A 115,568-nucleotide genomic window follows, 5' to 3' on the forward strand; every position below is an offset into this window, starting at 1 on the left:
TTTGCAAGCCTAGACTGAGATCTCTGTGGCTTGTGACAATAATATACTAAACTAAACCGAAATATTTAAACATGAAACTGAATTTGGATGCTCTCCATGATGTTCAGGGAAACCAATCCAGTAAAAAGCTACTTATGTGTCATCTACCACAATGGCCAATTTTTATGTACATGACAAATAGGATGTATGTGTATTAAGCTCCCACAATTTCTACCAAGTTTTTGTATAAATACTGGTACATCAGAAAATAATTTCCCTCTCAGATTGCCTGTTACATGCAGTGCTAGGTGAAAGGAAATACAACAACAACAAAAGAGACAGATTGAAAGGTTTTTTTGATTTCAGACCTGCCTCAGCACTGAGGCACTTCAGTCTTAGACATGAGAAGTTTTTGATTCCATGTGGGAAGGATGGGTAGAGGAAGGCCATGTGCTATCCTCACACTTGACAGTCTGTTTCAGTAGAGAAAGCAGAAGGATGCTGCTATGGGTGTGTGTCAGGAGCAGGCAGGTGCTCTCGGGGTGTTAGGGGTCCCTGACTGGCACACATGGACCCTGCAGGACCCGGCTGCTGCTCTGCCCTGCTCCTCCTCCAGCTCCCAGCTGCTCCCAGCAGGAACCAGAGCTGCACAACAGGAACCAGAGCTGCACAGCACATACAGAGCCACACTGGCTCAACAGAGCAACTTCAGTGGCCTCAGGTTAAAGCTTTTGTTTAGTTAGTCCCATTTTTTTATTAGGCTTATCATCTTCACACAAATCTTAGAAACTGTGGATCTATATCTACATCACTGCCCTGCAGGCTTTAAAGAGTTCAAATCCAGAGTCTGTTCAGCTCATCCATTACAAAGAGCTAACACTGACACTTTTTTTTATTAGTTTGCTTTTGGTTTTTCTTTTCTTATTCTAGCCAATGTCTGTCTTTAAATTGTGATGAGTAAAACACGAGATCTCTTTTTCAGGATGATGGGGAGACCTCCAGAATTTCCCGCAGAGAAATAATGCAAGTCTCTGCTAATTCCTTGAAGATGGACAAAGCAGCAAAACAAAGAGGACTTCTCTTTCTGGTGTGGGAGCACTTTCATTTTCTCAGAAATGGAATCCAGCAAGCCTTCCATTTGCTTCACATTTTTAAAAGATGGATTATCTTGTTCTCAGTTGGGATTATGGTCTCCAAGGTCCTGTAGCATTGGAGTGGCAGGGTAGGTTGTAGGAAGAAGCCAAAACAAACTTTTAAGACAAACTCATTTGTAACCTTAGCTATGAAGAATCACTCCTTAATAATGTTAAAAACAAAATCAGCGCCAGTGAGTGGAAAAGGAGAGGATAAATACTGTACATGCTGGAGATCTATGTCTTTCTGCTCTACTGACTCATAGCTTAAACATTGAACTAGTCAGGTGACGTTACCGCAGAGATAAATCTGATCTGTATCTGCAGGAGAAGGCTCCTGAGCCAACCCTTTGTTGAATTCTGAGGAAATCATTGCCATATGTGAATATTTTTAGTGGTGCCTTCTGACAAAATACATATTTTCCATTCTTTATTGAGCTGTTTATCTAGACTAGAATTATGATAAACTTCTTGAATGGTTCATTTTCCCAAGATTCGTATGGAACAAATTAAAAATAGGTTTCCATAACAAAAATTACTTAGTGGTAGAGCTATGAGATCTCCCTCTCCTCTTCCTCTCAGATGAGCTTCACAGCCAGACAGATGTGAACAGCCCCATTTGTGGCTTCCCAGAACTCAGCTGCACATGCCAAAGAGGTGGTGCCACCCCTCCAGAGGCTGCACATAGCCAGGCTCTGCCATTGAGAGGCTCTAAACCACCACTGCACTTTGGTAAATGCAGCAGGATACCATATATTTGCTGTTTCCATTCCTTTTAAGGTGTTTCACTTCTCAGTGAACAAGGGAATAAAGATCTGACTCCTAAAAGAGACACTGAAGAACGGGGATGGCATTTGGTTTGTATCTGCATGCCTATAGAGTCTTAGATTGTTTGACCACAAGCATTAGAGAGAGTCTAATTGACTTCTAAGACAATTTTTTGGCTCAATAATGGACATGAACCTACATAACAGGTCCATTTGTGCTTCAGCAGTATATCTATCCTTTCATCCCAGCTAAGATTGCCTAACATTTTATTCTGTATAACCAGGTTTTTATTTGAAGTTTGGAGAAACCTTTTGAGATTTCACACTTGTCATCTCTCATGCTACCTTATTTTTTTAAAAATTGCTAAGATTTAAAAAAAAAAAAAAAAAAAAGAAAGAAAGAAACTGCTAAACAATGTTTTTAAAAATGTTGCTGAAAAGCTTTGGAGTTCTGTGTTTTGCAGGAATCCTGTGTGGTGGAAGACTGTGGCTTTTGTTAAGGATAAACCTCATTTACTCATTTTTATTCTCTGTGAAAGACATGCACACCCTAAAAATGTACAGGTCTTTGACAAGTAGTTTGCACATACTTCATAAAGACTTGCCAGAATTTAACAGCCAGAATCCCCAGGCAGTCTGTCTTCACTGAGCATGTCCCAGCTCCTTACAGTTTCTGTATATGCTGAATCATATGTGCTTCACAGTCATTGGAAAAAGAATATTTTTTATTTAAATAGTATTGTGCAGAATTGGTTATAGGAATGAAATCAGTTTTTCTCTGTAATGGTTGTCCCCATATATCTGGAGCTGGAGCAGTCCTGGGCACTGGATGTGGCCCCAGGGAACTGATATCTCTTGTACTCTCAGTCCCCCACTGCTGAAACAGAGCATTGCAGAGAAGGGAGATACCTACCTCCTGTTGGACAAGAGGAAAACAAAAGCTGTCAGGAAAAGAAAGTATGTGGGAAAATGTGACTTCTGAAGGAGAACTCTAGGTCTAGGTGTTGTCAAGGAATAGACACCGGGAATAATCCATGTAAATACAAAATCATATAATAGTTTGGGTTGGACAGGACCTTTATAGGCCATCCAGTCCATACCCCCTGCAATAAGCAGGGACATCTTCAACTAGGTTGGGTTGCTCAGAGCCCTGTCCAACCTTACCTTGAATGCTTCCAAGGATGAGCCATCTACAGAGAAGTTTCTCTGGGTATCTCTCTCATTAAAAAATCACTCTACTAGTGACTAGTGTCTAGTCTGAATCTGCCTTCATTTAGTTTAAAATCATTACCCCTTGTCCTATTGCTGCATGCCCCACTAAAAATTCTGTCCTAAAGTCTCTTTTGGGAAGAATCCAGCACAATGGGAAGCCTGGAAGAGGAAGAGGGGCTGGAGGAACTGTAAGGTGAGCCATAGGTCCAAGCAGTGGCCACAGTCATGCTGAGGAAAGAGATGGAATTGTTTGTGTGCAAAGAAACTGCTCAGGGGTCCACAGGGTGGGAGGAGCAGCCCATTGCATCCAAAACTGGATTCCAGTGCAGAGAAGTGAAGGTCAAGGAAAGAAGTCTGAGGGCTGACCAACACTGACTGAATATTTGGTGACGGAAATATTTAGGGAAAAGGAAAGATATGAATCCCCACATGGGGCGCACCTGAATTTTCCAAGATTTCCATTTTGTTAAGTGAGGAGCTGGGCATGGGACTGTAACAGGACTGGAATAGGACTAGAACAAGTTACAACAAGAGTTCTGCTTAAAGAGCAGAAATATAAACACAACCATCCTCAGATCTGCAAACTAAGCTCAAAATCTTTCCGTTCAGCCCCTTCCCTGACTATGTCCCATCCCCTGCTAGTACACGTGTGACATTTGCAGCATCCACATTACATCTAGCAGCCAAGTTCATTCTCATGCAGGTAAGCATTCAACTACCCCCATGGGATAGAACAAATGCACTGCTGGGTAGAGGACATCAGCTCCAGCCTCTTGAATATTAACAGAATCTGATCTTCTTTACTTCCCAAAACTTGAGGAAAAATCATGAGACTGGTCCTCCATTGGTTGCAGTGTACAGTCTGTATGCTCACCTCTCCAGGAAGCATCTGCCCTGTCCTGAGCTTTGGAAGTGCCGAAGTCCCTGTAAGGTAAATTCCATGCCACACTTTTACAAGGTGCTGGCATGGAATTCAGGGGACTCAACTCCCTAATATGCTCTCTAGAGCAAGGAAAAAGCAGGAGAGCCAGAAAAAACTTGGTTGGTTGTAACAGGGAAGTCCACGAAGGAACTGAAATCCATATCTGTGCAATGGGAAGATCAATCTTCTTCTTTGTGGCTGAAAATAACAATTAAAAGATTTTGGAGTTTAAAGGATTTGCAGTTCCTCATATGATCTTTGTGTCAGAGGCAGGGATGAAATCCAGTTCCCCTGAGTGACATCCACCTACCTCAGCCACCAGACAATCCTCTTTCTCCCTGCTCTCCCCCGCCTCATTCATCTCACATCTTCCAACTTGTGCAACAAATGAGTCAGGGGATTTAACAGACAACAGATGCCTTCACAGCACAAGTCTGATTCACCCCCTGGCAAAGTGGGAAAAATCATATGTAACTATTTAATTCAATATTGTAACCTAAGAAAGTGAATGGAAAACCACAGATGATATTAATTCTGGTATGTTGTTATTTTTTAAATCTCTGCATCTGCAACCCTAGAAATGTTCTTTTAAGGGTTGTTAGATATTGGGTGGGATATTTGGTTTCATTTTTTTTCTGGTGCAATCTATCTTAGGCTGCACCACATGAAATCAGTTTTATATTCCCAGGGCAACAAGAGCACTAAGATTCACTTGGATTTATCTTTTCTGATTCACTGCAGTAAAAATATGAAACTAATAATTTATTGTAACTCTATCCAAAAAGATAGTCATATCCAAATGAAAATATATCCAAAATACCTAGATTCATTTGTACTTCTACATGAGCTTGGTGTGCTTGTACTCTTTCTGTATAAAAATTTTATCTTTTTCTGATACATGGTTTTACAGGAGTCCTAATCCTCGAGGCCTTTGGAAAGCTGCAGTCTGATCTGGGGGCAAATGCGATGCACAACACATGGAACAGTTCTGAAAGTACACAGACACACACACAGGCACACACACAAGGAGGATGAAATGCTTCAAATGAGTCACTGATTTTCACTATTCATTCCATGGGCTGCAAACCATTTGCCATGGGATATAATAATGCATTAGATTCCCAGCAGAAATTTGTCAGCAAAGGAAGAAAAACAAAGTCCTCTGCAGAGTACATCGCACCAAAGCTGTCAGCCGTACAAGGGTTCATAGAACTGGCACATTCAGATCAGATGAGTGTTAATTTTCATACACCCCTAATCCTCTTTTGTTCTACTGTGCTATTATTTGACAGGGAATCTTCATTCTCATTATCTTCTCTTTCACACTCCTGACACAATCCAGAGAAATGAAGAGGGTCTGCATAGCACTAGAAAATCTCAGCTGACATTTCCTTCCTGACTACAGATATACTTGCTGGATTTGATGATGAGCTATGAAGATTTTTTCAAGTATGAGTGACAAGACTATGATTTCTAAGCAAACTCTTAAAACATCTCTAATTTACAGATATCTCCCAATACTCCCCACACTTCAATTGTTTGGCAATACAGAATTTTCCATCAAATAAACATGAAGAAAATTTAAATATTGTGCCCTACATTATATGCTTAGTCTTCTTAAAGCTTCTTCAACTGCTAGTTGTTGAAGAAAGGAGACGGGGAAAGGTCTATATTGACAAAATTAGCCTCAGCTTTAGCTAGTGGCTCCCACACTGTGCCTGACCCACTGAAACAAGAGCTGATTTGGATCCAAAGCGCCATCAACCAGTTTCCAAAGACATCCAAGATCACAGCACAATAAGCACATCTTCTCATCCTCTAAGATCTTGTCCACTCCTTGATTATGAGGGGTACAGAGAAGTCAATTCTATCAATTCCATTTTTAAATCTGATCTTCCAGTTTTATGTGTCCCTGTTAGTAATCTAGAAGACCACTCAAAGCCAAAAGCTGACTCACTCAGTTCACTCCCTCATAGCAATGCTTGAGTCCTAAGCGCCTGATCCAATGGTACGGCCAGAAGGCTCTGAGCTTGGAGAGGGCTCGTGAACACTCCTGCCTGACTTTCCCTGCCTGGAGGACCTGCCAGCTCTCCCAGACAAGCCAGCTCAAAGGCATGTGCAGGCTGGACTGAGGAGTCCTCTCACACCCCGAGCTCATCCAACAATACTAAACATTGATTGTGAGCACCTGAGATAGGCTTCACCTCTGAATTACCTTCTGGAGAGCTTTTCTTACCCAAGAACAAAGAGAGATTGAGAGATTTCCCAAGTAATTCACACTTGACTTTGTGAATACGACAGCCTTTCCACTCACTGTTATTTACAAGTCAGGAAAGCTTTTAGCACAGAAACCAAGGCAGATTCAGACGCCGACTCTAAACAAAGGTTGGAACTTCAACGTCTCCTTAAGTATCACTTTATGGGTCTTCAGACTCAAACAGAATTTTGGTCTATTGTGGAGCATTTTATTAGCTCCAACAAAAACTGTTGTTTAGTTCTGATGGAAATATGAATAAACTCGCATAAATACAGTGCTGCTAAAAACGGCCCATTTTTTCATACATATTCCCCTCATTATAGAAAATGAAATATCAAGGAAACATTAAGTCAATAGCAGAAAAGGATTAAGATACAATTTCTAGCAAATTTCTACAATTTCTAGCATGTCTTTCACTGACTTATAATTTCACTTTTAGGTGCACAGGGTGTAGTACACCAAGTGCAAATGTCATCAGTCTACTGTTTACAATCTTTCTAACCTGAATGGTTAATAAGTTTAACACATTCATTTTTCAGTACAAATTAGGTCTGTCAGAATGACTCACACTTCTATATAAAGGAAGTTCTAAACATATTTAAAGGGAAATTTAGCTGTCAAAGTCAGTTAGTTTGTTGGGGTAAGAGGAATCCCATGTTCCTTTGTAACCTTTCAGAGAACATGGTATTTGGCAGATTGCAGACCTGTTCAAGATAAGTGGTTTTAAAACTTGTTTGTGTATGTTTGTGTGTGTTAAAGAGAGCAATTAGAGACTCTGGAGAGCAATTCTGGAGAAGTTGAAGGCATACTTCTTTGCACTTGATTGCCAGCTAGGACCTTTCTGTAAGTTAGTGAGGTCTGAGGAGGGGTTTATATCCCCATATTTTCCCCCCAGTTATATAAGATGATATACTGAAAAACTTTATTTTCCCTACAAATCTTCTCTTGCTTGTGCTTCCAGTTATAACACTACTGCTTCTTGCATTTCAAGATCATTTTTCATTGCTAGTTTCTGAAATGTCTTATATAAATATTGGTGCTCAGAATGATCTTTTCCTGAAAAAAGGTCTAGCAAAGCAAAAATCTGGTAAGCTAAACATGGCTGAAAGCCAAACAATTCTGCTTTAGAATTTTTCCATCCAAAAGGGGAAAATTTACAGCAATGCAGAAGTTCTTCATCAAAGTCTTTCAGCTAAGGACCTAATTTTCTATTCAGACATTGTTTCAGTGGACATATTCTGAGCAGTAGTTAGTGAGCCCCCTTTTGGTGTTTGTGAAAGAGACTTTGGAAAGGTGAAATGATGTGCCAAGAGCACAGAGCAAGTTACTTGCTTCTCCCAACGTTAGCATACACCATATCCCAAAAAGAGACCTGGGGACACTTCCTGTGTTTCTTTGAGCTCACTGTGCTCCATTCAGACCCTCATGTCCCTGTTCAGACCTGGAGGCCCACACACTGGATTAATTGATTCCTAAAAGGCACGCCAGTAAATGCCAGTAAGTCTGTCTCCAAAGCACAGGGTAAAATTCACAGTTTGAAATCCTGTCAGAAAGTAAGAACATAATTTCCACCAGACCTGCAAAAGCCCTGACCCAAAAAGAAAAAGTAAGACAAAATCTAAGTCTGGAACATGATGGTAAAAGCACTAAATCAGGAGTAGGAGGATGCTAGTGTGGAAAGGATGACCTATGAGAGGTGACTGGAGAGGTGAGGAAAAAGAGGCCCAATATCCTCTTACAGTGGGCAAGTGCTGCTTCATTCTGAAGCAGCTGGCAAGAAAGGTCCCAAGATCCTTTTCCCAAACTCCACTCCCAGACTGCAGCTGATATCCCTGAACAGAACTTACTAAATATTTAATAATATTTAATAACTGAAGTTATTAAAAAATATAAATTCAGAAATATATGAAGTCTGAGGTACCTGTCTGGTCTACATTCTAAAGACAGACTGCCCTCGCCTCCAGGTTATTTACATAAACTTCCTCAAGCTACTGCCCTTAGCAACCCCAGGTACGCCCCTTAGGCAAGCTGGACAACACTAAACAGTTGGAGCCTTTCCCTAGGTACCTAGAAAACTTAACCAGAGAAGTCATAGTTGGTGCTGATTATGGGCCCTGTGATTTTCACTCTTGGCCTTTAAAAATTGTTAAGACATTCTTTCTCAGTGTGGCCTTTTGTGGATTTCAGCCCTTGTTTCGCCATTAATGCAGCATATCCCAGCTGCTATTGGAGCTGCAGAGGGATGCCTCTCCTGGCTTTTCTGCCTTCTCAGCATCCCTTTCAAAGAAAAGAAAATTTTCAGAAAAAATTTCTTAACTTGAGGGTCATGCAAAGGTCAATTTTTAATCCAGTAGAGGATTAAAGTAAGATGCATGCTGATGATGGGGCAAATTAACTAAGTTACTAAGGATCAAAGGTAACATTTAGTATGCCACTGTTCACTTTATCTGTGGGCAGGTAAAGCTGAACTCACCCAGTGAATTCACTGGAATTCTTGGATTTTAATGTCACATTTGAAATTTCCATTTCCATTCAGAAGAAGCTAAATTAGATGGTGGCCTGAGATGGGTGGGTACAGCATCCTTTTACAAGGATAATTTTCAGTTAAAACTGTAGCCTGCTTTCAAGCTCGCTTTTCTTTAAATTCTCTATTTGTTCTAACTGAGAGTGCTAATAAGCCAATATGGCACAAACAACAGGTCGAGAGATATTGCCATTAACTAATCAAAAGAAAAATTGCCTTTCCAAAAGATTATATTTAGCTCCTTTTTTTGGGGAAGGGAAAGGAAGCTCAGCATCAACTGAACTGTTTCAGGTCAGACCAGTCACCATGGCAACAAATTTTTCTGATATTAGAAAGTATCACTCGGGAAGTGTGGTTGGGATAATAGCATCATGGATCATTTTCATATACTCACTTTAGAATCAGGCCTTAAAGGAACTACATCCTTTTCTTTTGAAAAGAACTGCAACATAATGTGCAAGATACAGATATGCAAATAAGTGTGTCAGAGAAAACAGGTGATCTCAGTCAAATATAGGTCTCAAAAGTTTGGGCTGGCAGAAACCCAGATTTATCTACCCAGTAACCTGATTGACATTAGCTGTCCTAGCCCCTCTTTTGACAGCTGACTGTAGTATAGCAGCATTTTTCTGTTATTTAGTTATAATTAGATGCACTGATGCAGTTTTTCTAAGCATCAGAATACTACCTAGAATAGTGACTACACTTGAATTTTTATTAAGTTTTATTTCTTGTCACATTAGATTTAGCTGTATTTAAAATATGCTAGTTTTGCTTTTAGGAGGAAGGATAAATATGTAATCTAACTACAATTGAGGAATTTCAATCTGTAATTTCATTCTTTTCACTCTTCCTCTGGAGGTAGGCACAGAGCTTCTGAAGGTGCTTGAAAATAGCTGCTTAGTGATATGGTAGATTCTTAAATTAAGCCTTTTGGAGGTTTTTCTCTGATTACATGAGAAGTGATGGATTCAGTATTCAATATTAGGGATGAAATGTACAAGGCAGAAGGTCAGACACATCTATAAACTGCAATAAAAATATCGAAGGATCTTCCTTGTCATCTAAACAGCACCAAAATCTGTGACTGGACCAAGGGGGCACTTACCTCAAAATCCATGATTCCATCAAAACATTGCACTTCAGAATAAAGCAATGTACACAATATCTAAATATGTATCTTACACTTTTTATTCAGAAGAATAAAGAACAGTTTTCACTGGGTACCATATTGTGAGGAAGGGTGAACCAAATTCTGATTTCTCTTTCATTCGTGTAATCCCTGGGCTGCCAAGTGAAACCTCTCAGGATTTACAAGGAGGTAAAATGGACTGAGGATACAGCCCAATACATTGCATGAGGTAATGCTCACCCATATAGCTGGTTGGAGAGTTTCCCTATGGCCCAGGGAAGAGCTGTGCAGGAAGCCCCTGGTGAAGCCTCTGTTCCACATGAGGTCAGACTAGACAATCAGAGTGTCTTGGAATCTCTGAAGCTATTAAATGAAAAAAAAGTTACAATTAGCCAAGCTGCTTTTCCTTGGCTCTGGCCCACCAGATTACAACCAACTAGTATGTCCAAGCATAGCTATTCCAGCTTTTGTTTGGTGCAACACTGTCATGAATTAAAGGCACAGGAAGTGTCAACTTTTCATCTTCATTTTTTCATAAGTGCTGCAAGCTGAAATTCTATGTCAATTCTGGCTTAGCTACAGTCCAAATTGACTTAGATGTTTGGAAGATTAAGTAATTTCAAGGACTGGATGCAGTAGGTGCTGTTAGACCAGTAACCTGCAGCTGTAGTGGAGACATGTAAATGTCAGCTGCAGCCAGCAACAAAGTTAGGTCACCCATGTGCACAGAGTGTAACCTCCTAAAATGAAAACTTAATGCATCCATATTTTGTAGAGGATTGAACTATTATAATTATATAAGTGTAAAAAGGATACATGTCATATATTTTTACATGGATTCTGATTTCCTTATATATTTGCTCTTTGTGGTCATAAGCCATGTCCAATGTGTGCTGCAAAACCTGAGACCTATCTGTGGGATCACAAAGCACACAACAATAAAGATGCTCTACACAGTAAAAATACATCTTAATGATCCTACACAACGATTAAGCTATCCTGAAAATAAGTATTCTCAGTCATATTGTTTGATGTAATTTTTCAACTTCCTTCTGTGAATGGAAAATTAGAAATTGTTAAATCTGTATATCTTAAATGTATTGTTGTATTATGCTGAAGGCAAACAAAATGTATATTATACAAGATACACAAATTTTGGTTATAGAATTTGATCTTTGTTATCACAAAAAGTGTTGGAAAATGGGATTTATGGAACTGAAGTTTTGCTGCATGTAATCTAAGTTTTTTATTGTGCTTGATACAATGATTGGAGTAAAGATATTTGCACTGAAGATAATCTTCTCAAAGACATTTCTGTGCTTATTTTCCAGACAAGATAAAAAGTAAGAATGCTTTCTTCCACTTTTTACCCTCTCATATATCTACCAGCATGTACTATTTTGAATCAGTAGGAGAAATGAAGAGGAAGAAACTTTCAGTTATTCTGAAAAAAAAATAGAAAGCAGCAGTCATAAAACTATGAAAAGTCTAAGAATGTGAAAAAATATGCACTATTTCATGTTTAAATGTATTACAGTTAACCTCTACTGACATTTTTGAGGCCTAGGTATGTGAGTAAGATTTGCTGAGTAAGATTGAAATGGCAACATCTCTTAGGAATTATCAAAATCGGGGATGGCTGATACAAGGTTTTCGACCAGGTCAAATGAAACCTTCCAATATGACTGTCATATAAATTAATGTATTATTATACAGATGACTCAGAGAGTTTTAGCATTTGTATTGAAATGACTTTGAGCATTGCATCCTGCACTGTGTGACAAAAGGCAGCACTTTGGTGCCCATATATAGCCATTTTGCAATTTTTTAGGTGCCATAGAATGTCTGAGATGTCCTCGTTGGGCTGGCAGAGACGACGTGACTCTATCTGAAGAAAGAGCTGGAGGCCAGCCAGGATAGTGTAGAGCATCCACCATGGCATGAGGCATCTAATTTCAGTCAGCAGAACTGAGCCTGAGGCACCCAGATCCACAGCGTTAGAGAGATCTGCTCCATGCCGTCACCAGAGCCTGGAGGGTGACTCAACAGGTCTGACTGCTCAGAGAGAGTGGCTGAGCAGCCAAGTGATGAGCTGGGTGCCAGTGACTGCATTGACTAGATCTCCAGCGGCTGTGACAGTCTAGGTACCTGGTTAATGTATAAATGGAGGCCTAATCTCATATGGATTCACAGCTGTAGAGCTCAATGAAGCAGCCCACAACATTTAGTGTTGTTTCAGATCACTCATGGCATCTAACTGCTTGTCAGGGAAGGCAAAGGTCTATTCTACATCCTATCTTACACCTGCCATCAGATGGGTGCTCCAGGTACATTTGGGTGCACCAGCTGGCACTAAAATATAAATTCAGGCAGGTGTCCTAAGTCCATAACTCTTTGCCTTCCTTCCATAATGCCTTCAAAACTGCCGATGTGTGGGAGATTGCAAAGGCTACAGTCCCTAGTAAAGACTAAGCTCGCTTAAAGAAACACTGGTTGGAATTGGGCAATTAATTAGCCAATTGCTCATCCAGTCTGGGTGTTGGGAAAAAACTCAACTCATCGGAACCTTTAGTCAATGGCAATCAACACCCTTCCTGTCTCATCATCCATCATCACATTAATTACGTGGTATTTTAAATCTTTCTTGTCCACGACTGCATTGACAAAATAGATTATCAGGGGCAACCAACCTCAGAGTGCCCAGAAGAGGGTCAAATTATAACTGGGAAGAGGTGCTTCAAAATTGTCAAGGGCAATCAGAATTAATGCTTGAGAGGAAATAAAACCAAGCAGATGAAATCCAGGATACTGAGACTTCCCTGAGGGATGACGAAAACACTTTAGAATAATGGCCCAATTATTTAATTCTGAATTTCAGTGAAAATCCTATAAAAGTACTTAAAACACCCCTATTAGCACTAAATGAGCTCATCTTGATTAATGTTATTAAAACAATTGCCAAAGGGTTTAGTAATGATTAAGTCTTTTATCTCAGGTGACAAATTTTTAACATTCTAGCTACATTAGAATAAAGCATAAAAAAAAACCTGTATTTCCATTTTAATTTTTCTAATTTATTATATTCCTTCTTTGTCCCTCAGTCAGACCAACAACATGTGCACATTTCTACCCTCATCTTTGTAAATTTGGCGTGGGAAAATTATGTAATAATTTTCCCATTGCTTCAGTTGGGTACTGAGATACCTGTTCTTCCCCTAGGTTTGGGCACTGTTCAAGGCACCAAATTAGAAGATTAAGCTCTTTTATTGACTCTTCACAGTTAACAGCATGGGATGGGTTCAATCAAAGAGTCTGACCTGCTGCCTGACTACATCTGTCTCTTTGTACCCTTCTACCTCAGACATCTTCATCAAATACTTACATTTATGTGGATGAATCCTAGTCTTCAAACCCTGCATAGGCACACCATTAGAGGAAGAACCCAAGCCCAGCTGAAGCCATTAAAAAGACCCCTGTTGACTTCAATGGTGGATTTGCCTGGACTTACTCTACTGGTAATAGAAAATCATGTTTGATAGCTTTCACATCCATCCTGCAGAGTCCTGCCCCTCCCCATCCCAGGGACCTCAGAAGAACAAAAACTGAAACCAAGTGTGGGTTTTGCCTATGACAAGCACATGAGGAAGTCAGGGCATAGGAGTCCAGCACCACCCAAGAGCAAGACATAGCACATGTGGAGAATGTTTGTTCTTGCCCACCTGCATCCTCTCAGCAAGAGAAGCTAAGGAAACAACTTCCAAGCTGCCTTCCTGTGCCAGTGCTGGTTATGGACCATAGCAGAGAAAGCCTTGTTGTCTTCCTTGCTGCCTTCCTGTGCCAGTGCTGGTTATGGACCATAGCAGAGAAAGTCTTGTTGTCTTTCCAAGGTGTCTGTGCTGTCATCACAGATCAAGACAGCCAGGGAACCTCCAGGTGCACTGTCTGTGGTAGGGGAGATCTCAGTCCCAAATAAGTGCTCAGAACATTGGTATGGAAGTGGCTTTTGCAAAAGCCAAAATAGACAGGAAGCTTTTATTTGCATGGGTCAAACACCAGCATGCAGAACAAGCCACCTACTTTGAAGGACTCCAGAAGTTCTAACCCTTTCTCCTCATACATGTGTGGGCATGTAATAAATCCTTCCTTCCCTCATCCCAGTGATGAGTGCATTTGGGTGTCACCCTACAGATGTTGAGAACAATTTTGCTGTCGTTCCAGTGATGTGGTGTGCACATGAAAATACCTTGAGAAGACCCTTGGAGCCCTTACTTTTCTCAAGTTCCTGAATATCAGGAGGCATTTTCCTTCAATCATGGGTGAGAGCAAACAGTGACTCATGAGTTCTCAAGCCCTGTTGCACTGAGAATGACAGCAGACTACTTTTCCTTATCTTCTCTGCTACAGGCTCCTCTGGCTGCATCAGGGCACACTGAGGTTTGCTCTTGGACAGATGGAAAAGGCAGATTTGGCAGGCTTTCTTCTCATGTGCACTCAGATGAGCTGTAGTCCTTATCACTGAGTAATGATACTAATATCTCTGTGAGAGCTCTGGAAGACAGGTGCAGACAGCACCACTGCCCTTCTCACAGCTTTTTTTATACTTGGCATCATACACATATACATTTGCCCAGGAAGTTTCACCTGAATATAAGGAAGAACAACTTTACTGTGCAAGTGATTGAGATTGCCCAGAGAGACTGTGGAGTCTCCCTCACTGCAGATATTTATGACCCTTTTGGATACATTTCTGTGCCATGTGCTCTGGGATAACCCTGCTAGACCAAGCAGGTTGGATTAGATGACGCACTGTGGTCCCTTCCAACCTTATCCATTCTGTCACTCTGTGATCTCCCCCTCAGAGGATCTGGGTGCACAGTTCCTGTGTGGCAAGGAGACCTGAGGATCTCCCACCCTCAGGAAGACACAATGGAGAGAGCTATATCCAGCCCATGGAAAGCAGACACAGTGGAATTACAGCCACCAACTGCAAACACAGCACTCTGGTGGAGCTGGGCTGTCCCAGATGGTTATGTCATGTCTGCATGGACCTCTGCTACACCTCTGGAACACACTGCAGATGTGGTTTCACACCATTAGGTGCTTCCAGCCCTTTATCCAAAGCCCTGCAGACATCAGTACTTCCTTGTGCTTTTCACAAGTGGTACACGGGGCAGCTCCCCATGGCTTGATAGAGGATAGAGCAATGCAGGGATAAGGATCTGGCTAGCAACGCCCTTTAGGGACACCAAGAAATGCTGAAGAGGAAACAAAAAGGTGATTGCAATCCTGTTTTGTTTCTTGGCCAACCTGCTTCCACTTGTTATTGTCAGGTTGCTAGAGATGCTGAGAGAGCACACTGGATCTGAAGTGACCCTTGCCCAGAGGATTTGATGATATTTGTGTGCCTGTATATGGAACAATTCTTGGTCTGCACAAAGGGAAGTGATGAAGAAACCTGATCCTGTAAATGCAGACCTGGGAAATAATAACCAAGGGATTTCATGAAACAAAAATCAACCCAGACAAGTTCTGATTTCTTTTTCTGACTGAAGTACTTTTTTTGGTTTTTTTAATTACTCATAGGTTTTGCAAAACCTCTGCTTCTCTATTTCCTGATATTTCTTCAACAACTTGAAAGTTCTGATGAATTCTCTGGAAATATATAAAGTATGAAACATCCTCAGGATTCTTTTCCTTTCATTCCACATATTGCACTATGCAGCCATTACATTTTGCAATTTGATTGTCTTCACCAAAGCTTTTGCAAAATGTCCTTATTTGTTGCTGCTGAAAAAGCCCCTTGATGTTTTGATTAATTTGTCCCTACATGCCAATGAAATTGCAGCATCATGTGGGTTTTTTTGCAGTTTTCTGGGGAAAAAAAAACCTGCCCTAGTTCAAAAACTTTTACTCCCAAAAACTCATTTGGTCCCTGTTTGGTTTTTTAGTTTTTGCTTTTTGGGGTTTTTTGGGGTTTTTTGTTTTGGTTTGGGTTTTTGGTTTTTGGGGGTTTTTTTTGGTTTTGGTTGGGGGTTTTTTTTGTGTGTTTTTGTTTTTGTTTTTTTTTTAAATCTCTGGCTTGATTTAGTTTTTTATTGAAGTCCAGGCACTTTTCCTCACCCAGAACTGACTTTCCATTTTGGCCCTATCTAGTTTCTCCTGCTCCAGGATGTTTTTCTTATTTCCAAAATGAAGGTTTCCAGTTCTACAGGTGAACTCTGTACAGCCCAGAGGAATCTGTCCAACCTGCCAGTTCAGTAGAGTAAGGACACAAGGACAGATTGCCATCATCTGCACCAGAGAATGGTCACAGCAGTGCCAGGACCACTTCTGAACGTGGCCTGCCTGCATCCTCCAACCCCTTCCTAGGCACAACCAAGGCATGAGACCAGGGACTGTTTACTGGCCAGGTTGGATGCAGGCACCCTGCTTTGGAGACCAGGGAGAGTTTAAGAGTACAGACATTGCCAGATGGCTTCAGACAATGAGTCCTCAACAAATATACTCTTGGAGAACCAGTGGTGCCTTCTCAGAACCTGCTGCACTCATTAAAACAAGATCAGGGGTACTGGAGGCTGTTAAATATCCACACCACTGAATGCATCTTCATCCATCAGAAGAATGTGTATGTGAACAGGCCTGTGAGCGCCGTTTGCAGGTGTTCCTCATTCAATTTCCCTTTGGCATTTCAGACCCCTCCTCCCCATCCAGACACTCCCCATGCCAACAAAATCCCCCTCCGTGGGGTTGGCTGAACTGTGCCAAGTGAGCACTGTTACTCAGGTGCTGCTCAATTCCCATTGAGAAGTAATGCTGAATTTAGCTGTAGGTGTTTTTCCCCAATTAAAACTAGCAGGTCTGTGTGCTTTCTGCATGGGGGAAGGTGGTGTGAAAAAATAGAGGAGCCCCATTCAATTGCACAAGCTTCATGAGCAATTAGCAACTCAGAGTGGAAAGAAATCATGAACCAAATCATAGGAAATGGCAACAGAGCTACAAAGATGACATCATAGTTTATTGGAATTATTTAAACATCTTAGACATATGTGCAAAGCTCAATGGAGAACTCCAATACTACATGCCAGTTAAAATTAGCTTTTCATTCAGGATCAAGTCAAATATCCTTCTGACTTCACACTGGAGTGCTATACACATCTTTTTATACATGGCATCTAAATAAAGCCTCTGTCACAATTAGCTGTGCTGAAACAACCTTGGATATCACATGATGATGCATATGCCTTAGCTGATGTGCATCCGGAGAGAAAGCTAACCAGAACCACAGGATATTTCAGCCCTCGGGGGGAGGGAAGTGAGCAACTCTGCTGTGGAAAGTGGCTGGAAGTCATCCAGCTTCTCCAGGGCAGTCAGTCATGAATATCCTGCTTTGGCCACAGAGGGGTTGTGGAGGAAGCAGGCTCACAACAATTGGGAAAGGTTTGTAACCACAGGAGTCAAATGAATGAAGCCAAGAGACTGCCAAGTGATGCAATTCATGGGGAAAAGGAAAAAAAAAAAAAAAAGGAGAGGGAAGAAAAAAATACCCAAACCCTCCTCAGCTCCTACACAGGAGCATTCATCATTCACTGTGACCTTCCAGGAATGTGCTGACAGACACAAAGCATTCTGTGTGACATTGTGCCAGTGAACTGGAATGACTGTGCTCGCAGCATTGTTCCTAACAGCAGGGCACCATCTTCTGGAGGCTGCACAGGCTGTCCCGCCACTCCCGCGGCACTGCGGGCCGGGCTCGGGGGGAATGATGCACCATCCCATTGAAAGCAATTCAGGACCTAAAAAAAACCCCAAAACAGAGTCCCGAGCTCATATTAAAACCAGCCGCTGCCTCAATTAGGCACAGGCGCCTGAGTGCCTGAGAGGGATGTTGGAAGCGGGGGTGGTGCTGTCTAGGATGGGATGGAGCTGGGGGGGACGTCCCAAAAACGTTGTGTTGTCAGAGCTGGCAGGCAGACACCTTTGTGCTGTTTGTCAGCACAGCCACAGATGAACAGACAGAAAAAACAAAGAAAGTGTTATCATGGAACCATAGGAAGGTTTGTTTTGGAAGGGACCTACAAAACCATCTAGTTAGCTAACATAATCACTCTGGCAGCAGAGGTGGAACAAGGTGGGATGTGGTTGGGGTGTCAGAGGTTTTCCCTGCAGCTGTGACTCTACTGGGACCTCACTGCCCCGGGTACTGCCAGTGGGGCTGCAGCAACACGGTGCTCACACACACCATGCTCACCAGTGCACTTCTGCTTCCTCAGCAGCTGCACACGCGGCCTTGGAGGTTGAGAGGTCATATCAAGCCATGCTTGGTGCAGACCACGGTGTCACATTCCTCTGGAATAGCTCCAGGGTCCTGTTCCCTTCCTTGTAAGTGAGGTAAACCTTATTCCCCAGTGATGAGCCAGGCAATAAGTTGCTGGTTTGGTTACACCTACAGTGTTTTCTCTCAGACCCTCCTTGCAGAGTCCATTTTCTACCCAGTCTGGATACTAGCTCTGTACAATGTAGCTTTGCTTGAGTACAAGTAGAGTCAGTTTTACTCTCCCCTGTGCAATGCTGTTGTCCAAACTGTTAGACTAATTTAATTTAAAAAATAAAAATATCGGCTTCATTTTACACCTGTAAATCTCTCAGGTCCCAAAGCTCATGATGTCTGACATACATACCTTGCTAGTCTGCTCTTATTAAAACAGACATCACATATTTTAGCTGAAGGACAAGTACCATGAACAGAAGGTTCTGGGCATCTGGGCATCTCTAGGAGCACAAGCTGCTCACCCTCAGCTGAAGGGTAGCTGGGCAGCCAGAAGGTTTCACAAATCCTCCTTCTTTCTTATGTTTCCTGCAACCATTCCAGCACATCCCATCATGAAAAGGGAGGGAGAGAAGGGGGAATAATGCAGAGACATGTGGCATTAGGCTGCCCTTGACATTGTTGTGTCTGCCTCATTGAGGACTTCAAATACCAGGCTGGTAATTCAGAGGATGCAGAACAGGAGGAAAGAAAAAAAAATCACTCGTGATCCTTGGGACAGAAGAAAAAAGTCGAAAACACGCATGGTATGACTCTTGGGACTGTCCTGTGCAGGGTCAGGGACTGAACTTTGATGTGGGTCGCGTCCAGCTCAGGATATTCTATGATTCTATAACTGTGTGCTGCCACTATAGACAGTGCAGCCTCGCCACACAACAGGCCTGGCTGCTCAGACCTTGTACCTGAGAGGATCTGGCACAGTCAGGAAGAGTGGAGCCTACCCAACAAGAGGAACTGATGAGGGCAGCAAGGTCCTGGAGATCCTGGCCACAGCTGGGGTTGCACGCTGGGAGATTCCCATGTGACTTGCTGGATTTCAATATAACAGACTGGAGTAGGGTCATCTGAATGAGGAGAAATAAAACAAACTGTTACAAAAAAAGGCACAAGAAGCTCTCTCCAGTGTGTCCTCCACAAAGGCAGTGGGTCACCTGGCTGAAAGTGGGGAGAGAACTCGCTCAAATTATAAGAAAACAGGAAAGGGAATGAGCCAGTGCAGGAATAAGTGTAGGATTACAGGCCAGGGGCAGAGAAGTGGGATGTGGAAAAGCATTTGGAGGAAATCATAGTTGCTACAACCTATAAAAATAAAGTAGAAGATGCCAAGAAGAACTTACTCTTCTGTTCTTGCCTGGAGCTAAATTCTCAGGACCAGGTAATGAAAAGTCAGTCAGGCAGAGATAAAGGATTTGCAGCACCTCTGTGCAGCACTGTCACTGTAAGTCTGGGTGCTCAGGGATGTCCAGTATGCTTTAGACATGCATTTGGGCTTCTCACTTCATGACCAAACATGCTGCTTCATTTCTCACAGTCCAGCTGTAGCTCTCAGTCTCCCACTGCTGCCGTGGGCTGCAGTCACAAGGTTGTTCCCATGCCCCTCACTAGTTTGCTTCTTGGCATCCCCTTCTGGGAACAGCCATCCATGTGCCCTGTGTGTCTGGGAGCATGTGATCCTGGGCAAGTCCTGTAGACCGTGCATGCCACGGATCAGACGTGCTGGGAAAAGTTCCCAGGGACTCCCTCAGTAATTGCCCAGTGGTCTCTGAGAGTGTTTATTGGAAAATGGGGGGACAATCAGAGCAAACCTGTAGGGAAACCTAAAAAGATAAGAGCTAATCTAAGCTGTGGGTAACAGCCTGGCTAAACAGAGTAAAAGCTTACAGTTACAATTCCTTTAAGAGATTCACTTCTTTCTATTCTATGCCTGATGCAATAGCTGGTTTTTATGAGATGATCAGCCAGAGTTCTCCAGTTACCTGAGGGAAGGCTTCACCTCCCAGTGAGCAATGAAATGCTAAGACCACCTGGTGTCAGATGCCATAATTTAACTGGTGGCAATTTGCACCAGTGGATATCAAAGACACATCTGACTTGGTATCTGCAAAGGCGATGTTAATAAAGGTAATATGTGCCCACTATATAACTGTGGGTTATGTGGGTTTCTGGCAGCACAGCACCAGAAAGTCTGTGAAATAAAGAGTGTTGTCATCCTGTCTGTGATGTTCATTCCTGGGTATCCCAAGCCTGTTGCGCTCACTATGTTCCATGACTAATTCCTCCCAGTAAAAAGACAACAAAGCTGTGTCCAGCTTTGCAAAAAAAAGGCTGAATTCCCTCAACCACTTCACTGATTTATGTTGAAGATCTAGAGAACTGACACAACGCTCTTTAAGAACAAGGTTATGGTTATCACAATTTATCAGAAAAGCAGGGCTACCACACTGTGGTAAGAAAATGAACACAATGTTTTCTCTATCATAAACTCAAGGCATATTGCATTCAATAATTGCCAATTTCTTTCTTCTAATTCCACACATATTGGGACATGGAAAATTTGGCGTGGGAAGGCTTTTAAGGAGGAAATTGCATCTTAAATTCTTTAATATATTTCCATAACTTCTAAGCTTTTCAAGAGCTCCTGATGAATTAGAGGATCTCAGTCCTGAGAGCTGAATTTAAACGACCATAAAAGGACTTAAATTTCAGATGATGGGTGCTCAGCCATTCTGAAATTCAGGCTTTATTACAATGTTTCCAGTTAAGCACCCAAAGTCATTAGTCACTTCTGAAAACCTTGGCATGAAGTAAAAGAAAAAATCTCCAACTGAGCTAACATCCTTCATGTACAGACTCATAAAACAAAAACTAGAAAAAATGTCCTAAAGCCCATGAGTGAGTCAATCTCATTCATTTTGACTGTGGTAAGCTGTAAATTATTTTTATTTAATAACAGCTAATACCTGGCTTTTATACAGCTGCTTGCTTCTATTTTTTTTTATTTTTTTATCAGTGGGCTATAAATGTATTATAATCTTGAAATGCAGCATCATGGGGCCATTAGCACAAGAACTTAGTCAGTGTAGACAGACCATCATAGCAAAAGAATCCAGCTAAACAAAATATACACCAAAGTATTTGCTCCTTAGAAGACAATAGGAGATTTTAAACAGGCAAAAATTTCGATGCCTTTCTCGCATATTATTCTTGAGAATACATTTTTCAGTCAGATCAAAAGACAGTTGTGTTAATATTTCTTTCTCTGGTTTCTTTTGGCTACTCCTACAAATGAGGCTTTATCACAGATCCTAGCTTCAAGTTTTCTGTCCTGACCAGACAAGCAGGAGGTGCACCAGGAGTGTTTGCAGAGCAGTTGTTTAGGCATTAGCCCAAAGCTGTACCTGAAACAGTCCCCTGGCCCCTAAGCCCCAGGAACTGATTCAAAAGCCAAGGAGCCAAAATCATCCTCAGCACTGCCTGGAGCATTTAAATATCCCAAAGTATTTCCTGGGGCACCAGCAGTTTGACTGCAGGAGCTCATTCAGGATGCGGCAGCTTCACATCCCTGCTGGCCAGACTTTTTCTACCATGGAGCAGCCACTGCAGTTATCACCTGCCCACAGGACCTGACCAAGCAGAGGAGCTGCTTGGCAGGTGGGCCTCGCTCTGTCAAATGTGCAAGTTTCAGCCTTGCGCCATCAGCACCAGTGCTGGGCAGTGACAAGAGAAGCCAAAGAGGTGGTGGCTGCCCAAGCATCCACATTTCATCCAGCACAACAGGTCTGTGCCAGACCCATCACCCTGCAGTTTAGATAAGACTGAAGCCAAGCCTAAGCTGGATTGGGCTCCACTTCTCTTACCAGAACATTTTTGCTGTCTGCAGCCAAATTTTCTGAATGCTCTTGCACGGGGTTGAAAGTACGTGTGAAGCCAGGCTGGAGCTGCAAATGGAGCCAGTCCCCTGGCCCCTGTGTGAGGGCCTTACAAAGGTCACTTTACGTGTGTTGTTGCAAAGTGATGCTATGCCATGTTTCTGCACAAACCCAGTGCATCATTGCTCAGCCAAGACTGGTTGTTGGACAGGCTGAGGGTTGTTTAGGTGGAGCAGCCCCATCAGTTTTCAAGGGGTTGGTAAAGTCCTTGTGAAATCCTTGCAGTCAGCCTTGGGGCCACGAGCAGCTGTTTGGTTTCTGTCACAGCCCCACAGCACAGGCTCCTGACAACAGAGATGGGCAGATGGGAGGGATCAGGCCCAACACATCCCCAGCCCACGTCCTTCTGAAACAGAAACAGGTCCTGAGACTTGCATGGAAAACAGGCAGCTCATAAGGAAGGTAAAGATAAAACACAGAGGAAGAGAGTGGAATTTGAAATGCTAAAGAGAACATAGAAATACATAATAGGCACCTAGCGACACAAAACACTCAAAGAAAGTGTCCTGGATAGATGCAGCCAATGCATTCTTCTGGATATTTTGCTTTCTAGCCCAATCTTAGAAACCTGTGGTTGTGTGTTAATTTTATACATTCATTTAACAGTCAAACCAACCCTCTGTCTCATTTTCACCTAGTTTTAGAAGTTAGCATTTTATTTGGTTTGCAAATAAGATTTCCTTTTAAAGTAAAATTATTGTCAAGTCAACGACTGACAGATTGTCACATAAAAAATTATAAAACATTTTAAAGAGTTAAGGACTAAAATATGTATTTGTAGTACACAACATTAAAATAAATATTACTTTTTTATTCCTAAATGCAAAATATTAAATAGTCACATACAAAAAAATGTTTCACCAAAGAAAGGAACACAAAAATTACTACTCTGCTCCTGAAAATAGGCAGATCTTATGTGACTTATGTGCTTACACCTCTTGAATTTAATAAGTCTTTGCTTACCCATATGGAAGGTCATGCATGAGGTTATTACTCATACATACCAATTACTTTCACAGGTAAATCAGTAGGAAGCTGCTTTGACCAGACATCTGAAATTTTCCATAATTTTTAAAGTACAAATTTCAATCAAAGCATTATTTTCAGGAATGGTTATTGCTGTTATCTGCAGCATTGCCCACCAAATGCCCTCTTTGAAGGGGATGCTTAGAAATTTTCACTAGCCAAAATTCTACCTCCCTGTTTGTCACAAGGACATTTTGGAAATGTTATCCCTAGGTCAACACTCATCTTGTTGCATTTTAATGAACAGTGTGAGCCCTCCTGATTTGCATAATAGCCGATGGTTTCAAATCCTGCCGGACCTAACAACTTATTATCCCCTTTCATGAGGGTACCAGTGACCTGCACACCTCACTGTTGCCATTATTCAGGGGATGGCATAAGTGCTCAAAGCTTCTGAAAACCAGACTGCATTTAATAGGTAGCTAAAAATACACAGGCCAAGGCTGTTACAAGCCAGAGCCCTTTAGCCTCCTACCCTGCCTGTGTGCTGCTGTCTCCAGCTATTTCATTTTCTCCTCAGCAAAAAGGGTTTGGAAGTGCTCTGATACAGAATGCATCACTGTCACTTAGCAACCTTTGCCATGGTCCCTAAATGAAGTGTTTTATCAAAGAATTCATGTAAGTTTAGCATTTATAACCAAATCAGAGGGGTTTTCCCTGTGTCCCTCTGATAATTAAAGCATAATAATTAAAATTTAAAATAAACCTGTGAGAGCTTTGTGACAGAGATAGAAATTAGGAAAAACTGATCTAAAGTTCTGCTGTGAGTTACTAAGATTGCATTTACCTGGATTTTAACCTTTTGCTTGCTTGTTGTGAGAGGACATTGCTGAGTTGGGATTCCTCCTGGGAACAATTGCCTTGGACATTGCCTCTTGCCAGAGCCTCCATCAAGTCTTCACTATGCTTGAAGTTTAGTACAATAAGAACAACTTTAGAGGGAGATTGCTTCCTGATATTTATGTAACTTTTAAGTTGGATGAATTTTAGCATTATGGTTTATTCTCCCTTTTAATATAAATAATAATATTATCAAGTATACATGAGACAATTTGGAGCAGTACATCCACATGAGAAACTCCTTCAGGTTTAACAACATACACTTGGACTATGCAGCAATAATTTTTGCATATACCAAGCACTGACTATTTGAAACTACAGGCCAGTAGCCCTGACAGCTGGAAATGGCTCATCTGCTGAGCAGATTGTGGGTGACAGTCATCTCTTTGCACCTCTTGGCACTCCACCAGCAATCAGCCCACCCTTGGCTGCTGGACAGTTCAGGGTGGGGAGGAACACCAAGGCAGGGATGCACGTGGGTGGAGATACCTCGTCCTGTGGGTTTGGCAGCAGGGAGGGCCTGGAGGGCCTGAGGGGACCATGGATCCTGGATACGCAAACCAGGAGTTCAGTGCTCAGCTTCCTCAGCAAGGGTCATGCTGCAGCTGTGACTGAAAGCCACGAGCTGGCAAACCCCAAATCTGTGAGGGTCTCACTGCTGCTCTTCCCTCCTCAGAGGGGGGTCCCCACCCTGGGCTGGGAACTGCCCGGAGCAGCCTGGGAGGCACCGAGCAGGAGACACAGGTGTGTCAGGCTCCGGGAGTGATTTTTTCCCACAAGACAGCACTAAAGAAGGAAATGAGAAGCGGCCTCTTTTGTGGCTGAGATTCACTCTGGAGGGCTGCTTCTTGCCTGCCGCTCCTATGTTGCAACACAGGAAATTTGCTTCTGCTAACACCTGGTGTTGTTTCAAACAGCCAGATGGTCCTAACCTCAGTCTCCGGTAATTGATGGCCTACTTGTCTAACCCTGTAACTATCTCTCGCTTTAGACACAGATGCTGCATCTCTCTAAATACTGTTCCACATTAAAACATCCTACCTTCCTGTTTCACGTATCAATCAATGCAGTAATTCTTACAGAAACCAGCAGTGGCCTGTATAAACCAGGAGACAGTGGGTGTAAGCAAGGAGAGATAAAATTATGCAGGCTTAAATTACAAACTGGATGTGCGGTTTGAAGGATTTAGACTCGCATTGCAAAATTAGCTGGGACATAACCAGCAAGCAAACAGACATCAGGCTGTGACCCCAAGAGCAAATGTTAGCTCACACAAGCCAGGATGCCCTGGTATGTACTGCTCTCTGTTACAGGGACTAATGCTAATTTGATGCTTCTCTGCACCAGCCTAATCCACTGCTCATTTCCAGCAAATCCAAATATCCTTATACTTACAATACCTTTTTTTTCTGGGTTTTTCTGGTAGATGGTTCTCTTCTTCTAGTTGAGCTCTGCTTGTAGGTGGTCTGTTACCACATGATGATGATGAGGCATCCTACAGGCTACCACAGTATCAGAAGGCATTAGCCTTCACGAGTTTGAAGGCCAGAAGCTTTTACTTGATGAATTAGGATCTGCCCCGAGCTCCCTGCTTCCTCTCAATCCTTGTTCGGAGCAAACTGAAGGCTGACACCTGGGACCCTGACAACAGTCTCAGGAAATGAAAGCTGATGTTACTGAGGCTACCAAGATGTTCTGTTTCCTGACATTAAATGGAGACAGTATTCTTCCATCTCTCTTGCTCAGCAAGGATATAACTTGACTGTCAGGTGTTTAGAAGCTAAACCACTGCTGGTGGTTCAAATACCTTTCTTGCATGATCCTTCAGTTTCACATAGCAACCTCTCTAGGCATTAAAGCCTTGCTTTCAGGGCATGCCTGGGACAGAGGAACTGCCATCATCCCCTCCTTCTGCATGTAGACATAAGGCACAAAGCACAGTGAAGGATTCACTCAGTCAACACAAGATTTCTATGCCAGGGTATAGACTGGATCCAGTTCCTTACTTGCCTCCAGGTTTTTGCATTTGTATTTGTCCCTCCCTTTTAGGCAGGTGGTTTTGATCCCACAGTTTCTTTACTTGTGGTATGTTACCATTCAGGTTCTCATCTGAATGCAGTTATCCCATGCTCTCAAGTTCCCTGATGGACACCAGGAATGTCACTTTATAAGGTCTGCCCACAATTATATGATGATTACTGTAAGAACAAAGAGGTCAAGTATGGAATTGGGATGGCCATAGTAAAATTGAGCTTACAGTTTCATAACATTTAGAAGCATAAGGTTCCTCTTCCCTCTGAGACCCTGTAACTTCCTAATGTAGAGCAAAATACCAGGAGTACAGGGAGGGGTTGGGGGTGGAGAATGAGGAGGAAAAAACAGGGAAAGTGGCTTTTTTGTTTAGGCAGTAAAAAACCCAGTAGATCAGATCAGCCACCCTTAAAACCACAGCCCTCATTTACAAGAATTTACTAGGTCAAAATAAATGGAAGTGATCCCATGCCAATGATGTGCAGAAATGCAGTGCAGAGCAAGAGAAGAAATGAGCTCTGCAGAGAAGTGTAATACCTATGGAGGCTCTCAGGTTGTGCAGAGTGCATGAGAAAGCAAAGTGTGTGTGAACAGCTGAACTGCTCCCTAAGTCACTGTAACTCCAAACAATCTGTTACTGACACAAAACAATGTTTCCAAAAACCACCCCACCCCTCTATCTCTATACTTTGAGAAATAGAAATGTGTTCATTTCCATTCACACAATACATGGATCAGAAAAAAGTTCACAATACAGGGCACTGTATTTTTACACAATATCTGGATCCCTACAGGAAAGGTGCAAGATAATATGGAGCCTTTTTCTTTCCTCTCAGTACACTCCCAATAAAGCTGCTTCACTTTCTGAGCCTCACATTTTTTGCTCCCAGCTGTTGTCTCTGCCAGCTTGAACTTGACAGTTGAGAGGGGTAACTGGAAGGTCACATTTTAAGCATGATCGGTTGAATTTCTGCTTTCCCAATGTACATATTTGCTATGGGGTTTTTTTTGGTTTTTTTGGTTTTTTTTTCTAAGCACTTCATTTTCCACACTTCATCTCTAAGAAGTCTTTGCTAACAAATGTTTTAGATTTTTCTGGCCTTGTTGCAGAACTGCAGCTTCTCTAGCGTGTTAATATTGCCCAGGTTCCTAGCAGACAGAGGCTCAAAGCAGTTCAGGACCAGAGAGTGCCTCCTCTTGAGACTGAACTGAGCTACAGATGAACTGAAGCACCTCCTGAAGCCATAGGAAGAGCTCAGCTCATCTCAAAGCCTCTGGAAAGAGAGGTCCCAATATGTGACTGCCAGTCAGCTGGGACATGCATGGGGAAAGGAGCCACTGCCAGACCCAAGCCCCAGACCTGGCTCTTCCCAGGTACAGCACAGACATGTCAGCGAAGCATCAGGGCATCCCAGCCCTGGCACACAGTAGTCTGTCCAGTCTCCTGTGGCCTCAGCCAGGGCCCCCAGCACTGACCCAGGCAAGGTGTGGGCACAGTGTGAGGGTCAGCAGGGCCAGCAGTGCCCTGTGAGCAGGCAGGCAGCTGGACAGCGGCCAAGCCAGCCCGTTGGTGCGGGTGCCTAAAACGATCCCTACCCTTCACTGGGCAGCAATTTATCTGCACAGACAGCCACGAGCTTGAAATATAAATAGTTGTATCTAGCAATGGGGAATGGAAACTGTCCTGGTCATTGGTTTTGATGTATTTATGGCTGGTTTTAACGTAAATCTGAGTTTTCACTGCCAACGGTCTAAGCCTGCTGAGGATTCTCTCCTTCTGCCACCATATTTTGGCAAAAGTCAAAAACAAATGCATTCACATCTCCTACCTCTTTGCCTCCAGTACTCTGAAGGGATGAAAGGGATTGTGAATTGGATGGAAATCTGTAGCACTCCCTATTCAGACTTCAGACTGCAATCATAGCTGTGCATATCTGAGCAGCCATCCAGATGCTAATGGAGCTGATCCTGTGTCAGTAAGATTAGAGAAAGACCTCCATCGTTTAATTTTTTAATATTTATTGCCTATAAATCGAAGGGCCAACACATACTGAGATAGCAGGGGAAATATCTTTTCTTGCCTGTGTTAACAGTAATGTTCTAAGATAAAGCTGTTATTTTAAAACTTGACTTATTTTCACTTTTCACTAGTGTTTTTAACTGTCCTGAAAAGAAGGATGTTTATACAATTTTGCAAAGAAACATGAACTGTTCTACTCCATTTACATTTCTTTGTTCCAAAATGTATTCCTCTTGTTGAGATTCCAGCAGACAAGGAAAGCAGACACAGCGGTTACTTTCCAATGTGAAACTTAAAACCACAATCTCCTGCTCAGAAAACACAGAATGAGTCACAGGAAGGGGCCACTTGCTTGCAAAACTCATTAAAAGCAAGGCAAGGCAAAATGGATTTCCTGTATCAATAAATAGATTGCTGGCAGTAGGCAGAACACCTGACAGTGCTGGAGGCTAAAAACCAGTCCAAGGGTAACCATTAGTAAAGTCAGATCAATTCTTCAGCTCAGAAACTCTATCTCCCCAATACACAGTTTTCTTGGAATTAGTTGGCTTAATCCAGCAAAGTGTTTAAGAATATGCGTAAGTTTCAGCACAGGGAGGGATGAGTTAAACACTTGCTAAAATAGGCTGAAAAATGATGTCTGTATTTATTCACTGAAGCAAGCTGTATTAAAAGGATACATGCATGGTACTACTGAGGTGCAGATAGTGCAGGTGAAAGCTTTGTTTCCCAAGTTCATGAAAAAATAATAAAGAAGCCCTAGTCCTTACATAAGCTTAAAATTTAGCTGTAATTGCAACTTTGTTTTGCTGTTAGCAGTACTCCTTGGACACCTGAGCATAGAATTCCTTTTGTTCAATGTTATTCTCTTCTGTCTGGCAAAAGAAGCCAAAAGGGCCTTCTGATGTCTTCTGTGCAGCACAGACACACGGAGATCACAGGCTGTGCACTTAGGGGGCACAAGGTTGAGCTCAGTGCCTGACCCAGCACCACCCAGGGTCAGCACAAGGGTAGGAACAAGAAGGTGCTTTTTGGCCACTTGTTCTGGTTTTGTTCCCCTTCTCTAGTTCCCCTTAGAAAAAAACTTAATTCTCATTTTACCTTTATTTTTCTCCCTCACTTCACAATGGCTGGAAAGGTCTCAATGAAGGTCTCTTCCCACAGCATCCAACGGCTGTAATTCCTCAGCACCGTCTCTTGGCTCCCATTTACAAGTAGCCCTTTGATTGCATATTTCCAAAATGCTACTGAACACAATGAGAGGCTGTATTTTACTGCAAGCACAAGAGTGAGACTACCTGAGGTCATGGCACAGTGAGTATATTCCCTTCACGAGTGTACTTTGCTGGAGTTTTATGAAAAGAAAGAAAAAAAATAAACATAAAACAAAGAAAACTAAGAACAACCCTCAGACTTCACCTTTTCATGCATTCATAAAGGGCTGCAAGTTACACTAGTGATATTTTCAGGCACTAGTTCTTAGCATCAACCATCTTCTGACTCTGGCAATGAACTATCCTGAGGTACTTCATGGCACATGCAATGCATATTGAATTAAAGTTATTTATAAGGATGAAAATGTAGCATTCAGGAAATATTCTCTACCTTTCTCATGGCATAAAAAGATGCCCCCCCCAACAACTTTATGTTCTTTGCTCCTAAGGAGCTTCCTCCCTCAGACTGCTGTATCTTTAGTGTCAATGGGATCTTCCAGGAGCAATGAGTGTCCTTATAAAGTTTGTTTTGCTGATGCAAAAGCACCATTTCTCTGACTTTTAATTAACAGGTTACCTTCATTTCAAAGTCTGTCTCCAGAGCTCCAGGGCAAATGTTTATACAAGGCAGAGACATACAGAAGATAGAGAACACTGAAGAAGCAGCAACTGCAGGCTGCCCAAATACGGCTGCTCTTGTATTTTTAACAGAGAACTTGAGATGCCACAGAGCCTTATCAACCCCAAACATCTTTGTTTCCATACCAGCACTCACAGGCCTGGCAGTATCACTGCACTGCAGTGAGGCTGCTCAGCAGACCTGGCAGGGGAGCAAAAGGCACCACTGTGTTCTCAGGGACAGGAGGAAAAAAGGTTATTGGCTTTTCCCCAGCAGGATGGCCTATGTCAAAGAGAAGCCCACAAAACAGGCTATCTGGTCTCACTGCCATGGATGGAAGACAGCATCCCCATTCAAAACAGATGGACAGCTTTTGCTCAGGTCACACTAGGAATTAGACAAAAGAAAGATTCAAAAAATTCTGGGCTGGGGTAGGATTCCTGACTGCTCCAAATTGCCTCAGTTCCCGTCTGGTTGCTCTTGGCTCCAAGGTGCTGTTCCCATGTCCCAAAAGAGCCAGAGCCCAGATCCTGGCCCCATCTCCCTCAGTAAACTCTCAGATTTAAAAGGCTCTTGGTAAAACACTGCAGCTGAACAGCAAAAATAATATAAGATACACTGGATAGCCCCAGTAAGAAACAGGCAGTGGAGACTGGAGATACAAAAGCCATGCTTTACACATTCAGCAGTTCTGCAAAAGCACTCTGCCATTATCAAAGAACACAGAAAAATAGGAAAGTCAGGAAAAAATTTATTTTTGCCTTTATTACAATATATATTTCTACTCTTGTTGCATTCAGCAGATCAAAATGAAGTGTTGAAACTATTTTCATCACTGCAGTAGCACATACATATACAGAGTAAACACTGTATATAAATAGTCTTTCAAATAATAACAAACCATATCTACAAATCAAAAATATCCAATACCTCTTTCTCCTCCTTCCCCAAATTACAGCAGTAACATTTTATGTTCAGCATAACTAATGTCACAAGTACAACATTCTTTCCCTCCCATGACCCAGCTAAAATGGTGTGGTCATCAGCATCAAGAAAATAAACATTAGTCACTCCTCACTGCTGCATATTCTAGTTTCTGTGTATTGTATGAATAGAATATACTGTGATTTAATGTGTCTGCATACTTTTGTTAACATATTCTTTCTGTAACAAAAACCAGCATTACACTGCAAGCAAGATTGATTTTTTTCTTTCACAGAAAGAGTAGCATTTTTTAAATATATTTTTCTGCTACATGAATTAACAAAGCAGTTTAAGTATTACGCTAAAATTATTCGGCTACCAAATCAAAATGTCTTATACGTTCTGGAAAAGTATGGTGATGTTTCTAGCAGGTCAAACCCTTGATTTTCATGTAAGTGTCTTTTTTGTCAGTAAATTTGATAAAAGTTACAGCAACACACACTCCTGACAGTGTTCAGCTACATTTCAATTTCAGATACAAAGGGGGATGCAGCAACTCAGAAGCGAAGCTTTGAACGTCACAGAATCACAGAAAAGTTGGTCAGAAGGGACCCCTGGAGGTCATGCAGTCCAACTTCAGCCTTAAAGCAGATGGATACCAACACTAGATCAAGTCAGCCATAACCCTGTTTAATCAAATCTTGAAAAACCCTGGGACAGATTCTGCAGCACCTCAGGGTCACCTGTACCAGCACTGCACTCTGGCCACAATCTGACAATTAAAACAGTTCCTTATTCACATTATCATTTTGTTTTAAATACTAAAGGCAAGAAACAACCCTAGATTGCCTATTTATTAAGTTATAAATAAATATATCACAGGCTTTAATTGTGGAGAACTTTCAGGACCATCTTTTCTGGTGGGAATTGCTGCATGTACCATCTTGGGAAAATAGATTTTAACTACTGTTAAGGATAAAAACCACAAAACTGACAGCCTCTCACCGAAGAGAACAGTTAGTTTTATTTTATATATTTTATATAATAAATGGATTGAAATAAGCCTTTACCAAAACTGAATTTAAATAGGATGCAGCTAGTACATCTGTCCATTTATTCAATGATTAATGACAAGTATTAATAGATAATTAAAGGAAAGTGTGGCTCTATTTAGAGATGCAACCATCTCAGTTTGGCAATCTGCAATCCCCACTGACTGTCTTTCAGAAAATCCACCCCATATTTCTTATACCTTGAAGTAAAAAGATATCTGCATTTTCTTTAAACTTTCAAGAGAACATAATCAGTTCTGGGTTGTCAAACACTTGTCAAACAAATGTCAAACACACATTTCTTCCTCTTTGTGTCTAATCCTGATATGTCCAAAGCAGATATTTACCTTTCCTGAAGTAGCAACGTTCATGTGAAAGGAAGACTTAGGGAGGGCTCTCCACTGCACACTGCAGCTATGTAAAGCATTGCACATGTTCTCATTACTATTGAAGGCACAGAGAAATCATAAATTGGCCCACTTAGAACCCAGATAAAGTCTTCAGCAGTAAAACTTAGAAAATCCCTACCAGAGAGTTCCCATCCTATCTACATTGCGATCACTCTTGACACGCAAAGCCAGAATTTGTTGTTACGAAAGAAATGTGATACAGAGCAGCCATTTCCAAATTTCTGGGGGATGAACAACCATAATCACATCTTAAAATGTCTCCTGGACAACTCTGCCTTCCTGTTATTAAACTCTTAAGTGAAAACACTACAAAGCAGCTGCAGAACACTTACCATAGCCTCAGATCACAAGCTGGCAGAGACCACAGCTTGTGAACCACCAGTGTAGTCATACCGAAATACAATATACATAGAAGCCCATGATGCCATTTTCACCATTTCAGAGAACAATTAGACTTTTCAGTATAATCCAAGAGGAAAAAAAAATTTCTTTCCTATCTACAACATATTTGAAATCATTAGGCATGTGGGCACTTGGAGTCCATATTTTAAGTACCACATTGTGTAAAGGCAGACCATTTGGAAAATGTTATCAACTGATCCACAGTATTGCTTTTAGTGCACACAGTTCAGTCTTAAGGCTGTCAAAAGCAATATCTACAGCTTGTGTCTGGATAAATATGGAAAAAAAAAAAGGAGATTTGGAGATTTCATTATCTTAAAGGAGAGTAAATTGCACTAAAAGTATCCATTCTTTATGATACAAAACAAAGCAAAAACATCCATACAGTAAAAACCTGAGATGCGTCATTCACCAGCATCAAAATTCACATTTTAACAAAATAATATTTCAAACAAAATTATTCCTTTTTGATAAAATCCTTACTATTTTTGGCTCAGTAAAAAATCTTCAACCTCAGCACACTGTGTGTGGGAAAGATGTGTTTACTGAAAATCACCCACTTCAGTAAGGTGGGCACTATCCACAGTGGCCTGTATCTTCCACCTGAATACAGACCTTGATCCAAAAAGCTACTCCTGAAATATGATAGTTCTCAAACTGAGAAAGACTGGAAGAATCTGGCCATCCTATTTCATTTACTTTCAATTTAGAATACATATAATTTATTTCCTCAGAAGCGTCCCATGTCAAAACAGGCTGGAATCAATCAAACACAGCTCAATTGGTTTTGACAGCTACACTGATTTACATCTGCTGAGGACCTAGACCAGTAATTAACTCTTAAACAAACAGTTGTTGGTCAAGCAAAGGAAGAGAGGAGGAATCATTTGCTCCTTCAGAGAGAAGGATTTTGATACATAGATTGTAATCCCTGTTTGTGTCACCAGATAATGTCAGGAATGGTGAGCACTTTCAGCTCCCTTACTGGCAAGGGGTTCTGACAGGATGGAAGATGGCTTCAGTGATGCAGAACAGATGTGGAATCCCTTTGCAACCTTATGGCATGGTTACCTCAACATCACTGCACTTTTAATTGACCTTATATAACGAAAGTGCATGGCAAAATTTGAGGAACTGGGAAAGGACCTAGAAAAGCAACTCCTATTCCTAACAAGACTCCTCTTGTCTGGAAACCTAAGTAAGTATGAAAAAGCATTCCTAAGTTTGCTCACAACAGAAGAATACAATGCTCACAACTTCACAGATCCCAACTGAACTGTCAACAGCAGAAGCCAAGTGGTGTCCTTTCAACACAAGCCAACCCAGTCTTTGAGGTGAGACCAACAATTTGGAGATGTGATTAAGATGAGGCTGGATGTACATCCTGAGTTTCAAATGGTGGCAGAGGTTCTCTCCAGTAGGTGAACTGGCTGTAGGTGTCAGAACAAGGGAAGTCTGAAGAATTACTTCTTTTCAGCAAAGGGAAAATGTGATCGACCACTTCACAGAGTCTGACATAGCTGGAAAATTAAAAAAAAAAGAATGCTGAACCATTTCAGACCATCTTTATTTTAAATTTTTTAAACGTCCCAACCACTAAGGCATGACTACATTTACAAACAGACAAAGTGCACAAGTCACCCTCCTCAAAGCAATAAAACTAAATTTAATTTTGGTGCCCAGCTTCCAGAAAGGATTCAGAGTTAGTATAAGAAATTCATTCTAATCTGTTCATTCTAACAAATGATACTTACCTAGTGAGAAACAGATGCCATTTTACACATAGATCATCTGCTAAAATATTCAAACACCAGATTCTGCTTCTCCATTTCTGTCCAGCTTGGCTCAAGCAGCTCCCTGCTCAACTGATTATTCATATTTTATGCACATATGGCTGCCCTTCAATTAAAGACACCAACACTTAACATTACTAAAAGCCATTCCAGTGCTAAGGGTTACCAGTGCCTAAGCATCTTTCTGGAAGCACTTGACCCTCTCTTCAGATTTTGTTTTCTGGCTCTTCTAGATAGGAGATCCAGGAAAAGGAAATTTTGAAAAGGCAGATGGTATCAGCAAACTAGTGAGTCTCATTTTTATGCAGACTAAATTATCCACTTTTAAATCTTTTACATTAACAAAGTAGATGGAATTTATTATACTAAATATTCAAAAAATCTTGTTGTCAGTTTAGCTGAAGGGAAGTGGAAAGTCTGTACTTTAATCTAAATCTTTTTTGTTTTGTTTGAAGAATTATAAAGAATCGTTAATTACTAAAATTGAATGGATCTTTGGGCAACTTGAGTCATAAGTTAGAGCAAATGAATTTAGTCCATGAAGTGCTAGGGATAAGAGATTACTTACGATGAGATGTTTGTCTTCGCATGCTCTTGTATAAGTTCTCCTTTGGGGTTAACTGTAAATATCCTGTTTAAAGAAACCCCCACTTGTTTGTATGAATAAACATCCTAAAAAGAATAAAAAAGAAGAAAAATCATGATTCCGCCTTTGCAAAATCATGTGTAATCTTGCTGTAATATATTACACAAAAGAACATATTTACATAGAACTGGTACTAAATTCACCTAGTTATTGTGTGCCTGAAATTCTCCATTATGTTACAAACGAGGTCAGTCTAATGAAATGTTCATGAAACAGACAATTTCCTGCTAGATAAGAAGTTTGCCACTTCAGTTTAAACTGTTAATCAAAATCATGTTCATTTTTTTCAGTAACTTCCCTTGACACAATAATAACATTCAGTATAGAACTAATGACACTTGGTGTAAGAGCACATTAGCACCTTCATTTTTCCTTCAGAGAATATTTAATGCCCTGTGTGCATTGTACCAAGTATGTTACAACAGTGTACAGAGGTTAAAATGTAACTGACACATAAAACAGGAATTATTTTTTAAGGGCAAGGTCACAAAATTCATAACAAATATGTCTATACTAAAGCCATCGCTTAGCTCTTGAGTTCAGATTTGTGGCATATTCATATGGCATACTCCATGTCAGAACAAGGGAAAAAGAAGGGAAAGCAAGAAATATATGCTAAAACAGCAGCAGTGAGCCACAGCAGGCAATGCAGATACAACTATGGGAAGTACAATTAGAAGTCAGAATTAAGAATGTCTTCTACAAAATTCAGAATGTTAAAGAAAACAATAAATAAGTTTTGATCTGCTCTGAAGAAAAGCTCAACAAAACCAAAGTTGAAAATATCTCCCAGAAGATCAGAGCAAAACCAAAGATGGTGAAAAACTGGAACATTATTGAAACCACAAAGTTTATTATTATTTCTATTGTAAAGACTGTTCAAAAAATTAAGTAACTGAACAAATGAGAAGAGCAGTCACTTCAAGAATTCTGCATCATGGCAGTCCACACACTGTCTACACCTGTAACACCCATCTGTACAGAAATTTCTCTGAGTTTGTTCTTGGAAAAAACAATCAAAATGAAAAACATAACAAAACAACAACAACAAAAAACCAACTTCCAAAAAAAACCAAAATAGAAAAACAACAGAAAACCCAGAGCAGAAAACTGAGAAAGCTGTGATCCTGAGCTACACAAAACCTATGGCACATTGCACACCTGAAGCCTGCACTCTAGCAGCAAGTATGGGAGTGAGCTACCAGTAATTACTTTAGAAACAGTAACTTACTGTTTTACTTGAAATAGTATTGAAATAAAATCATTATTTTAATGCATGTTTCCCTGAGGTTCAAATAAAAATGGAACTAGAGGTAGTTATTATCTGTAATACAACATCACAGAAGTTTTTAAAATGTTATTTCATAATCCTATGTTTAAAGGTGCCTTGATAATGGAAACTAAGCTGCCTATAATATAACAGTTCAATACAGCAATGGGATAGTGAGGAGCTCTGTAAGCTCTGACATAATGCTTTTAAAGAAGGAGTAATTACATGCCAGGGTTCCCCCTCAGCCCAAGCCCATGAGACTGTTTCCTCCTCTAGATGCTTAACAGCATTCTTTGGTCCAGGGCAGAAGCCTTCTATAGCCCAAATATCCAGTCTTCCAACAGGTGACAGATCTGTCTTTCCTTTTCTATGTCTAATATGTCATTTTCTATCCTTTTCTATGTCCAATATATCATATTGGACATATCCTTTTCTATGTCCAATATATCACTTTCCATACAAAGTGTAACCTTTTGACTTTGATGGGACATTCAAGGTTATTTGAGTGTACTTAGAGAAGTGTAAGTCTCACCAATATTAATCTGGAATATTTTCTGCCTGCCCACAGTTACCTCACTGCCACTGTACCTGTGTGGATTAAAATGAGATCACCGTTTCTACACAAGCTTAACTGCTAATTTATGCAGATATAACCTAGTTACTTTGCTGCTCTTCCATCTCTAAATCCTACATCATGGTATTTTTGAGGAAGAACCTTAATACCTTCTTTTGTACAGGGCCTAATAAATTGTGCTTAATTCTCATTTAAAGCTTCTAGGTTCTAATACAACAGAACCATGAATAACAGCAACATTTCTGTTCTCTGCAATAGAAATAAATTCAGCTATTACTTACAGCAGGTCTGTTTCCAAAAGCAGCATAAAAGGGCTCTGTGTTAGGATAAAACAAATTCTTGATGTCTGTCAAACACTGAACTTTAAATTTTTCTGGCTTCTTTTCTATGACCTCCCTGAAAAGATAAAAAAGGGAAGCTGAATAAGTACACATGAAATACACCACAAACCATGTTATCTTCTTTATTCAACATTTTCTAGATACTGCTGCATAGCATCCACTCTTCTCCAATAAATCTTTTAGAAGTCAGACTGCCCATGAAGACAAAACAATATTCCCAAGCTTACACAATGGGCACAGAAAATAAATCCTCTGAAACAAGGTAACTTCTATTGAAGCCTACATTACAATGATGACTACTGAGCAAGGATACTGGATTACAGGGAGTATCTGCTAAATCAATCCTTATGAGACATAAACTCTCACCAAGTAAACTGCCTCTTGAGAACTGCAGAATGGCTCATAGATTATATCAGCCCTCACTGTTTATGGTGCTTTTTTTAAATTTTATTTTTAAAAGGATTGCAATCACCATATGTGCTAGAAGCACCTCAGCCTGTTAAGACAGAATTAGAGTCAGGTTCTCCACCACTGCTGATTAGCAAAAGTAAAGGAATAAAGGAATCTTCTATTTCTCTTCAGCTACTTCTTGCAGAATAGAGAATTCATTAATGAACACAGGAGTTCTCATCTCTGGGCAAAAGCCCTTTCACAACAACTTCTCTTGGCAAGAGGACTAAACAGGTGGCAGAGTCTGGAGTTCCCATAACATAGGAAGATGCCAGCATGACACAAAAACACTTTAGCAGCTCAGAATCCAAGATCCTAGTACCAACACAAATGTCAAGGAAGATGTGAATAGTACAGAAGCTTCATAGGAGTAAAGCAACCCTTTGGAACAGCAGATCCATGTATAAATCAATGCCTTGATTTATAACCCACTTTTCCTCAGTCTCACATACACCTGATCTCAAACCTACAAGGATTAAATTTATGGATAAAACAGTGAAGTAATTTATTGCCCACACACGTCAGCAGTTACAATAGTGTACACTGAAAGATGGGCATTCCTTAGTCTAAACAAGGTATCAAAAGGAGTATCATTTTAAAGGCATTTCTAGATACAAGGAGTATAAGATAGCAGTAACTACCTTTCACTGCATTTATTACTTAATCAGTCTGAGAAGTGCACTCTAATACCTCCATGGTTTCTTATATTTAGAATGTGACTGGTAAGACAGGCTGTAGTATGTCACTCAATCAGGAGAACATCTGAACAAGCTTCCATTAAAAATTCTAATGAAATATATCTTGTCACAGCAGCTTTTAACAGCTTAAAATATTTTCAGTAATCACTTGACATGCCTCGCTGAATTAGGCAGAAGGTACAATATTCATAATCTGTGCTGTTATTATTCACTCACCACAGTTCAACACCTAGGAAAGATAACATTGTTCTCACAGAATTCCACAGTGCAGTCAGGCATATAAAAAGTTCATTTCATTTTCACATTAATTTCTTCAAAAACCATCAAGAAATAACCTTCCAGAAAAATATGCCAACTGGAACACCTTACAGGTAAAGACAAGAATGATTGCTATTAAAATGTCCACAGAAATATGCCAAAAATGTGGACATTTCTCTCTAAATATGAACACACAATGTTAAACACATGAAGTCACCAAGTTGTACCTACTGGTAAACAGTGAACACAGCTATGCCTTAATATACATCTAAGATATAAACTAGGCAAAAATAGATATTGAGTAACTACTGAATTTTGGTTTTTCTCTAACAAAATTTCTTAATTAAATTTTGCACCAATATGTAAAAAAAATTAAATTATTAATTATTTCAAGCACTCCTACTTAAAAAAGCTGATAATCCAGACTCCACTTCCGTCCCTGTAGAAGCAAAATTGCATTACCTGTGAAGAGCTGAGAATAGGCTGCTTGGACTCAGCAAAACCGGCCCCTGAGGCAGCACAGTTCCTCTTTCATTGACCCAGTGCAAGTATCCTCTGGTCATGCCTGCCATTCCAATAGCTCGTGCTGAGCAGTACAAAAATTTATATCCATTTCTGTGAGCAGATATAAAAGAAACTACTTTAAAAATAAAGCAGGTGTCTCGATAGTAATAATTATGAGGGTTTACTTTTACATGAATCAAATCGTGGCTGTTAAGTAGTATGTTTAACCCAGACTTAATTTAAAAGAAGTAAAAACATTTATGCCAAAAAACTGGGTAATTAAAACCCATCTAGCTCCACTGCATTTAGTGATTACACCTGAAGAGGGCTCATTTATCTCTGCTCCTCTCAGGACTTGTGACTCCTTATGGTTATCTTTCCACCCCTGTGTGGTGGAACCATTGTCCTTAGAATTAACTGCAAAGCCATCTGCAAAGAGGAAAACACTTGGCATGAAGCAGACAATGGTATATTGGCCTTTGCTGTATTAACAGTGTTGCATTTCTGCCTCTCAGGCCTCTGCAAAAAAAGATGTCCAGCAATAACACATTTTCTCAAGCTGAAACAACTTGAGCTTCAAAACACAGTATGAGAAGTAATCTTTAACCTGACACTGAAATGAAAGTTTTGGCATAAGTCACAGGTTGCCTTTGATTCTGCTCGTGTTAGAACAGAATCCTATCTTATATTAGCTCAACTTAGCAGCTTAGTTCCAATTCCTATTGACAAAATAATTTTCATAAAACAAAGACAGACTGTATTCAGTACACACATGGTCATTAGATGTAACTATTAAGTATTTATATGGTGTTCAGCTGTAATATAGCCACGACATAATTAACTCAGTAATTTGAAAACCAACATGACTCAAATCTATTTTTTCCCCTATGTTTATGATCATCAAAGCCCTAACAACTGATAATGCTGGTAGGCACAGAAATAACTGCAATTAAAAAAATTAATTAACATTTCCACCAAATGTAATGCAGAGGTTGTACATAAAACTCAGCATGTGAATGCCCAGACTGTCCTGTCTTTTCTGTGAACACGTTTGTCTAACATGCAGAAAAGTGTCTCTGGCATAATTTAGATTCCAATATCCATAATTTATAATTCATCATCCATGTAAAATAAAAAGCAATAAACAAACCTTAGCAGAACTCTAGTACACAGAACAAATCAGATTAACTAAGAGGGGAGTTGTGACATGTACCAGAAACTCCTCACACGTTCATGGTAATTTAAATATATAAGAAAAGCTGACATTCTTGCAATAAAAGAAAAACTCACAGATAGAGGGCTTTTGCTTTTCTTGTCACAAAGCAGGTTTTGCTCTGCATATAATGCAGGAGACATTTACACTGTGTAAGCATCACTAAAGCAAGAAGATACTGATGAAATTGACACCCTTATAGGTTAAGAGAAGCCTAGAGAAATTTAAATTTTTACACACAAATGAATAAACACTAGCCACAGATGCATGCAGATTTACTGAATACTCACTGGCTCACTTTATGGTACAACTTTGCAATCCCTTGGTGTGTCCAGTCTTTGCCAAGAGTTGGCAAAATATGACCTAAAGTATCTGACCTAAATAAAGGAAAAACAATATAAGTGAGCTGAAAAAAACCCATACTTATAATAACAGTCAGGTCTAATACAAATCCCACTAACTTACTCGGAAGCTGCAAATGGAAAAAGGTATTCTGTAAGGAACTGATTGTCATCAGAAGAGAATTAATTTATTTCCCTTTTTTTTTAGATAGACTGACATGCTCATCCTTGGCCATGTTGTTTAAATTACTCCTGTGCCTCAAGATGGATAAGCTTGTGCCCCAAAAGGTAATACAGAAGTCACAGCACACAAGCATCACTCAGACCTCTAGGAGGCCACCAATGCTAAACATAATTTTTGAAGTTTATGTTAAATGTTTTCTAAATAAACCAAACCTACCCATAATGGACATTTATGAGAAATTTAAAGTATGAGGTAAGTCACATTTTAGCTTACTTCAAACTAAGTTCTCCACATTGAGCCAGGAGTTGGTCAGGTGTAAACTATTTTCAAATATTCATTCTGGCTTCAATGTATTTCTGGCTTTATATGATAGAAAAATATTTACACTATAATACCAATTAGTGCAAATGAGCATCTTGCTTGACAAAGTACTGTACAGATACACAGTCAGAAGTCCACACCCTGAATAACTTGCATCTTGGAGGAAGAAACATTGGGTAGTGGCTTAGGAAGGATTTGCACCAGCACTGTAAGGTGAAGTGATTCAATAACTCTGGGCAGATCAACAGCAGAGAGAACAGATTCCACTCACTTTATTGAAGCTTAAGAAAGCTAAATGGGGAGAGATGTTAACTTACATTGACATCAAACGAGAAGTCTGACATACAACGGATAAATCACAAGGACGAAGAGAATTTCAGTCTAAATCAAGTATTTTAATTTCCCACAGACTGCTCTTGAAAACTATTTTTCCTTTTTTTTTTCCTAATTAGATATAGCTAAGATTGATTTTGAAATAAATTAATTTCAAAACAATTAAACATCTCACTACAAAAGACAATGCTTGTATTTTTATTTCATGCTTTCCCTGTTACACAGACAATTGTCTTCCCTAATGTTAAATACAATAAATAAATAGAAACCAGCAAGTCAGTAAATCCTTTTGGTCACTCCAAAATTATGAGTTTTACCCCAAGTACTAATCTGAAACTTTCCATCAGATTCTAGCTCTGACATTGATTTTGGAGTCTAGTATTCTAAGTAATATGCCTAACACTGGAATGCCCCAGGAGTGCCATTTAAAACAAAATTAATGTTTCTTATTTTTAATTACTCCTTCATATTTAATTACTCCTTTTAATTACTACCTACATCATGAGTGTGATGCAACAAAAAGGTCAAGATTTTGCAGAAGGTCCTCCAATACTATCATGAAACACCAACAGGTAATAAATAATGGGTACATATGGCATGTGTCTATTAAATTAGGAATTCAACTGAAGATTGTTGTATTGTTTGAAAGCCAAATGTAAAAATTAAAAATATTTAAAAAAAAACAACAACAACCCAAAACCAAGAAACAAAACATCCCAAAACACTTGTATATGAAGATTTTGTGATTGACACTCCTTGTTAATTACATTTTCCTTTAAACTAAAGAGGAAAATCCTTGTATATAAAGTCTCTCTCTGTTCACGCACTCACCGTGTGATTGTCCCATCAATATCAGAAATAACAACTTTGTCATCCCAATTCCACAGGTAAATGGTGCCTTCACAGCGGCAAGTGCCTTGGTACTGGGTTGTAACACTAAAGGTCACATCATTGGGGCCATTCTTGAGCTTTAAGCTTTTCTGCAAGACATTATCAGCAAGGTGATCAACAAACTAAGCATGTGAAATGGGCACAGTGTAAAAGCTGCACATGAGCATTGCCTTGGTGGTTTTGGCTGGGGAAGCTGGTGTGGATTTCTCCTCCCATAAAGTCAAATCCATTTATGGGATTTTTTTTTGTCCAAAGACCAGAGTGTGCTTGGGGGGTAATTCAGAAGGATAGGGAGAACCAGTATGTGCCCCAGGGAGATTTAACACTGGGGAAAAATAATCTGTGGTGTAAATTCTAGGCTGAAGGAAGCAAAGTAAAAGCAACAACATGAACTGATGAAGAATGAATTTTGCAAGGAGCAAGGGAAATGATATGATGACCCGAGCTGGAGCAATGTTGGTGCCAACAATCAGGTATGCTGCTCTCCTCTCCTGACCACCCATCCTGATGCAATGGAGCCCAAGTCATGGATCTGGAGGGGTGGAGGAAGCTCATGGAATGGGAAAGTAGTATGTATCTATGAAAGGATAGGATAGTAGCTAATGAAATGTACGTTTGGTATAGAGATGGTTTAAGAATGTAGTTAAGTTAAATCTGTGGGTAAGGAGGGATTTCAATAAAGAGAAATGAAACAATGGAACAATTAGAAGATATATCAATTATGTGGGACCTGAGTGCAATACAAATAGTAAGGAATGGGGTGGAAATTGTAATAGGTCTGGCTGAGCTGGAGCTCATTTCCCCACAGCCACCGTCACAGTGCTGTGCTTTGCACTGGCAGCTGGAAAGGTGTTGGTGTTTTGGGCATTGCTGAGCAGCACTGGCACAGCAGCAGCACTGTCTCTCCAACATTCCTTCCCCATCAAGGGGCTGGCAGTGGCCAGGATCCTGGGAGGCCAGATAATCCAAATTAACCAAAGGGGCATTCCCTACCATACAACATCAGCTTAAATATAAAAGTTAAGGAAAGGAGGAGCAACGAGGGGCATTTGCTATTTTACAATGTTTGCCTCCCACAGCTGAAGCCCTGCTTTCTAGGAAGTGGCTGAGCATCCCTCACTGGTGGGAAGCAGAGAATATACTTGCTTTTCTCTTTGTTTATCCACCTTATGTTCTCTCCCCGGTCCCATTGAGAAGGGGAGTGACAGAGTGGCTTGGCTGGGCACCTGCCATCCAACCAGTCAACCCAATTTGGTCACATTGAATTTTATTGCTTTCAGAAGAGGTATTCAAAAAGACAACATCAGAGGTTTACCCTGTGTGGTGTATACAAGGCATTGATTTATAGAACAAAACAAAAAAACAAAAAAATTCTGTTTCACAGTCATGTAAATTTAAAAAAAAAATTCCCAAATGTTCACAAACAGTAAAAAATGATGGAAAAGGGACCATCTATGGGCACTTCCCACTCCAAAAGAAAGATACATATGCAGAGAGAAATATAACAAAAAGTCACATAAACTCTAATTAAGACCTCTGCTAGGGGCATTTGTGTTCTTCATTATTTTACCTTTTTTGTAAAATAATAGACTTGTCACACCACATGAACTATTACCCTTCAGTCTACACTAACTCTCCTACTTTGCTGCTCTTCACTGTCTCCTGTGCCACTTACTGACATGTGGGGCAACAGGCTACTGATTTGATTCTATTTGAGAAGCTAGATGTTCATTTTCCCAAGACCTGTAGGAATTTAACACTCTTTGTGTATCTTTTTCTTCATTATCTTTTTTGCAACTTCTCAATTAGCTAAAAAATGAAAAGGAGGTGAGAATGCAGAACTCATGAGTAACTGGTGAATCTCCCCCACTTTTAAACAAATTTAAGAGCAGTTTTAACTTCAGCTAATTTCTGCAAGGTTTCTGAAACTGTAAGTCCCACTTTATTTGTGTAACCCCTGCTCTCTCTTTCCAACAGAAAATACCCAACACATCTCATCTGTCTCTTGGGAAAAAATGCATTTCTTACAAATTGTCCAGGCAGTGAGTGATGGGCTGTTAAATGCTGTACGCCTCATGTGGGTTTCCTTCAGAAAATTAATTATCTGTACCTAAGATGACAAGAAGTATTTCCCTATAGTAGCCCATTTTTCCAGATCAAATTGAAATGTACAGAACACAAAACTGCAACAGTTTTGTCATCATTAGCCAAAACACCGCTGTCACAGAGGAAGAGAATTGGCTTCAAAGAAATTAATAAGCTACAAAGAAATCAATAGCCTGGGCTCATTATAAATTCACAAGCAGCTCTTTCAGAAGTTACTAACAGAAAACTGTACTCATGCAAAATATGACTATCTGCCTATAAATGAGAGAAAAGGAAAAGAGAGGAAGGAGAAAGAAGAGAGGTCCCTCAACATATACACATTTCACATACTACAAGGAAGGATGTGGTTCCAATACACTTACTCAAGTGACAAATACACACTTTGGAATTTGATATTTTTCTAAATGAGATCCCACCTCCAAACCCCAGCACTTGCTGCAAGGAACAAAATTCATGTTTAATACAGAAAAGAGAAGGGAAAAGGCTTTTTTGAAAAATATAATGAGAGAGAATTAAATGCAAGATGTAAGAGCTAATTAAGCTTTGAAGCCTGAAAAACAGTAAAGATTTATGTTGTGTTAGAAATGCCATTTCAGGACAAGGATATAAAATTAACTCACAAGTTGGTCAGAAGTGAGTCGAAGTGACTTTTTGTAACTGATTCCAGACAATAATGAGAGATGACTGGAGTTGGCTTGCAATGACCCGAGGTTTTGTTTGGCAGCTCTTGGGTCTTCATCGCTTGAAGAAGATTCATCCTTTATTCTGGAACATTGCACACACAGAAAATGATGTTATCATGCCTGTAAATGCATCTCAGTAGCCATTAAAAATGCATTAACAGTGAGTCACCAAATAAGTCATTGATTCTCTGCCACCAATACTGTCTCACAGGAGGTCATTCATATCATGGGTTTTAATTTATCAATGAAGTACCAAACTTCCATTCACACATTGCCCATTATTCAAACTTGGATTGTTACAGGCAAGTGAATGGCTATAACAGTTTTCATTACTTAAATTTACTGAATTTAATTAATGTATTATATTAACTCAAAAATCTCATATGATGAAAAAATAATACCCATTAGATACTGTAACTTTAAAAATCCTCTGTTCTCAAAAGAGGCACTTGCTATTCTGGATTTCTCTGTCCCTCTTCTCTCCTCCCCCAAAGAATCTAAAAATTAATTTTAAAAAAATGCAGGCTAAGGAAGTTTTATTATACGAAATAACTCCTCATGTTCTTTCAATGAGCAGCTTCAAATAACAGGATTATTCATTTCCGGGATTTGCAGGATTACCCTGTTCAGAATACAATGATGAAAAGTCATAAAACCTGAGCTCCCTCACACTACTCTGTTTAAATACACATTGGAATAATTACTTTTGTTCTCCTACAACCATTTTTTAGAAACTTCTTAAGGGTATTCTACCTCAGAAAGAATGTTTTCCTACAGTAAAAAATCCTATCACTGTAGGTGTAACTTAAAACTCTTTCAGATCCTACAAATCTGATCTTTAAAACAATCAGTATTTGGCCTTTTATTGCAATCACACCTGGAGGTATGTTTGGTAGTGTTGACCCAATATCAAGGTACTGCATGTCATGACTAGCAACATTTAAAAGCCTATCTTATCCTTTGTGACATGTGATCTCAAAAGCTTTACTCAACATCCCGCTTGTGATATTGCTTGCAAACAATAAATTTTTAATGAGAGTCTTCTAAGGCCACCTAAAATTTAAACAAAGAATATCAATTTCAGAATCTAGTCTGCTTGAACTCTTAATCCCACTTTAAACCTTGTTTTTAAACAACCATGTAAGAAACAGACCTATATGTCACTTGGCATCCTTAAAAGGAAAATCAACCTTTCCAATTAAATCTGCTTCTCATTCTCAGAGAGGCAACAGAAACAACAGCTAATCTCCTACAGAATGAGGAATCCTCCTTCCAGCACATTTGCCTGGACTGCAACTGCTGACCACCGAAAGAATGAGAGCTTTTTGTTTCAGAAGGGCGACCCTTGAAACTCACTTAATGCGCATAAAGCATATTTGAATCTGGTCCTTTTCAGCTGTAACTGCAGCCAGCACAAACAAGATGTCTTTACATTAAGATGCATAGGCACAGAAAAGGGACAAGGTAGGAGTGCTGTGCCTGGCTAACTCATCCCTCTAAAGCAAGCTAAAACTCATGCCATGGAACCCACAAAGGTGAGATTCTGGCTGTACAGCGTCATTGTTAGGAGCACAAGAAGGAAGAGACTTCTGCAATCCTGGAAAGAAGCAATAGAAAACCATGACTATTGCCTGTGAAAAACACTCTGGAAAGTCCCTTAACTTCCCAAAATATGCAGGAACCAATTAATTTGTCAGGCCATAAATCTAAATAAATAAAAAAATTTTAAGCAACTGGGATCTGACAAGAGCTTGGGCTCATCTATGATGTTCCCTTAAAAACTCTAGAGAAATACATGTAGCTTTGCAGAACTGCTCCAATTAGAGTGTGTTTCCAAGGGGCTGGAATGTGAATCCCAGAGCTGCCAGCCAAACCACAGAAATGCCAGAATGCACTCACAAGGTCTGTAGCCCTGCCATGGGTAGGGGCCTCCTATTTGCACTTCTGTGGTGCAATGAGTAACAAATTTAAAGTATTTCAATGACACAGTATTTCTTTGTTCAAATAGCTGAGGTCACTTGCTTTCATTTTTAAACAATCACTCTTGCTTGTTTCAGGTACAGATGATTTTGGGGGTACCTGTTTGCCCTGCTCATCTGTGAAGATTCTTCTGTAAGTCCACTCTCACTAATGCCTTGCTCTGGTTTTGTTTCCTGTAAAAATACAAGTATGAGTAGCTGTGCATCTCCTGTTGAGCAGAAAGTAGATGTTTTTAGAAAAATAGTTGAAAATCAAATTCTGCCTTGTACTGACTTAGTAAAAATCAACTGTGTGTTTGTCTCCTTTTTTTGTAGGCAAATTAAAACCCTTAAAGAATAAAGGCAGTACAAAGAACTAAAAATTGCAACTATAGAACTCAGAACAATAAGTTTTGCAGGGAAGAAGTAGAGAAATATCAGGTTTAACATCTAGTACTGTTGAAGTTCTGGGATTGACACCATAGCTATACAATTCATACACCTCAAATAGCTAGATTTCACCTGAGAAAGTGAAGTATGACTCGGGAGAAGGAAAAAAACCCTACAAATTACCTTTCAGAGAATCATTTGAATCTTAAATCCAGTAAAACTTGCTAAAGTGCTTTTATCTTGAGTAGATGCTGAACACTACCAAAGTCATCCCACAAGATTTTTAAATACTGCTTTACATAGTTCCATTTAAAGTCACCACAGCTCAAGAGATAATCAAATACTTCCAGAGAAAATCCTGAAAACTTCAAACAACTATAAAACTAAAATCTCATGCTCTGAAACCCACACCCACAGATCAGTACAATGGTTATCTCATGCAAGGTTGAAGAAGTTCTTGACAGAGGCACAACCATAAAATTGCATTAAAAGTTACTTTCTCCCCTCAAGTACTAATGCTTCAGTAGTATAAATTAATATGAAGAGGTTTTACTAGCCAACAATATTTCACATAAAGCTTTGGATGTTTTTAGTTTTCCAATGTTCATCCATGACTAAGATTATTATCACAAACTTCTAACACTCTGAAAAGAAACTCAAAAAGATTTTCAAACCAATATATATAGTCAGTTTGGCATCTTAGGTTTTGCTGAGTTTTACAGCTCACTCTACTCATAAATATGCCTGCTCTTCAACCTTCAAAACAAAGATGCTGAGAGGTAGGTAATCTGAGTGAAAACTTTAAAGTAGTGGCACAACTCTGATTCTAGGTTTCCAAACAGAGATTTAATACATTAGATACTACTGCCTCAGATCTGTGTAATGAAAATTAATCAAAACTCTTCAGGTAAATGTTTCAGGTAGGGTCTGATCCAAAGCTTTCTGAAGCAAAAACAACAGACCTCAGATTATGTTTCATGTGCACGCCCTCAGTCAAACTGAGTACCAAGTTACCCTCTGAAGTTTTGAGGGATGAGTATGCAGATCTCAGGCCTCTCACTGCAAGCAGAAGGAAACTCAGTTTGCTTCTTAAACTTACCTCTTTAATAGTGCTGTTCCTGCCTCGCCATGAAAACCACCATCTTCCACCTTTCTTTGGCATCTTGTCCCTCATTATAGATTCCACAGTTGCCTGTGATAAATGGATGGTAACATAAAAAAGGCCCAAAATAAACGACAATCTGACATACATAAATAAAAAGTGCCAAACACACAAGTTTTAACTGATAATAAATAGAATAAAAGTAAACATACTGTCTGTGGACCATAAATTCTACTAAAGCAAAATCTAATGGTATCCAGAGCTGCTCTGAAGTAACTTAAGCATGAATACTTATGGTATTTTTAAAAGGAAAATGAAAAAGAAATCAAATCAAAGAAGAAAAAAAGCATAAAGAGATGTTAGTATAACGTCTAGAATGGAGAATCTGCTATTTCTAAGTTTAGTACAAAATATACATTAAAAAAAAATCACTTCCTAAAGGAGGCATCATGCAAAACAGTAACAAACTGACATGCAAGAGTTATTTACGAAGTTTATATTCAATCACCAGCTTAGCAAAAAGTAAAGAAGTTACTAGCTTCTATGAGTTTATGAATTATCATGCTATGAACTTCACTGAAAATGTTAGAATAGTTTCTTTTATAAACCTTTTCTACTTTACATTGGTTCTACACACTAGACACCAGTAGAAAAGCTCTTTCAATCTATAATGACTGGAGCCTTATGCATTGTAACAAGGGGAGCTGAATTCTTTCACTCATAGAGAAGCAACAGATGGATGGGAAAATATTAAGGTAAAAGTGGCCACAGGGTTTGTTACACCCTAGAACAGCTTGGACACTTGTATTTCTGAGATGACAGCTTCCATTGCAAGCAAGGTCGCCAAAAGAAAGCTGTGATGTTGATTAATGATTTTTAAAAAAATTTTAAAAACTAAGAACTCTTAGCAATTAAGAGAGGACTGTGTTCAGATAATGTGCGGCACAATGGATCCCTTTTCTCAGTTTTTCCATAGGTTTTCTTCACTATATTATCTAAAGTATATTAGAAAAAAAGATATGACAGAAAAATAAAGTTGAGTTTTTCAAACAAAATAAAAAAAAAAACAGGGAGCAGATGGAGCTATGGAGAATGGAGTGCCACAACTGAGAACAACAGCAACAATTTAAGGGGATTCTCAAACACGTCAAGAACTTCAAGCAGATATCCTATAAACTTTTAGTGGGGGAATTCACAAGCTTACAATTAGATGTGCATATAAATGTATTTTACAGAACATCAGTAAAATTTTTTTGCAAAAGCATCCATTTTCAAATACTTCATAAACTGTTTATTATTAAAGTATCTTAGTATTTCAATTCCTTAACCTCATTACTACAGCAAATCAAAACTCTAAGTAACAAGTCATGAAGAAAACCAGTAGGATGACTGGTAACATAAATGAGTCATTTTAGTTTCAGAGGTACAGTAAGCCAAGCAAACCTTTCCAAAAATACAGATTGCTCAAACTATAAATATTGGCTTCTCCACTAAATTAAAACTGCACTCTCAAGAAAGTTATCAGCATTCAGAATATAAATTAACCATTAAAAAAACCCAAGCACATTGAATTACACACTCATAGAAGATTTTTCTCAACTGATAACCTATATGAATAATGACATAAGTATCAAGCTGTTGAAAAAATTGCCATCTGCTGTAACATTATGGAAAAATATTTTATAGCACTTCTTTCCATTTACACATCCTAGGCAAAACCCAAGACATCTGGCTCAGGCTTTGAGGTGTTTAATTTAAAATGTAGTTACCTTACATTATTTTTATTGCCAATGAAGACCCAAGAGGCACCTATCAAGATCTGAATCACACTGTGTGAGCCCTCAACAAATACAGAGTAGGGTAACCATGTACCTTCTGTGGGCATTTGAGTTTGATGATTACCAGAACATTTGCAGTAATGCACAAAACATCTGGCTCTGTGACATCTTTGAAATTCAAGCAATGTTGACCAGATATTTGAGATTTTTAAGCTCAATTTACTTTATACTGGGATGGTACCATGCAGCTGTACATGACTGCACATGGAGGTAACGTGGCACTAAGAAAGAAACACTGGCAGAGAGTATTCTGGGCTTTGGAGAAATTTTTAGTGCACAGTGATAGCAACAGAGATAGCACTTGAATTCACACATATCCCAAAGATATGTGAAGTGCTGCAAATGGCAGGAGGAAAGTTTAGGTTCAAAAATTTATTAAATCCAGGTCTAACCAGGACACAAAATAGGGATAGTGGTGATACTACTTCTTTATATACATTTACAGTATTTCTGGCATGAGCACCTACATGGCACCAGGTCATATGGCACTGAACTAACTTCTTCAGCACACTTATATAAGCCAACACACACTGTTGTCACACAGTCATAGAGCTATCTGGCACTACCTACCTAGGTTATGAACAGCCAACTGAGAAACAAAAAGCTAGCAAGCTGCAGGCCTTCCTCATCTAGTATTTAAACCTTATTCACTGAGCTTATTTGTATTTATTTAATAATATATGCAGTATAGATATAAAACAGAAAGCAAACACCAAGTATGCAGCTATAGCAAACACTAACATGGGTCAATGTAATTTATGTTTAAAATCCATTTTAATTAAATAAAAAATTAATTTTCTACTTCAAAATAGTTGTAATAACTTTAGCCTAGCAAACAAACACTATTCACAGACCAAACTTAGCCCTTATTTAGGCCATAATGTAAGATAAATGAATGGCTATATGTGGGTAGATTTTACTGATGTGCAGATTCTCTTGTACAACCCATTTCCCTCCCTTAATCAGTGGTACCTTTTTAAACTCCTCCTCTTACCAGCCTTCATGTTCAATCTCACCTTTGGCAAAGGTTTCTGGAATGCCTGCATTGCCAGCAGAAGGGGACCAGCTGTCGTCCAGTTGTAGTACCTGGGCATGCAAGGGAGACAATTACAGCATTTTGTAATCCCAAAGCCCCAATTCACAATCTACCTGGTATTCACCACCTGGCAGGTTAAAGCCATGAAGCACAGATCAAACTCTGACCTGCACTAGTAATAACAGACCCATCTTATTCCACAGAATGCTCACAGGTATTTACCCCATACATTTTTCAGGGTATGCAATAGAAGCTAGGCCTTGAGCAGAAAGGGTGTTTGTCATACGTTACTCAAGTCATCACAGAATCACAGAACGGTTGGGTTGGAAGGGACCTTAAAGATCATCTAATCCCAACTCACCTGCCTTAGGCAGTGACACCTTCCACTAAATCAGGCTGCTCAGGGCCCCATTCAATCTGGCCTTAAGCACTTCCAGGGACATCCACCACTTCCCTGGACAATCTGTTTCAGTAACTCACCATCCTTACAGTAATAAAGAATTTTTCATCTAAAACTGTTTCCCAGTATCAGATCACTATTACCATATAAAAGGCTGCTCTCCCTCTTTTTTCTAAGTCCCCTTTAAGTACTAAAAAGCTGCAATGAAGTCTCCCCAGAGCCTTCTCTTTTCCAGGCTGAACCCCAACTCTCTCAGCCTGTCCTCACAGGAGAGGCACTCCAGCCCTCTGATCACCTTTATGTCCCTCCTCTGAACTTGCTCCAAAAGGTCCATGTCCATCCTGTGCTGGAGACCCCAGGGTTGGATGCAGCACTGCAGGTGGGGTCTCAACAGAACAGAGGGGCAGAATCCCCTCCCTTGACCTGCCCCTGCTGCTTTGGGTGCAGCCCAGGACACGTATGCCTTTCTGGGCTGCAAACACACTCTTGACCCATATCCAGATTTTCATTCACCAGAACCCCCAAGTTCTTCTGTACAGAGCTGCTCTCAATGAGTTATCTCCCAGCCTGTACTCATATCTGGGCTTGCTCCAAACCAGCTTCAGCACTTTGCATTTTAACTTCTTGAATTTCATGAGTTTCTTATGGGCCCTTTCCTCAAGTTTTTCCAGGTCCCTCCAGGCAGTATCACTTCCTTCTGTTGATTCCACTGCACCACTCAGCTTTGTGTCATCTGCAAATGTGCTGAGGGTGCACTCGGTCCCACTGTCTGTGTCATTGACAAAGATATTGAAGAGCATCAGTCCCCAGGACAGAGCCCTCAGGGACATCAGCTTCCATCTGGACAGAGCTGTTGACCACAGCTCTCTGGCTGCACCCATCCAGCTACAGTCCTTATTATACTCCTCTTTATCACAGCATAAGCCACACTTCTGCAAGCTTTTTTCACTGTTTTTCCATCAAGGAGCCACATAAAACTTAGGGGCTGTAGTCTGTAGGATATTATTACACACTGAACATGGCTCAACCCTTGTTGCAGACAGTAAGACAATTAGAGAATCCATTGTCTAGGGAAGATGAAGTTCACATGACATTAAGAGAAGATGATATTTAAGATCCTCACTAAGGTCACCTCTCTTCCCAATAAATTCAGCAGGCAGATAAATACTACCAACAGATTCAGAGAACAGTGTCAGGGAAACAATGAGTGACTCACCTCAGACCACAGAGAGCTGAGGTCAGGTATGAGGCTGACCACAATACAAACTATCACCTGGTACATCAGCCTTGCATGAGCCATGGCTGTGACCAAGGGTAGCCAAACCTCTCTAAGAGCAGCACAAAGCCATGATCTCTCCTCTGTTTGCAAGGTGCAAGGAACTCTCAAGTTAAAGAATCCCCCCAAAAGCTGCATCTGGCTTAGATCACAGCACTGCCCTGCTGCCAGCAATACAAACATACAAAATAATGCCTTGCAGAAATGGAAGCCTCGAACTCAGTGGGTGAAGTTTGACAAATTTTGAAAAGCAATGCCTCCACAGAGGCATATTAGCAAAATATTCAGTATATTTAAAAAAAATTGCTTGGTACTGAGTGACTGGAAGCAGACTGATGTATCCCTGTAAATATTAATTATTCAAACTGGCTCAGGGCAAGCCTTAGCAAGTTCACATCGTATTTCATTTTTACTCTGTCAATTGAATGTGAATACTATTAGCATTTAATAACAGCTTCTTGAAATTCAAATTGTGTCACTAAGAGGTCATCTGAAACTGCTCTTCACTTTCAATTCAAAGGAGGAAAGGTAACTAGAAGGACCTGAATTCACTAGGGAGCTGACTCTTTCTGGATGAATCCAAGCTACAAACATTAAAAACCTCGTTTTCAGCTATAGTTATACTGATGTAATGCACTGAAGTGACAAAGAAGTGTCTTTGTTATAACAGTAATATGAAGTATACTTACTTATTTCCAATCTTAACCACAAGGTTAGGGTCATCAATAATAGCAGGATTGTCCACAAACTGCTGATACGTTACTGCATGTTCTAAGAACTCTTCTGTGGGGGAAAGAAGTTACATTTGTAAAGCATGCATTTATAGATGCCTGGGATGGGCCAACCTAAACCTCTCAGCACCTCTCACACACATTGGTTTCACCTTCATTACAAGGGTGATGAGATTTAACTGCAATATGGAAGTTGTTCAGAGACTCTCAATCTCACAAGATGAGGGTTTCTTTGTTTCTGGGCGTTTTTCCTTTCAAAATACAAGCTAAAGTGAAAGCTCAGGGGTTGGACTGCGAGGGAGGAAAATCTCCTTTTAGAAAAATTATGTAATTTACAAATGATTCAGATGAGGGTATGACTCAAATAAATCACAGGATATTTGAAACATTTTAATAAATAGCTTGTGAGCAGCAGTCTGTGGCATCAGGCTCATATGATTTTGTGACACCACATTACTGCAGAAAGTGCAAGTGTTAACACATTTATTTTCACTTTATGCCACTGGAAGTTTAAGGCAAAAAGTATTGTGATTTATCTAAAAGTTACACCAGAAACTGGAGGGAGGGCAGGAATCAGACTGAACTTTTCAACTCCTTCTCCTCATCTCTCTATTTATGGGCCACCTTCTTCACTCCTGACACTAACAGCTGTGAGTTTTCTAGCTATATACTGTACTAAGTGGCAAAAGTATCATTAACACTACTGTGATACAAAACACAGCACTATCAGGAAGTAAAAATACCAATGAAATACTTCCAAAACTTTTCATATATAGTGGATTGTTCAAATGTGTTAAAAATCATGAGAGGTTCTAGGAAGTTTATCCTTACATGGCCAGCATTTATTTTCTCACGCCAGTGCTGAGCACAGCCACAGGAGGACTCTGCAGCCTCAGGCTGGGAAGCTCAAACCCAGCTGCCAGCACATGTCTGCAATTCACACAGTCATCCTGTACCTTTGGTTATCTCTTTGTTCTCAGTAAGGCCTCCGCAGAGAGAAATGGCAATGGAGGGCAAATCCCGGATTCCATCCGAGGTGCTCTCAGCCCCGCTGTCAACGCCCGAGCTCCCGGCAGACTGCGGAGAGTGGCTGGCCGGCCGCGGCCCCACGTCAGCCGTGCTCCTGCTTTGGGTGTTATCCCCACTGGAACAGAAAAATCAGCAATTCAGTCTTCACGTGTTCATTCCCAAATTCACTCCATTTAACAAGTACAAGCTCAGGGAATAAAAAAGAAAAAAAAAAAAGAAAAAACTTTGTTTAAGTTTTACAGCAAAACAAAACAAAGTAATATAGGCCTCGTGTGCCCTCCAGTATTAGATTGCTTCTACTTAATTGTCTAAACTAGGCATGTATAATTATAGCTTCACTTATTTATATGAGCTAGGAAAATAAACTGTATAATCTTAATAGACAAAATAATTATACAATAAGCAGAGTTTATACTAGTAGAACTATTCCCACACAGGAACAAGAACAAGCATGTAAGTTTATTATTATATCTATATTAACTATATAAACTGATAGTTAAACCCAAACAAATAATGTGTATGTTTGTGTATTTATGTGTCATGTATATAAATAAAACACTCTACATGTAAACTACTAGCATTAAAATTTTCAAAAACAATAAATTATTATACCTACTTAAAATCTGATGAGATCAACATTACGAAAGTTCAAGCTCATCAAACTCTGCTTTCCACTTCAGAATTATATGAATGCATTTGAGAAAGAAATTTTCAATCCAACATTTTCCCCATACAACTAATCCTTCTCAGCTTTATTGAAATGCTAATATTACAGCAGCTGAGTTTAAGCAAGTGAAAAATGAAAAATAAAGTACACAAGCTACTTTAGCTGTTGCTCAATGACTTTCATCAAGTGACTAGAGCATAGGTTGAAAGAGAACTATAAATGTTGCAAGAGGCTCCAATAAAGATCAGAACAAGTTGGAAGTTGTATGCTCAGGGTGCAGTATTTTCATATATAACTCTGTCATTCATCTTCCAAAACTTATTTTCTCACATTCATATTTATAGGTGAATCAACCACAGTAAATCCATTAGAGCAATAATTAGAACAATAATTTTCTGCTAATACTGTTAACAGTAAGAGATGTTCTTTATGGTAGTAAGTCAGGACAGGGGATAAATATATCCCAAGACCAACTGCTCTCTCAGGACATGTGAGTAACACTCACAAACATCAGCATATATTAGATAACCATCCACAATCAATATATGATGATTAATTGACCAAAACAGAAAACCAGCTGTAAGCACTTTTCTCAGGCCAAAATGCAGCACCTTCCAAAAGTTCTAATATTCCTCTCTAGAAAATTTTACTTTCCTTCTGCCTTCATCTCTGCTTGAACCCTGAAAAAGGCATCTTATCTGGCTGGCAATGAAGAGTTTGATCTAAATACGGAAGATGAAAAGAGCTTTTTAAAAAGTAAAAATATAAGAAAAAGGCTTATACTTTTTGGGGAAATAAAGTGCAGCAACTTCTGGATCCATGTCAGTGAGGTCATCTAAATAGACACCATCAGCACCAAGATGCCGGCTCCGTTTGTCTGTAAGGGACAGAAGAAATAAGCCTATTAATTCATATTTTCTGAGTAACAATACAGAGCTGTTATTACTGTTCAGCTATTCATTTTAAGACTAAAACCCAGAAAGTTATAACAGTTTGTGAACTGTATTTGTACAAAATGATACTGCCAAAAATCTCAAAACAAGTAATTTATATACACTGTGCAAACTATGAATTAACAAAATGGGACGGCAGAGGACTAGTTTTGAGACATGCCAAAGACTCCCTATCCCAGACAAAACTACTGTGAATCAGAAGTCAGTGGTCACCAGAGGAAAACAGCAAAAGGAAAACCTTTTAAGTATTTGCATAGGCCTATTACCACAGTATGGCAGTCAGAACATTTAATCTTTGATTAACTAATCTTACACCTCTCCTTGAAAAAGGGAAACAACAGACTAAAATATAGTCACTAACACACTATAACTGGCACGTTATGGAGACAACTCACTTTAAAGCACATACAGCTGATGTGTTGTGTGTGCACATGCACTACTGTAGGGGACAACACACCCCTTTTAGGTCTGTCACTAGGACCAACCACTGTCCTCTTGTTGCCAGTAGATCTAGATAAGTAACCACTGTAAGGTCAAAAACTAATTTGGATTCATTCTCAAACCCACAACTTCTCACTGTCTCAATTTCCAACACTAAGCATCACAAAAGCAATCAGAAAATCTACACAAGCACTGAATAGTAAGCAGAGAAACACATCATTTTTTGTTTTCAAAGACAGTGGAATGCATGGGGAAGAGGCCAAGAAATTTGTATGTTTACTGATTAAAAAGCAGCTGCAAAACTAGGCTTACATAGAGCTTACATAATTATGGAATAATTATAATCAGTGCTCTAAAACAGAACATTTGTAAGCAAATAAATATCATGTGAAGACTGTAACACTTGTTCACTTGTTATAAAATACCATGGAAATAGAGCCCAGAAATTAGGATAGATTAAGTTAAATTTCACATATTCAGGACAGGATATGTACCACATAAAACTGAAAAGCATGTAAAACAAAAGCACCTTATTTTATGGCAAATCTGCTCATTATGCAAAAGACATACTACAACTTTGCAGTAAAGCAGAGTTTCCACAATTACCAGCCACACATCACTTGGGTGAACCAGCAAGTCTACAGTCTGCTAATAGACAAAAGTGAAATCCCAGAAGCTGTCAAATGGAGCAAGTTTTGTAGTCTTGCTCAAATGCACGGAGCTGCAAACAACTTCAGACCTTCAGAATCTTCTAATACATATCTCATGTGAACAGCTTGATGCATAACTCGGGTTTTGAAGGCTTATTCCTTTTCTGATCTGAAAGTGCCTTCAGGCCATGGATTAATTTATATGGCAATAAGATGCTTTATCACCAGGAAATGTGAAGATAAAGTCATGCATAGAAAAGTGCAGGATCAACACCTTTACCTTTCTTTCTGGAAGGGGAATCCATCTTGCCAGTCGGTTGGGCTGAGCAAGCTGCAGCTTGCTTTATTTCTTCGGTTGCAGGCAATGGGGGTTCAGCTGCTCCTGGCAGCTCTGTCTCTGGCTTATTTGTCTCAGCTGATAAGGGCTCACTTTCACCAGCAATTGCTGCATCTGCTTGTCCAAGGGCAGGCAGAGGAGACACTGTGTTAAACTCCTCAACAGAGGAACTTTGGATGACCCGAAAGTGAGTGCTTTCAGAGGGATTTACATCTGCCATGCTGGGTTCCTTTGGTTTGAGTAGAGAACTGGCCTGTGAGGAAAAATTAACAGATCACTACAAAGAAAAGCCCTTAAAAAACACAACAACCAGAGTTTAACCTGTTCTGTTCACTCCAATGAGATCAGACTGCCAGGATGACCAACTACAGCAGAAAGCCACCACTGAGATAGAGACTACAATATGCAAAAGACCTCTCTGCTGTGTTTGTGCAAAATTCATTTGCATCTCGAGGCCAGGAATAATTTGTTCTGCAATGTGCTCTACAGTCTTCATTTTCCATTTACCTGCAAATCCCACCTCTCACCCTGCCTTCCTCTCTTCCTGTGAAAATCCTGGCTCCTTTCCCTTAGAAGGCAAACCTGACAAACAAGAGAAGGTGGTGCAGACTGGAGTCCTTGCAAAATCAAAATGGTCTCAGGCACCAGGACACTGTCTAATCCCCAGATTTCAAATTTAAATCACTTTATAGGATCAATTCCATATTTTCTCTGAGTGTGGGACAGAAAGTGTTCTTACAGAGGCAAAGAGAGGAGCCGAACTACAGCAGCAGCAGAACAGCTGCTATAACCTTCATGTCATAGCAAACAAACAAACATGAAGTTCAAAGCCAAAGTATGACTCCCAGTTCAGGTATGACAAGATCAGAATAGCTTGGGACAGAGACAGAGACTGCAGAGAGAAAAGCCTCTGGGAGTAAGATTTGCTGTACACACCAGGGTGTGTGACTGCTACAGGAAAGATCTAAATTTCCTAGCAGGAAACCCTCCATTCTAGACTGCAACTGCCAATTTGGAACTCCTGCATGGACCCAGGCACTTATATCAGTTCTCTTTGAGCAGAAAATCCTGAGATTGATCCTGGTGGGCTGTTCAGGTCCAATCCAGCTAGCTATGGACCTTAGCCCTTACAATCCTACATAGGATAAAAGCAGAAGATGAAAGCGCTCTTTTCCTCTTGGGAACAAAGTCCTATTTTATTTCCTAAACAAGAGACACCAGGAGGTCCAGGCGACTTCCCACGTGAAAAGCAGGCAGGGATCTCCTCCCTGGGGATTTTAAGCACAGGGGAAAGGGGGAGGAGGAAGGGGGCCACAGCCAATGGGATACAAGTGAGGAGGGGGTGAGGGGAGGAGTAAATCTGGGACAAACCATTTCCACGGGGGCTTTCTTGGGGGAGGGAAACACCATGTGATATCAGGGGAGAATCCCATGAGGATTCAAATATACTTATCAGTGTATTAATACAGAACCCAGTGCAAAACAACTAATAAACTACTTAGTGCAATGCAACAGAAAATAGCTCCCAAATTTCTTGTAATGTGCACAGGGAAGAGACTAGTGCAGAGGAGATGAGACACCTGATATATTAAAAGAAGAGGCCAGAGCTCCTCTAAAGAAATTACAAATTCTGGATTCCCACTCTCTTTTTCACTAATTACCAACAGAGAATTAATTACAACAAATTACAATAGTGCCACTATAATTCTGGTGCCATTACCAGAACATAGAAGTGTTTCTGAACAGGATGCCCACTTCCCTGGCCTGCAAAGCAGCAATTTTTCCTCTTAATACTGTGTGTAAGCCCATCTCTCCTGCAGCTCCTTCTGCAGAGAAGCCAGCCTTCAGCAGGAGGTGCCAAACTCTGCACTATCCCAGCCTCCATAGTTGCAGTACTCCACTGAAACCTGACCTCTACCTCTCACACCCTGGTGTACGTGCATTCTCTAATGTGAATGCTGTGACTCCTCAGGAGCTGTCACAAGGAGCCAGCCAGCACCTGACCAGCCTGCAGTGTGGGCAGCTGCCCACAGTTTCTGTGCAGCGCTGGAAATAAGGCTGCTGGCTACAGATCCCTCACCTAACTGGGACAAATGGCTCCAGGAGGAGACGGGCACCAAGCCAGTCCTATCAGCCAAGAGAACAGCATGTCTGCACATCCACAGATACAGAACTGCAGGTGTCTCTGGATACTTTCATACTGAAGCAGACCATTTTCATTTCTGTGAATATGACTGCTAATACCAGGCACCTAATTTCCGTTTAAGATAATTTATGAATTTGAATGATTTACCAAAGGACATTGGGTTTGATTTTTTCTGTTTTTTAAGCTACTAATGTTTAAAAGACTGGGTCTCAGTTACTTCTTCATTTTCTACTGTATATCATCAGTATTGAGAATATCCATGCCATAAGGTACTTTCCTATACCTTCTATGGAGTAAGATTCAATTACCTTACATAAAACACTCTAATTTTAGGTAAAACCAGGATCCATTTCCTCTTCATCAGTCTGCAGTAGATTAAGCATACAAGCCGTATTAAAGCACGAGAGATGCTAGCAGGAATTCAACAACTTATGTTGGATACCTTTGCAGCCTGGGGTAGCTCTCCCCATGCCCAGTGCATGTGGGGATTATCCTTCAGTCCACTTCTGTCTGTAGGTTTACTGACTAATTCTGAGTCACTTTGAGGAGTAGGAGGACGTGAATCTGATGGGCTAAAGAAAAAACAAACAAAGAATGTCACAAAAGCAAAAGTAACCACAAAGCACTGAGTGCCTTCCAAATTGATGCCCACCAATACAAGGAATTGAAGACTGAAAGACTGAAATAATCAAGTGCCAACTGAAGGTATGAAAGCATAGAAAAAATAGTTTAAAAGTTCACAATCCTCTTACACTGACATTCGGAGGTCTCATCCCCTTTTCAGTAAGTGCTGTCAGAGAAGTAGTATTTGAGAAGCTGAAAGAGATAAATCAAGAACACTGGACCTGATTTCAGGAGGTTTTTCGTTTTCTGCATGGTAAAAAGAATGGAGGTGATGCCAGCAGCAGCAGCAATGAATAATGTATGCAAAGTGCAGAAATTACTCACATCCACAAGACATCTTATCCTGACTAAGTAATACTTTAATCTCAGAAATCCAGTTGACTCCTTTCTAACTTGTTCAGCTCAATCATTGGATGGATGTTTATAAGGAAATAAGCAGCAGAGCTACAGAAAGAATTTGAGCCCTTTCAGCTGAAACATTCAACAGTTTGTTTTGATAATTACTTGATAATAAATATTTATAAATTAATTAGTGAATTATCAGCTTATAGCATATTTTTAATGTGGTCAAATCAAGAACGTGATGTCAAGTCAGTCATTAATAAATAATGAATCACTGATTTCAAGGACAGAAGGAAAAATTCAGATTATCTGCTCTGCCTTTCTGCATAACACAGGTCATAGAATCTCCCCCAGAACCTCCTGAACAAAGCCTACATTTTTTATCTGAGCCATAACCTGTCTCGGCATACTCATCCAATCCTGATTTAAAAACAAAAAGCAGCAAAAGAATCCACAACATTCCTAAATCAAAGATGCAGATTGAGTTACTTTCATTTTTAAAAACAAAAGGCTTCCATCTCATGAAGTGCCTAACTCCATGAAGTTCAACAAGGCCAAGTGCATGGCGCTATGCGTGAGACGAGACAATCCCAATACAGGCTGGGCAGAGAATGGACTGAGAGCAGCCCTGGGAAGAATTACTTGAGGGTTTTTGTGGACAAAAATCTGAGAGGGTGGTGAGGAACTGGAACAGGTTGCCCAGAGAAGCTATAAACTTCCCATCCCTGAAGACCAGACTGAATGGGGCTCTGAACAACCTGGCCTAGTGGAAGATGTCCCTGCCCATAGCAGGAGGGTTGGAACGAGATAATCTTTAAGGTCCCTTCCAACCTAAATCATTCTGTGATTCTACAGTTCTATGAAAAAGCCAAACTGGTGTGGATATTCAGTATATTCAGAAAAAGATAAAGAATAAATCAAACATGAGGAATTTATGTAAAGGTAAAATCATAGAATGGTTTGTTATGTCTTCATTATATCTAGTCTCATCACCCTGCCATGAAACCAGGTTGCTCAAAGCCCCATCCAGCCTGGCCTTGAACGCTTCCAGGGATGAGGTAGCCACAAATTTTCATGGCAACTTGTTCCAGCGCCTCAACACCTTCACAGTGAAGAATTTCTTGCCAAAAGTCCAAGCTTTCAGCTCAAAGCCATTGCTCCTTGTCCTGTCCCTACATGCCCGAGTGAAAAGCTCTCCCCTTCTTAGCTACTAGAAGGTGTTAGGAAGTTTCCCTTTTTCAATGTTCTGTAGAGCCAGCTGGCAGGGAATTCACTGTTCACACCAAAATTACTTCACATTCACATCTGAAATAACAGCAACTTAATTATCTACAGTATTCACTGTTTTCAACTATGCAGTAAAATACGCTTTGAATATGGACAGACACTAGGACATTTTAGCTACAGATATTTATGTTACCTAATTAAATTATAAAATTTATAAGCCATCTTTTTAGGGCCTAAGAATTTCGATTTCTTATCCGTCCTCAGGGTATAACCTATAATTTGACAGACGAAGGAATCAATACAATGTAATTTTAGAAGTATTTTCAAGCTCTAAGGATTAAAAAATTGCCTAGTGGGTTTTTAAGCAACTTCTAAATCTTCCACTGAAAAGTTTGTAGGATTTGCAGTATGTTCCATATTTAGAGGCCATTGAAACCTGGGAAATCAGTAGCCTGCGCACTTCAGAAAATCTCAGTAGGCATTAATGCTCCTACTGCTGCTTTAAGCCTAAAATATCTAGGTTTAAAGAAGCCTTGTCACTTCATATCTTTCTTAACCTGTGCACTACAAAACATTTTAACCTCCAAGATACCTATTATTTAACTAGAAAAAACTCCAATCTGTCTTTGTTCAGCCCAAGCTCACTTACTCAGACACCCTGAGAGAACAGAGCTATTGCTTCAGCTTGGGTAGAACCTCTGCACTTTGCAGTAAGAAACAGATTTGGGGTGGAAGAAACATGGTCTTCTCCATAATTTTCCCTGAAAATACAGTTCCCTTATACACAGCTGAGTGGGGAAGAGCCCGAGCTGTTACTCAGCACTGTGATTTCTAATCTCAGACAATGAAAGTACAGAAATGCACTTGGGTATTTAAAGCACTCACACATGTGGGTATGTTAAAGCAGCAGAGCTCTGCTCTGTGAAGGTTCTTGCTGCAACTGCTGCCCAATGGTCTGGGTTTGCCTTGGGCTGAACTGTGTCTTGCAGTTCCTGTGTCCTTAAGTTATGCACTGACTCAGCCCAGCTGAAATTGCCTTGCCTTGCCTCAGCACAGATTGCTGAGATACTGCAGATCAAACCAGAGCCACCCATCCTGTCAACAGTGCACAAGAAGGAAGGGAAACTTCAGGTATTTAGATCAGCATCTCTGATTCACATCCCACAGATGCTGAATATTTGTATCACAGTCCTATATATTCTTTAACAGCTATTATTGCACTTAATCTAATCTAATGACAAAGAACAAGGAACATGGCCTGTAGTTGGCAGTTCTGCAGTAATAGACTACGATGATCTTTGCAGTGTTTTGCACTGGAAGCAAAGAGATACCTGAAAAAGCAGCAATATGACCTGAGAAAAAGCCCAGTCTTGTGTGACAAATGGTACCTGTGATAAAAGATGATCAGAAGGAAAGAGGCCTACATCATGCACATGTCACAGCAATGACTGAGAGCCTGTGAAGCACCTCTTAGGTGGCCATAATAGCATTCCTTACTTCACAAAGGGAAAAAAAATTGCTGAAAGACCCACCAAGCATTTCTTATTTCAACAGCTGCAAACACAGAGCCTCAATCAGACAAGTTGCTACAGCACTTTAAATGTCTGTCTAGTCTGTGAGACAGTTGAATTCCAGAACAAAGTTCATTAAGCCACCCAGAGCACAGCACTGCTCCATCCTAACCTGTGCTCCTGCCCTTCCTTGTCATGAGAACATGCTACGGAGAACAGTTTTGAACATCCCAGGATCTCACTTTGACTTGGTGCTGCAACATGGTCAGGTTAAAGAAGGCAGACCTAGAAACTGGGAAAACCTCAAGATTATCAATTTTGATACAGCTTTAGGCACCTAGTATGGCAACTATGTTGATATAAGCAATGAGTAATTTAGCCTGATGTATTACTCAAAGCTTTCCCAGCATTAATGGAGAATTGTAGAGGTCATATTCTACTACTTTAAATTTTTAACGTTTCTGTGACCTCTCTCCACTGACTTAATGGAGTGAAAGAGCTTGACTGCAGAATCCTGAGACTTCTTGAATTTAAAATAACACAGAAAGCCTCTGTATCCACTTTTAGCTCTGTGGAAAAGAGGAATCCTACACTACTGCAAAGGCCTAGAGAGGGTTTTCTTTTGGCACGGGGCTCCTCCCATTACAAGGTTTGCATTTTTTATTGCTCACTTATTCTTTGAGGTTTTTGTTTTGCTTTCAGGAATCTATGCACAAGCAAACAACTCAGGAAAACCATAGGATAAAAATGTCATCAAAATATACACTGATTGTTAAAAGATATGTGGAAATGTCAGTCTTCAGAGGAATGAATTCACTAAGTTCTTCCTTTTGGGGGGTTTTATCATCTTAATAAACTTGATTTTTAACCCAGGCTTTCACTGACATAATTGTGCTTCAGCCATTCTCTCAATGGATGGTTCATCAAGGTACTACATGGTTCATCATTACTGCTACTCAATGCACACAAAGAAGCAAGCAGAGAAAGTGGTTTCCAATGTCACTTTCAAATGTCCAGGTTAGCAATAAGTACAGCTATAAATACAACAGCAGTTCACATAGTCTTAATGTGGCAAAAATGCAATAAAGTGTTAAAAGCATTAAAAAGCAGCCCAGAAAAGAGGGAGGACAACTGTTCTACCTGTCTGGAAGAGAAAAGTGAGAAGATTGTTGAGGACAAGAGTTAGATAGGCCTCCATCTGCTGGAACAGTGAGGAGAGTGGTTTGCCCTTTACAATCTATGGCCTTACTGGGCAGCAGAGCATGTGGGGAGAAAGACAGACAGGGTGTCATTATACTCACAAGGGCCAGTTAACAAACTCTTTGTGTATTAGTTACACAAATGCTGACTTTACATTGAGAGTTTTCAAAACCCAGGATACTACAATCAAGAAACAAACAGAACACACAGTTCCAAAAGCCATCAAAAGGGCAGGGTATTGACAAATGCTATCAGCAGCCTGGTGATGCCAATCACATTAAGCTTTACAGGCACTGGACAATGTTTCTTCCAGAATGCAATTCAAAGCAGTTCCATTTAGCCATTGCCCTGAAATAATCTCCCCACACTCCCTTCCTCTGCCCCTCAACTACAGAGGCAGGATATTGAGGTAAGACTTGTTAGGACAAGGTCTTGTGAATATTGTTGCACTCCAGCAGTCTGCATGGGGGATGTGGAGCACATGTGCATGGGGCACACACACACAGACCTAACTGGAACTATAGTGCAATGCATTGAGCAAAAACTTTCCCTTTTTGACAGACACAAAAAGGAAGGTCCAAACTGCTCTGTTTTGACATGAAAGGTATTCACATGCATATAAATACACATACAGGAAAAAGTAAGCAAATTACTGTATATGTTCTTTTCACACAGTAAACATATCAAATCTATATTAAAAGCAACATGAAACACTCATATTCATTAACAAAAATATCTTTAACTCCTATCCTGGGAAATTTTTAAAAGGATTACACTTGAAATACTGAAGACTTATAAACCTACATTCACTGAAGCCCTTACAGAGTGTGTGCATCAGGCAAACATTCAGATTGCATAAAACATAACTCCTCTCTACAGTATTAATATGCCAACAGTGACATTAACAGACAAAAATATTCTTCAGAATTTATGGCCCTGCATTTTTATGTATGCATTTGCTGTATCCAGGACAAAGCCAACCCGATGTTTTGGTAGGCTATCTTATTGAAAATGCAGAAGTACTCATCTAATAATGGTCACTGACCATGTTTGATATCCAAATCTTTAGTGAGACTTCATATAGTACTTGCATAGAAGACACTAATGGAAAAATTAGAATAAGGGTAATATCTGGAACTGTACTATCAGAAAAAAGTACCTTTTTAGAGGTGACCATTCTCCATCTGAATGAGCGTAAGGTGCAGACTGAGAAAGCACAGAAACTGCAGGAGCCTTTGTGTCAGATACATCATCAACAAACACATCTGGAACAGGGATCCTAAACAGGGGGAAAGAAGTGACATTTAAAAAACATTTGGTTACTGAATTTTCATAGACCTCAGCTAACAAACCCTATGGCAGAGAAAAGTTAGTACAACCTGAGCTAAAAGGAGATAAAGAAATGTTATCTGATTCAAACCATCTAGTTCACAACACCACAGAGAATTCTTATGTTTTTAATGTCATTTTCATTACTTTAATTACTAACACTCCCAATATCTTTCTAGCCTAAAGCTTTATTTTTCAAGTAACACCTTCATCAGCCATATGTCCTGACTTAGAAATTACTGCTAGAAGGCATGGACTGGAACATTAACCCAGGTTTTCATTAAATATCTCAATTCCACTATGATACCTTGAATTATCCAATGGCTCTTTTTCTTCCTCAGAGCTAATCTCTATGGGAAACATGTCTTCATCTTCTGATGTGTCCCCATGTGTGTCTTCTCTTTTTAAGCTGTCTATTTTATGAGTTGACTTCCTCCTCTTCTTCCTCCTTTTTTTCACAGAGCTACAGACTGGAGATGTTTCAGTAGAAGGCTGGGATCCATGGGCTTGGGGTGGGACTTGTGAGGATGCATTGGTGTCCAGGTTTCGTATCCTGTCTATGGAATTCCACTTCAGCTGGGATTCCATTAAGGCAGTCCCCTCAGACAGAATGGGAGATGTGGAGAGATGATAAGGAATCACCTCCTGAAAAGGAAAAAATTCAAATCATAAAACATGCTAGCTCTTTCACCACTCATACAACCAGCAACCTACGCACAAATTACCAAAATTTTAGTCATTTACTCCTCGGAAAAATAACAAGGATTTGACATTGGATGCTCATTATGCTCCTATGGCATATGGAAGTTGTTCCATAGCTGCATCTCCTTAGACAAACCAGGGACAATACTCTTAATACAGCATCCTCTGAGCATCTAATATGGCCAGGTTACAGCATACATTTCTGTCCACCTTATGTAAGGTACAGAGCAGAAACAAAATCTTAGTTTAGAACCTGAACATTTTGTAAAATACAATTCCCCTTCACAACACAGATGACAGCAGTCAGAAAGGTCAATGGTTTGTAATTAGGCCACACAAACACCCTACTATTCAATCATATATATACATCTCTAGATATTCATGGAAGTATTTCCAGCAGTTTTCAGTCACCAAATAACTCAACACACAAAAATTTTAAAAGTACAGAGATGCACATTCACAAAATCTCACCTGAAACTGATAATATCATACTCAGCACAGAAATTTGAATACTCATCCACTCCAGACAGTGAAAAAAATTATTTGGGATATATGAAGAAAAATGCCTGCAAAAGTTTTTTTACATTACATTACATGTGGACTACTCAAAGTTACTGTGACCATAATTGATTTGGACCAGTATTTAACCACAGCTCAACAGCAGATATTCTCATTTAAATATAGCCCCACATGAATAATAATTGTGAGATCATGTTTATGAGGAGCACCAGAATTAATGTGTGCACAGATGTTTACAGAGCATGTGCACTTTTACTGGCACTCTGGTGCATATGTTCAAATTAAAGATTTCTGAAAAAAACAGGTTCCTGGACATTAATCTCTTGCACACAACTTTGAAGCATGTGAACTCTGTCGTTGCCATTTCTGTTCACACACTGGCATGCAAATTATTTACTTTTCACTCATGTGATTATCTTCAGCTTTTTCAAATCTCAGAAATTAAAAAAAGCCCTAAAGTAACAGCAAAGCATTAAATTTCCATAGCAGAATATTTTCCAGAAACTTTCAAAACTATAAAATGGATAAAAGCATATTTTTCAACAAGATTGTTAAATCAAAACTGACTTTGAAGAGCCAGCATCAGATTTTTAATGAATTAAAAGTAATTTTCACTCTTACCTGATCATTATCTGTCTCCTGCACAAAAAAGGCCTCCCCATTGTCTCCCAGTTTCATGTGCAAATCTACAGCCTCTCCATTAATTTCTATATCAACCTGGAAAGAAATAAATACATTCCTATATGAAAAGAAAGTTAGTCCTACTGCTGGCACTGGGCAAATGCTTCTCAGGGAAGTGTAGGAAACATTACACTAAAAAGGAAATATTGACCTACTCTTTTTCTTTCAGTACTCCTTCACAAAGCAATCAATTACAAAAATGTTTTTCCAACTTGTTCAGCTCATTGATACCTTGCTCCTCTACTCAGAGAGGTTTATAGTCAATACATAAAGTTCTGAATCTTTTTAAATGCAATTCTGAATACTTCATTTGCCAAACAAATCTATTTGCTCCTTAAATTCATAGACTATTTTTTAATTGTGCTAGAAGTACTTCCAAATGCAAATTAATATGTTATCTTATTATGTTGTCTTTCAAATTCCTTAAAGAGACTTCTCTTTACACTATGAGAAGCACAAATGAGAAAAATAACTCTACATTCAATTCCTGAATGTAAAATTCCTTACACACATTTATCATATCACTGTACAGCCCTAACTATCTCCATTTCTTCTCAGGAAGATCTCTCTCTTTGACTATAACCATGCTTGCCAGTAACTCCATTTTCACTGTAAATTTTTTGGAGACTTGCACAAATCTACAAGTCTATTTCAGGACACAGTACATCGCTGGCACAGTAATGTCTTTCAGCATTTACCAATTCTAAATATTGGGATTTCTTTCTGATCTAAGTAAGAATTGAACAATATCCATGCTGACTTTAGGATCTTTCTGCTGAAAATTCTAGCCACATTAGAACCTAGACTCTACTGAGTGAAAAATTACTTTCTAAAATAATCTGTCACACTGGTAACTTCACATCTGATACACTAGCAGGCCACTCAGCCTAGTTACTTTTATTTCAAGATCCTCACTGTTTTTTTCTAGCTTCAATTAACCTCAAGGTTCTATTATCTGAAAATACTACTTCACTAATATCTCCCTTTTTGGAACTATCATTGAACATATCATTGAACTAAAAAAGGGGTTTCAGTGAGTCACTAATGAAATCTAGTACAGTTTCAAATTAGCACATTTGAAATTTTGCTTTATTAAACATAAATATTATAAATTTCATGTCTAGTTCTGCTTTTTATTATAGCCAATGTCTTACAAATTATGCTCTGAACTGCAAGAATCAGTAACAACCATTTTAACTGAAGCTTGTCTTAATTCAGGCTCTTTATAAAGGGTGTCTAAAGAAAACCTCAACTAGCAGACCAAAGAACTTCAGTAACTTCCATGCTATTACAGTTAACTCACAGACAGGACATATAAAAACTGTCACGTTTTCTTACCACTTTCTCCCTGGAGCGCAGAACTCCCATTTTCCCGAAGCGAACGTGGAAAGGGGAACACTGCAGATTTCCGTCTGGCTGACGTACCACAATTATATCTATACATCCTGACAGTGTGGCTGGGTTTAGACCCTTATAGAGCTCCTTCACAGTCACAAACACTTGTCCTGCTAACTGCCCAACGTAATTCATGGTTTGGACCTGAAAGGCAAAAGGTGCGACAAATTGGATTTTGATCCCTGCTTTATATTCTGGAGACATTTAAGAGATAGAGAATCCTGCAGTGGGGTATTCTCCTGTTTCACAAATTAACAATTTTGCACAGAATCAGAATTCCCCACCTAATTTATTCACAGCATGTTTGTAGAGAGCTATTGAAACACAAAAGGGACCTCTTAAGTCAGAAAATTGTAACAACTTTCAAAAGTTCATTAAAATCAGTTCAATTCAAAACCACTGTCAAACTTTGAGACTCTGAAGCTCAAATGACTCCAGTTATTTCTGAGGAGAAAAACATTACTCCCAGAATAACATCTCCTCCTAACATTTATTGTGGCCTCAACACCAGAAATACTCTTTTTGTGTATTTCCACAGGCTTTTAAATGAAGGGCAAGTGAATAGCTTTGAGCATATCTAATTTTGCACCACACTAAAGGCAAAGTCTATTTTCTCATCTTACAGCAATTTCTCCCATTAAAAGGTTATTATAATGCATTCAGATATAAGTTATGCATTAAGGTTGAACACTGTTTCCTAATTCAACTTTACTGTTCTTGTTTCAAACAGCCTTTTTAAACAATATCTGCAGTTTTATTAAAAATTACACTTATGTTGATGGTTGAAGTGCTTTGCTTTACTTCCCCTGCTCCTACATTTATTTAGCATTGTTTGCTGCTTCCACATTATTAATACATGTCCTATTCAATATATTTAGCTCCCCAGAAATTACTAAAATGCATATTTAGACATGTTTAAAAGATAAGAAAGTCTTTCAGTGGCTCTCAAAATATGGGTGAATTTAAGCAGATACCTTCCTGAACAGCATAGGTTTTAAACACTTCCAGTGTCTATTGTTTTCACTATTTTTCCAGCCCCTCTTGCAGATTCCAAGACACTAGTTTCATCAAAGTCCTTGTGCACACAGGATAGAGCATAAGACTCACACACAAGTTCTTTGCTAGGCTGTACTACAGCACCTGGACATCAACAAAAGTAACAGTTGCAGGGCAGGCAATGCTGAAACTCCCTCCCATTGAGGGTAATGAGAACAGAACTGAGCTCAGAGCCTGAGACAGCCACTGCACAGCATCAGCATCTGCTACAATAGACACTCTTTCAGCTGTGTCCCTTCATAAACAACAAAAAAGATGTATGAGATGCTGTAAAATGGCTCCAAATGTAACTGTGATTTACAGTGATAAACAAAAGACCATTTAAAGAATACCATGAAAGCACTAGAGTAAAAAAAATAAGAAATTTAGGAAATGCTACAATTAAGGCAATTTTCTTCCATGCATTGCTGTTCTGATTAACTAATGTACACCTCTGTTTTTTTTCAAAAGTCCCTCTACTTTGTGTGGACTGAGGCTTTGCTTCTCTGCTTCTGTTGCAATACACGGGTCAGGACACAAACTGTGCTCTGAAGGAAGAATTATTTATGGTAGTCATCACTACACTGTCCCTGAAAAGCAATCACGGTTTCCCCATCTGACAGCTGGGGAATGAAACCACAAAAAGATGAAGACTAAAACTAGGCACTAACTTTAAAAAAATCTGGTTTTTTAAATTATTTTTTTTCCCAATTGTCTAAGTATTCAGTGTACAAGATGCTGTCGTGGTTTAACTCCAGGCAGCAACAAAGCACTGCACAGCCACTCACTCACAACAATTCCCCATCCTGGGCAGGATGGGTGAGGGAACCAGAAAAGTGAAAGTGATAAACTTCATGGGCTGAAATAAAGACAGTTAATGGGACAGAAAGGAGAGAAAGTAATAGAAATTGTAATAATAAATGATAATAAAAAGAACAAAGGAATTTCAACATACAGAGCAAGTGATGTCCAGTGCAATTGCTCACCACCCACTGATCAGCTCCCAGCCATTCCACAAGCAGCAGCCCATGGCCAGTTTCCTCCTCCAGTTTATATTCTGAGCATGATGGTCTACAGTATGGAATATCACTTTGGCCAGCTGGGATCACCTGCCCTGGCTGTGTCCCCTCACAATTTCTCAAGCTGGCTCCTCCAGCCCTGCCACTGGCAGGGCACAAGCCACCAAAAATCCTTGACACGGTGTAAGCACTGCTCAGCAACACCTAAACCAGCAGTGTGTTACCAACGTTATTCTCATCCTAAATCCCAAACAGCACTATACCAGCTACTAGAAAGAAACCTCTATCTCAGCCAAAAGCAGGACAGATGTTTACTAATGGAAGAATAATCCCTACATAGTGTTTGGAGAAGTGAGGGCTGTTTCTGCACAGCCCTCAATTCAGGCATCCAGAAAGTGCCACCTACTGAAAAACCAATACACAAAAACTTCATGGCAATTATATTCCTTTCTCCAGCACTGAACTGGAATCAGCACTTCTGGGCTCCTGTTATACACTAGAAACATCACCTTCCTGAATGCAAATCTAGTGGCAAGCTGTTTCACAGGGAACAGCACTTGAAACTCACACCACACCCTATGCTGTGTCACAGAACAGGCTGGAACAGACCTCTAAAGGTCACCTGGTCCAAACATCTGCCCAAGGCTGCCCACAGCCTTGGTCCTGCAGAGTCCTCAGTGTCTTCAGGATGGAGGTTTCTCAGCCTTTCTGCTCTCCTGATCCTATGTATCCCTTTTCTTCATGATACCTAACCTGAATTTCCCTTGTAGCAGCTTGTGCCACTGCCTCTTGTCCTACCACTGTGCGCTTCTAATATCCCAGCTGTTTCCTCTATACCCCCCAAAAAGTAACTGAGTGTTCTGAAGAATAAATAAAACTAATTCTCTTGGCCTCTGCTTCTAAGTCATAAGGTCTTAGCCCCCTAACTGCCTTGGCGTGAACTCTTAAAAAAGTTGGTATAACACAGGCACAAATCAAAGTTCAGCCTCCAGGGTGACAGACATAAGCAAACTTTTAAAATTACCCCTTTGCTGTGGAAAAATACTTCAGTTTTTACTGGTGATTTTTCCAACCTAAAGCACAAAAACAAACACATTTCTTATGGAGCTAAATTAAATGCAAATACAGCTACAGCTGGGGTCTAAATTCCACAGCACAGTTCACCCCAGTTAATGCTTGGTCTGCTGAAGTAACAAAACTTCTAGGTGCAAAACAGCCATGACTCCCTTGGCAGAGAAGGAGCTGCTGGGACAGTCTTTATTATAAGCCCCCACTGTCTGGGAGAGTTCTGGGCAGACAATCCAAACATGAGGACTCACACATCCTCTTCACAAGTTACACTAGCTGGGCTCCTAAAATCCTAAACAGATCATTTTGCAACTATTCTTGCTCACAAGAAGTCTTAGCTACTCTGCCTGCCCTGTCGTTGGACACAAAGATTATTTTCATACTCACAAATTAGAAAAGTTGGACAGCATCCACAAGCTCTGAGGCCAAACAGCTCAGCACAGCTTGCTTCCATACAGTGGAAATCTCTTATCCCTTACACTTCACAAAAGTGTCACATTCCACCTGTGAGCTGGTAGTGGACATTCCTCTCAAGCTGGGCTGGACCTGGCATGTGCAACAAAGTCATTGTGGAATTCAAAGACAGACTGGGAGACTGATCACACAAACCCCAGTTCCCCAAGAAACCTACAAAAATGGGTTTATTTTTCAAATGTAGGGAATAGGGAATAAAAGATGCGGTAGTTAAAATGGAGAAGAGTTCAGAAATTAGACTCTGATGGCTGCAGGCCCTCTATCCTATCTTTTATACATGCCAACCAAAGCTGAGATTGCTTGGAGTCTGAGGTTTGTGAGTTTGTACTCTGAATATAAAGCTGATCCATGCCATGTCAGCACTCCAGGAAACCAATACTCCTCAAACCCCAGAGGGACTGGATGTGGTTTTGGAGCAATGCTTCACTCTGGCCACTCCAAGAAGTCTTTCACTTACTGACCAGGCAGCTGCAACTTCAGCAGTAAACAGGAGTTTACATCATGGGTTACACCCCCAGTGCCTCCTGTTCATTATACTCAGTTTAGTAAAACTCTTGCTCTCATACCATGCTAGTGGACATGGCACAGAATATTTTTTCGTGCTGGGAAAATTCAGAATCCTTTGATCTAAGCATGCAAGTGAGAACAGTCTGTACTGCTTCTGTCAGGATTCTCAAATGGTTTGAGTTTTGTTCTTTGCCAGAAGACATTTCACAGCTCTACATTTTGCATCTATTATAAAATTAAAGGTATTTCCTAGTATAATTTTAAATGTAAATCTAACTAGCATCACCTCCCAGAAAGCCTAGAAAATTTCCAACTCTTTTGATTGTTAAAGACAGCAGCCACTTTTCAGAATTTATCATCATGTGGAAAAATACGTAAAAAGTAAATAGCTGGTGATCTCCCTTATTATTAACTGATTTATTAATTTAGCAAAGATTGACCTAACAAAATAAATAATTCTTTAAAGTCCCACTCTGCTGGATGCCACAGTAAGATCAAACACACTGTTATCTAAATAATCCACTTCTTTCATACAGGTACACCAGACTATGTCCTCATTCCACTGGAAAAGCCAGTAATAGTAGCCCTTGTGGCATGGATTTGGTTGCTTGTTTTTCTGGGGATTTTTTCATAGCTCAGCTCCTCCCCTTACAATTTCATCTTTTTTTACTGCAATTTTCAAATAAAACACTGAAAATTGTAGGAACTTTTTTCCTTTTGCAATACCTGGTGTCTCATCAGGTGCCACAACATTAATGAATAGTAGATTAGATATCCACACATATCCAACTCACTAAGGGATGCAAGTGCTATTCAACATGCTCTAAAAACAGACAGTTGATTTAGGTGGCATGCTGAAAGGGTAATTAAAAAGTAAACCACACTTCCTCTGGAAGATATGAAATTTCCAATGCAGAACATTTTGAAAACAGGACAAACATTTGCTGGGACTGGCTTAAGGACAAGCAACTGCAACCTTTGGGAAAGACATTGTTGCTCTGCCTGTGCCCAAGGCAGCAAATCAACCCACATCCCATCACAGACCTGACCATTACAACCTGGACATCTCTACTGAATCTATTTAAATTTCAAAATCTGCTTCTGGTAAATTTCAAAATCTGTTTCTTTTAGGCTCAAGCCAATAAGCACTCTCCCAGCAATTCCAAGGCACAGCTAAGGAGCTAAGATGGACTGGGCACTACTCCATGGCCAGTTGAGAAGCAGTCACCTTCTTTTAAAGCTTTACAGAGCTTTGTATAATAGATGGTACTACCTGGTCTGGTCACCAACAACAATGAGCTTTGGCAACATTTAAGTCTCTTTCTATGGGGGGATAGAATATAAGAAAATAAAGGTAGTATATAAAGTAATCTTACCCCTAGGAGTTGCAGGTGGGCCAATTATCAAAGATTAGGAACAGGCCTGACTTTACCAGGCCACAGCTGTAACCAATGAGAAGAAGAGTGCTATAAAAGAGTGGGTTGGCTGGTTGAGGAGGGAATTGGGGTCAGTTGGCTGTTTTGTGAAGAAGAAAGAGTCAGTGCTTGGAGGAGCTGCCCAGGAGAAACACCAAGGTAGGAAACTTTTGTGATAAAGAAACAACAGTATGGAACCCCTGCAATAAGATCACAACATCTTTCAGCCCCTTGTCTAAGGCTCTATGTATGATTGTGGACTGGTTTTGTAGGCCGGGAGAGGAAGGTTTACAGCAATGGTAAGCATATCACAAACAAAAAAAACCCCACAAAAGATACAGAAAAATATTTCAGCTACACTTTTAATACCTGATATGATTATGAGATCCTGGTCTATGGCTGAAGTGATGGGCATAAGCACAAAACAAATCTACTTTCCTCCTAAGAACTTCCATATATGTTGTGAAATGGTGAAGGGAAGATAAAAATTGATGGGCCAGTGTTCAGTTAAAATACATCACTGCGCCTCTGCTGCAGACACCGAAACTATGACAATTTTACAAACCTGGTCCATCTGGTCCCCTCACCTGCCCTTGGTTTCTGTTTTGAAGATGTAAAGCTTGAGAGACTGTACTATCTGGGAATCAGACTATGGTCCCTTCAATAAAATTATTCATTTACAAAAAATAAGTAAATTATAATACTTCAAAGTTAGTGCTTATGAACACTCTTTTACTGCATATCAAGTATTTCTATTCTTGACTCTGAAACAATTCAGTTTTGTCTGCAGTGCTGAACACTTAATCCCTCTACTGCAGCTAATGGAATTTTACTATTAACATATTCCTTACCATGAAAAACAGTTTCAGAGATTATGTTCTAAAAAAGATTCATGATAAAAAGGTAGGGAAGATAAGAAAATATTTCAGATGAAGTTTCTCTGGATGAATATTTTCAAAATTAAGCTTTGCCCTTCATGTCTATGCAACAGCCATAGTAATGTTGACTTCTTAACTGTAAAAGCTGTAAATAATTATCATTCTATTTTTTTAATATGTACTTTTGTTTGTTAGTAAGCTGTCAACACACGGTAAAGTCACTAATGCTGTTTGAACATCACATTCAAATCCCTTAGTATTTTAAGCCATTTCAGGTAGGAAAGTGAAAATCATTAAGAACTCTCAAAAGCCTTTTTCTTAACTACTTGTGAGTTCCTATATCAATCCAACCTAAAGTCACTGCCACGAATTCCCACCCTACCTTTCTGAGTGAGTGCCCAGGCAGAACCCCAAAGTTGTACATTTTCCAGAGTAAAATCAGAGCCTGGGTTTACTTCTTCTAGAGGAGCCATGAAGACGTTGCATGGGACTTTGGGAGACTTCAGTTTAGAGCTTCACTTTCCCAAGATCCCCTCATAACTTTGGGCAAGTTACTGAGGCTTTTATCTCAGAGGGTGCAGCTCCCATTGCAGGCAGATTGACCACTGTTGCTATATCCCAACTGCAGCAGGCCCAGCTCACCCAAGTGAGACGCAGACAAACACTCTCCTTGCATATTCCTTTCTCCTGGGAAAGGAAACCTGGACACATGACCTGAAAGGGAGCCATAAGCAGCCATCACCCCAGTTGGGACAAGTTGCTGAGGGAGAACTCTAGAGCACTCTGCTGAGCAGTGTGACTTTGGTTGTTCTGTAATTAGGAGGGCAAACTCTGACCAAGTCCAATTATACTCACATTTGTTCCAAACTTCCCCATAGTCCCAGCTGCATGGGACAGACCACATTCCTGCAGGTGATCTGACAGTACATCTGGTCAGTAGGGAGACAGGTGCAGCTCACTTGTATGTCCCACATCAGAAAGCAAAATTCAGTGTGTGGCTGGCTCTACTCCAGAGTAAAGAGCACTATGCTCCCTGCCAGTCAAACCTCCAGAATATTTCAGGGTTGGGATTATTCTGGGCTTAATTCTATTAGGAACTACTTGACTTCTATTCCAAGTTACCAAAGGCCAGTGCCAAAAATTGTGACTTCTTACAACAGCCAGAGAGTCAAATGGATCAAATGTCAAACTTATCTTCCAAGCTGCCTGTCCCTCCAAACACCCACTCACAGACATGGACTTTGAATATGACATGACTATTCCTCTGGTTCTGGTATTGCACTGTATTTCAACTAGTTAAAACTTTGCTCTGTGCAATTCTTCATTACATCCCTGTAAAGGACAGAGTCTTTTCTTGAGAGCAGATAAAATCAAAAATTCAAACTGAAGACTCAAAACTTGTCTGCAATGAATCCCCACATTCAAACAAACCCCAAAACCCCACAGTCAGGGTATCAAACTGGTACCCAAGAGTCCAGGAAAAATTCTTTCAAGGCCAGCTGAAGGGTACAACCACAGTCCCCACACCAACCTCCCCACTCTCCTAAATCTTGCCCTTCTGTCAGCCCTGAAAAATAACACTAAAGCCAGAAAAAATAATTTCTAGCTAGATCAGTGGGATGATCTGACTCACCACATACCCATACAATTGCTATTGCCAAACAAAGAGAGAAACTAAGAGTCAGCAGTGCACAGCACAAGGGGCCACCTCTTGAAATTACAGGCAGTTCTGAAATTGTATCTCAAGACTTGTCTACTCCTTTCCCATAGACTTCTTGAGACCACATTTCCCTTGGTCTCACTGCACCTTAACTTCCCAACTGTACAGTGCTTCCCTCCTCATGGAAACACTTTGAGGGAATGTACAGAAGGACTGGACCCCTTTGGACTGACCCTGCATAAAGGAGTTCAAACTTTACAACAAATTTAAAAGTACAAACTGATACTTGAAACCAAGAACTTTTGAAGTAGCTGAGAAAATATGGTAAGTCATGTATTGTGCTGTCCTGTGCTACTGTTCTGATGTCAGTGAGGGAACACAAATCAGCGTGAAAAAACAGCAGCAGTTCTACTCTATACAGACACTTCATGTGACTTGGCATGCTTTCTCTCAACAGGATTGGAAAACAAATTTGTTCATTACACTCTATATCTAATCTATATTTTCTGCATTTTTAGAGTTTAAAGTAAGCTTTTACTGTATTTCAACTGTGTGTTCACAGATAAACAAATCTGTGCATCTGCACATGCTCAGGTATGGAAAAGAGTCAAAGACTAAAACTTGACCAACTCCCTTACAAATAGGCCCTACTACATCAGGTAAGCAGATATTATCAGGTAGTCTGTATCTGTGTTATTGACCTGGAGCTATAAGAAAAGCAGATATCATCTAAAACTATTAGAAGCTATTTCCATGACTTTATGCCTAAAATCATAACATATTTATATTGAGCATTTTCCATCTGATTGCCTTTACTGTCTCCCCAGTTTTTCTCCAGTTCTCTTCATGGAAGCAGGTTCATTTTACTGCAATAGGAGTTCACCTATCTAACCTCTAACAGTGCGCTGATGACAACAAAACCTTATGTGTCTACACTAAGCATTTACCAGTGTTTGTTTCCTGAGATAGCAGAGGCAGGGGCACAAATAAAGCTATCCAGAAAATAAACCATTTCTAAACAATTTCTAAACACCCTCCAGACTAGGAGCCAAATAGGAGGTCAAAAGATGCATCAAGGCTTATGACTTTACGTGTGAAAAGACAAATGATCAGCTAGATGGTCTGCAATATCTAAACTGGGATACTACCTCTACACAATTCCTCTATTTGACAGGGGTAACAATATTGCAGTGTTTTGTCTCCTCCCCGCCAGACACATTTGCTTTTAGTTTTGCTTCTTGAAGGTAGAAGAGATATTCTAATCAAAAGAAAAATAAAAACTGTTGGGGGAGGTTAACATAAAAAAAAATACAAAATATCTGAAAGTTTAGTTTCCCGTGTGGTCATTGCATTGCTGCGAGCCGGGCTCTGCTATGTCATTAAATCCCTCGGTCCTGTTACTGCTGTCGTTATTCAGGCTCAGGGAAAGTATTAGTGAAGCAGGGGCATAATGCAGCGATTTGCATCAACAGCTGCCAGGCAAAGAGAAGCAAAATTCCTAGAGCCAAAGGGGAAGCAGCAGCACATAGAAGGGCACTGGCCACCACCAGCTCACACAGCTCGGCGGGGGACGGACCCAAACCCGAGATCCCCACGCAGGGTGCCTCCCTCTGAGGGGACACCTGGAAAGCATCACATCTTCCCTCGAACCCCGCGCACAAAGCAGTGTCCAGCCGCGATGCGCCCATCAAGCCGGGCGCAGCTGTCACTGCCCAGAGCCAGGCGGCTCCGCAGGGAAAGGCGGGCAGGGATACGGGCAGGGGATGCGGGCAGCCGCCCGGAGCCCCGCCGGGATGCCCAGGCCGGACGGACCCGCAGCCTTCAGCGGCTCCCGGCCTTGCTTGCCCTGCCCGCGGGCAGCCGGAGGAGGAAGGGCCTCCCTCCTCCCGCAGAGGCCGCCAGAGCCCCGGCACCCACCTCTGCCTCGGGCCGGCTGCCGCAGCTCCGCTCGCCGCCGCCTCTGTGCGCGCCGCGGCCGCGGGACGCTGCGGGGCCGCTGGGGCCGGCCGGCGGTGCCGCCCCGGAGGAGGGGCCGGGAGGAGGCAGCGCGGGGCCCGGGGAGGGCGCGGCGGAGCGGGGGCACAGCGCGACCCGGCCAGCCCCGCCCGCCCGCCGGGGCCAGAGCTGCCGCAGCCGCCGCGGGCCGGGGCGGGGCCGTGGCGCGCTCGTGTGGGGTGATCCCGCAGCCGAGGTGCTGTGGTGTGGGGTGATGCCGGCGAGTCAGGTTCCTCGCTGGGAAAAACGGAGAGCGGGAAAGGGAATCGCTCGGCCCAGGCAAAGCAAAGGCACGGCCGCGATAGGCGTCGCTTGGGCTGCCAGAGCCTGGCATTCATCGCCATCAGGAACACGTCTGTCAGCGTCAGACGCTTTATCGCTTTAAATAAATGCGATGAAATAAAGCTTTTCCACCTGATACTGATTTCCTTTTATGTAAACCGTATTGTAACCTCTCTTTGCACTGACCGCCTTACACAGCTAAAAAGGGAAGTGGATGTCCATGTTAAAAACAAACTGATGAAGGAATCTTCCAGGCCTTTTTGAAGTCTTGCTTACAGAACTCAGGAGAGGGTGGTGCTATGTCCATTACAAATAAACAGGAAACGGAGTAACACGGAGGAATAAAAGATGACAAAGATTACACAGAAAAAAAAAAAAAAAAAAGCCAAAAAAAAAATACAAAAAAACCCTGATCAAAAGGTCATTATTGAAGCACTCTGTTAGTTTTAGGCCTGAAAAAAAAAAAAAAAATTTGAGAGGTGGATTTCCAGCATCTCCATGTTGTAGTCCTCAAAATGTCCATGCAGCTGAAGCTTGAGAAGAATAATTAGTAATCAGAGTAATTAAGCCTTCCATTTCTGTTAAACTTTTGGTTCCACTCCAAAGCAATCTTAGTGGAATCTTTAGGTTATCACCAGATCATAATCCTTCAAATTGTTTTTCTGTGACACATCTTCCTTCTATAGCTCTCTTAGTTCTCTCTCCATGTTGGCCAGTCTTTGTACAGCTAAGACAGAGCTATTGAGTTATAAGACCCAGTACAAACTCAAAACTCCAATCCTAAACTCTTGTTCTCTCCTCCATTCCTGGTTGCACAGCTTCACTAATGAGTACACTTCAGTTTAGAACAGAAAAGTCAGTGAAGACAATTCCTGCCCAGGCATGACAAGGAAAGGTGTACACTTACTCCCAAAGAGAAAGTAATACACAAATGCAGTTTCATTTCCCAGGCATTTCATATCTAATCTCCTGCCAGTGGGCAGTCAGTGGGCAATGAGAAATGTTGGTAAATAATCCCATGCCTGTTAATACAAGAAGCTTTATCTGTGTTGACTGTGGATCCTACTAGTGCTCTGCCCACCACATTTGTGCAGAATACAATCCCATATTGTGTTCCCTCTGGGGGAGTGGAAATCTCCAGCCATCACCATCCTTGTTAGGCGGGAGGACTCCTCTAACATATTGGTCCACTATGGTCTTCTACTATTATGCTAAAGTCAAAATATGTTCATAACATGCTGAATCAAAAACACTGTCTTTCTGCAGTCTCAACAACACCCACCCTTCCATGCTTCTTTCAGAAATCCAGAAGCTAGGTTCTCATTTTTGGAAGTACTGTATTGTGTTTAGCTACTTATCATGTCCAACCATCTGCTGCTTGATGTAATAGCCCACAGAATAATGCTCTACATTTAAAATTATTCCATGTGCAAGGTCATGTTTTCTCTTCCTACAGAGCAGAGTAAATACAGCCACAATACACACAAGATGTGGGAAGTGCCAAATGCTTGCACAGCAACAGTGAGCTTCCTTTAACAACAGGGCACCATCGTTCTGTGCTTTTTCACTCTATTCTTATTCATGGTGTGACCAGTGTACAGAGTGGTATTCCTCAGATTACTTCCCTGGAACAACCTCTGCCACCTCATTCTGAAATCTTCACTTCAGCTCCTAACTGTTCTCAATTAGTCCTATCTAGAGGACCAAGCACTGCTACATAACCAGTACTTTGATATTGTCCAGGGCTTAGCATGGTCATGGCTCTGGATTTGACTCAGCCCAGTGCAGAGTTTGGAGGATAGTACAGGTCAGGGATGGTTCCTGAAAAATAATCTGGAGTTACCCACAGACTAGCTGGCAGAGGGAGTGTAGCCCTAGAAAGAGCAAAGTCCCTCACAGTGTCATTTCCAAAACACACTCAGGAATGATGGAGTTCTGAAGTATTATTGTTTTCTTCCTGAAAGGTTTCACCTTTGACAGGTTTCTTTCTGGAGGCATTGTATTGGTCAACAGATGTTTGTTTACCAAGGTTTGATCTAAAACTGTCCACAAAATTTTGAAGGACCTGCTTATGGACATTTTTTTCCCCATTCCTTTAATGGTCAATGTACATTAATTCATTATTACCTAACTCTGAATCTTGTTTCAAAGACCTTATAAGTTACATATTCACTCTGTGTTTGTATAGTTCTGGCACAGTGGAGTTCTAGCCTATGATCTGGGCTCATAGTTACGATGAAAAGACACTTATGAAGAAAGTTGAGTTGTGTAGACTTCTAAATTAATAAAACTGGGTTTAAAAAGAGCTGACAAGCACAGAAGAGTTTAATAAAATCCAAGAACAGAGTCCTATAAAAAATTATGTAAGTCCACGCAAGGGGGAAAAAAGCCTTCAATTCTATCTTAGGACGCTAGATTTTACTAGCAAAGATGATGCCAGTGAGCAAAATAACCATTCAAACCATTGTGCATTAGCAGTAATGTCTGGCTTTTCCCCCAATAAAACTAGGGTTGATGTTCAGGCACACAGGACCTGGGTTATGAATGACTGCAACTGTTAATGAATGCCCAATGTGCATGTAAAAATTATTCAGTAAATAGAAAAGATAAGCTTTTAGCTTTTAATTTATAATTAACTCATAAGCAAAGATGGCTCTGGAGTAGTGCTGACATTCTTTATATAAGTAATAAACTCAGAGTAGCTCACGTAGTGTAAATTAAGAGTTGATCTAGTTTTATTCCAGTGTAAACATCAAAAAACAGCTTGACTGGCTTTGTAATTACCTGATTAAACATCTCACCATCCTAACAAAGGAATTTCTCTCCTAACACGAGTAGATACTTTTATACAGTACCTACAGCTGCCTCTGATAAGCTACTGAATTTCCCCCCCCTTACTTTTTCTCTTCCTTTTTCCTTCAAGTTCAGTTATCTATTACTTCAATTCATCCTTCATTTGAAGGCACAGTTTGTAAATACTGGCATTTAATCTGCCTCTAAGTGCTTGATTGGATACCAATTTTTAAAAGTATATGTAGATGTTACTTAGTTGCAAAGATTTCTAAAACATTCCCTCCCTCCCCCCTTTGACTTTGACATCCTGCCAGATTTGATTGTTCTGCTGCTTTTGCTTTGTATCTGTCCCCCTGAGGTCCTTGCAGTTTGACAGCTTTAACTTTGGGATTTTGGTTTCTGTATCATCACAGTTCCTGAGTATTGTAATAATTTGCTGACAGTTGCACAACGAATACACTTCTGACATCATCTCTTACCTTTCTTCTTTGACCTCTTTGTTATGAGGTGAGATGATGACATCATCCTCAGGAGGACTGTGATGTCATCAGAAGTAGAATAATGTTTCAGTCAATAATAAGGCACGGCAGTGACCAGTGAAAAGCAAAACTGAGAGGGTTATTTTGTCAAATGATCAAATGTGGGATTGCAATTGCCCAGGAACTGTTGCAGCTGGAATTAGAGGCAGGGCAGGAAGCATTGATCATGTACCAAAATGCTCATCTGTAATGACAACATCTCTCATGCCATCAGTGTGTGCATTGCATAACCAAACTTGATTTTGAACCAAGTACTTTTGGACTTGGTTTTGTGACAGATACACCCTTTCCTCCCCCTCACTGAAAAAAAAAGGGGGGGGGGGGGGGGGGAAGGAGATCTCTAGCAAATGAACCACTGACAAGTCTTCTGCTTCTCAGAATAGAACAAGTCTTGATGGTGAAGGCTCTCAGAAAAGCCTATCTTTTTCCTCTAGATCCATATCCAACCATGCAAACCCATGAGAACCTCAATGCTTCCTTTATATCCTAGCAGCTCTTTCCCCAGTCAAAAGTCATTTCTCTGCTACAAAATACTTGGCTACTGAGAAACAGAAACTTCTGTTGACTCCTATGATCCAAATATCATCAAAGCAGAAGAGTGTAGGAGTATTTAAATTAGGAACAAGAGAGGCTAAATATATCAACCCTGCTGGAGCTAGACTTGTACCAGTCCAATCTCATCAGAAAGCAATTTACCTCCAAATCTGTAAACAGTCACAGTTGAGCTCTCTAAATATAATCTTAAAAAGCTTAGAAAAGCTTGAGCCCTGATAAAGCAAAGCAATTGCAATGTGAGGTTAAAGATATAACAGTGAAATCATCGACATGTTCTTTCTTCAGCCAAGACCACAATTCCTGCATATGCTTGTTCAAACACAGACCTGTATCCTTCTCAGGTAAAATACATACTGGTGTCTAAGTGCACATGCATACAAGAAATGAGAGATCATAACAAAGCTCATCCATCCTCTCATGGACAAAATTCTTTCCAGCCCAAAATCTAGCTTTTCATCAGTCCAATATATCTGTACATGATCAGCAAAGCTTCTGCTCAGAATACTGTTTTCAAAGCACAGCAAACCAAAATCATTGGTATTATTTGTTCAGAACAAAATAGTACAAAACATGCTTTGAGTACTTCAAACAAAGCTGGTCTGTTTCCCAGGGTGTAATCTTTTCTTCACAATGCTTAGAAACTAAAATGGCAATCTTAATCCCAAAGAGGAAAAAGATATTTGGAAACCAACTCCTTCTGTTGAGAAGTTTGTTGCTTTTTTCTCAGCTTCATGTCTGAAATTTCCAGACCAGAGTGCCTACCAATATCAAATTATCCTTGCAAATAGGTTCTGAAAGCTATCACTTGGGGATTGCAAAACTGGACATCTTGATTAGTACACTGTGTTGTTTCCACCTTACTGGGAAACTGTAGGTAGCAAAGATGTAACAGCTGCACTTAAGATAATAAGAGGATTAATAGATATTGTGTATATTTCTTCTGGTGGGCTAAGAATTAAGTGCTAATAAAGGTCAGCTTGAAGCTCGTTCTATAACTCCATGGAGAAAGTGAAGTACCTAAAATGTGTTTTATAATACAAGTAGCCATATTAGCCATTTCTCTGTGAGAGAAAAATTCTTCACTTCTGTGCAGACCAGGGTGGGGGGGGGGGCTGTGCTGTCTGTGGCTCCTGGTGAATGCAGGGGCTCTCTCTCCCTGGCTTGGCATTACAAGAAGCAGGTTTGCTTGGCTTTGAAGTGCGATAATTCTGTACTCTCCCAGGTACTGTAATTAGTTCTGGCTGTCATATACACTGGATGAAAAGGGTTTAACTCTCTCCTCAAGAAAGAGGCATATGGAGGATTGTGAACAGCCTGTCGGGAGGAGAGGAAGACTATGGCTATTGTCTCCCTCACCAGTGAACTGATGGGGAAGGCTTCTGCAAGTACTGCCCAAAAGTCCACATCTTCATCCCTTCATCCAAAGTAAAGAAAGGTTTATTATTTCTGCTGTAAAAAAAGCGAGAAAATGCAACCCCATGCTACTTAGTGTTTTCCTCTCTCACTAATGCTCAATTTTCTTGAACATTTGAAGTGACAATATAACCAGGTTAGAGCAGTTTTTAGGTTTTTTTTTTTAAACAACTGTGTGTAACGTTTAAAAAGGTACTTTTCCCAGCTCAGACTCTGCAGCAGGTGTGAGCCCCACCTGAAAGGCTCCTGCTTTCCCTTCTGCTTTCTGTAACAGTGAGGTGTGAGGGAGCTCTGGCCCTAAGATCTTTCCACACTGTCCCCTCATTCCTTCTTCTGTGCCAAACTTGAAGACACCTTAATCTGGCAGCAGAGATTTCAGATCTCTCTGATCTTTAACCTCAAGGCTCTGTATTGGGTAAATCGGGGGGAGAGGTGAGATACTGGATTGGGATAATCTGTTGTAGAAGTGTTTTCCTTTTAATTACCTTATTGAGGACTTTAGTGATTACAGTTTGAGCCACTGTGCTTGTTTTGAATTAAAAGTATCCATCCATTGAATTCTTTTGATAAATTTTTATCAGGCAAAATTTGAGCTAAATGGAACAATTGCAATGTTTAAAAACATATTTTGCTTAAGCAAATAATCTTTTCAGTCTTGGTTGCTGTAAAGCTGGCAATCTTATTGTTGTCATCTCTTTTGTTCTTAAAAATATATTGTTATATATCAATTTAATAATCACAATAATTTATCACAATAATATATAAATGTAATCATCACAATTAATAAATAAAATGGTGTAAAAATCCAAGGAACAAGTTGAGGCACAGAATTAAATCCTGCACATCACAAGACAATAAATTCTCTTTAATTATTTGCATCAAGCCTAGGTAATTAATCAGTAAATATTGTATTCTTTCTTTTATCTGAGCACATCATTCTCCTTATTTAGGCTGAGAACTTGTATAAAACTCCAGCTGGAACCTGTAAGTCAGTTATGTTAAAGCAGGAACTTTGTAATTTATTTCTAGTTTTTAGCTTGCAAAATCATGAAAATGGTACTTTATGTCAGTTTCATGTTCACATTTCTATGAGCGGTAGATGTGTGCCAGGTAATTCAGTAAATCCTTCCCACAAAATAGTCACAGTGTCAAAATGAGTGTAGTCTTTCCAGAAGTGTTATAGCACTAAAATCCCTGAACAGAGTAGTGAATGTTATTTTAGAACTATAATTAAACAACATTTCATCTCCATCAGTCTAAAAATAATTACTTGGAAAATTAAATTTAGATTTGCTGTGACAAAGGGTGTATTAACCAATGGAGGAACTGTAGTCTGTGGTTTGAAAGAAAGTTTTTTTCTCTGATTTCTGCCAGTATGTTGAAAGCTGACCAAAAATTAAAATTTTACTCTAATGAAAACTTCAGTATAAAAGAGTCTTGAAGTCTAAAATGCACAACAGTTTTTGCAAGTGAAACACATCTGTCTTAAAGGGGTGTTTATTATGTCTGTGTAATCTGGTCACAAAGGATGATGTGTTTTGAATGGCTCTCAAGAGACAACGATCCATCAGAAGGAAATGTAATTCACTGTTGAACTGAGAAAGTTGAACCAATTTTAGTTATTCCAGTATAAAGATACTATAAATGAATGTATTATCAAGCCTGCCTGCTCTACATGTAGCTCTTTAGATCCTGCCCTTACATAAATGGGTCAATTCTGTCTCCATGTATTCCCTTCACTGTTTGAATAAAGGTTACCACCTCTTGTGCATACATGCAAGAATTGTTTAAAAACATTATGTTTCAGAGCTGTTTTGAGAAAACAGGTGCATTCATGAATTAACACACTGTGAAAATAATTTAGCCTTGTTCCATAAATACAACAGAAGTGTGTGTTAAAACAAGGACTTTGTATAAATCTATGGAAATAGTATACTTTGGTGAAATTAGGGAAATCCATTTCATTAGGTACAGCACGTCCTGGAACAGAAAACCTTTGTCCTGGTGGCCTGTATGCTTTCCATATTCCATTATGCAAATGTGAGAATTCATCAGGTACTTTGCCTCATTCCTGCTACCCTCATTTGATATCTTCTTCAGACAAATCTACATACCAGGCACAGTCTCTCAAAGCCAGCAGCTTCTGCCCACAAAAACAACATCAGCTTGTTTTATTACTCACACATCAGCCACATTGTGTTGGTCGTATCATGCACAAAGAGAATTCCCATCCCAGTGAGTTTAGAGTTTGAAAGTATCAGTCCTGGTGCTCAGTTCAGACAGAGCAATATAATCCCCTTCAAGCCAGTGAACTCTGTATTACACAAGCAAAGGGTTTGCTCATTGTTCCAGACAGGTGAAGATTTTTTTTTTTTTTTAAAGCAAGACTAGGAACAGGAAAGCAGTGGTTTTTATCAAGCTCTGCCATAGTACAAGAAGAGACAAAGGACTGGTCAGAAAACAAAGAAAATAATCCTATTTAATAGAATAAAAAACAAAGTCATACCCACAGGTAGGTCAGAGTCATGTCAAGGTACATGTCTGCTTCTGATGTGAACTCTTCAGAGACCGTTTTCCCCATTCCAACCCCCACACTGCAATTGGGCACTAACAAAAGGCCTCGCTGTGCAGTCATCCCAATGATATCAGATGTCACTCCCCTGCAGCCCTAGATGACAGCCCAGTTCATTCACCCTGCATGTTTTTCATGTTGCTTGCGTGGGATCATGCTTATTGCTTATCTACCTTGTCCAGGTCAGTTGTTATTTGTTCTGTGTAATTCTGCTTCCTGTGACAAATTCAGCCTGATACGTTTTTCTCATATGTTTTTTGTTTCATACTGCTGACTTCTCTCTGCAGATATTGGCACAGCTTAGTGCAAACACCTCTTTTATTTGCACAATCTCTAAGATTTTTTTTATCATAAGTGGTTAGAATTACAAAATTCTTCCTCCTCCTCTTCTTAATGTATGTATGTACTAGCTAATGAGAAATATAGGACAAAAACCATAGTACTGATACATTTTTAAAAATTAAAAATTTTGCCCAAATAACCCATAACCTGATCCTTCTTAAAGTATAATCTTACTGCAAGTATGTATTATCCTCCATTCTTTCAAAGCTGCATCACAAGTTCACATGGCATGTTTTGATTGCCCAGCAGATGTTCTTGTAAATTTCAGAATCTCACCTGAATGTTCCCAAAGTTTGGAATGAAAAGATCACATCTGTAGTATCGCTTCACATGTGTTTAATTTTCACATTTTATGCTGTCCTTTGCTAACTGGAGTTCCTTCTCTGTTTATTTTACTGGCATTTTGAATTCCCAAATACCTTTCTGTCTGCAAAGCACAGCTACTGAATTGCATGTCCAAACCCAATTCCTGCCAACAGCAATCCCTAATTTCAGACTGACTGTTTGGCTTATGTAGCTGTCCAGTTTATGTGACATTGCTAATATCAAGCTCAGCATGAAGGTTAGATCCTCAGGTTGTTGAAGCTGACATACCTTCCTACGTCTGCCAGACCCAACTGAGAGGCTGCCCGGCTCTGCCAACCAGCTCCCACACCAACAAGCTACAAGCAAGTCTCCACAGGCTCCTGGGTCAGGAAGATTCCTCTGGAAAGCATGGAGAATCTCCTGCACTGCACTGTGTAGGTTGTCTGGAAGCCCCAGGTGGGATTTACATGAGCTAGCAGTGTAGCTATGCTAACATCACACTCCACCCAGGCTAATGCCTCAGTGAAGCCTACGCAGAGCTGGACAGTGGCTCCAATAGCTCACTAGGCGGATGTGATTGCACAGCTCTGCTTGGTGCTGGGTAGAAATGCTGTGGACTTACCTGTGATTTCATCAAGTCAGCCTCTAAATACTCTGCCCCACCATCACTTGTGAGAGTAGGTCACTCTGAGGAATAGAGTCCTGAGTCACTTAGACAAGCATCAGGTTGTTCCCTGGATCTGCCTCTTTTGCCTCCTCAGCCAATCATTCAGCAGTGGCAGTTCTATAACTGGTATGGGAAGTGCTGTTCTCCCCCTCTCATTCCTTCTCCTGAGTGGTTCTTCAGTCAATCCATGGCTGTGTCCCAAGACCACCACCTCACAGATGCGCTCTCTGCCTTCCAGGAGATTAGCAGCAGGGATGTCTGGGCATGTTTTCCCTGGCTTGGGACATGTCTTGCATCTCACATTTGCCACAGGTTTGATCACTCTGCACTTATTGTCCAGGTCAAGTGCCAAATTTCCAAATTGTTATGTTTTTTCCATCCTTATCCTGCTAGTACTGCCCACATATGAGGGCCACCAGTTTCACAGAGCTACCCAGCCTTTCACAGGAATAATAACATCACATTATAGTGGTGACACAGTGTCCAAAGAGTGACACTTGGACACTCTGCACTGGGTACCAGGAAGTGGGCAAGAATTAACCACTCCTCATCCTGCTGTACCAAAGACCACTGGGCTTCAAGCTGGGCCTGCTCTAAGGCACGGGAGTTAGAAAGCAAATGAACAATTAAATTCCTACATTTAGATTGCGTGTCCAGACATTTCGAATCCAACCAGGATCTTTCATCAATGGAATCTGAAAGAAACAAAATGAAAAATAATGTAGTTAATTAACCATGCACAGAATTAATATATACAGGCCTCAATCATGGTCCTTGAAACCCAGCTTCAATGAATATCTCTCCTAAGATTCCTTTGTAAGCCTTTGTGTCATCCTCACTTTTTATCTTGACTGAGAAATTTTCTCAATTGTTTTTCCACCATCTCATTTTTCAGGGGTTTTGCTGAAGGATTTAGTCCTCTGCTAGTGGAGCTGGAGAGAACTCCGAAGCTGGCAAATTCTGTGAGCTCTGAAGAAGCATAGACCACAACAGTGTCTGTTTATTCTTTTGCAGGATGGGGATGCCAAAGATCTTTTCATATGGCATCATCCCTAGATGTGTTCATGGTACAGGAAGACCTCTAGTACCCAGTAGGACAGGAAAAGCAGTTCTGTAGAACAAGAGGAGTACACTTCAGCCCCTTTGAAGCAGCCTGGTGCTCAGGGTCTGCATAGCAGAGGCATGAGTATATTCCATGAGTAATTCCCCTGCAGACAGGCAGCACAGGGGCCTCGGCAGTGTGACTGCTGTGACTTTCAGAGACAGAGCCCACAGCTGAGGTGACAATTGCTGTGACAACCTCTTTATGAATGCACAGAAGTAGGAGTGAATGGTGATTTCATTTTTAAAGAAGCCACAGTTGCAAGGCATATTGACATTAATTAATGCCCACTAAGTAGGGTAAGCTTTCAGTGTTGCTGGAGATGAAGGGATGCATATAAATATAAGGAAAAGTTATTCAAGAGAAATTCTGAAGTGCATTTTATAATACTTCTTATTCCATAGTGAAATTTCATACTGTAAGGACTAACTCTACAATATCAATAAATACAGTGGTGATGATGATGATGATGATGATGATGATGATGATGATGAAATGAACAAATAATTTGAAAGATTTCTTTTTCTTGCCTAGAAAAGTTATGGCCAGATTTGCTGGTGGTGTGTTCTCAAAACACCCATATTCCTTCATATTCAAACCTCAACATTTTTCAAACAAAAATGCTTATCAGGAAAAAAGGAAAAGCATTCTGGTCTCTATAATTCTGAAGTTATATGACACTCAGAATACTCTGTGGAATTCTACTGCGCAAATAGAAAAGGTATAAAATGATACTTTTTCTGAATTTTCTTCCATTTGAATAAAGACTATGAAACCATTACAAATAGGGAGCAATCAGAAATAGCAAAACAAGCACTACAGAAAGAAATTCACCTAGTTCTGGTACGTCCAGTTCTTAAGGGTTCCATTACTGTTAATTACACTGGTAATTACACTCACACACTCTGGTACATGTGTAATTAGGATATAATTTCATGTGGGGGATGTGACAAGTAAGTTTGAGGTGGCACAATCAGAGGAAGACAGAGGTCTGGCACATAGGCCTTCTCTGTTCATGACAATGTCTTGCACTTGGAACATTCCACTAAGGATTGCACCACAGTATTCAAACAGAGTTTACCAAGTCTCTCAACAACCTTATGGACCAGAAGATATTGTAAATTCCATTTATCAAATTAAGAAATTGAAATACACACTGATTAAATGACTTACTTGGCATTACAAAGGACTTCTAGCATCTCAATTAGGAACAGACCTCTTTCCACATGGTCCATTATTTTAACAAGTGGTCTATCTTTTCTATTCTCAGAAGCAGAATAAAAATACTGGCACTGTTGCCCCAGTAATTAAATGATCAGAAATACTCTTCCAGGCTAAATTAATAATTGAAATACAGATGCATGCTGTATGCAAATGCTGTATTCAATATAATTGCATTTTCCTGCTGCATGTGCCTGTTTGTGTTTAAGAGCTATCATAGAGTGGTTTGGGTTGGAAATAACCTGAAAGACCATCTGGTTCCAACTCCCCTGCCATGGGCAGGGACACCTTTAATGAGACTAAAGTGCTCAAAGCCCCATCCAGCCTGGCCTTGAACACTTCCAGGCATGAAGCACCCACAACTTCTCTGGCCAACCTGTTCCAGTGCCTCACCATCCCCACAGTAAATTTCTTCCTAGTATCTAATCTAAGCCTACCTTCTTTCAACTGAAACTGAAACTGCTTTTCAACTGAAAGATGTTCACTCTTGTCCTACAAGCCCTCATAAAAAGTCCCTCTCCAGCTCTCTTGTTGTCCCTTCTGGTACTGGAAGGTGCCATAATGCCTCCCCAGAGCCTTCTCTTCTCCAAGCTGAACAACCCCAACTCTCTCAGCCTGTCTGCAGAGTATGGGTGCTTCAGCCCTCTTATCACCTTTGTGGCTTCCTCTGCACTTGCTCCAGAGTTCCACATCTTTCCTGTGCTGAAGGCCCCAGAGTTAGGTACACCAGCCCCCGTGAGGTCTCCTGAGAACAGAGCAGAGGGGCAGAATCCTCTCCCTCACCTGCTGCCCACACTGCTTTGGATGCAGCCCAGGACACAGTTGGCTTTCATGGCTGCAAACACACATTCTTTCTTTCTTTTTCTTTCTTTCTTAAAAACAATCAAAATTCCACGATCCAAAAAATGAATCTCAGAAACATCGTAATAGGAACTGCCACAGGCAAACAGTACATTTCATTAGCAGAAAAGTCAACAGTGTGTTGCAACAGAGCTGGTAATTTTACAAGAGTGCTGCTGCCTGTGCATTCAGTTCCTCTGAAAAACAATGATCAGAGACAGTCCTGTAAAACATTCTTTGTGTACTGTGCAACAACCACGCGACTCTCCAGGATCTCTGCCAACATTTTGAAAGTACAGTTAATATTGTAGTTAGGTATTTGATGTTTTTAGTTGTCTAATCTTTTGTTCCTGCTCACATTTGAAAAACAATCCTAAGGAGCTTTCATTCAGACCTGCAATTAATGAAAAAATTTAGAATTTAATGAATTATATTTTGTCCATTCTTTTGAGTGACTGTTGTAAATCGACTGCCTTTCCTATTTAGTAGTCTTGGAAAGGCAAACTGATATGAGCAACAACGATTTCAAAGCAGACACAATGCATTAAATCTTTCCTTTAGTTGTACCAGCCTCAGAAGGCACCCTGCTGACCTTAGAGAACAAGCTAATGTGGGGAAAAGATGACCTTGCACTTAAGCAAGTGAAATAGGACACAAGTGCTATTCCTGTACAAGGCAATCAGAGTCAAGGCACAGGTGGAGGCACTGGGAAACTCTGGCCTGTGCCCTGATGCTGGAAAAACAGCACTTGGCACAGGTGCTGCCACAGCCAGCTGGCAGCTCCCAGCTTGGGAACGAGCACAGAGCATTTCCAACAGGCCTCTCAAGGAGGCCAACTGGTCTTTAGTGTTGATGGAGCTTAATAACAATAATAGCAGGAGCTGACTGGATCACACCAGGTAGTATCAAAGCCAGAGAATGGGCACTGTCACTGTTTAGTTTACTATCACCAGTGTAGCCAAGAGATCCAGATCTCCTGAGAAGCTCCCTGAGATTTTTTGCTTCTGGAAGTGTGGACATTATTGAACAGCTCTCCTGATGTCTAAAATAAATAATATGCTCCTAAACTGTCTGGGGAAATTCAATAATATTTATAAGAAAACTTTAATTTGTGGTGCAAAGCAAAATTTGCCCTTTGACACCTAAAGACAGTCTTTATGACCCTGTATTGCCCAGTCTGTTAGCATTAAGCCAAACTGTACTTTTCTCAAATAATTATGGAATGTTTAAGAATGAAGATATTTCTTTTAGCTGATAGAAGGTGAAGTAAAACAGAATACTCAGAGATAACAGATATGGCCTGATATTTGCAGAAGAACAGATTAATCTATATTTCATACTCTCACTTAGAGAGAAAATATATATCTTATATAAAAATATGGCAAGTAAAAGATAGCACTAGTAACTGTAATCCATGCCCCCTTGGGAGAGATATGGAAATGCAGTGAGCATGAAAAGAAACAGGAAATACTTAGGCATTAGGAAAACTTTATAATAGTAGGAGCACCCAAGCTCTGGTATGGCTTGCCGGGAGAGGCTGAGATCTTTCAGAGCAGGCCGAACACACATTTGACAGAAATGTTTTAATTATAGTTGAATTTGCCTCTAGGCATAGAGATGGACCGGATGATCTCTGAGTCTCTTGCAGCCTTGAATTCTGTTAGTCTATGATAAAGTGACGTGGCAGAATGAGAATCCATTTTCAGGAGTTCTTTCCTGGCAAGGAAATCTCGCAGTGGGAAAAAATACAGAAACTGGTGATGAAAACCCTGTTACATGAAATGCTTTGAATTTTAAAAAGTAGTGCAGAAACAAGTTATAGGGAAGCACAGCAGAGTAGCAAAGGGATGGGCAGGGTGACCCAAGCAGCTCTTCTGTCTCAAACTTCTGACTCAGTCTCACGACATCACCTGACTGGTGTTTAGCTCATCACACTGATGCAACAGGTGTTGTAAACAAAGTTAGTCATTTATGAATTACTCAAGTAATTTAAATCAGGTTCCTACAGTAATCACACCTCTAAATGTAGCTAAGTACACATTGAGTGCTTTATTTCTGCTAGTACCAGATAGAAACATCCTATTACTTCCCTTGAGGAGCATCTGATGCCCGAAGTGAGTTATATTTTCCCTGCAGTATGGGTGCCTAGTGCAAAGCAGCTGGTCTGTTCTTTCACAGAGAACCAGAGCAGGTACCTTTTAGGAGGAGATGCTATCTCCACTGCAGAGTAATTTTAAGGAACAAAGAGGAAGGAGGGCCACCTTCTTTCAAGGTAAGATGACAATCCAATTGCCACATGATCATAATGCCTTTCTAAGTGACCTTAAGTAAGAAAACCATTTCCTAGCTTCTCAAATAAGTCAGATTTGACTGATAACTTTAATTTTCCTGGAGAGGTTGTAACTAGTCAGACAAAGCTTGGGACATCAGTAAATAATGTGGAAAAAAAAATGTAACTACCAAGAGTTCTGTTAGAAACTTCAGTAGTGAGTTCCTAGTAAAATGGCTTGATGTTCTAACACTCCAAACAAAAACACCCTTGTTTATATTTATCTTCTATAAGAAGGCTACCAAAATAAAGCCACTGGTCTGTAGGAGACAACATGGGAGCTGCTGCCCATGGAGATGACCACCGAACAGTTTAAGAACTTTAAGAATATGGAAGCCCAAGTCAAGTTTTATCATATGAAGCAGAGGAAGCACAACAAGGAACCAGTTCTGTTTAACTGCCTCACTCAAACCTGGTCCAAAGTCAAAGGAGCCATTATGCTCAAGCACTCTAGCAGCTCCAGGGTCCCAAGGGATCCATGGAGACAAAGGAAGATGAGAGAGTAGGGTGGGAAGATCACAGCAGTTTGGAGTCTTCTTGCTTGCCCAGCCCTCACAGCCACTATTTCTCTGGAGACATCATGGGTGCCAGGGCACCTCTTGCGGCATGAGCAGTGTTCTCCCTGTCCTTTCCTTGCTGAAAACATGGATACCATTTGGTGCAACACAACAGATACCTGCATTGTAATCATAGAAGGGCTTGGGTTGGAAAGGACCCTAAAGACCATCTAGTTCCAATCCCCCACCACCATGGGGAGGGATGTCACACACTACACCAGATTGCTCAAATTCCCATCCAACCTGGCCTTGTATGCTTCCAAGGACAGAGCATTAACAGCTTCTCTGGGAACCTGTGCCAGTGCCTCACTCCTCACAGTACAGATTTTTTTTCCTAAAATATAATATAAATCTCTCCACTTTTAGTTTTAAACTGTTCCCCCTTATCTGATCACTGCCTGCTCATGCAAAAAGTTGATTTCCCTCTTTTTTTATAGTTCCTTTCAAGTACTGGAAGGCAAATCTAAGATTTCCTCAGAACCTCTTCTTCTCCAGGCTGAACAATCTCAACCCCCTCAGCCAGTCTTCATAGGAGAAGTGTTCCAGCATTTTTGTGTCCCTCCTCTAGACTTGCTGCAAAAACAGGTCCATGTCTTTCCTTCACTGAGGACCCCAGATCTGGATGCAGCACTGCAGGCAGGGTCTCACCAGAGCTCCTTTTGACAGAGCCCAGGATACATTTGGCTTTCGGGGCTGAAAGTGCACATTGCCAGTTCCTGTGCAGCTCTTCATCCACCAGAACCCCCGAGTCCTTCCCTGCAGGGCTGCTCTCAATGAGTTCATCTCCCAGTGAACTACATCAACTTCCTAAATGATTTTGAAATCCAGATGTAAGCTGAATGCTTTGTAATAATCCAGCCTATAAATTAAAGGAAAAAAAAAAGTGAGAATATCCATGGCATTTCTGTCCTGGAGCTGCTGCAAACTGCAGGAGATCTCAGGCATGCTGGTTTGCTCACCACACTTGGAAGTGACTTTGAAATAAAGATAAAACTAAGGACTGCAACTAATATGCTATGGATCTGCTCATTTAGCCAGAAACCTCACTGAGAACATCCCAGGGCTGGGTTAACACAGGGAACCCTGGTCTTTGAAATACACCCTGAAAGAGCCTCACGCCAGGTCTGTATTTTTCCTGCTGAGCTCCTCCCTTTTCTTAACCTCACCCTAGTCGCTCACAGAGAGAATTATCAGCTGTTTATCTAACATCTTGCAAGGCTTGCTGATAAAGGCTGTTTTGTCACCTCCCGCAGACCGCTCAGCAGGGCAGGGCCTGTTTGGCTGCCGCCACCATTGGCAGAGGGGGTGGCCCCACCACCACACGGGCACTTGCTTTTGTCGGGTATTTTAAAGGCTGCAGTTAACACTGCACCTGGGAATGTGTCCCTTAGGAACCACCCTAGGCTACCAAAAGGTGTTTCATGAGGTGATATATCCACATCACCTGATGTTCACCCCACCCTCCCTCATGGCATCAGCCTTTCCAGACCCAGAGGCCTCCCTGAGCAGCTTCTCCATCAGCCCTGGACATGGCAGCTGCTACCCACAGCTTTCCCCACAGCACAGAGGAGGGCAATACATACCCCTCACCAGAGCAGGGTGAAAATGGCTGTTCCTCCTCACAGCCAGGGGCAGAAAGCTGGTGGGTGGTCGAGCTCCACAACTGCAGTATTGATGCTGCCCATGGCTTAGGCTTGGTGAGGCTTTGGGTCATCCAGACCCTCATTGTTAAGTGCAAGGCAAAGGAGTTCAGAGCTAGATCTGGCTGAATGTAGCGTCTGCAACCACAAAGAATCTATAAATTTTGGGTTTTCATGATACAGAGCAAACAAAGCTCATCTAGCCCACTGATGTTCAGTCTGAGACACAGATACGTGCTCAGTCATGTAAACAGAGGACTCCCTGAAGACAAAAAAAAGGAAGGAACTATCAAGAAGTTCCTGATTTAGTTCAGAGGGATTCTGGTCAAACAGGTATGGCAGCAGAGCTGAACTGGCAGCAGGCTTGTTTAAAGACTTGAGGAGCTGGGTTTGTGCCACACGCTGGATCCCCAGGCTCCCAGCACCCAGCAGTACACAGAGCAAAGCTGCTGCTGCTGTGCTGCGCCTGCTCTTCAAACAGTACCAGGCACAGACTGTGCTTTTGCTTGCTAGCAAACTTTGTCATGGGTCACATACAAACACCTTATAGAAGCTTGTGGGGAGCCTTCAGAAAGGGGCATTTCCCTCATCCCATTTGTTTTCTGTGCAATTTTAGGCATGAATTTCAAGAGTGGTGATGGGGTTAGGAAGATGGCAGCAAAAAACTGTGCTGTACACTGAAAAGCTGCATGAGCCTTTCATGTTATGATTGAACCCTTTGTCCATTTGCCTACGGCAGCTGCCTCCATAGGTATAAAAGTCATGGCAGGTGGGAGGTAATAGCCACATCTGGGCCTGACGTGTAAAACCTAGCTGGGCTTTTTATTCTCTCTGTTTATTTACTTTGTTTGCTTGTAGACTTACTCAGCAGTCTTCCCTATGGGTATCATAGCTGTTTTAGGCTGCCCATGATGCTTCCCATCCCCCTGTCCATTGATTTGTGGGAAGCCTCCCATCAGAATGCAATTTATTTAAAGAGTATTAAATTTTGCCACAGAGGGAAGTTCCATCAAGTCAGTACTGATATGTAAGTACTTGCACATTAGTCACTGTCCAGAGTCATCAAGGGCACCAACAGTGATGGGCAAAACAGGTTTTAATGTATGGCTTCATGACAGGCTTGATAGAATCATGACAAGCCTCTATTAAAGTGTGAGTGAATTAAAATATACATGGGGGTTTTTCCACTTTGTCCATCTAGGGGAAAAAAAACCAGGTAGGCTTGCTGTTCTTTGAAACCCTTCAAGCATTCAAATATTAAAGCCTCACATGCAAATTCCTAACAGTAGAAAAAATTGTATTGCGTGTAGTTTTTGTAGGGGCTTTTAAAGAGATTCGCTAGTCACAGCTTTTGAGGGAGAAAGTTTATGTTATTTTGTGGGACATAGGTATGTTTGTAATATGAAGAGACCTTGTGTCCCAAGATCAGATTTCTGGAGTGGAACAGAAGAGGAAAAACAATCCTGCATCTGAGGGGTAGGTCAGGAAGTTTGGAAACTTCCATTGGGCCTGGCGCTATTGCAGGCTGTCTGTGCTCTGCTGCATAACCCTGCTAACCTCACTCTGCTTCTGGTTTTTTAATATAAAATAGAGAAACATTATCAACTCAGACTACTGTTACAAAAGCGAATTTCTCAATTTTCACAGTTCCTGACTTCATTGGTTCAGTACACAGGGCTCACATATAGTAAAGACTGCGTGTATGCAAAAGTAAACACATGTTCATAAATAGACTTTGGAAGCAGCTCCCTGCTGGCTCTTGTCCAGAAGGACAGAAAATAAAGAGGAGGGGAGCGTGCTTCTTCATTGCAAGTGATTTGTTTTTCTCACTAATGCTACAAATTGTTCAGGACTGTTTCTAGGAAGAAGGCAGTCATAAAATCCAATCAATATATGCTGCAACATTGCTGAGTAGAAGAAAAACAGCATGTGCAGAACAAGAGGAAGTGTTTGAATAAAATTCTTGGAAAGAAGCATCTCAGAACGCAGTGGGCCAGGAACATTTTTTCTGTGGTGTACATTTAGTACTTGTTCACACAGAAAGATTTAAAAGTATTTAGAAATGTTTTTTAAATGTTAATAATCCCTTGTGCTTGACTGGGCTTTAATTAATACTAAAATAACAGCATTGGCTTTGAAATTCTTTCGCCATGTCACAATGTCACACGTTTAGAAGTTTTCTGCCTCTCCTCCTACTTTCTTCAGTATTTTGCCTAAACAAGGCTCAGTGGCCTGGCAGCCATCAGTCTCTTTGTTAAATGTCATACAGTTTTTCTCCAGGCAGGACAGTGCTATGGGTGAAGCTTTACAGATCCCTGGCTGCAGAGAATGAAGTTTGTAATCAGTGGATGCTCCACAAAGGGTTGGCTGGCTCAAGAGTAGAGCATCCCCAAGTGTTTATTTTACACTCCTGAAGGTGCCACTGCAGCTATGCTGGTCGTGAAGCAGTGCTGGATTGATAGAGCACAACCAGCTGCCCTCAGGAATGCTTTGGGACTGTCTTTTTTGCCTTTGTTGTTTAAGGACACTATGGAGAGACAGGTTACAAGACCTCCACCTCCAAACCTCCCCCAGCATCTAGCAACACAGTCAAGGCCATCAGAGATCCAGTGTCACTGGAGGATCCCAAGTGCTGTTTCTGTTACCTACACCGGAATGATTTTCCCAGAAGTTAGATCACAGAAACATTCAAAGCTCCATTTTGTGAATAATCTTTTATTGACTACTTTGGACTTTAGAGGTACTCCTGACTTCAGTGGGTGAAGGATTGTTAATTGTTCTGTGAGAAATTAACACTTCCTGGTACTCCAGACTGGCAGGATTCATTTTTAAAATAACTTCACAGATTAGGTAGTCAGCAAAAAGAAAGATGGTGGCAAGAATAATCTGTTCACTGTAGCAGGCTCCTGCATATTTACTTGTTTTCACTTCATTATGCAGTGCCCATAATGTAATTTTTCCTTTGTGTAGGGATTCCTGCAGAGGGTAAGCACATAAGTCCAGCTATTCTTATTTCACTTGAGGTGCCAACACAAGACTTGACCTTTTCAGAGCCTTTTTCACCCAGTCCACAGCCTTCATTATGTGGCATCAGTTGAATAGAAAAATATCCTTTCTCTGGGCTGTATTATTAGTGCATGTGTTAGTGAGATAGCACTGGATTTGGAGTCTCCATGGCATCTAATTCAAAGATATTTAATATAAGAATCCTACTATATTCAACCCAGATGTACCTGTCTGACTTTGAGGTGAGAGAATAGTTCCCCTTCAAGGCCACCTTTTTAAGTGGGATTAGATCCTGGAGCTGTCCTTTTTACTTTAAACAGTCCTAAGAAAGATGGTGTTGCCTGGATTCCCTTTCTAATTAATCCACAGAGAGTGTTGCACCATTAGAGCATGATCCATTTAAGCTTCCTTAGCATGGCATTACATAGAACGTTTAAATACAAACTTTTCTTCTCTAAATGTAGCTATGAGCTGCCTTGGAAAGATAATTTTCATAACTGCCTGCTATTCTTTCCCATTAAATTTTCCATCCTTTTTCCTCACAGGATAGATCTGCTTTTGTATCTCATCTAGAGCATACCGCTTCCATCAAAATCAACTTCTCTTCAGCAAAGCTCTCATAGTCAATGAAAAAGTGAAAACAAGTGCAAATACACCCTGAAAAACAGTTTAGCAGTCAAAAGAGCTTCCTTTGTTGCAGCATTAAATTATCACAGGGTTTATAAAGAAAGTATAAAAATATCCAAGGCTTTATAAAGAAAAAGAAGATTCACTAAGACTCACATTCTATACTGCTGTTTGTTGGCCTTCAACAGTGCTTTGAAGCTTTAATTGGGGCTCACTTTTTCACACACTGTACAGGGACAAAATGAAAAGGTTGTGACAGGATGCCTCTTTCATGAAATCCTCATTCATTTAAGTGAAGTTTTCCCAAATCTTAGCATTCAAAAGTCTGGGCAGTCATTCCCTCTCTGCTACTTGCCACCAACTTTATTAATATAATAAGGAACATGTCATCATTAATGTAGGCAGCCTAGGATGAGCTGAAGGGTTTGTTTGATGTGTATGGCAGGGTCAGGAACATGCTGCAGCTCCCACAAGGCCAGCAAGTAGTCAGGAGGTATGTCTGCTCCAGCCTGCTTTCAGGAATGCTTGTCTGAGGATTTACAAAGCAGAAAATAAACTACTGGTGTTGCCAAGCAATTAAGACCACTGTTCAAAGGCTCTGAACTGAGACAAGCCAGTTAAAGTGAGGAACTGCCTCTCCCATGTGTACATGTTGCACAGATTCCTAGTGAGTAACATCTTCCCAAACCTTAGAGGAAACCTAAGCGAGCTCACACTTCCCTCTGTAGGGAGGACAGAGACAGAGGCAATTCCAAGGACTGAGTTACTCCAACAGGATTGTTGCCTTTGGACTGTAGGAATAAATCCTTCAGTGGATTCAAACAAAACCTATCTTTCCTATTTTCACTGAAATGAGGTAACAAACCTGCAGCATCCTATTTTGTTACTTTTTTTTTCTCCAGTGTGGGCAGAGATCAAGTAAACCCACAGGAAAATGGGAGGTGGGAGCCCCAGGGAACCTGTGGGAATCCCTGGAGTGGCTGAGATTGAGGTTTCTTCCCCAGATGCCATGTGAGGAAGGGCTGGATGTTGATGTCTCTGGTGTTTGGCAGCCCTTCTCAGTGTAGGCCAAAGGCTCCTTCAAGTTCCTGCCAAAAGCTGAGGAAAAGCATTGCTGGGCTGCAAGCAGCCCAGCTCTTGCCTACAGCTTATGTGGGTGCTGTGTGGAAGGGAGGCCTTTTCCCCATCAGCCAGTGTCCCCATGGCCCTGTATCTGTCCACCCTCACCCTCCAACTCTGCTTCACCCTCCCCATTAACCCCCTCTGTTCCCAGCCTTTCTGCCAAGCTTGGCTGCATCCCCACAGGCTGTCCTGCTTGTTTGTCCTTTCCTGCTTACAGGCTACAAGTGCCCAAGCAAAAGCCAAGTGTCTGGATCCTGCAGTAAGGACTGGGTTAATTCTCAGTCCAGAACATCCTCATAGTTCCGCATCCATTGCAGAAACTTCCTTCTCCTACCCAGCTGCCCAGAGCTGCCAAGAAAACTGAGGAAACTTGACTATTGCCTCTCCTGCTGCAAAAACCTGCCATCCCTCAGGAACAGGCTGCCTGCAGGAAATTAGACACCTGCTTTGGTCTTCTTCTTGCAGTCATGAAGTGTTGGTGTAGTATGTCTGCCAAACCACTATTAATAAATCACCTTTTTGACTGTCACAGAGTTATGCCAAGATAAAATGCCATTCCTTCTACCATCCATCTTCTTTTTGTTTCACAGGTCCTGGCAGAGCTCTCTTTTCTGTACTATTTCCTGATCTATTGAGATTTGTGGAGCACTGACCAAAAGAGGAAGAAAAAACTAGTGAGTTAGTCAAATAAGTAGGAGTTAAAGAAAACTACCTGGTTCTCAGTTTTACCATTGGGTCCTGACTATCTAAAACCTGCCATCCTAGGGGGAAAAAGGATAGAAACGATATTAATTTTGAAGAAAACATTAACCTTCTAGCATGGGTTATATACACATGTGTTGCTGTGGTCTGTGCCCATCTTCATGGGCTTGTCCTTTACAAGTCTAATACAGCTGCTGGAGGGAAGCAGGAGAGGAAATTGATGAAAAATAGGGCTAACATCTTCTTTCATTTAAATTCCTTTCACTTAGTGTTACTTTTCATATAGAAAGGGGGGAAAGTATGGCTGTGTTTATTTATAAACTGCATTACCCTGCTCACACACAGCACAGCCTAGTGAATGTTGCAATATATTGCAAAAGGTGTTATTAACATAATCCCCTTGCAACAGATGGAGCAGCTGAGAAAGTTGCAGAGGGTTGTTGAAACTCATCCAGCAGCACGAGGGAAAACAGCTTTGTCATCCTGTCTGGGGCCAGCACTGCTCTGACCAGGGCAAGAGCCACAGCTCATTTCTCAGCCTTAGCTGAGAGTCAAGTCTGCCTTCACTTATATTCAAGTTTTGGCCTCTTGCACAGACAACATTAGATTTCCAGGAGAAGGGATTTGGGAGCACCCAAACTTTCTCTGTCCAAGGTCATGTCTGCAACTGCTTTAAGTTAGCTCACTTGAAATGGCTGTTGCATTTCCACTGACCTTACAAAAGCACCAGGACTCATACAGTGAATCCAATAAGGAATTAATAATGAAGGACATTTAAATACCCATTGGGAAAACTCTTCTTCAAGTTTAGTCTGGCTTTTTATTGGGTTTTTGGAGTTTTTTGTTTGTGTTTTTTGTTTGTTTTTGTTTCTGTTTAATAGGGCTAAAACATATTAAGGAAACCATTGTTTTGGGAAAGAGTTTTCAAATAAAACATTTATTGCAAATTATTTAATTAAAGAGTGTTTTTCCATTGAGTGAATTTCCAAAGTGTCCCTCTGAAGGAATGCTGCCCCTCAGATGCTTTTGACTCATAAAAACCTCTAAGCAAAACTGGCAGAGTGGAGGGGCTCAGAAATTTATAATGAAATAAATTCCTTGAACTCCAGGGATTTCTCGGAGATATTTACTGAGAGGGAAATCCCACAAAGCCTCAGTTTGTACCTCTCCCTGATTCTTCTCTGCCTTAAAATATCCAAGAAATAATGAGTCCATGGAATCCTAAAATACTTAGAAAAAGATAGGGTAATCCATCATAATTTCCATATTTTAAAGGAAAATTAATGATTTTATTAGCAAAGCTATGCTGAATTCCTAATTGCTTGTGTAGGTAAAAATTACCCTTGAGTTGCCTGATGATATATTGTTTGCTTTTCAAAGGTCACCTCTGTCCTGTAGCGGATTGCAGTACGGATAGTGTCAGAGTCAAAGCTGTACCATGTGCAGAGGGTGAGAAGAGAGAAAACCCCCACACAATGCAGGAAAAAAACACTCCTGAGATGAAAAAAATTAAAATGAATAAGTTAAAAGTTTTCAAACTGGTTAGAAGGTGTACAAAATATCTCAATATAAGGATACATCCAAATTATCTGACCTTTTTTTAAAGGGTACATCCAATTTAATTTGTTTTACTTGTTACAAGCTGTTAAATATCATATGGCCTCATTTCTAAGAAGGGGAAGATAAATATCAGGTGTCAGCCAAAAATAATACATGGGACCACTGGAGGGCACTTTTGATTTAAAAATCCCTCACTTTAAAAGTCTTTTGGCAGCAATACAACTTCTGCAAATGCAGGAGAGAGCAGAACTGGGGCTTATCACTTGTTCATGAACATTTATAGGAAAATATTTCTTTCATTTTAAGATATTTTGTAGTCCAGAAGAGCTTGAGGAAATTCTAACAAATAACCTTTATGAAACATCTATTCTCACTAATTTTTTTTTCCTTATTACAGATTTTTACAATGTGACTGTTTTGGCCTAGATCACATAACATTAATAAATCACTTAATTGAAACAACTACTATAGATTGGGTTAGAATAAAAGAGACTGTATTTTTTGTCTGTACTGCTATGCGGACATATTGCTAGCTCTGCATTTAAAAGAAGAATATGCTAAAACTATTCACCTGATCCATGGATCAGATATCTGCCACTTGGTTCAAAGGCTCCAAGTTTACTGAAGGAGTAAAGGAGGAGAAAAGAAAAGTAGCAATTCTCTGTGTACTGGATTCATTTCTAGACTAATCCTGCAAACTTTCTCCTCTCAGCAGTCTTCCTTAGATGATTGATACAGTTCACTTCAGAGGGAGAGTGGGCCTGAATAAAAAAAAAGATTTATCAGACCAGCTGCCAGTGTTCAGTCTGTCTTTTTGCAGTTTTTTTCTTTGTTGACTTAGACCTTCATGAAAGGGGGCTGCTTCCTGCCTGGCCTACCTTGCTTGGAAGCAGCCATGCAATTCCTTGTTCCCCATTTTGGTTGGGCAAAGAACAATTTGCTCTTCCATTATAGCAGAGCATTTCTCTGCAAAGCCACAAAATCAGCATTTATACAAGATCAGACCAAAGCTTTTGTGAAATTCAGAAGACAGAAGGGCAAAAAGGAAAAGAGGGAAAAGAGGGCAAGAAAAAATGAAAAATGCATAAATGCCTCCACCAGGTATTTTCTTCTTGGCTTTTCTGAATGGAGGACGAGGAATTTATTGTGAGCAGGCATGTCTCCATTGCCTGGTAACAGTGCCTGTAATATGGAGTAAATGATTGCCTGTTTGTGCTGTGGCCTGTGGTTCTGATGATGAACTTCCTGAGGGACTGTAAAGATAAAAATCAGTTTGGTACTTGGTGAAGATTTAAAGAGCTGTAACTTCTAAATGGTACTACTGAGGGATAAACAGGCTTTTGCCTCCTGCCTCTGAGCACCATGGCAGGGTCGCAGGAAGCTGAAACTGAACAAAACTCACACTGAAGCCCACAAAATTCGTCCCTACAGGACAGAACACAAAGAGGCTCCACAAAGCTGAGTGAAGGCTCTCCTTTGCTGTCAGCTTTGCAGGGAAACCATCCCATTACAGCACTGGCAGGCACCAGCACAGATGTAATGAACTCAGGGATGGTGGTGAAGTCACAGCAGAAACTGGCAGCTTCATTTGGGACAATACAGATAATAGATCAAAGGGGAAACAGTTTCAGGAACTTATTTTTTTCTCTGCATTAATATATATGATATTATAGTGGTAAATTCTCATAAAATTAGTGGCTGATTTTCCTGTGAGTGTGGCTACTGGTACCAAAAGAGAGAAAATTGATTCTGAGGATGGTCTTGGGGTCACTTCATTCCTCATTTCAGGAACTGCAATCCCACGTGGCATTTACCTCAGTTGTAATACACAGGGCATCTGAACTGGGAGCATGGGGCAGAGTGAGGCAGTGTGCCCTGACAGGATGGCCATGCATGAGGCTTTGAGTAAAACATCTCCTTCTCTTCTCATTGCTATTTTGCTCCACAGGCAAGCACATCTTCACTTTCTGCTCCTGTCTCTTCAGGGCTTCACTATATGCAGCCCCATTTGCAATTTCTAAATTATTTCTAACTCTATAAAAGTGATGAGATCCTCAAGCTCACTTGATCCCATTTCCTTAACATATTCCCCACCTCAAATATGTTATTTCAAGTGAAGTAGAAGACAGTTCTGTATTTTCTGAGCCATTTTGTCATGCAGGCTTTTCAATGATCTCCCCAGCTTATGCACATTAAAAACAAAGAGGACACATTCTGAGGTGCCAGCACAATGGTCCCTTGTGGTGCAAACCCTGTTATGGCTCCCTGGGTAATGTCTGTGGGAAGTGCTCAGCTGATGACAGCTCAGCCCGTATCTGCTCATTTATTTGGAGCAGAAGCTCATTGGGAAGATGCAGTGGAAGTGTCTTCTGCTGGCTTTCATGAAGTTTTTTTAGCTCCCAGAGATAGGGGACTTGAAATTGAAAAGAGTTTTAACCTTTGCCATGACTGGTAACAGCTTGGTAAATGCCCATAGCAAAAAACAAGTATCAATCACGACTTTCAAAAACCTCAGGGTTTAAGACAGCTCTGGTACTTGGAGATGCGTTTGTGCTTTCTGTCTGTTTGGATTGGGTTTTTCCTAATCTGCTCCACTTTTCAAAATGTTTTACATTTGCAGCCTAGACCTCAGTAGGTTTTGTTTAGCTGCTCAGTTGGAGCTGCTGAAGCTCAACCTTGGGCTGACCAGTCCTTGGACTGTGGCCTTGACAAGGTGCAGACTCCTGTCCAGGAGAGATTGAGTTGTCACAAACCACTTTAAAGAGTAGGAGAGTCAGAAACAGAGAGGTTGACACTCTGTTTGCATTTATGGCAGCATGAGATAAATAAGTGTTGTTAAAGCATTACTCATCATGCACATTGTTATGGTGCAAAGGCAGTGAGGTGACAGGAGCTGGTGGGTGAAGCAGCTGACAGCCACTCATGGCCCTCACTGCCCTTCATCCCCGTGGACCAAGCTGAACTTTCAGATCTATATTAAGACAGGGCATGATCTCTGAGACATGATCTCCAGATACAGAATGACCTCCCACAACCTGCCCTAAATAAAATGCAAAAGGACTTGGCCTGCAGTCAGCTCCCCCAGAGTGAACCACACGGGAGGGTCCGGGTTCAACTTACTGTTTGTTTTTCAGTAGGTGGGAAGGCAGCACACGTGCGTGAGGCTGGAGGAAAGCAGATCTGCAGTGAAGTTGAGACTTATTTACCCTTGCAAAAATACATCCTCTACTCTCTGAAGGGTCAGCCCTCCAAAATGGGAGCAAGGGGCTGCAACGAAGCAGCACCTGCTCCCCTGGCTGCTGCTGCCAACCTGCCAGGCATGGCAGGGAAAGGCCACTGTGAGGCAAGATGCTCCTGCCCCTGAAAAGTCTGGAGTCTGTTCAGGAGATGGCTGCAAAAAGGCCACCAAAATAAGACAGAAGGAGAGCCAACACTGTGGCCCCTGTGCATAGGGTGCATAGGTACAGCTGATCCCTGTGCCTGAAGTGGTACAGACCAGCCACAGGGGAGGAATCAGGCCCCATGGGAAGAGATTCTCCCCCAGCAAAGGTCCATGGGATGGAGCAGTCCCAGAGGCCAGGGCATTGCCATCTGCAGGGACAGCTGGGAACAGCCCTGCTGTCGGAGTAGCCGTGAGTGTCCTGGCTGTAGAGGGCAGGACTGCAGCCCCTGGGCAAGTGGGCTCTGCCTCTGGCTGCTCTGGGGCAGCACAGCTCTGGTGGGGTGAGAGCACCTCTGACCAACCCTGCTCCTTCTGCCATACCCAGAACAGCTGTTCAAGCTGTTCAGTGCAGTAAAAGCCTCACAGTGAGAAACATACAGTTCTTCCATTTCCAAAGAAATTGATGCTGCTTAAATTGCTACTGGAATTCTGGTAAATCTAGGACTGTCTGTAGCTCCAGAGAAATGCCAGTGCTTTGTCATGACCAGTGGTTTGTCACTGGGACTGGGAACTGGGAAGAGAGTGATGGAAACTTGCCCTGAGGAGTCCCTCTCCCACAGCAGCATCAACTGCAGCAGCAGCACTGGCAGCAGACAGTGACTGCAGCAAAGTGTTGCATTTCTGGAAGGTTTCTCCCAAAAGGTCTCAAAACACAACAAAAGATTCAGGTTAAATGAACCGAAAAAGTCTATGTATAGGAAGAAAATGAAAGTTACAGTTTTCTAGTGTGCCTGTTTAATTTGGGTACCCAGTGCAAGTGGCTCAGGGAGTATTTTTACAAATGCTCCTTGTGGTAGAGGTGAAAGTTGTAAAAATTCTTCTGAACATGAAGATCTCAAGCAGAGATCTTAGAGTACAGCTACCTAATAATTTGAAACACTAGCAAATAAAACATGAATTTTGCTTTGGGCAGTATAGATAGTTTGTATTTGAGGCAGGAATTTGCAGAGTTCTCCATGATTTCTGCTATGTTTTGATAGGCCCAGTTTTGACCACCATCCCCACATGTTATATCAGCTTCTCTCAGGGATGCTTAATTTATTTGTTATTTTTTACTTACTCCTCCTCTGGAAAGAACGAGAGTGCACAATCTTTTTCCTAACCCTAGGGAAAGCAAATGTCTGTATGACATCCTATTTGTTTGGTCCTTTTGCAACATCATGATAAACCAGAGGAAGTTTAAAGTCTAAATGCTTACAAAAATAAATTTTTGTTTCTGGAAGCAGATAAGTTTTTAATCACATGCTGCATTTCAGAGCCTGGGGCCCATATGTTTTTATTTGCATACCTAGGGAATCCTTTTATCAAGGGGCTCTCTGTGATGAGCTTTTAATATTCTCTAATATATGTATTCTATATATGTATATATATATCGTCTTCAAGGACCAAAATTTTCTCTGTACTCTGCAACATAGTGGCAGAACCACTTCAGTAAATCTACAGAGTTAAGTGGCTCTTCTTTTCTGATGTCCTCAGCAGAAGCCCAGAGTCAGCAGCTCCTAAAGGCCAATAGCAAGAGTTTCAAATGATATTTAGCACATCTATTTTGATCAGAAATCTGGTGTTCTTTATATGCTGAATAACATTGTTTATTGAACTTGTAATGAAAATTTCAAATTCACTGCAAAACAGATTGTTCAAAGGAGCAGTAGGATCCATGACTTTCCTTGGCAATTTAAGAGACTTATAGGTGAAGGAAATTTCTAGAAGGAAACTAAAGCTAAAGTGCACATCATACAAATGCAATAGTTAAAGTGTTATGTAGGATATCTTAATTTTTAATACAGGTGAAAGCCAGGAGTTTAATGATATTTGAAGTTTAAAGAAAAAAATTAAATCCCTGACTTCTTTGTTCCTTCTTAGTTTGGTTTATATTGAACATATTCTTGATGTTCCTTACTGCTCCAACCATCACTGAACTAATCAGTCCCATCTCTCCCACCCAGCCTCCATTCTGCTCAGTCTGTAGGGAATTTTCTGTGGAAATAGAAAGTTGCCACCTATGTTTAATTTACAAATCAACACCTATAAACTGTCTTCCTATCTGTAAAAAACAGGCATCTACCAACACACAAATACCAGGAAACCTGTGTGCTGATAGTGAGAACAACTGGTGCTCATTTTCACCCTCCCTACATGTTCCTCCAAATATGAAACTACTTTAAATGAATGTTTCTATCATTAGCTTAACCAATTTATTCTATGTATTCTACCTTAAAAAGCAAAAGTCTCAGATAATCCTTGGGTACCTGCAGGACGTATTAGTTCTGGACACACATTCATGTCTGACCATATTTAGAAACCATTTCAAATATTGTCATTCCCTGAAAAATCATAGATGTGTGTGTCTATAAAAATATATGAAAGCCATATATGAAACCATAAATATTAATTTCAAAGCATATAATTGTTTTTAAACCACTTTAATGCTTTTTTTAAAGTAATTTAAAGCCTTGGTTATAACCCATCCTGCCTTTTCCTGAAACTTTTAGTGAATTGCTAGGAGATTCAGTACAGCTGTTCCTATTTCTAACCCAAGTCTCCTGAGAGGGAACTCATCCTCTGTCTTTCTGCCAGAAACCTGTACTGACCCACATCCTCTCCAGCAGCATTAGGCATCAGCCCAGACCTTAAAACACAGGACCATGAAGCCACTATTAGGGGGGCATCAGTGCAGATTGTATTTCATTAAGGCAGCTTTAGTCTTACTGAGAAAAAAATGTGTATTTCACTGGCTCTTTTTTAATGCAGACCTCCAGAGCAAATGTTAACACTGTTCTTCATATCCTTTTCCCTCCATTATACCTAAAAGCTACCTTTCAACAGTGTATCTTTGCACAGCCAGTGAGACAGCAAAGCAGAAAGTACAGAATCAGTCAGGTTTTCTTGTAGAACCTGACATACACAGGAGAAGCAAAATAAGGTTTTCCCCATTCAGGTCTTTTTTTTTTAAGTCCGCAAGCTGAACTAGAAGAGATAACCAAACCATTGATCAAACACAGACTTTAACAGGAGACTAAAAATGCTGATACTCAGTACTACTGAGGGTCACACAGTACTTTTATTTACTTTTTTTTTTTGTTTGTTTGTTACTTTTTTCTAAAGCTTTAAGTGTTATTTATGCCACCTTAGGGCAGAGCCTCTTACCCAAGACCAAGGGGAGCCGATGGGGGTCTCTGGATGTTCCTCCTCCTCAGACGACATCCTGAGCTGGTAGTTTTTCCCTGTTCTTCACATACACTGCTAAAGGCACTGCTGGTTTCTGCCATATACAAAAAAGCTGCCTTCAGATTTTAGCTGCAGACAACAAAGCTCCAGAGAATATAATTTCGTAGTGATCATGTTCTTGCTAATTTTACCTGCCGAAGTTCTTGGAAGCACAGTCAGAGCAAGAAACCTGAGCTCAGTAAACCAGAGCACACTTTCCTTGCAACTGACTCCTCAAGTGCTCTTGCTCAGTCAAAAGGTTCAGGGAAAAATTAGAGCCTGACAAACACAAATTCACTTCGAGTCAGTATCCTAATTTTCATATAAGATTTTATGGTCAGACAGTTTACTGAGTTATAAGTTCCAGAAAAAGAATACAAGGAATTTTTACTGCCAACATTTTATTACTATCATTGATCATATTTTGTATGGATTTTCATAGCTTAATTTTTCTTCAGGACAGGTTCTTAATGCCACAATCTAATTCTGTCTTTCTGCACAGCTGCACAATTCCACAACTCCACAATAGTAACTGTGTGAGTGAGAAGGCAGCACAGCTTTCCTGTTCCTCTGTGCAATAATATTTGAAAGAGGATAATTTTTGTTTCCATTTGTTCCTTTTGGTTTTCTGTTCGTGCCTGGATTGATACCAGTATGTAGAATCCACACAGATCCATACAGATCACACACTATTTATTTATCAGATAAACTTGTCCTGAATTTTGAGACTTCTGTCTCTGTCTGAGAGGACAGCTGGGTCCAGCATCTTGAAATCACTTCTGGCAGCTGTGAAGTTCTGCTATTCAGAAATAGCAGCCTTTCCACCAAGATACAGCCTGAGGTTTTGTGTTCAAACTGACCACTAAATCACAGCTATGATACACTTTCACACTCATAGCCTGTGGCTTGAATTTTGTTATTTATCATCCCTCTGCAGTAGCTGGTGAAATAAAGTTGCTATCAAAATCCCTGAACCCTTTTGTTACAGGTCTGGCTTTGGGCAAAAGTTTCTAAATCTTTCCACTCTTATGTAATGAAATGGGCTATTTATAGCACCCCACCGCAGGAGAGTCCTGGCATTAACTATGAGCTGATAACAGTTATCAAATGAACAAATATGCCCAGCTATGCTTTACACTTAACCCTAGGCTATATACAAATTCAGTGAGTAGGAAAATAATCAATCAATGGAAAAACACTGGAAATAAGGCATAGAGTAGAGAAATAGCCTGTTGCCAGCATGTGGTCTCTCACCACTGTGAGTGTCACTAAGTAGGCAGCAGATAGAAAGGACTAAAAAGTGACAGCCCTCTGTGCAGCCCACCAGGCACTGTCAGCTGGAGGATTAGGGTATCACAGGCCATGGCTGGACAGTGTGTTGTCTTCAACAGCAGCATCAGCATCAGCTGTTCTTGCCTCTGTCACCCTCCTTGTCCCAAAATACAACATGCAAGACTGTTTAAAGTCTGAAATAGTTTCCTAAAACAATGTATTCTGAGGTCTCAAGAAGAGCTGTGGTATTTCAGCTGAGAGTTAAGTTCATTGCTGCATGGAGTTGCCTTTAAGCTTTGGGAGTATTGGGAATGAGTGTTATTCCTGTGTATCAACCAAAACTAACAGCTGCCAAACTGCTCTGAATGCCTGGCATGGCAAGGGAAGTGCCAGTTTATATCACAGGACAAGCATTAGATGCAGGCAACCCAGTCTCAGCTCACTCCAGTCGCTCCCTGGGCCTATGGGGTCCTGCTGGGCTCCCTCAGCATCCCTCCAGCACTGTCACACAGCTCCTGCTGCTGGCTCTGACCTGCTCCTGCTCCTGAAACCCTGGCACTGCCCCACTGCAGCCAGTCCCTGATGGAACGACTTTCCACCTGATGGGTGTCTTAGGATGACAGAACAGTGATGTAAAAGGCATCTGGAAGAGATCTAATCATCAGAAAAAATGATGCTTACTTAGACTCTTCATGCTTCACATTAGAAACTCGGAATCTGAAGTGGCCCAATAGCCAAGTCACCCTCCAGTAGCAGAGGAACTCTTCCAAGAGAAAATAGCACAGCACTTGAGTTACCAAGATGCTCAAGTTACTCGTTTCTGTGGTACACCAAACATTAAGACTGCAAGCACAGAAACTCATTTGTTAGCTATCTGACAAATCACATTTTCTTTCTGGAACAATTTTGGGGAAGGAAATTCAATACAATTCTTCTCATTTCAGATAAACAGGGAAATGCCACACCTAGTGAATTTCAATGGCATTCCTGCCCCTGCTGAAAGGTCTATTCACCAAATTTAAAAGATAGGAACCACTGTTTGTTGGAGTAATTTTCCACTGTTCCACCCATTTCTTCTGATAAATTTTCTTTCAAGCTGTGATGAGTAAGTATAACAATCTATCAGAAATAGCATTTAAATAATTGTTATATGCTGCATAATGTTTATTTATCAAATTCTTCAAGAAGTGGGCGTGCATCTTTCCCAGCACATTGTATTCCTGAAGCCTTTGTCATTTTCTGTACCATCCGATTTCAGGAACTTCCTGCTTTCCCCAGGAAGCACTAACAAGTGTGGGCAATTCCCCTTGGCAGCGTAGATGAATCCAGTGGCTGCTGTTCCTAGATCAGTGCATCTGGTACCCATGTCCAAGGGTGACCATCACCAAACACTTCTGATCAATACACCCACAAATGGGATAATGACTACATGTAAAAGGACCTTTCTCCATAATTTGCACCAATGATGACAATGTTTCCCAGACTTTTCCCAAGGTTCTCATCCCCACTACCTGCACCCCATCCTACCTTCTCACTGTCACACCCACACAACCAGGCCACAGTTTCTTTGCTTTCTTCACAGTGTTCCCCAACCACCTCAGCAGCTGCTTTTCCCTCACTCCCTTCCCATTTTTGCACTCTCAGGACTTCACAGCTTTGTTGCTACTTCCCCAGTTGGTGTTTTAAACCAAAGACAAAGGTGGAATGACAGCTGACACAAAATTCACAAAAAATGTTCTCAAGACTCACAGTTCATGTAGGCTTCACATCAGTTTTTTGATTCCTCCTCAGCCCATAGCCTTTGTGACACCCTCTAACAACAGGTTTCACTGGATAAACACTATAAACAGAAGTTTTGATGCCACTTTTAAGCAGTGTCCTGTGATTTCACTACATGACACAGGTTAAAGAGGAGCAAGTTGCTTTTTATAAACAGCATTTGCAAGTGCTGTATCATGAGAAGGAAAAAAAATTGTAATCACTCCAGAATATTTAAAAATAGAAATATTAGCTCATGGTAGCCTCTGTGTGAACTTTCTTTTGCTGAACTGATAACAGTCATCTTATTTTTAATAGACTAATTTAATAGAATAATGAATAGAATATTTAAATATGGAAATATTAGTTCATGATAGCCTCTATGTGAACTTTCTTTTGCTGAACTGATAACTGTCATCTTATTTTTTAACAGAATAATTTTTCAACTTAAAGGGTAATTTAAGATATTTTTAAATACAATCACAACTCTACTGTACTGGAACAGCATCACTCTCCTAAAATAGTTCCTTTTCACATTACAGTAGTTTCCATGGACGAATCTTATGGAGCTTCTCTCTCTCTGTTTTCTTTCTGTAAAGGCTTTTGTCTCATAAATGCCTATGGAAATTTATAGCATCATGTATATTAAGAAAGCTATATTGAGAAAGCAGAAAGAAAATCTACCTAACAGAAATACTGAGTCATAGCTCTCCCTTTTTACATCTCCTGCAGAGGTAAAGTTCAAGATCCTACAAATTCAGACCAAACATTATTCCAGTGGGGGACTTAAGAAGGGTACACAGGGCTGTCAGCTGCCCCACCACAGGTGCCAAAATTTGAGATTTATGGTTGATAAATAAACAGTATTTACAAGAATAATTTAAGGCGTAGTAGAGAGAAATCACACCATCAACATAAAAGAAAAGGTTCTATGTGTTTGCAAAAGCTTGTTTATGAAAGTGTATCTTATGATGCAGAATCAGCCCTGTGATTACTGCAATAACCTCTGAGCCAATATCTGTCCTCCTAGCTGTCAATTATTCTGATAGGTAGCAACAAGTAAAAGCCCACTTTCCTGTCAGTCCTGTTGTCTCTAAGTATAAAGAATACTGCTTAATTATTGTTAATGATGCCAGTCATCATTTTCCACAGCGTAACAGCTCACACTGACAGAATAATAATAGTTCGTAATACTTCAGCATTTAAGTGCATAATCAATACATTGGTCATGTAACAAGCGCGGAGAAATTTCCTTCAGTTTATATTCCTATGTAAATCTTAATCAAAAATTTCCGTTTCCCTGAGGATTTTAATCAAAACCACATTTATGTATGAAGCTGCTTTATGAGGTCTTTCTTTCTTAAAATCATGGCAGTTGATTCCCAATGCCTTCTTCTCACAGCACAGGAGTCTCACTGATATATCTGACACCCCAGCACTTCCTAGCCAAATAATATGTCAGCAGTGGACAATGTCAGCGTTTGGACTATTGCCTCAGAACTGCCAGAGCTGTGTCCTCCACAATCATCAATGGTTATTTTGGGAGCTGTCAAAACAGGACTGGAAATGTTTTAAAGGCATTTGCAAACTACCAGAACCACTGAGTATTTATTCAGGTGTAAACTGGAGCAAGGATAAGGGACAGAAGAGAGTCACCAGGCAGAGGATGGATGGGGCTAGTTTTAATTTTCACTGAAGAGCTGTACCCTTAAGGAAGTAAGAAAAAAGGGAAGAATATGGATTTTTTTTCACTCCAGTATATCCACAATATTTCAGTGGTAGCTGATGAATTATTAAGACTGGCTGCTGAAGGGATGAGGTGGGAGAGGAGGACTGTGGCAGGAGGGTGGAAAG

At 40.6% G+C, this 115,568-nt stretch overlaps 1 protein-coding gene across 2 annotated transcripts; it reads right to left on the reverse strand.

Annotated features, from left to right (window-relative positions):
- Window positions 1-33,794: 33,794 nt before the first annotated feature.
- On the reverse strand, window positions 33,795-79,827 carry LPIN1 (lipin 1). Of its 2 annotated transcripts, XM_054279969.1 has the most exons (21): window positions 79,783-79,827; window positions 69,753-69,953; window positions 68,355-68,450; window positions 66,820-67,157; window positions 66,343-66,462; window positions 60,722-60,851; window positions 58,077-58,386; window positions 56,536-56,629; window positions 55,013-55,200; window positions 54,015-54,108; window positions 51,630-51,699; window positions 48,988-49,065; window positions 48,773-48,865; window positions 47,405-47,478; window positions 45,263-45,407; window positions 42,477-42,625; window positions 40,757-40,843; window positions 39,212-39,364; window positions 37,284-37,398; window positions 35,081-35,184; window positions 33,795-34,239 (listed from the first exon to the last, which is right to left on the reverse strand). In XM_054279969.1, exons 2-21 carry the CDS (start codon window positions 69,942-69,944, stop codon window positions 34,080-34,082), a joined length of 2,790 nt encoding a protein of 929 aa, XP_054135944.1. In that variant the 5' UTR covers window positions 69,945-69,953; window positions 79,783-79,827; the 3' UTR covers window positions 33,795-34,079. The 2 variants fall into 2 exon arrangements, with proteins under 2 accessions (XP_054135944.1, XP_054135945.1); XM_054279970.1 differs by lacking the exon at window positions 48,988-49,065.
- Between the last annotated feature and the right edge of the window lie 35,741 nt (window positions 79,828-115,568).

Source organism: Melozone crissalis, unplaced genomic scaffold, assembly GCF_028551555.1.
Source record: "Melozone crissalis strain CALT ecotype California unplaced genomic scaffold, PUWL_Pcris_2 ptg000027l_1, whole genome shotgun sequence".
In the NCBI taxonomy this organism is placed as follows: Eukaryota; Metazoa; Chordata; class Aves; order Passeriformes; family Passerellidae; genus Melozone; species Melozone crissalis.

What these genes read in the sequence shown, in the direction of transcription:
- LPIN1 (XM_054279969.1), bottom strand. Translation starts at nt 69,944, where the DNA reads ATGAATTACGTTGGGCAGTTAGCAGGACAAGTGTTTGTGACTGTGAAG. An exon ending in GAGCCATTGGATAATTCAAG is followed by an intron (nt 66,463 to 66,819) that starts GTATCATAGTGG and finishes CCCCCTGTTTAG; the next exon opens with GATCCCTGTTCCAGATGTGT. An exon ending in AGCTACCCCAGGCTGCAAAG is followed by an intron (nt 58,387 to 60,721) that starts GTATCCAACATA and finishes TTTTCCTCACAG; the next exon opens with GCCAGTTCTCTACTCAAACC.